The 123780-nt window shown below is 47.8% G+C and overlaps 8 protein-coding genes across 10 annotated transcripts; 3 read left to right on the forward strand and 5 right to left on the reverse strand.

Moving 5' to 3' along the window:
• Nucleotides 1-380: 380 nt before the first annotated feature.
• Nucleotides 381-6293, reverse strand: MPL (MPL proto-oncogene, thrombopoietin receptor). The gene is made up of 12 exons (XM_076338252.1): nucleotides 6041-6293; nucleotides 3771-3906; nucleotides 3245-3420; nucleotides 2756-3021; nucleotides 2523-2679; nucleotides 2227-2356; nucleotides 1727-1899; nucleotides 1481-1623; nucleotides 1167-1326; nucleotides 900-987; nucleotides 691-778; nucleotides 381-598 (listed from the first exon to the last, which is right to left on the reverse strand). Exons 1-12 carry the CDS (start codon nucleotides 6291-6293, stop codon nucleotides 404-406), a joined length of 1965 nt encoding a protein of 654 aa, XP_076194367.1. The 3' UTR covers nucleotides 381-403.
• Nucleotides 6294-7967: 1674 nt separating this feature from the next.
• On the reverse strand, nucleotides 7968-21599 carry TIE1 (tyrosine kinase with immunoglobulin like and EGF like domains 1). 2 transcript variants are annotated; one of them, XM_076340413.1, is made up of 23 exons: nucleotides 21055-21599; nucleotides 20273-20560; nucleotides 16595-16705; nucleotides 16331-16486; nucleotides 16115-16246; nucleotides 15674-15814; nucleotides 15337-15465; nucleotides 14805-14950; nucleotides 14461-14605; nucleotides 14044-14202; nucleotides 13713-13850; nucleotides 13336-13626; nucleotides 11984-12274; nucleotides 11289-11482; nucleotides 10857-11067; nucleotides 10591-10701; nucleotides 10290-10480; nucleotides 10048-10161; nucleotides 9814-9884; nucleotides 9520-9560; nucleotides 9301-9397; nucleotides 8942-9041; nucleotides 7968-8639 (listed from the first exon to the last, which is right to left on the reverse strand). In XM_076340413.1, the coding sequence occupies exons 1-23, from the start codon at nucleotides 21098-21100 to the stop codon at nucleotides 8568-8570; spliced, it is 3375 nt and encodes a 1124-aa protein (XP_076196528.1). In that variant the 5' UTR covers nucleotides 21101-21599; the 3' UTR covers nucleotides 7968-8567. The 2 variants fall into 2 exon arrangements, with proteins under 2 accessions (XP_076196528.1, XP_076196527.1); XM_076340412.1 differs by having other exon boundaries at nucleotides 11169-11482.
• Nucleotides 21600-24924: 3325 nt separating this feature from the next.
• On the forward strand, nucleotides 24925-29604 carry C5H1orf210 (chromosome 5 C1orf210 homolog). The gene is made up of 4 exons (XM_076338253.1): nucleotides 24925-25187; nucleotides 26966-27473; nucleotides 28146-28292; nucleotides 28792-29604. The coding sequence occupies exons 1-4, from the start codon at nucleotides 25101-25103 to the stop codon at nucleotides 29154-29156; spliced, it is 1107 nt and encodes a 368-aa protein (XP_076194368.1). The 5' UTR covers nucleotides 24925-25100; the 3' UTR covers nucleotides 29157-29604.
• A 2154-nt stretch (nucleotides 29605-31758) lies between these two features.
• Nucleotides 31759-39324, reverse strand: TMEM125 (transmembrane protein 125). 2 transcript variants are annotated; one of them, XM_076340415.1, is made up of 2 exons: nucleotides 39270-39324; nucleotides 31759-35367 (listed from the first exon to the last, which is right to left on the reverse strand). In XM_076340415.1, the coding sequence occupies exon 2, from the start codon at nucleotides 35053-35055 to the stop codon at nucleotides 34393-34395; it is 663 nt and encodes a 220-aa protein (XP_076196530.1). In that variant the 5' UTR covers nucleotides 35056-35367; nucleotides 39270-39324; the 3' UTR covers nucleotides 31759-34392. The 2 variants fall into 2 exon arrangements, with proteins under 2 accessions (XP_076196530.1, XP_076196529.1); XM_076340414.1 differs by lacking the exon at nucleotides 39270-39324 and adding an exon at nucleotides 35478-35611.
• A 4021-nt stretch (nucleotides 39325-43345) lies between these two features.
• CFAP57 (cilia and flagella associated protein 57) lies at nucleotides 43346-67978 on the reverse strand. Its single transcript, XM_076340419.1, has 22 exons — nucleotides 67807-67978; nucleotides 67422-67738; nucleotides 65656-65942; nucleotides 65286-65493; nucleotides 64165-64317; nucleotides 62933-63072; nucleotides 62078-62243; nucleotides 61572-61685; nucleotides 60863-61075; nucleotides 60106-60279; nucleotides 58788-58949; nucleotides 58150-58305; nucleotides 55943-56036; nucleotides 54853-55043; nucleotides 53676-53849; nucleotides 52386-52544; nucleotides 51824-51967; nucleotides 50531-50647; nucleotides 49430-49564; nucleotides 49206-49346; nucleotides 45190-45316; nucleotides 43346-44901 (listed from the first exon to the last, which is right to left on the reverse strand). Exons 1-22 carry the CDS (start codon nucleotides 67961-67963, stop codon nucleotides 44690-44692), a joined length of 3741 nt encoding a protein of 1246 aa, XP_076196534.1. The 5' UTR covers nucleotides 67964-67978; the 3' UTR covers nucleotides 43346-44689.
• A 100-nt stretch (nucleotides 67979-68078) lies between these two features.
• On the forward strand, nucleotides 68079-72731 carry EBNA1BP2 (EBNA1 binding protein 2). The gene is made up of 9 exons (XM_076340417.1): nucleotides 68079-68156; nucleotides 68284-68367; nucleotides 68648-68805; nucleotides 69419-69542; nucleotides 70861-70950; nucleotides 71193-71268; nucleotides 71527-71617; nucleotides 71925-72096; nucleotides 72450-72731. Exons 1-9 carry the CDS (start codon nucleotides 68082-68084, stop codon nucleotides 72498-72500), a joined length of 921 nt encoding a protein of 306 aa, XP_076196532.1. The 5' UTR covers nucleotides 68079-68081; the 3' UTR covers nucleotides 72501-72731.
• Nucleotides 72732-72976: 245 nt separating this feature from the next.
• Nucleotides 72977-76407, reverse strand: CFAP144 (cilia and flagella associated protein 144). Its single transcript, XM_076340418.1, has 4 exons — nucleotides 76275-76407; nucleotides 75336-75395; nucleotides 74329-74432; nucleotides 72977-73272 (listed from the first exon to the last, which is right to left on the reverse strand). The coding sequence occupies exons 1-4, from the start codon at nucleotides 76405-76407 to the stop codon at nucleotides 73207-73209; spliced, it is 363 nt and encodes a 120-aa protein (XP_076196533.1). The 3' UTR covers nucleotides 72977-73206.
• A 220-nt stretch (nucleotides 76408-76627) lies between these two features.
• Nucleotides 76628-83711, forward strand: PIF1 (PIF1 5'-to-3' DNA helicase). The gene is made up of 12 exons (XM_076338254.1): nucleotides 76628-77110; nucleotides 77185-77290; nucleotides 77365-77490; nucleotides 77587-77740; nucleotides 78300-78414; nucleotides 78488-78594; nucleotides 79010-79149; nucleotides 79821-79927; nucleotides 80729-80816; nucleotides 81435-81580; nucleotides 83136-83327; nucleotides 83655-83711. The coding sequence occupies exons 1-12, from the start codon at nucleotides 76628-76630 to the stop codon at nucleotides 83709-83711; spliced, it is 1821 nt and encodes a 606-aa protein (XP_076194369.1).
• Nucleotides 83712-123780: the final 40069 nt, after the last annotated feature.

Genomic DNA, 123780 nt, shown 5'->3' on the forward strand with positions numbered 1-123780 from the left:
CGGCCGCTCCTCCGGAGCCCCGGCCGCCGGCCGCCCCTCACCTCCGCTCTGCGGTTGAGGCCCGCGCAGCCCTGCTCCGCGGCAGCATTTAAACTCCGCGCGGCCGCTCCTCCCATTGGCCGCTTCAAACCCAACCGCCGCGCGCTGCCATGGCGACCACCGCGCGCCGCGATTGGCTGGGCCGCGCGGCGGGGCGGGGCTCTCCCCGCCGGGCGGCTGCGCGCGCCGATAGCGGGTGGGTGGTGGCGACCGGGGCGGGAGGGCGCCGCCGCTCCGCTTCCCTGCGGGCCCAGGGGGCCGGGGCCGGGGCCGGGGCCGGGGCCGGGGCGCCGCGACGCGAAGCGAAGGAGAGAGGAGGCCGGGTGGTCGCGCGTCTCGTTTATGTCGGGGCGGGGGGCGCGGCTCAGGGCGGCCCGCGCGGCTCCCAGCCGCTCATGAGCAGGTAGGACTGGTTGGCGATGTCGGTGCTGGGCAGCCGGCCGGCAGCCTGCTCCGGCGGCGGGGGCGGCGCGCCCGCCTCCCCCCGCGGGCCGGGCAGCACCTCCAGCAGGCAGGGCAGGACGGCCTCCTCCGGCGGCTGCTTGTAGAAGGCGTTGGCCTGGGGGGGGACAGAGGGGGCGCGGTGAGGGCGGCCCTTCGAGCCGCCCCCCTGGGGGCTCAGCCGCGGTGGGCTCTGGCCCGGCCCCTCACCTGGGCGTGCTTGCTGCTCTCGTGGAGGAAGCTGCCCAGTGCGCGGTGCAGGTCAGGGATGGGGGGCCAGAGCTTCTGCTTCACGTTGCTGGGTGCGGGGAAGGGGGTGTCAAAGGCAAACCTCAGTCCCGGGGTGCCCTGACGCCCCCGGGCAAGGTGCCCAGGCCTGGTGCTGGACCCACCGCACCTGCCCCAGGCACAGCCCTTACCTGTAGAGGGAGGGGAAGGTGCACCGCAGCCCCAGGAGCACTCCTGTGAAGAGCAGCGGCACCACCGTAACGCTCGGGATGATCCAGCCTGCATTGGAGGAGGAATGCTGGGACTGTAGCCCTCCCCAGACCCGCCACCACTGAGCCCTTCACAGCCCTGTCACCCTCTTCCTGGTGCTCCCCATCCCATTTCCAGCACTCTTGGTCTCCTGCCCTTGGCCGTGTGGCTCCTCTGGCTGCAGCCTCCGCTCCTGCCCTGTCCCTTACCCGCATCGGCCATGGCGTCAACCATGACAGGTTTGGACCAGGCGCTCCAGCTGCCCTGGTACCATGGGCCGCTGGGCTGGGCCCGCACCTGGGCATGGTAGCGGGCACCTGGCCGTAGGTCCAGGACTTCTTTCCTGGCTGCCCGTGGGACCTGCAGGACCTGCAAGGCAGAGCTGAGCTGGAGATGACAGCTGCTGCAGGGTGGCCGAGAGGCAGTGCTGGGGTGCGGGTCTGTCCTGCCTGACCTCACACAGGCCATGTGCTGGCAGCAGAGGTGGGCAGGGCTGCTCGGGGGAGCCCCGGCCATGCCTTACCTTCCAGTCATGGCTGTTCTCCACAGCGTAGCGGACCTGGTAGTCCAGCTGCTCCGCAAGTGCCTCCAGGGGTGGCAGCCACTGCAGGCTCAGCCGGCCCTGCGATACCGTCGCCTGCACAAGCTGCGGGGCATCTGTAAGCACTGTTGGGGATGGGGATGTGTCGCTACCATGGAACGGGACATGGGATGCTGTGTACCCCGCCAGCCAGGCAGGGGCAGGGGCCACAGTGGCACTGGGACTCACCAGCCTGGTGCAGCCAGAAGGGTTCCTTGAAGTAGCTGAGTGTGGGTGGCGCATGGGGCTGGGTGACATTCACCAGGACGGAGATGGCGCTGCCAGCCCTGGGCTGGAAGGTGCAGGTGTGGGTGCCCTGCACCCCCACGCTCGCCTCCTCGCACCGCTGCCATGCGTCTTCCCTGCGTGAGGAGGGGGAGCCAGTCAGCCCCACCGTGGTGGCCCCACTCCCTTGCTCACTGCCAGCCCTGCTCTGGGGCCACACTGTCCCCACAGCCAGCGCTGCCTCACTCCTCCTGCACTTGCCCAGGAAAGCCAGTGCTGCCCGTAGTTGGAGGGGCAGTGTGGCCAGGAGTGGTGGTGGGGAGGTGTGAGGTCGATGGTGTAGGGCAGGGCAGGGCACAGAGCCAGGCGGCACAGTGTGGGATGTGGGACACTGAGCAGAGTTGGTGGACCCTGGTATGTGCTGCCCTGCTACCTGAGCACCACATCCCCGCCATGCCCCTTACCTTGTGCCGGGCCCGCTCGGAGGTGCCCGGTAGAAGAGCTGGTGGGAGCTGCGGGGCTCTGCGGGGTCCCAGCTCCACTCGCAGCGCACGTGCTGCAGGTCAGGGGTGCTGCAGCACAGCCTGATGTCTCCTGAGTAGGCGAGAGCCAGGGCAGGGAGGTGGCTGCTTACCCCGTGCCCCCCAAAACCTGGGTGCTGCACCTCGCCTACCCTAGGACCCCCACCCTTCGCAGCTCCAGGTGTGGGTGCCTCCCCGCCATGCCAGCCAGCGCCCTGGCAGTGCAGATGACTGCTCACCGGAGGAGTGGGGTGTCTCTGCAGCCACTGCCTGTGACCAGGGCCCCCAGACGCCGTCCATGGAGGTGCCGTCGGGTTTGCTGCGCACCTGGATGTGGTACCTCACCCCTGGCTGCAGGTCCTGGAGGACTGCCCAGGTGTGGGCCTGGACCAGCCCCTGCAGGAGAGGGGCCAGGCTGGGGAGCGGCTGTGGCTCCCAAATCCCCCTGCCCAGCCCTGGCCCCTCTATGTACCTGCCCTGCTCCTGGGGAAGCTGCAGCTGCCCTGGCCATGGATGTGTGGGTGCTGCTGGCCGGCCGGATGGAGGGTTCCCCGGGGCGCTGCCCGCCGGGATCCAGTGCGGTGCTGCAGGGCGTCTCTGAGGAGCTGGCAGGGCAGCACCGCACCTCGTAGAGGAAGAAGTTCAGGTAGTCAGTGAGCGGTGGCTGCCATGACACGCAGAGCTGCCCCGCAGCCCCGGCCCAGCGGGCTGTGATGTTCACTGGGGGGGCAATGAGACCTGCGGGGAATGTGCCGGGGCATTTGCCCTCCTGTGGCAGCCCCTGTCTGGGCATGCCCTGGTCCTGCCGGGGGACACCCGGCAGTCCCCCCAGGGCTGCCTCTGTGCCCGCCATGCAGGGCGCAGGATGCTGCCAGCCCCTGTGGTGGACAGAAGGGCAGGGGACCCAGGTCTGGGGACTGTCCTGGTGTCACAGGGGTATTGCCCAGTGGGAAGGACTCACCCACCGCGTCCACGCTGAGCTCCCGCTGGTACTTGGTCTGGTTGGTGGTGGCGTCCAGGACGCGGAGGTGGAGCTGGGTGAAGAGCCTCACGTCCTGGCCGGGGAAGACGCAGACATGCCGTGTCCTGCCGGCCCCATGGCGCCACGTGGAGACCGTGCACACCATGGGTACGTCCCTGAGGAACGGAGAGCAGGGTCCTGCAGCACCCCATGCCTCCTGCCCGGGGCCAGTCTGGAGGAGAGGGGACCTGGGGCAAGGCACCGAGACCTCGGTGTCACCAGCTCCTTTCCTGTGCCCCCATCCACTGCAGGGCACCGTCCCCATGGGACTGAGGGACAGCCATGGTCCCAGCCCTGCTGCAGGGTGTGTAGTGGCTGCTCTGTAGCTCCCGTGGGCTCTCCACCATTGCTCCTTGCAGCTGGGAGCCACTGGGATGGCACGGAGAGCTGTGGTACTCTGACCCTGACCCTGCTGCTCTCTGTGCAGGCAAAGGGGAGGCTGGGCTGTGTCCCCACCACCTCCTACCTGCTGTACCAGTAGTAGAAGTAGCACGTCCTGCTTGCTGCTGCCTCCTCCTCCTCATCCCAGAAGCAGGTGAGGTCCTCGAAGGAGCGGGAGAAGCAGAGGATGTCCTCGGGCACCCCTGCCAGCAGCGCAGCGTCTGGGAGGAGCGTGGGCGTGAAGGAGCCCCTGGGCACAAACCTGCCCCCATCCCACCTGTGTCCCCATGCCCGCTGGCCGGCTCGCCTCCAAGGCTGGGCCGGGCAGGGACCTGGGGCAGCATGGGCATGGCTGTGGACATGGCTGTGGCACAGGGGAGGGACACAGCACGTATGCTGGCTGCTGGCTCACACTGGGGTCCTGGCAGGCGGCAGGGCTCCCCACCGGCCGGCCCCACCGCTCCCCCCTCCTCAGCACGTGGGGTCCTTCGGGACAAACAAACATCCCAAAATAGCCCTGCGGTTGGAGGGGAGCTCAGGGCCCAGCGATCGGGGGGAAGCACCCCTGCCCTGCTCACGCCGGAAGGCACGTGGAAGTGAGATAAGGGAGAGCAGTGCCCCGGGGAGAGGGAAAGGGCCTGGGGGCTGGCGTGGGGGCGCGCAGTCTTGAGCAGGGGGGATGCTCAAACCCTGGCTCAGGGTCTGCTTAGGGGGCTGTGAGTTTCTCTGCCCCACTCGGCATGCTGCCCTCCCTGTCATTGTGGGAATGAACTGGAGCATTAAACCCTGCAGGATCTCTGTCCCAAGCACCGGTGACTTTGCTGGCATATGGGCGCCTGTCCCCATTGTCAGGGAAAAGGGGACAGCCCCAAGATGAAGATACGTGAAGCACAGGGGTGGCCTTGCTGCCCCCAGCATTGGTCCAGCACCCCCTTCTCCCCCACCGCTTCTGCCCCGGGACCTGCCCCAGCCCTTCTCCTCCTCCTCCTCCTGGGATGTGCCCCCTTCCCCCGGGACTGCCCCCAGCTGAAGGACCCCACAACAAGCCCCCTGCCAGCAACCAGCCCTGCTCGATGTGCTGAGCACATCAGTTCTCTGCTCTGCACTCCCTGCGCTGCCAGCTGAGCCTGCCCCAGGTGAAGAATAAGGGACAGTCCCCAAATGTCCTTGCCACCCTTCCAGTATCCCTCTGCTCTCCCTGCCCCTTCCCTTGCCCTGACCCCTACCCCTGTTCCTCCTTTGCCAGCCCTATGTTGCCTTCCTTCCCAGCCCACGTCCCCTCCCCATGGACCACAGCCTCCCCCCTACCTGCTCTCCCCTTTTTGCACCCTATTGCACCCACCACGGGCCTCGTGCTGGCTCCATGACTCTCCCAGCTCCCAGCACCAGGGGATGGGGTGGCCAAGTCCCAGCAGCCCAGTGGCACGGGGACCCATGGCATCAGTGGGAGGCCACGCTGGTCCCGTGGGTTACCAGAGCATCTTCGCTGGGTGCAGGCCGTTTCCCAGGAAGAGCGGCCGCACAGCTCTGCAGCCTGCATCAGCCACACTTGGGCAGCAGCTCAGGGCACAACAATGCCACAGAGGCTGCGGGCAGAGCGAGGATGAGCCCAACCCCGTCCTTCCTCCCACTGCCCCTATGGGGGTGACTCAAAACATGCTCCCGAGCCTGCCATGGCCAGAGACCTGGGGTGGGGCTGGAGAGACGAGCAGGAGATCAACAGGATTTTGTTCAGTTAATGCTTTTTATGGTGTTATAGAAAGTGTGAAAAGCGCTAAGGAGGGGCTCAAAGAAAGCATGGACAGGCCCGAAACGGAAGAAAGCTGGGAAGCGGCTCTGCCAGGCACAGCAGGCCAGGCTGGGGCCAGCTACCAGCTGAGCCGAGGATGCTCGGTGGGGCTGTAAGATCATGGCAAGGCCGACGCGGGAGCATTGGGATTAGCACAGCAGTGCCACAGCATTACCCGCGGCGCAGAGCCGCGCTGTCAGATGTTAGCTTGAATTTTGCTGAGAACCTCGTCATTGTAACTGAGAGCTTTTGATGAGCAGGGAGCCCCTCTGCCACCTGTGCGGGGCTGGGAGCTGCATGCTGCCATCCCGAAGGGGTGCCCAGGGGCAGCCAGGTCCTGCCCGCAGAGAGCAGGGACGTCCCTTTGCTCCAGGCACCCCAGAGTGTCCCATGCGTGAGAAGGGGGCTCCATCGCCCACCTTGAACACCCCTCGCACACCGTCCTGGGATGTCCCCTCCCCAACCCTGCAGGTTCTGGCTGCTGTAGGGTGCTTGCTGCCTGTGCCTGGCATGCCAGCTCCTCTCTGGCCCATCCTTTGGGGGAGAAAATGGCCCCAAGGACCTACCTTGGGATGTCACCGGCTCAGGTGCCGACAGCGGGCTGCGGAGGCTGAGCAGGACAGCAGGGAGCAGTGAGAGCAGCCAGCCCTGGCGCAGGCGGGCTGCCATCCCGCACCCTGTGTGCCGGGGCTGCGCATGCCGTGCTCGGCCCTTCCCAGCTCCCCGGGAGCTGCTGCGGCTCCTCCAGGCGATACCTTTATCTGGAAAGTGGTGGCTGTGCAGCTCAGGAAGCCTGGCTGGAGGCTCCCCCCACCCCATCGTCGGCACTTCCCTGTGCCCGAAACCACCGTGCTGCGGCCCCTCCACTGCCAGCCGCAGTGCCAAGAGAGACTGCTCCTATCAGATAGGCGGCACGTCCTGCCCTTGTGGCTACCGGCGTGCCGGGAGGCTGGAGTAGGAAGAAAAACAACCCCTGAGAAACCAGGGAGGCCCCCACATGGGGCAAGCAGGGCAAGGCAGGCAGAGCAGGGCAGGGCAGGCTGTTGGGCGCTGCAGCCACAGGGCAGCCATGGGGCACAGGGCGGCTGCTCCAGCTCCATCCTGCCCTGCGCTGCCTGGCACCGGTGTGCACCAGGTCTGCTCTGCACGGCCCAGCGGCACCGTCCCTGTGGCACTGTCCCGGCAGCTGTGCTGGCAGGAGGGCTGCAGCCATGGGGCACATTGGCAGGGCCCGCACAGATGCTAGCGGTGCCGGTGCAGGAGCAGGGCCACCGTGGCTGGGTCCTGCAGGCATGCTCAGCCTTGTGCCAATCTACCACCGCCACTTGGCGTGGGCGGCTGGAGGGGTGTCCCACCCTGCCAGGGTGCAGCACGGTGGCACAGCCCGGGGAGCACCAGCCAGGGTGCGAGGAGCCACTCGCGCACGTGTCCCCACCACGCCAAGGGTGGGTTGGCGTCTCCTCACCCTGCAGCAGCCGGGGAGAGCACCGGGGGCGCTGAGGGGAGACGGGAACAGCCAGCACCAATTTGTCACAGTCAAATTTTGTCTGCCCCGTGATGGGGCAGAGAGGCTGCTTCCTATTGACTGTGGTTGACACCAAAGAGCACTGGAGGCCAGAATGGGAAATCAAAATTGTATTGACAGGGTTGAAACACCTTCTGGGGAAAAAAAGACTCTTGTCCAGAAGGGCAAATGCCAAACACATCTGCCTTGGGGCAGGATAACGGGCTCTGCAGGAGCAGCCCTTGCTTCCCACGGACCACAGAAGACAACTAGATGGGCAGCTGAATGGCATGCCTAGGGCTCAGCAAGGTGAAGCCAACAGAGATGAAGCTCATACGCTGTCAATATAACAAACCGCAGCAGCGCAGGACAAGGGACCACAGCCTGGGGCAGGACTTCCCGCAGGAGGGTCAGTGCAGAGCCCAGGTGAACCTCGAGGGACCGGCACACGCGAGAAATACCCCAGCAGCACGCATTTGAACAGCCTGGTCGAACCAGATGGTCCCTTTGCAAGACGCAGGAAGTTACCCTACGGCTCGGCACAGCGCCGGGCAGGCGCCGGCTGGCTGCCGTGGGAAGGGTGTGGAGCTGCACAGCCCTGCGGGGACCAGCCGGAGTGGGGCTGTCTCCACGAAGAGCGGCCGGCCGAGGGGAAGCTACAGGAACAGTTTTCAAGCACGCAAGAGGCAGCTGCGCAGAGGAAGGACATAGTCTGTTCTCCATATCCCTTGGGGACAGGACAAAGTCTTAAATTGCAGGGGGGGAGATCCCAGTTGGATACTAAAAAAACCCATCCCCACAGCATGATGAGACCTGGGTTTTGTCTGGGGGTGCTGGGGCATCCCTGGGAATCATCAGAGGACCCCAACGGGGACAGGATCCTGAGGAGTGCCCACCACGGCAGCAGACCTTCAGGACCCCACATCCTGTTCCCTGGTGCCATCAGGGGGGCAGAGTTGGGACCTCACCTCCCCTCCTCTGGATCCGGCTGCCTGTTGCACTACGTTTATTGTCCATAAGGCAGAGCTGACACCTCCGAAGGGTTACCGCAGAGCTGGAGGCTGTGCACAGACAACGCTATCCCTTGTCCCTTTGCACCCACCGGGGTGGCCCCGTCCCACGCCGGCAGCGATGCTTGCAGCCCCACTGGCAACACTTCAGGCCCAGAGCACATCGGGAGCTGCAGGGCAGGCAGCTGCTGGGTTGCTGCTTCCCCTCTCGCCCCAAAGCTTGGGCATTTTGTGTCCATGGCCACAGGCGGCAGCACCCCGGCTCCTGGGACAGCTGCTCTCCTGCCTGCTCTGCTGCAAACACCCTGCTGGCACTTGTCCTTCGGGGCCATCCCAGCGCATCCCCCAGCAGCGTGGGGCCATGTTGGTGGCTGGCGGTGTGCCAATGTGGCCAGCACACACCGGGTGGGTAGCCAGGGAGGGGACGGCACAGTCCTGCTGCAGGGAGGGTGCTCTCGGGCAGGGGCACTGGCGTTTGGCTGTTCGGCCCCGAAGGGGGACGGGCAGCCCCTCATCCCCAAAGCACTGTCCCAGCAGGCTGGGGCCAGTGTTGCCTGTCTGCGCGGTGCCTGCGCAGCCTCACGCCTCCTCAGCGGTGGCATCGATCCCCGCGTAGGTGAAGTTCTCGAACAGGGCCATGTTCACGTAGGCCTGCAGGGGAACCTCGGTCAGGAGCCGGTTGTGACAGTGTCCCCATCTACCTCCCGTCCCTGCTGGCACCCCTGTGGGCACTGTGCCCCGGGGGGAGGTGATGGGGCTCCCCACAACTGAAAAGTGATGCTGGGGTTACCCCCACGCGTGGTGGGGTCACACAGGTTCTACTGTTGGATGTCCCCCTGGAGCTCAAGGGATGCTCCGGCATTTGGAAAGCCCCGCACAGGGTGGACATCCCTCCTGCTGAGCCGGGGTGATGTGGGTACCCTGTGCCCAGCCCTGCCGCCGCCGCCACTCACCTTCCTGGCCTCCAGCATGCGGATGAGCTGCATGGAGATCTGGGCGAAGGGTGGGCGCTCGTAGGGGCGGTCACGCCAGCACTGCCTCATCAGTTCGTACCTGGGGGCAGAGATCCGGTGGCGGCTCAGCGTGCACAGGGAGAGAGGCAGCAGAAAAGCTGTTTGTGGGAGATGGGGGGAAGCAGGCGGGAAACTAAAGCCCAGGAAGGGTGTTTGGGTTGTGGGACCTCAGCTCATCCCCCAGCCACAGTGCAGAGGCAAACCAGGCAGGAGCTACCGCAATTGGTGGGAACCCCGTGGAGCAGTGGGGTCAGGGGGATGCGGGTACCGCCATCAGCTGGGGCTTTCTTCCCACTTACACCTCATCGTCGCAGTTGCGTGGCTTCTCCATGCGGTAGCCTTGGGGCAGCTTCTCATAGAGCTCAGCGCACGTCATCCCACAGTACGGTGTCCCCCCTGCAGCCAGAGACACAGAGCTGGCTGCGGTGGGGACAGTCCCTGGGTGTCTCCTCCAGAGCTGCAGGAGGACCAAACCTGCAGGGACCTGGGCGGAGGCAAGGGACAAAGAAGAGCCTTACCCAAGCTGACGATCTCCCAGAGCAGGACGCCAAATGACCACCTGAAAGGGCAGAAGCCAAGGCTGTGACGGAGCCCCTAGCCGTGCCCTGCTGATGGGCATAGGGCAAAGCCCAGGATGGAGTGGGCAGCCAGGGCTCAGGCCAAGCCAGCAGCTCCCCAGGGAGGTGCACCAGCATCACCTCCTGCCCTTGCAGCACCCAGAACAAAAGCATTGCTGCACTGACCATCCCAGGGAGGGATGGAGGCGAATGTGGCCATGCCCCAGCCCTGGTGCCCCTGTCTGCAGGACTTACACGTCGCTCTTGGTGGTGTACACGCTGTAGTTCAGGGACTCGATGGCCATCCAGCGAACCGGCAAGCGGCCCTGGGGAAACAGAGAGTGACCGTCAGCGGAGGGGGATGCCCCGCAGACAGAGGGCAGCTGTGACCCAGCCGGTCCCAGCATGGTGGGTCATTCTCGCTGACAGTGGGGATCCGGCCCACTGCATCGGTGCAGGCCCCGTGGAGATGCTTTGCTCCTGCCTCACCATCGTCTTCTTCACGTAGACCTCCTCCCCTCTGGAGAGGCCAAAGTCGGCAATCTTGGAGGCCAAGTTTTCTCCCACCAGGATATTCCTGGCTGCCAGGTCCCTGTGAATGAACTGAAAGGGGCCAGCAGTCAGCAGGAGCCACATGCTCCCTCCTGCTGGCCCCAGGGGTCTTGTGCCCTGCTCAGGAGTCCCCAGGCCCCTGGGGAAAGGATGCTCTGGGGGGCTTGCTGGGCATGTACCTGCTTCTCACTTAGGTACTGCATCCCCTTGGCCACGTCCGAAGCAAACTGGAGGAGCTGCTGGGAGGTGAGGGTGGAGGCAGTGCCGTGCTCCTTGGCAAAGGCCGGGTCCGTCTCCAGGACTCGGCTTTTGCGGAGGAAGTCGAGGAGGTTTCCGTAGGGAGCATACTCAATGGCAATATACAGGTAGCCTGGGGGGCAGGAGGAGGTTGGGCTCGTGGGGGTCTCCCTGGCAAAGAGGAATACACAGCCGGGCAGGGGCCATGGGGCTGGGGAGAGGGGAGAGGGGGATAGCCCTCACCCTTGTTCTCGCAGGCACCCAGCAAGTTGATGATGTTGGGGTGATGGCCCAGTTTGCACAGCACCTCCAGCTCCCCAGCAAAGTCCCGATGGTCGTTCTCTGAAGCAAACTCTGGAAGGAAATCAGGGATGGATGCCTCAGTCCTACAACAAGGGCCCTTCCTCTGCTCCTCCGCCGATGGCTCCTGCCCCTCCTCAGCCCTCAGCATGGCCCCAGATGCAGCCGCAACCCCCAGCCCACCCTGCCCACCTCTCCGCACCTCTCACCTTTCAGCATCTTGATGGCTGCGTTCATTTTCAGGCCGTCCTTTTTGATCATGGCCCTGATGACTTGCCCAAAGTTGCCCTCCCCGATCATGTCCTCAAACTTGATGTCTTCCCACTCCAGGATGGGGTAGCTGAGGGGCTCGGGCTGTGGCTTGGGCCGGCGTGTCAGGGTCAGGGTCCCTGAGTTGAACTGCAGGATGGTCTCTTCCCCCTGGCAGATGGGAGCGGGTGAGGTTAGAGGCACCGGGCACCCCTCTGCCCGCGCGGCAGTCCCGGCAGGGCAGGCGTCGTGGGCAAGGGCGGGCTCCGCACCCTCTCCATGTGGAAGTGAGGTCTGGCTGCGTCCGGACTGGAGGCTACGGAGCGTGACCTGGATCGGGCTGGAACGTGGGGAGCTGGGGACATGGTCCTGGAGGGGCAGGCAGCACTCACCGAGCCAGACTGGTACGTAAAGGTGCGGCGCCGGTGGAAAAAATTCTTCTTGATGAGGAAAAGCGCCAGGAGGGCAAAGAGGATGGTGAGGCAGGTGACGGACACGGAGCCGACGATGGCCAAGAGCAGCTGCTGGTCTATTCCCGCCTGCTCGGTGCTCTGGCTGCCCAGGCTGGGGGGCACGCTCAGTGCTCCTGATAAAAGGAGGGATGGAGGGTTGTGGTCCACGGCCAAGCCCTGCCCAGGCTGCATGGGTGGCCAAACACCAAGACAGCAGCCCTCTCCCGGCACTCTGGGACCCCATGAAGACACCACAGCTGCATCCCGAGCTCCCAGGGCCATGGTGGCATAGGGGTGAGGGTGTCAATGCCTGGGCCCTGCCACCGAACCCGTGAGTTTCTGGACCCTCCAACCAGCCCTGGGTCCAGCCACCAGCTCCTCCCATGCTGGCTCTGCCCTACTCCCTTAGCCCCTTGCACACCACGTCACGCTCTGGCCAAGGCAGAGCCACTCTGCAGGTGCCGTGCTGTCACAATGCCACCCCTGCCCCATCAGGACTACGAGGAGCAGGATTTCTGAAGATGCCTACAAGTGTTTTGGGTTTGGGCTGCTGCTTCAGAGCTGCGCTACCCAGATGCTGAGCCCAAGCTCCAGCAGAGCCACGAGCCTCCTGCCTGCTGGGACACCCTACTCACCATCCCCCAGGGTCTTGGCTTTCACGGGCTGGCTCCACTCCCCCGGGACGTGGGAGTTGGCCCGGACGCGAAACTGGTAGCTGGTGCTGGCGTTGAGGCCCCCGACGATCTTGGTGGTCTCAGAGCCACTGTCAGTGTCAATCCACTGGGGCTCGCTGGTGCCCCCCACCTGCTGCAGCTCCACGATGTACTTGGTGATGCCACCGTTGGGGTACTCAGGGACCTGCCAGGAGAGCCTGACGGCGGTGTCGGACACGGACTCTGCCAAGAGCAACCGCGGGGAGGAGGGTCCTGGGACAAGGAGAGGGTAGCGTCAGTCCCAGGACGGGGACCCTAGCGCTGCAGGGGCTGAGCACTGGTGTGAGGACCAGACCCCATGGATGGCAATGGCATCCAAAGCTGTGCCAGCTTTGAGGGACCGCCAGGGACCCCTGGCCCCTGCTTGGGCAGAGGCAGGAGGAGGCAGAGCTGCTCTCCAGCAGCAGGGCAGGACTGCACCCACAAACACTCCCAGCCTCAGGGACCATCAAGCTAGACATCTCTGTATTGACTAGCTCTTGGGATATTTTCCTTCTTCAACCCTCCCTCACACATGGCAGGTTTTGAGCATCTTATCATTCCCACCACCTCCTCTGAGCCTTCTCCAGCCTGCCCACATCCCTAACCCCAAATCTCCCAAATCTCAAAATCACACAAAGCTCTTAAAATTACTGAGCAGAGAAAACCTCAGATTCTTCAAGCCTGACGCCCACCAGCCCTCCCAAGGTGTACCAGCTGGCACCAAGCCTCACTGAAGGCCTCATGCACTGCTCCTCCCTTGCCTACCAGAAAGGTTGGTCAGGCTGATGCTGCACCTCCCCACGGTCTCCCACCCACATGGGGGGCTGTGTGCATGTGTGTGTGCATGTGCCCCCAGAAGGGGCTGCAAATTTCCTCAAGCCCTAGTGATCATCCAGCCAAATTACCAGGCAGCAGGATTAAAGCAAAATAATTTTTTCAGGCAAAGTATAATTATACTGAGGAACTTGTTGCTACAGGGCGTTGTAAAGGCTGCAAGTATAGACAGGTCCATCGGGGCTTGGGCAAGAGCGCAAAGGACAGATCGGTTTGTGAGCATCACTCATGATGACCTGAATGTCATATTCAGCTTAGGATGTTTCTCAGCTGCTTGGTGCTGGAGGCTGCGGGGTCTAGCCAGGAAAGGAGGACGCATTTTCCCCCAAGCAGCTGTTCATGCACTATCAGAGACAGGATACAGAAGCAGCTGGACTTGGGGATGGTCACCGTTACATTTATAACTGATTTATCATTGTAATTCTCTGTAATAATTCCCTGCGCCCTGCCAGACTCACCTTTGCTGTTGATCATGACCTTGTAGAGGTCGGAGGGGGGCCCCAGGCTGGCGCAGTGGTAGACCAGCACCTCCAGCCCGTACTCCTTGTTGAACTCCAGGTCCCTGATGCGGGCGGAGAGCACGGAGATGGACGTGATGTTTTTCTCACAGACCAGCCGCCTCGCAGAGTCGAAGAGGTGGACAATGAACCCATGTGCTGGCTCGTGGTTACTTGGCAATTTCCAGTTGACGTGAAGTGTGTTTTTCTCCTCTATGGACCAACCTTCGATCACAGGCTTGACTGTGGGCTCTGCGAAAAAAAGGCAGCAAAACCTCACGTGTAAGGTTAGGGGTAGGGTCAGTGTTAGGGTCAGGGTGAGGGAGATGGGGGCTCACCAAGGCACTCGGTCACCATGATGGCCTCGGGCCCCTTGCTGCCCTCCCCACCATCCCCCGGACGGCTCAGCTGCACCTTGACGACGTAGGCAGTCACCGGACGGAGGTTCATGAGGGTGATGTTCTCGCTGTTGTCAACTGTTGGCCAAGAGGACATGTCAAAACCATGCCCATGACCCACGCTCTGCCGCTCCACTGGTGTCCTCCCCGGCATCACTGCAGGGGTCCCATGATGGAGACCTCTGCTCACCTCAGACACCCACTGGCTGGGGCAGCCGTCCCCTCCTGCCTGGGTCCTACCTGTGTCCCCCCTCCCCTGGCAAACACGTACCCACAATGGATGACCACGCTGAGGTGTCGTCCTTGGGCTTGTAGAACAGCTTGATGGACACAATGGGTCCGTCGCCAGAGAAGCAGTCCACGGGTGACACCACGAGCTGGCGGCTCTGCTTGGCCAGCAGCCGTGGGGGGCTCAGGGGCGCTGGCGGCACTGGGGATGAAGGAGGGAATGACACTAGTGGGACCGGGAGCAACAAGGAGCAGAGTGTGGGGACATCCACCACCTCTTGGCTTCTTCCAGCTTTGTCAGGGAAGTCTTTTATCACCACCCAAACCTGTCTGCTGGCACTGCGGCACACAACGGGTTCCACACAGTCCAGCGGGGGTGGGTTTGGCATTGCCACACCATGCAGTCAGACTCCCCCAGCAGCCCCGGCTCGTCCCACTTGTGCTGCCACCCTTTCCTCACCTCGGATGTTGACCTTGACTTTCCGGCTGTCCTGGCCCCCAGTTGTGGAGACCCGGCACTCCCAGAGTCCTGTGTCTGCCTTCGTCAGGCGCTGCACCTGAAACTCGCAGGTGATCTGCCCTGGCTCGATGATAGCTTTGATGAGCTGTGGGCACACAGGGTGCCGTGAGCCCCCCGGCTCAGCCCCCCGGCTCCCCACGCCAGCCTGAAGCTGCCCAGCAAACTGGTGGGGAAACAGGTGCTTTTGGGGGAGCCAGCAATGCGGGTGGGGGCTGATGTGTGGGGACGGCAGTGGGGCAAGGGCACAGGGCGGTGGGGAGCGGGCACCAGGTAAGCAGCGGTACCTTAAGTACGGTGCCGTCAGCCTTGCGCAGCTCCACGCTGTCGCTGGCAGGCAGTGGGTTGCCGGTGGCCACGCAGCTGACGACAGGCTCCGAGCCCAGGTTGAACTCCAGCTCTGAGGCCAGTTGGATGATCTGGGGGAACCAGTCTGGCACGGGGAAATCGGCGTTAGGGCTGGCCCCGCTCCTCCATAGGTGTGAGAGAGGCTGGCACCTTTCTCCGGTCCCAGCCACAGCTGGACCCTGGTGCTGGGGGGCTGGTGCCGGGTGCTGTGGTCTAGCCCTGATCCCTACCCCACATGCCGGGCTCGGCAATGCTCTCGGCACAGCTAATCCCGGGGGGCCAGACTAGATGCTCCCCTTGCAGCGCCCTGGTTTCCATAGGGTTGGGGACTATTTCTGCAGGCAAGGGGGGCTGCTGAGCCGGCTGGCGAGACTGGTAGCCGATGGCCCCCCCAGTCACTGGTGAGGAAGGAGCTGGAGCCCACCCGAGGGTGGGGGACAGAAACCTGCTGTGGCCCCGCACCAGCCTCACCTGACTTCTCGCAGTGCTGCCCGTGCCAGCCTGCAGGGCAGATGCAGCCGCTGAAGCGGTTACAGCTGCCTCCATTTCGGCAGGCACACCCCAGGGCACAGTCAGGGCCGTAGTATCCCGGGGGACAGGCTGCAGAAAGAGGAGAACTCGCTGCTACCCCTGGCTGCGGTGTGGAGCCGGCACGGTGCAGGACCGTGGAGGCAGACACCGTGGGCAGCTGGTGCAGGCAGCAGCACTGCTCAGCCCATGCCGACTCTCATGCTGGGAGAGGTTTGCACAGGCCCCAGAGGAAGCCCAGGTTGGATGTGTGATGCGATGGATGCTGACATCCCCATACCTTGGCTGCAGCGGGAGCCGCTCCAGCCCGAGGCGCAGGAGCAGCCATAGGGGTCTGGCAGGCAGAAGCTCAGCCCCCTGCAGCCCTGGGCTCTCTGGCACGTCTCCTGGCAGTTGCGGCCAAACTGGCCTTCCCGGCAGGCTGGAAAAACAAGCGTGGTCTGCCCTCACCTGCTGTTCATCCATACACTGCTTGTACATGGCATGGCACTGGCTCAGGTGCCCTGAGCCCCATATCGCCACCCTGAGCAGGTACAGAAGCTGTGTCCTGCTGAGAAGGTGGATGGTCCAGCCCTGCTCCAGAAACAGAGGGCACCATGGATAGGGAGGCGCTGGGGATGCATGTGGCGTTTCTGGCCACGGTGCTTGGGTCTGGGGGTGCAGCAGGGCCCCCGTGCATGCCCTGGGCACAGCTCCTGCTGCCGGGCAGCCCTGCACCTACCTCTCTCGCAGCGGGTGCCCATGAACCCAGGAGGGCAGATGCATTCGCCAACGTGGTCGTGGCAGACACCGCCGTTCAGACAGTCAGGACAGTCCTTCTCACAGGATGATCCCCATTTCTTTGCAGGGCAGGCTGCAGAGAGAGCGGAGGGGGCGCAGGGTCGCACTGGGCCAGGGGGCAGGGTACGGCTGCCTGGGGAGCTGGATCCCCGCTCACCTCTCACGATCAGGCGGTAGAAGGCACTCCACAGAGGGCTGTCCCCCATGAACGTGGCGCTGTAGACCCCATTTTCACTTACGCTGACGTTGGGGAGTGTCAGGGTGACGAGGTCACCCCTCACCTCTCCTCGGTCTGTGGTCTGGTAGTAGGTGCCTGCAAGGGGGCAGAGGGTGACCCAGGGCCCCCCCGTGCCCCCGGGGCCGGCGCCAGGCACCGGCTGGGAGCATCCCCGGCCCCGTGCCTGCTCTTGGGGCCACTTGCCATTTCTTTTCCACATGACGTCTGTCTCCTTCCTCTTGAGGACCCTGGCAGAGAAGGTGGCTGGCTCGGCAATGTTCACAGACTGCGTGGCCTTCACTGGGAAAAGGTGGGCTGCAGAGGAGGAGGATGAGGAGGAGGAACAGGCTGAGCAGCGGTCACCCCCCAGGGGACTCGCACCCAAGGGCAGCGCTGGCACCCCCAGATCAGCAACCCCAAAATGCAACCCTGGTGCAGCCCAGCACCCACCACATATGCTTCTGCTGGGATGTCACAACGCGCCTCCCCGTTGCCCCATGTGGGAGCCGAGACCCCTTGAGCCTCCACAGGGAGAGGTGCTCCCTTCCTGGCCCCTCCAGCCCCCACAGGCAGACACCAAAGACTGGGATGGGGCACCCTGCCCTCTGGCCAGTCCACCAGCCCCAGCTCAGTGCAGGATGCCGGTGGCAGCAGCTGGGGGAGGTGACAACTGGGACAAATCTGCATGGTGCACCCTGCTTGCTGCCAGCCCAGGGAGGTGAGGAGCAGCTGCAGGTAGCGACAGCACAGGCAGGCGAGGACCAGTGAGGGGAAGCAGGCGTGCGGAGGGCTGCACGCCAGCCCACGGGACCAGCTGCCCTGTCATGGCTGTTTTCCTGATCTCCCAGCTGTTGGGGCGTACAGCAGCAGTGAACTCTCAGAGTATTAATGTGAGTCAGCCAGAGCCCAGCTCTGAGCACAGACAGGCTATAAATACATTAAGGCCTGGGAAACCAAGCCCTGGGCGTGCCAGGACAGACACAAAAGAGGGCACAGGCGGGTGCTGGCTCTCAGAGCCTGCCTGCATGCCAGCTTGCACACACTAAAAGCAGCCACACCGGGTCCAAGCTAAGGCACATCCAGCCCCATGTCCTGCCCCAGCGATGCTGGGGGCTGGGAGGAAGCGGCACATGCCATGGACGCCTGGGGAAGGGCACCGCAGGTCATGCGTCCCAGTAATTCCCCAGATTCACCTCCCTGCCTTCAGCAGTTTGCAGCCCAGGAGCTTCCCGAGTCAGGTATTATCCCTCTAGTTGGGATCTTTCTACCACGGACTTTGCAATCCTTTGTAAAGGGCACACAGATGTGGCCCCCGTCCTGTCTGTCTCTGTCTCACTCGCCGGAGTGAGAGCCCAACACGACCCCATGCACAGCACTTTGCATTTACCTATGCTGAATTTTATCTGCTGCTCCGCCACTGCTCAGCAGTGTCTGCAGCCCCCCGCAGAGCTCATCCCTCCCTGGGCAGCCCAGGGACAGCAGCTGGCATGGCCGCTTATTCAGTTGTTTGTAACCACAACAAGTGGCACAGGTCCCCCCAGAGACCCCGTGCCACACCGGTGGGGACTTTCCCCCGTGACAAGAACCACAAATTAACTCCGATTCTTGCTCCCTTTCTTGTAGTCAGTTATTTACTCATGCAGAGACCACCCCTGCCACCCCCTGGGTGCAGAATTGCTCCCAAAGAGCCTTTGAAATGGAATTTTCTTAATTTTCTCTGGAAACCCAAGCAGACAGCATCAGCCAAGTTGCCCACAGCATCCTCACCGCTGCCGCCCCAGAGACCTTCCCACTGCCAACTCACGCTGCCTCTTCCTCAGGTACCACATAACCACAAATTCTGCTTTTTATTATGGTTTCTACTAATTTGCCTGATTCCAATTTGGGTTTACAGGCCTGTAACTCCTAACCCAGAAAGCTTTTAGGAAAGGCTGGCATCCCACAAGCAGCCTTGCTGCCCGCCCTCCGCTCGTGCCTCATAGGCAGCAGCACAGCCCCGCTCACGGCAAGCCCGGCCTGGCAACACTGCACTGCTCAGTTCAGCTATTTATGTCCTGTCTGCTGCTATCAGCTCTGGCATTTTAGACAGATCCCCCAAGAAGTTTCCCCAGCTTCTCTATCGTGCACATGGATGCAAAAATAAAATAATTTTGTTTTTTTCTGCAATGGCCTCTCTGGGTATTCTAAAAAATAGGTTATTGCCAGGTTTAAACCCTTCTAAAATTGCTCCTCGTGACCTTTTTGGTCTGTTTTACTGTGTTTTTACAGCAAAACTTCCAAAGTTTATCATCCTTCCTGTATTCTTCTTCCTGCATGACCTTTTGGGAGATGTCAGCTTTCCTCTAGCAGCATTCCCCACCCGCTGCTTCATCACCCTGGCCTGCTTTGGTGTGCTCTTGGGCTTAACAGGAGAGATGTTACGCGCTGAGCCTCCCCAGTGGGTTCTGTACACAGCCCTTCCTCCCTCTGCAAAGATGTAATTTTTTCGGTTACGTTTTCCTTTCATCCATTTTCCTTTTTTTTTTTTTTTTTACTTCTCCTTCTCTAAACTAAACAGAGCAACAGCAGTTTGTTTGGCACTTGAAAAAAGCTACTTTCTTGGCACTTGTAACTCCTGCAGGGGCTTGGACCTGGACACCAATCAGCTCCTCCACAGCGGTATTTTGGCCTGGCTATGGCGACCCAGGAGCGGAGGGCTGGCTGGGACCCCCCCACCATGGGATGCCTCATCATCCCAACAGGACCCCAGAGCTGTGACCTCCCCTGGGACTTATATAAGGGGACACCTGGGGGTGCAGAGCCCCCTGCTGCATTCCTCAACCCTGCCGCCAGCCGTGCCCCCCATGCCATCTCCTGGTGCCTCTGCCTTCCTCCCTCGGCGCCTCTGTGCCGCTCTGCTTGCCCAGACCGGCTGGCTCTGTTTCCGATAGGACCGCTGCCATTTTTCAGTCCAGCCTCTGGCCGAGGATGCAGGCTGGTCCCTGATCCTTGGGGGATGCTTGGACCCTACCAGCAGTCTCTGTTCCCCAGCTTGGAGATACTAGAGCTGCTCAAAATGATATACTAAAGCTTTGTTTTAACACGGGCAGGGAAACTTGTATCCCTCTCGTCTCATTCTCAGCAGAATGTCAACTGTTTTAGCCAAAACTTTATAAATAAAGACTAGACAGCATCCTGAGGCAAACAGCTATCACAAAAAATTTCAGTCCTAATAGTTTTGCGAAGTCTCAAGCATGGGGGGAGTGGAGGTCGGGGGGGGGCAGTGTGGGAGAGTGCTGCCCCAGGCAGTGTCCCTGCCACCGGCCAGCCTGGGGAGGCCCTTTTGGCTTATATGGCCCAAAATGGGAGTGGAGGACAAGAGCCCAGTGCCACCCTCAGCTGCGGTGCACTCTGGCAGTGCCTCTCGTGGAGACCCCACTGCCAGAGCAGCGATGTGCTGCTGCGGCATGGTGCTCGCCAAGCGCCCAGGGAGGCTGCTGGAGACGCTCCCTGGCACTACCTCCTCCCCAGGAGCCCGTGGTGGCGGAACAAGACTGGCACAGCTCCCATGCACTGCCCCCCCCCGGTTAATGATTTCCAGACCCCACCGCCTCCTCCAAGGGCGCCTGGCTTCCTCTTGGACCTTGCCCTGCTGCCAGGCACCATTCCCAGCCCAGCCGGCTGCCCGCGCTGCCACCTGTTCCCGCACGCCTCCGTGGGGCTCGGCCTCACTCCTCCAGCTGAACATCCCTTCCCTCTCCATCCCACTGGTGCCAGCAGACCCCAAACCTAGCCTGTGGGTCACCGCTGTCCCCCTGCCATGCCCGCTGGTGCCGGCATTGTGAAGCATGTAGACCCAGCTGGCAGGCGGGGGGCTGCCCGCCGCTCCCCCCAGCTGCTCACCGTTGTGGCTGTTGTGGACGTAGACCACCTGGGCCTGCTCGGTTGGGGTGCGCCCCAGGCAGTAGAGGATCCCCACGAGGTCGGCCATGGAGAAGCCCCTGGCCTGGACATGGTTGCTGCGGTTGCGGTAGTTTTGGAAGCCTGTCTTGGGGTGCGTCATCACAATCTTGTTCTCCCGCTCGATCTGCAGGTAGCTCACGTCACGCTCTCCCATGATGCAGGAGAGGAAGAAGTCAGAGTGGGACAGGCTCTGCACGTTGGCGATCAGGGTGATGTCCAGGATGGCCCCTGGGTTGGGGGAGCACGAGGGCGCGTCATGACTGGACAAGGGCACAGCCATCTGCCTCAGGGCCAGACCCCGTCACCCAGATGTCACCCTCTTTCCAGGACATTTTTGTCACCCCCAGCCCCGGAGGCACAGCCAGGGCACAGCCAGGTCAGGTGCAAACCCATCAGGATGGCACAGTGGGCATTTCCACTCTTCTTTTGGACATCCCCATGGGCTCAGCCCCCCGCCATGAGCCAAGTGTGCAGCAGGACGGGGGTCCTGGGGCCCCTCTCCTCCCACAAGCTGCCTGTGCCTCAGCCCCGTGCTGGGGAGAGGCAGGCAGCGGAGGGCACTGCTGGCCTCTGAGGTCTCCAAATGGCCGATCACAAAGGGATGTTTCCTCCCTCCAATCCCTGCTCCGATGGCGCCACTGAGCTCCCACAGCTGCCTCGTCCCACCAAGCCTCCCTCGGGCAGGGGCTGCTCCCTGGGGCTGAGGGAAAGGGGTGATTTACCTGCCAGCCGTGGGAGGAGAAGCAGAAGATAAACCTGGAGTCCCATGTCCTTGGAGCGTGTCTTGAATCTGGCACAGGTCAGAAAATCCCCGGCATGTCCCAGCCACGGGGGTTGGAGCCAGAGGCCGCAGCTGCCTAGGGGTTCCACGTGGGCGGCAGCTCATGACCCCTGCTCCCTGCCTGCACCCCCCATCTCGCCTCTGCCCAGCTGCTCGGCGTCTGGGGGAGCTGGGACCACCTCCTCTGTCACATAGCCTGGGCACGGTGAGGAAGGTGCCCCCGTCGCCACTTGCTTGGTGGCCACCCGGCTGCTCAGGAGTGGGGCTTGGTGGCGAAGAGGCCACTGAGGTCCCCTGCCCAGTGGCAGCTTTCCCGGGGAGCAGGCGCTCACCCCTCCAGGGCTAGGGCTGTGTGCTCAGGGCTCCCCAAGCCATGCTGAGCCCCCAGCCCAGCCAGGAAGTGTCCCAACCCGCCTCCTTGCCCGCTGTGCAGAGGGTCTCATGCCCGAGCCCGCCCGGGCAGCAGCATCCCCGTCCCTTCGGCGCAGCCCCACGGCCGACGGCTGTGGGAAGGGCTCTCTGGAGCAGGGAAAGGAAAGGGGCCAAGGGGCCGTGGCTGGCGGTGGCGGCGGAGCCAAATCCTGTTTCCCATGCGGCATTTCCTGCTCTCCACCCATTGTTCGGAGACAGGCCTGACTCCAGGAGCCGGCAGGAGCTGCCCCACACAGGCTCTGCGCCGGCAAGTGGCATGCGGCGATGCTGAGGCCGTACACACCTCATGACACCTCAGCCTCCTACCACCACAAGCTGGGGTGCTATGGCATGGCCCCACCTGGGCTTCGCGTTGTGCCAGGGTCCAACTCACACCTGCAGCAGACTGTCGCGGGGCCTCTGTCCGGGTTAAAAGGGGCTGAGCAGGAGCACAGGCAGGGCGATGAAAAGCCAGCCAGCCCGCATGGGAGGATGGCCGCTGCTGGGGGAGAAAACACTCCATGTTGCAGTAAACATGTCTGGGAGGAAGCGGAAAGCAGCAGAAAGCCTGGCTTTCCCTGAGTGCTTTCCCATGCACAGCACCGGCACAGGCACCGGCATGGGCATGGCACAGCATGGCCCTGCTGCCCCTCCAGCCCCAGGGGGTCTCACACCCAGCCATCCTGCGAGGCTGCCCTGGCCTCCAGCGGGGTGCAGGCTCTTTGGCAAACGAAAGGCATTCCCCAGGAAACCACCGTAAGCTTCACCCGCCAAACCTCATGCTGCTTCACAAACCGAGCTGTTCCCACGTGAAAGCCAGGGCTGCCAGGGAGCGAGCCTCATGTTTGGTGTGTCCTGAGCCCATGCCGTATCCGGCCAAAAATCTAAAGCACACATGGAGAGGAAGGGGAAATCCATTCATCGCTTCCGACTATTTACAGCGCGCTCCGGAGCCGCGCAGTGCCCACGGCGTGCCGATGGAGGGATGGCAGCAGGCAGGGGCTCCCCCAGCGCAGCCACCCGGCCACCCTGCGACAGGAGGGATGGAGAGGTGCCAAAAAAGATGGACACCAGATGCAGCTGCCCCCATTTGCCTGGAAAACTAAGCACAGTGCTTTCCTGTGGGCTGTGCATAGGCAAGGGGCTCTGTTTTTGGGAGACCCCCGGGGCACCTGAGGCACAACCATAATGTAAATGCGGAGCACAAGGCCATCCTGCAGTGGGATGCGCAGGGGCTGGGCAGCCAAGGCTGGTCCCTTCTGCCGTCGGTGCCCTCCTGGGGAACGCCACATCCCCATTTGCCTGGCTAACCCCAAGCTCATTTGCAAGCGCATTGGGTCAAGGACTCATCCGCGCACTCAGTACAACTGCAGGAAGAGGATAGATACACGAATAGATAAATAAATGGCTTCTTCCCCTAGTTCACTGGCTGTAGAGGCCAGTCACGCTCAGAACCATAATTGCCATCATGCCACCGTGTGCTTACACGTGCTGCACCTGGGGAAGCAACTCGTTCTGTGCTACCCCGGCAGCACACAGAGCCATGAGTTACAATGCACTCTGTGAAATGTCCTCCGACACAAGGAGCCATTTGAGGACAGGATTACTTACACAGAACAAACACGCTTTATAGGAAGGCTTTGCAACCACGCGCCCTGCAGTGTGCTCCTCCAGGGAGCACAGCATGGCTCCTCTTGCTGCCTGAGGGGAACCAGGGCATTGCTTTGCTCTTTTGGGGAATGAGAGCCATTTGCGGTCAGCTTTCCACACCAGGTGATGCCCAGGAGATCTCAGGGATCCATTGAGGGATCTGACCCAACCTGATTTGTCCCCTTGCATTTTTTCTAGGAACACCTGAATAAGAGGTGTCTATCTGTGCAGATCCCTCAGGTTGGAGGTGGGGGACGAAACCTCTCTGGGAGGTTTTGTGGGGAGACCCAACCAGGACCCTACAGCTCCGGTTTAATGTTATGTATCTCCAGAGGAGGGACCAGGGAGCTGGGTGCAGCCAAGCCCAGACAAAGCAGCTTGCCACACTTGCTCTCCTGTAATATGGAAAGCTCCAGCTGCCCAACCCATAGCACACTGAAAGCACCTGAATTTCTGCTGAATTCACAGACCTCAATGTTTTTGCTGAATCACAACAGGCTAAAAAAAAAAGAGTGACAAAAATACCCCTTTTTGTTATCATTTGCACATTCTAATGCACGGCACCGCATGCCAGAAACCATAACGCACCGCTACGTTTCCTGATAGGAAACGCAAACGCCCTGCGAATCCACCGACGGGCTGGGCTGCCTCAGCAACATTTTCTAGCCTTGTCTTCTGGCTGTTTGTTTTGTTTTACATGCACGGTGGGTCCCGGGGAGGCCCTGCAAGGCTAGGTTAAGGGCTGCTGCTGCCAGGCATAAAAGCAGCCCGGGAGTGGGGTGGCCGAGCATCCCCAGTCCACCCAGTTGCATCGGCAGAGCAGCTGGGGAGCAGGCAGCTGCCTGGCTGTGTTGGCGTCTACCACATGCTTGCAGGATCAAGGATGGACTGCTGGGAAGCCCTTTCCCCACGGGAAGGGTGGGACGTGTGGCCACGGAGGATCCCCTTGGCAGCTGGGGGAAGCGGGGCCGCCCTGTCCTGGCCGCCGCCAGGGTGGAAACTGCAGAGCTGCAGCGCTCTTGTTGGCAGGCGGCTTCCTGCTGCTGAGCAGGAGCAGGGACGGGGAGCAGGGCGTGGGGAAGAGAACTCAGGGCTCCCTCCTGCTGCAGAGGCAAAGCCGGGAGTGGGCGCTGCCAGCACCTCCCCTGCCCAGGCTGTGGCTCTGCCAGCCCTTGCCTGCTCACCCGCCCCAGCACCCATGGGCATGGGAGCACGTCCCACCCAACCATGTGCCAGTAAACACCAGCAAGATGCTGCTTTGACATAATATCCCAGTTTTTCACTGACTCCACGGCAGGGCTGGCAGGGAGCACTGCCGGGCCCAGGGACCTACTTGTTTGCTGCATGTTTTAAACACCTTTCTGCCTAAATCCTAATGATACTTTCATTTTCCAGCAGGAAACTTTCCTGTTGCCTCAGCCCCACCTTCTTCAGCTGAGGCTTGCTGTGTGCCCTTGCCCTGGGGGGCTGGGCTCAGGCTGCTGTCCTCGAGCACGGCCGTATCGGGGAGGATGCCACAGAGGTGTCCCCCTCCTCCTCTGGCCCCCCAGCACCTCCCGGTGCTCCACTCCCACCGAGGTGGCCCCCACAGCACCCCATGGTCCACCAGGCAGATGCTGGCGGTCCCCCAGTCACCTGTCATGGGAGGCAGCGGGTGGGAGGTGGCGGGGCGTGGTGGTTAATGTGTAACTGGCGCCGCCACCTTTCACCCACGCACAGCCGTCAGGAGGGAGCGGGGCCACGGCGACAGCCGGGCTGGCTCCCAGGTGCTGGTGGTCTGTGGGGCCGTGCGGCCAGGGCACGGGAGCTTGGCGGGGGCCCCAGGCTGTGCGGCCGCGGCCACACCTCACGCAGCACAGCCGGCTACGCCGGCTTCCCAGCTTTCCCTGACACTTGTTTTTCTGCCTGGCAGTTTCCTGGAGCCAAATGGCTCCTGCCTGCCTGCTCGGGGTTTGCAGCCTCCTCTGCGCCTGGTCAGTGGTGACAGGACACCCCTGCAGCCTCGACCGCCAGGTAGGGGGGGCCGAGGGGGCTCTGGCGTGGGCAGCAGCCAGGGGCAGGCAGGGGCAGCCCACCCCCGGACCTGCCAGCGCAGCTGGGGTGGCAGTACCGTGTGCCTGCAGGGCGGCGGGCCCCGGCGGGCAGCTCCCACTCTGCACAGCTCGAGACATGACAAGCTGTGGGGTTTCTGACTCTGGGGGGGTCTCTTGGCTGCGGCCATAACGTGGCCGCCCATAAGGGGTGCTGCATGGCGAGCAGCAGCGAGGCACATCCCCAGGGGGCTCCCAGTCCCTCTCTTCTCCTATGCACAGTGATGCAGTGACCGAGCCAGGTCAGGCTGACCGTGGGTCAGGACCCCCAAGCACCTGGTGAGGAGCAGGAAATACAACTAACCCATCCCACCAGGACAAGTGCCACAGCCAGCAGCTCAGCTGCACTGGGCGGGAGCTGGGGGGAGGCAGGAAAAGCAGCTGTCATGGGCAGATGGCACAGCGCAGTGCTGCCCACCGAGCTCTCAGATACTCCCTCAAAACGTTTGCGCTGTTTTCCCCAGCTTCGCCGAACCGAGCCCTGTCTGAGCTTGGGACAGGACCTGTGTGGTGCCGCCGTGGCTCAGCCCCATTATAACCTAGTCCTTGGCAGCCCAGGTTTATACGGGCACAGCTGTTTCTCTAATGAGCAGGGACGGTAGGGCCTGACAGGAGATTTGGGGGAACAGGAGGACGAAAGGAGAGGTGATCATGCGAGAGGCAAAGAAACAGAAACGGCGGCTAGCTGGAAAGCAGCCAGACCTAGAAAGCCAGGACTACAGACCACAGCAAACTTCCAGCACAGCATCTCTGCCTGCGGGGCCCAAACACGGCATTGAGCAGTAGCCCGTGCCTGCCCAACCAAGCTGTTAAATTGCCAACCTGCTTTCTGGCAGCTTCAGTTTGGGCAGCTGACCCTCTCCCACATAAAGCCCAGGCAGGAGTAACACATGCTGGGGACTGCTCCCCAAAACCAGTTTGAATTTGGCCACCCTGATTTGGGGGGGGGGGAATGTCCATCCACTTGGGCTGATCAATCCATCCAGCATGCACTGCTGACTTTTTGGGACAGTGAATGTCCCTGGTCCTGTTTTATTTACTAGTATAGACAGAGCCAGCCTGCACTAAGCCGCTGCCACTCACAGTGTATCCTCAGAAACACGGGAGGGCTGGAGGTGTGGGTACAACACCCTGCACAGGCCCTGGGGAGCAGCTCTTGACACAGGTGCCTGGTGCGGGTGCCCACCGCTCTGCAGCCTAGCCAGCTGCCGCTGCCTGCCTGCCCTTGCAGTGGGCGGGGGTCTCACCCACTCCTCTGCTCCAGCTAGAAGCATGCCCTTGTGTCACGCAAGAGCTCTGTGGGGGCTGGAGGTGGGGATCTAGAGGAGGAAGAGGAAGGTGTTCTGCAAGCTGAATCCAGATGGCAACTGCCCCAGAAGAGGGGACAGGAGGGTGACACCCTGGTCCCTTTGTACCCACCCCGTCTGTCTGAGTTTCCCCCTGGCTCTCCACGCTCCTCCTTTACTTCTTCAGTCGGCTGCTCTCAGTCCTGGGCTGTCCTGGGCTGTCCTGCTCATCCTTCTCCATTTATCTTGGCCCACACCAAACTGGCAGCTCATGTGTTTTTACACCTGTTTGTGTCTTTGCTTTTTTAAACTTTGCAAGGGTAATTAGTTAAGGCATTTGAACTTCTGGGGAGTCTCGGTCTACAGATCCTCCCCAGCACAGAAAGCCCATCTCAGACAGCAGCTCTTTTCCCAGGGATGGGCTGACTGCAATGGGAAGAGCCTCCTGCACGCTCCAAGTTCCCTTCCAAGCAACATCACCAGTTTGGACCTCTCCTTCAACTCCTTGGTCATGCCTCGTCACGGGACTCTCTTGATGCATTTCCCTTCCCTGCGCTCCCTCAACCTCTCTAGCAATGCCCTGCTGGCTCTGAGCCCAGCAGTCTTCTCCAACCTCGGAGCACTGCGCCTGCTGGACCTGAGCAGCTGTAGCATCGCCTACCTCCACATGGATGCTTTCAAGGGCTTGGGAAACTTGCACACACTGCTCCTAAGAAACAACAGTCTGCAAGAGCTTGAGGTTCCTTTCTTCCTGCCGCTGAAGGCTCTTTTCCACCTGGACCTGCAGCACAACGCGCTGGTCTCGGTGGACACTTTGAGCCTGCAGCTGATGGAGGCAGTTCCGCAGGTCCAGCTGGAAGGGAACCCCTGGGTCTGCGACTGCACCGCGCGCCCTCTGCAGCAGTGGCTACAGCGCAGGCAAGGTGAGCGGATGGGGGCAGGTGGCAGGAGAGGTGTCGGGCAGGAGGAACCCTGGGTGCAGGGGTCCCACTCGATCCTTTTGCTCCAACCCCTGAGCAGGCTCTGAGATGGCTCTCCAGGGACCTTTCCCACCCTGTTGAGGGACAGTGAACCAAAAGGTGATGTGTCTGTTCCTTGCTTGCAGTTACACACGATACCAAAGCTTTCTAGGAATGACAGCAGCATAATTTAGCCACTCTTCTGGGAAAGGGGCTGCATGTACACTTCAGCCCCTAAATCCACCTATATGTATCTATGTGGAGTGACCACATTTTCAAGAGTTGCTGAGCACTCCGCAGCTCCTCCTGTGGAGCCAGATCAGGCTCCAACCCTCTGAGCTCGTCTCCCAGGCGAGAGCAGCCCTGTGACAGTGGGGTTTCTATCAGTATCCGTGAATTTGGCATTGTCCAGTTAAAAGGAGCCTACTAATCACAGTTACACACTTGCACGGTTCCTTGGTCAGGGAATTTTTTCTTTGGTTGTGCCTTACGTGCTGAGGGCTGTTGAGGCTGGAGGACAGAGCCAACCTTGCAATGTGTCCCATCAACCCAGGAGCAAGCAGGGATCGTCTTCTCTAAACTGGGGAGGGGATGGGTGAAGACCCCCAGTCCCACCTTAGCCCGTGTGTCTTGCAGCTGTGCAGGTGACCTGTGCATCACCCCCGGGGCTGCGGGGCCGGGAGGTTGCAGCTCTGGATTCCCAGGACCTGGGCTGCGGAATGAAGCAGCGGTTTCCTCGGGGGGTCAGCACAGCACAGCAGATCACAGCGACCCACAGCAACAGTAAGTTGTGCAGCTACGGGGGCGTCCGTAAGGTCTAGCACACTCCTGCCTTCCGTCACCCCAGAGGGGACTGCAGCCAGAGACCCTCTGCTCTGCCCTGCAGTCCCAGGGGCTCAGGCTGCCCGGCCACCGCTGGTGCAGTGGCTTTTTGGGGAGGGTGGCCTCCAGCAGTGGCTTGGTGGGGAGGGTGGCCACCACCTGGAGGTGTTTGTTGGCTTTGCAACAGAAAAGTGAGCAGATGCCACAGAGTCACACAGAACACTCTGTGGCACTCCACAGTGATAGGCACCAGTATCAGACAGCCGTCTAGCAGTTTTCCCCACAGTGTTCACGCACCCTTGGTAGCTAGCTCTTGGTGAAGAGCATTTATATTGCTCCTAACGAAAGCAATCCAGTGCTGACTGCACGCCACAGGCATGCACGGGGCTGGCTGCTGAGGACTGCCGGGTATGCCGCAGGCTGACCCGCCATGCCCTGACGTGCCTTTCCTGCGCCGCAGCCACCACACCACCCTCCGGGAAGGGGGGAAGGAGCTGGCCATACCTGGTGGGCTTCCTGGTGGCAGCAATCGGCATCTCCATCTTGATCGCGCTGGCTGCCAAGTGCAAGCTCTTCCACAAGAACTTTGCCAGCTACCACCACCGGCCACTGCCCGAAACCAGCTCAATCAGAGGCAGCCCCATGGAGGACAGCAGCAGCTGGGACAGGGGCTCCTTAGGCCGGGGGGCCAGCAAGAACCACCCCATGCCTGGTGCTGCCGACCTGCAAGCTGAGGATGACGATGGCTTCATCGAGGACAACTACATCCAGCCAAGCGAGCAGCTGCCGGAGGAAGAGGAGCGGGAGTTGCACCTCTCCATCTGAGCCTGCAGCCCAGCCACCACCGCTGCGGCCTCTTGCCGTCCCCCCCACCTCCATCCCCTTCCTGCCCTTTCCCACCTGCCCTCGGCTTTCGGCCCCACGTGGCTGGGGGCAGGAGGAAAGGAGCGGAGAGGAGGGGGAGAAGGGGTGAGCTGGGAATGGGGACAGAGGCTGAAGGCAGCAGGCCCCACGGTGCCCCAGCGTGACGCCAATGGGGCTGCATCGGCACGGGGATGCTGGATCCGCTGCTGCTCTCCCGGCCCTGCTCAGATGCCGAGGATGAAGGAGATGGTGCTGATCACATCTGGAAAGCCTGGTGGGGTGGAAAGAGGAGCCTGCCCTGCGGGGTCTCGGGCACCAGCCCCGCTGCCCGACAGCAGCAGACCCAGCCCTGCTCTGTCCCCCGATGTGTTGTCACTCCAGGGTGCGATTAAAGCATGATTTAACCCTGCCTCTGCCTGCAATGGTTTGTTGGGGCTCTCCCAGTGGCCGTGCTGGGAGGAGGCCCCCAGCCGGGGTGTGGCTTTTTTTGCATGCGCTTTCAAGGACCAGAAATACATTCCTCATTAACTGTGGCGGTGAGAGAAGTCTGTGGCACAACGAGTGCTCTTGTGCAAACAAATCTATTACCTGATCTGGCTCAGGCAGCCCTGGTGCATCGTCACAGGGTTTCTGTGCATGTCTCGCCAGCGTTGCTTCCCGCTGCGTCTCTTTTCTCTCTTCCATCTCCAGCAAGACCCATTAGAAAAGCACTTACCTTTCCCATGTCAGCTCTGCAGAGCTGAGCAAACCTGTTGGCAGCACCAGTTGCGGCTTCAGGCAGGCACGTGTGCTGGGGTGAGACAGCCCTGTCCCCTGGCACCCATTACAGAGTCCCGTCTGTATCTCTAACCATGAAGTTGTACAAACATTATAATTTTTGCATTCGTGTCATCTTTGTGGTACGATAAACAGCACATGAGACATAGGTCACCGCAAGTTGTTTCTGCTGTAGCCGGTCGTGCCTGCGTGGGTCATGCTGGAGTTAAAAACAGGGAGCAGCAGTGGCATTCACCCTTAGTAAGTGATTTGCAAGGCTGGTACCATCTGGCTGGGAAGATTTCCCGGGGCACAGCCCAGTTGTTACCGTCCCTGATAGCCTGGGAATCCCTCCGTCGTGCTCCGGACCATGAAGTATCATCACAGGGATGGCATTTCTTGTAGCCCTGCCACACGGCTAATTCCCCCATCTCCTTCAAACCTCCATTTCACTGTAAACTGCCTTTCTATTTCTCTACTCATTAAGATATTTATAGAGCACAGTGTATACAAAAGTAAATAATACACATGAGAGAATGTAGACCAAAGGGCATGACTGACTCAGGCATTGGATGGGCAATACAGGCCAGTGACTTAAAGCACCTTCCAGAGAGGGAACGTGCTGTTTGAAGCCATGAGGAGGAGGAGGAAAACCTGCTGGCTTGTTTCAGTGGTCAGTCAGTTTTCTCTCTTAAATGCGGTATTTCTAAACTGAGCTTGTCCTGGCTTTAGTTTTGCAGTCACTGCCTCTTGTTTTGCCTTCTGGGCTCACCTTAACAGCCCTTTACTACCTGTGAAAATACAATATATCCTGTAATTTTTGGAAATTTCTAATGACTTTCAGGTAAGATAGGAGACTTAAATCTGGGGGCTGGGAAAATACATTTCAGTTATCTGTTGGAGGGTATTTGTCGAAAAGCTTTTTATCACATGAACTCATGCTAGATGCAGTATTTTACTTTTGGTCTCAGCGATGTCTTAAAAAATTGCTTCCCAGGCTTATTTATCCAGGGTCTCGCTCAGTCTCATCCCTCAGTACCTAGTGGTGGGTTGCTTGTTACTTTGACCCTGCTGAGAGGCCCACCCATTTATTCTTTAATGGAGCAGACGTGGCTGTTTTTCGGGTGTGCAGGGGGCCCCGGTGCCATGGCAGCCCCTCTGCCCCCATGCCAGGCAGCTCTAGCGCAAGCAGGCAGGACCCTGGCAGCTCGCGTCAGGGAGAGCTGGGAATACAAGGGGGTCAGAGCAGAAAAGGAGGAGCCTTCTCAAGGGGGGTCCCCGCAGGAAGCTGCGGAAGGACCATGGTTGAGGCTGGCGGACGAGAGCAGTAGCAGGTATGCAGGCAGACTGGTTCCAGGCTCGCTGCAGGCAGCAGCTGCCGCCGCGAGGCTTGAGGCTTGACCCTACTGCAGGGCGAAACAGCTTCTCTGTAAACAAACCAGCTAGCACCGACATATTCAGGAGGCTTTGCGTGTGTCCCGTGAGCTCCTTTCAGGGGCACGGCAAGATCTTAGGTTCACAGAGCAGTGGTAAGGGGGACCGGCCATGTCTAGGTCCTTAAGCAGAGGGAGATGCACGTGCATCTGGAGGTGGGAGTCGTGTATCAGGAAATAAGTACATGCATTTGGGGGGCTGTGGTGGTGTTGGCACACTAGCTGATGAGCCGAAACCACAGCCGCAGGAGGGACCCTGGGCTGTCATGGTTTCTGCCCTGGGCTCAGCCTGAGCAGAGGCCAGCTCTGCACAGCCCTGCTACCTCCCGCTCTGCAGAGAGGCTGTCACTCAAGCATCAGCCTTCAACACAGTCGACTTCTGCAACACTTTTATTATGTATTTCCACGCACAACACAGGAACTGAGAAAGCAACAAACCAGCACTGCTGCTGTAGGAGGTGAGTCAGTGACAGGGGCGGCACAGGCTGTCCAGCCGGGCAGCCAGACACCCAAACCGCCATCCTCAGAGACAGCCTGTTCTCAGCCGTTATTTCCTCAGGTTGCTGACGTGGCCCACGAGCATCCTTTTGTGGCACAATTCATGGGCACTTGGGGCACATTTTGCAGGGGCTATGGAGGGGAGGATTCACATTGATATACAGGCAGTGTGGAGTTCCGAGTTGGGCACAGTCACGCATCTTCACAGAAATGCCCAGATGTGCAAAACAGCTGCAGCCTGTCCACACCTGCAGGTTGGGGGAGCTGGGAGTAACCGCTAAAGCACTGATGCAGGCAGAGACGGTGCAGCTTGGCAAAACTGCACATGCACCGACACAGACATGCAGAGCAGCAGCAACGGTGATGGTGCAAAACTGTCCAGCTTTGGCCTGTCCCTCCCTGTGTATGCACAGGGGTCCCTGCTGGACCTGAGGTCAAACAGCCCGGAGGGGAAGGACAGGTCTTTGCGTTGCAGAGGATTTAGCACAGAAGGACCTGAGCTTAGTAACACCCTCTGAACTCTTAGGCAGATTAAGAGAAGTGATGCAGAGAGAGGAGGAAACAGCAGTTTAATAAAATCTATAGATGATGTGAAAGTGGCAGAGGAAAATGTAGAAATAACAGAGATCCAGAAAAGAAAAGCCAAAACGATGTTCCTGTACTTTCGATGTACTTTGGGGAAAATAATCCAAGGCTTCGGGGGGGAGGAAAGCCCGCAGGAGCAGGGCAGGAACAGATGAATACAAAAGTGCCCTCATGCGATCTGAGTGCACTGGGGATGGTGTGGTCTGGAGCTGCGAAGGGATGAAGTCCTCATTGTCCAGTGTATACCTGGTGGGGTTCACTGATGCTGAACTCTGACACTGCCTCCAGGTGTAACATGGACAGTGATTCATGCTGTTACTGAGGGAATGAGCTATAGTCCTCTTCCAAATAAATTTGTTACCAGATGCCAAAAAAGAATAGCTCAGTTCTTCTTCCATTACAGAGGGAAATTAGCAAATAATGAGCAAAAATAATGGCTGGGGCAGAGCAGCTCAGGTGAGGGGGAGACGGGAGCAGACAGGAAGATGAAGAGGAAGAGAAGGTTGCGCAGGAGCAGCTTTGCTAGGAGGTTAGGATCTGCGTCTATGGAAAGGGCAGGGAAATGGTTTGTGGGTCTATGGAGGAAATGAGAACTTTGACAGGTAAATTAGCCTCAAGTCACAGGAAAAGCTCCCAGGGATGAGTTGTTAGTCTGCCTCTGGGAAAGGCACCTCAGTGATAGACACCTCGTAGAGATAAAACACCAAAAAAGCTCCAGGTAAGGCCCAAGCAGTAGCAGAAGAACTTTTCTGCCCCGCAGCAGCTGCAGCACTTGGGAGACAGAAACAGCGTGGGAACACGCAGGGACTGGGATGAGCTGCAGCGCTCCAGCGGCAGCAGAGGTGCCTCTGCTTGGGAAACTCCTGTCGGAGGGCAACAGAGCTCCCCCCTCGCACCGCCCTTGCAGGGCAGCAGCCCCAGCCCCGGGATTCGGGCATCCCATCACCATCCCCCAGTGACTGCACCTTGCTGTTTGTGGCTCGCATGGCTGGAGCACACTGGAATGATAACAGAGCCCCAACACACAGTCCAGCACTGATAACCCGTCAGGGCCCTGACACCAACACCCTTTGATCACCCCTTTGATAAACCACCAAAGATGGTGGGCTGCAAAAAGGTAATATTGGAACAGATCCTGGCATTGCAAATACAAACAGCATTTCATATGAGGTCCAGCCATGCCAGGGCTTTGGTACACAGAATCCCATGCAAATCCCACGCTCACTCTCACAGACACACAGGTGCTTTCTCGGGAGCAGCCCCTGCAGCCGTACCTCTCACCGAGCTCCCTTCACTTGCGCTGCACGCCTGCTGACACACAGAATATTTCCTGCCATTCGTCAGCTGCTAGAGGCTCTACTTTGCTCAGGGGTCCTGCAGCCTGGGAGGGAGGGGACGCACGACACAGGGCATCACAGCATGCTCAGCGTGTGCCCACCTTCACGGGCTCAGAGGCATGAAGCGCTGGTGCCAGCTGAGACAGGGGTCCGAGCTGGCAGCTCTGCACGGAGCACAGGGTGGTTTTGTACCATCCGCAGTCGCAGCCTCTCCTGCCAGGAGAGCGCGTGACACAGCCCTGGGAACTGCAGGAACCAAGCAAGTACTGGGGTCCCCAGGGCTACAGGACAGGCTCACCTTAACTCTGTGACAGGGGTCACAGCCAGGCAGGCAGCAGCTGTCACAGGAGGCTTTGCGGAGATAAAACGCCAACCAGGCCGGTGCTGCACTCCTAACGCACCGGGTCACAGAGCCCATCCAGGCACCCCAAGTCCCTGCTGTGCCGTCAGCCTGGGGCAAAGCAAGTGCCACTCATCTCCGAAAGTAGTGCAAGGCACACCGCAACGCTCACCTTTCCTTGGCAAAAGGCCGGCACAAGCCCTGCTGACGGGTCGTATCCAGTGAGGCTTATGCAGGGGTGTCCTGGGTCAGATCAGGTTGGCCATGCTGGAGGTGGGAGGAAGCCGCCTGTTTGCAGCCAGGCGGCCGGAGATGGTGAAGACACGGATCTCGCCGGTCTCCAGGCTCCGAGGAGCAGCCTGGCGGCAGGAGGTGCAGAGCAGGTAGAGCAGCAGGCAGAGGAGGATGGCACTACCAGCAGTCAGGAGGACAACCCCGCTGGTGAACATGCTGGCCAGCGGCCGTGCAGGGCTGAGCTGCATGGTTGTGGTGGAGAGGATGGTGAGCACGACCCCGCAGACCACCAGCACCAGGGCGCTCAGCAGCAGCACCAGGCAGTCCGAGAAGCCCCCACTCTTCAGGAGCTCGATCTGATCCCGGCTGCGGATGCAGTTCATGTCCTGGATTGCAGAGCTCAGCAGCTGCTTCAGCAGCACGAGCAGGGCCAGGAGGCAGAGCGTGGTGCCCACGGCCAGCCGCCACTCCCCAGACCGGCTGCTAGTGCTATACAGCAGGATGATGCCCCCAATCCCGCAGGCCAGGATCAGCACCACAGCCATCCCGTAGCAGAGGATGGACTTCTTGGGGTCCTGGAACCACCAGAGCTCCACATGCTCCTCCAAGATGTTCCTCTGGATGTGGTCTGCGTCCGCAGGAGTGCGGGGGCTGCTCAGCTCTGCCAGCTCTGGCATGGTGGGTGGCTGGGTGGGGAGGGCACGGTGTGGTGGTTGCACAGATGAATCTACACCCTTACAGCGAAGTGGAGGATCAAGGCAGCAGCAGTTGCGAAGGCAGCTGCATTTCTCAAGAGGGGATGCCTCTGTCTCATTCTTTGGAGCCTGGTGGAGCTCCCTTCTGCAGCAGTGCCACCTGGAGAGCTATGGTCCATGCACTGGGGCTGAGCCCACCCCCCAGGCAGGGCTGCAGGACATGGTGGAGCATCCCCAGAGCAGCACCATAAGGGAACAACCAGGGCTGTGTCCTTCCTTTCCTGTGTCTTTCATCTGAAAGAGTCAAGAAGAGAAGATAACATTAAACAGAGACTCTGCTCCCCTTTACCAAACAATCCCCTGCCAAACCCTGGGCCTTGGTTGCTCCAGGCCGGCCTGCAGACCTTCCCCTGCCTCCCTCACAGAAGCGCCGTGGGTTAGAGCACAGATCAGCCACACACGTCTTCCCGGGAGACCTCCACACACTGCGGGGGGACTTCAGCCTGCCCCAAGGGCGAGTCTCCTGCCTCCCCAGCCCCGTGTGCCTGCTCAGAGGCTACTGGCACATCACTGCCAGCAGGACTCTGCCTGCAGCTGGTGCTGGCAGCAGGGCAGGGACGGAGCAGAGGCAGGTCCCTCCTGGGATAAAGCCCCATTCACAGCTCTGGCTTCACATGCTCCCTCATCAGCATCAGCCTCTTGTCACCAACTGGCTCTGCTGCCCAGAATGACAGCGAGAGGTGGGGGTCAGGACAGGGGCTTAACCCTTCCAGTCCAGTCACTGGAAGAGCGAGAGCTGCCCTTGCTGCATGTCCTCAGCCCTGTCCCTACCCCTGCACCACCAGCAGCCCCCTCTCCCAAGTCCCCTACAGAAACGTGATGGTTACATCTCTGGTGGTCTCAGCACTTCCCTGGAAAGAGTCCCCAAACAGCTGGGACCTGGCATCTTGCAATTTTGCCCTCCTCTCTGCTCCTCCCGGTCCCTGAAGCACTTCTTCACCATTGGAGGGGAGCAGGGGAAGGGCAGTGGTGGCTGCAGGGTGGAGGCAGGCTCCGTGGTGCTGTGCTTAGCTGGGCTCCCCTTGGCACAGCACCTTGTCTCAACCTGCAGCCTGGCTTCCTGGGCTCATCACCTCCCCAGCGTCCTGGCTCCCTCAATGCTTCTCTGGGTACAGTTTTACACCAAGAGTGGAAACCACTTGCATTTCTCTCACATAACCTCCCGTCCTGGCATGTGAGTGCTCCAGCTGGTCCCACAGCACCAGAGGGACCTTCCAGCACAGCTGGTACCCAAAGCAAGAAGAGGCACTGGAGAGGATGGCGTGGGAGCATCTCAGGTACGGCTGAGCCCTTGAGACATGGGGCAGACCCTGCAGACCCCCAAAATGCCTCCCCGGTCACCTCCCAGTCAGGACGATGCACCCTGGGCCATCATGGGCAGGAGCCCGTGGCAGGGACAGGAACTGATGCAGATCCCCTGTGTCAGAGCTGTGTCACTTCTCCCAGGCGGGAGGACAGCCACGCAGCACCCTGCCTGCTAGAAATGGCTCTCCAGGAGCCCATCAGCCCATGCCAAACACACTTGGCTTGTCTCTGTGCCCTGCTCCGCACGGCGCTGGGACTCTGGGCTCATTATGGATGGGTGGGGATGATTTGTGACCTCCACGCACGGCAGCTCTGCACATATCAGGGATCTTTCCTTCCACAGCTCTCCCTGTCCTCAGACAGTCTCCACAGACCACATCCCCTTATGGCAATGCCTTTGCTACCAGCAAATGCCTCAAAATCCCCCTCCATCGGGGACAAGCCAACGTGGGGTGGGGGGAGTGGGAGGACAATAGTGTGGGGGTGCCCGAACCAGACACCGCCTGACAGTGTCAGGCCAAGCTCCTCCTGAGTCACTCCCCGGCTGTGATGGAGCATGAAGTCACTTTGGACGTAGCTCAGGGCATGCTGCCAGCTGGCAGCACGTGTCCAGGAAGTCTCTAACCACCACGGGTTTGCAGGCCCAGGACCCATCGCACCGTGTGAGCTGTGCACTGTGCTATTCCCCTGCACGGCTGCTGGTGCTTGAATTGCCTGGGCAGGGCGTGGGCTGGGACACAGAAACCCAGGCTACAGAGGGTACACTTGCCTGGAGGCCCGTGGGAGATCTGCAGCTCCTGGCTAGAGCCAGAACAATCAGAAAGCATCAATTAGAGAGAAAAAGAAGCTGTAGTTGAGCATACCGATTTGTGCCTGCTGGGACCCACTTCGATTTTGCATGAGACAGCAGATACCTTGCGCTGTCCGCATGTGCCCAGGACACAGGTCCCCGAGAAGGTCAGGATGTCGTGGGGCACTTTCAAAGTGGAGGAGTAAGAAGATGTTGAGCCTGGAGGCACATCCCCAGCCTATGCAAACCAGCTTGGTGCTAAGCACTACTTCATCCTGCCTTTCCTTCTCCAAGCACAGATGTGCTTATCTCCTCCTTACCAGCGAAGGGGTGAGTCTAGTAGGTAGCAGGTTTGTAGATTAGATTGAGATTTTGGACTAAGAAAACATAAACTTGAAGAAGTGCAAAGTCTGCGGCCTTCTGCTGCTTGACCGAAGTTGCGCACACAGGTTGTGAGTCAAACAGTAAGCAAAAAAACCACAACAGCACAAACCACAATAAGGAAAAACACGACCAAAAATCAAGCTACAGCACTGCACTCTCATGTTACTTTTTAACATTTAACCATTTTAATTTTTATTTGCTCAGAAGAAGGTCAGGGAGCAAGATAAAACATCTGGCTGCAGAACAAAATAAGGTATGACCTCTACAGGCATGTATTTCCTAGTGTTATATTAACCTCTATTAAACAAATTATTTGGAGAGGCAAAGACTTCCACCGAAGTGTGCCTCCGTGGTTTCTTGTGTCAGTTTGAAAATGTTCCAGGAATATAATCTTTTGCTCTATAAGCATCCACACTTGCTTGGGCTTCTCTAGACTGTGAGGGTTTGTGTTGCTAGTGACAGTATTTTTATTCTTAGCATCACAGAATAATTCAGGTGGGGTGGGACCTTGTGAAGTCACGTAGTCCAACCACCTGCTTAAAGCATAGTTAACCTCAAAGTCAGACTGAATAGCTCAGGGCCTCATCCACTCGGGTGCTGGATACTGCCAAGAATGGAGGATCCACAGCCCCTCTGGGATCATTCCAGTGTTTAACCATCCTCACCATGAATAAATTTTTCCTTAAATCTAACTACAGTTTCCGATTCCTCAGCATGGGTGCATTGCCTCCCATCCTTCCCTTGTGTACCTCTTAAGAAAAATCTGTCTGCCTGTCTTTATATTTTAAACCAGAGCAAGCCCTATCCTGCGCCGTCACCCACCACTCCTTGGAGAAGGGATGAAACAAGACCTCACAGCAGCTTTTCTGACCTGGTTTCTTGGCATTATGCAGCACATCAGTTTGCCTAGATCAGACTGAGAGAAAGGAAGGGATGTGGATCCCTGCTCTGCCATGAGGGAGAAGGACAGCCTTTCCACAGCAGTTGCTCCTTCTGGAGCTCTTCTTCAGGCTACCTGGTCTCACTGGTCTGAGATAGACCATAACACAGACCCTTTGGGAGCTTAAGCCAGTTAGCCCATCAGATTAGCCAGTTTGATAACATGTATCACAGGTCATTAATCTCTACCATTTACTTTATACTGAACCCAGTACCTTCAGCGCTCCCCTCTTTGTGTGTAAGAAAAAAAATGGAGGAGAGGACCAGCCCAGTCACACAATGCTTTCTGACTGAAGGCCACATCTCAGGAAAAAATTGACAGGCTGTCCTTCCCCACTGCTGGCTGGCAGCTGGGGAGGAAGAACAGGAAAGCACGGGGAAAGCAGGAAAACAAAAATGTTAATGTCTTCCCTTTTTTTTTTTTTTTTTTTTTCTATTCTGACAACATTTAACTGGGAATTGAGGGTCATCATCAACTAGTTTCTGGCCACTCCTGGCTGCAGGTGTGAGATGCATGCTGGCTGACCGCCTGGGAATGGTATATGCATTCATTTATTTATTATAAACTTTTTATGTCTGACTGTCTGATATCTGGCAGACGGGCCATGGACTGTATGTTAACACTTTCATTTCAGAGCCACATACAACTCAGCTCTTGACATATTCCCCACTTGCCTCCTCTCTCCAAACCCAGGGTACACCATGAGACCTCACTTACCCACAGCATTCAGGAGGGGAAGCCTGGGGGTGGGACAGGCTCCTGCAGCGCTTTCAGCCTTCAGAAGGGTTTTATGCAGCTACGTGGGCTACGTGAGCATCATGGAGACCAGGGGAGTCTGGCAACGTTTGCTGTAAAATAAACAATAATACATAAAATGGTTTGCACGAGCAATCTAGATGAGAGCCAAGAGAGCCTCACAATCTCAAACAGATACAAGCCATCTCCTTCCCCTGCTTCTCCAGTCCATCACAGCTTACTCGCTTATTGGCCAGGTCTGGCCACAGCCTGTTTGGGATGGACTTACCACCACTCTGTGCCTCGCATTACCCCTTACCTGCCCCATAGAAACCTCTAGCCCAGAATAGGTATAAATATTTTACCATCCTTTCATGCAGTATTTCCAACTCCCTAGTAGGCGCAAAGAGAATGAAGGTCATATATCTTGTTTTATGCCTGAATTACTGCCAATACACAGAGCAGAAGCTCTGAATGTCGTAGTGCTCAAGGCCCATCTGTGCCCCTGGGTGCAGGGACGCTGTTGCCCTGGGACGTGTGGGAAGATCCCCTCTCTTCTCCTGAGAACTCAGGAGTGGGGATAGAGGCACCCACGAGGAATGGGAGTAACAGGGCTTTTATGTGGCATCTGTCTGTCTCACCCAAAACCCCGGCAACGGGTCCACACTCCTTTGCCTGCTACATCAACCAATTCCCAGAGCTCCTCCTTTCTGGGGCTGTTCAAAATCCAGGCAAACCTATGCTGTCTAATCTGTATCTGGGGAGAGCCCACCATCTCTACCCTGCCAGAGGGATAACGCTTTCCCAGAAGCGAGCATCCCTCCCACCAGCGCTCCTGACATCATTCAGGAAGCCTCAGGGAAGCCCTGCGTGATGGTAGACCGTCCCTTCCTTTCACCAAGCCTATGGACTCTGGAAATAAGGCTGGTGGAGGGCTTGTTGTAACAGGGTCAGTGTGCAGCTGCTTTTTACAGAAATCTAGATAGCTTTGGCATGCTCCATTATAAAGTTTTGTATTCTCTTTCCTCTCTGTATGTGTAACAGCAATCCAGCACCCTGACCCCACAGAGCCTGTCCTGATGCACCTCTGCCGAGGGAGGCCTGGGAGTCCCGAAGGAACTAGAAAATCCTGAGCCTTATGTGCCGAGAGGAAACACAATGGCGCAAGGAAGGAATGATGTAGAGGCAAGAGGCAAGATCTCTGAACAAGTATGTCTGAAGCAGCCCCCAAACCTGCCAGCAGCTACTGATGAAGTACAGCCCTTCCAGCACGCTCACGGGTCCCGGGGAGGAGGGCTCACTCACCTCCAGCAGATGCTGCCCACACGGGACAGACCAGCACCGTTCCCTGCTCCTGGCTGGCAGCAATGCTTTTTCTGGACTTTCCTTCCACTGGATCAAGCTATCGAGGGAGCTCATGGGGAAAAATCTCTTCCTTTCCTCCGGCAACCACCTGCCAAGAAACAGGTGCTCCTGCCGGCTCCCCTTCCTGGTGAGGCGCAGGCAGCACTGACGATAGGCTGCAAGCCCTCACCTCTCGCCCGGGCAGGTGCATTCCCCAGCAGGGTGGCGTCTCAGCAAACCTGCTGCTGGCCTTGGAGAGGCTCCAGAGCCGCGCCGGTGTGCAGGCGCTACCCCTCCCTCCCTGGGCAGGATCTGGCTGCGCACCCATCCTGGAGGGTGGCTCATTTCCTCCCAGCTGGAGGTGAAGGGGTGCCAGAGCCAGGGAGCAGCTCCCAGGCAGCAGGTGAGAGGAAGCCTGCAGCCAGGTTGGCAGTGCTAGGGAAGATTTGACACATTCAGCAAGTATTTGGTATTATGTGCTATTAAATAGAATAGCTCCTGCACTACTGTTTAGGCTAGGGCTATCTGGTCGCATCAGGACTGGATCTTTGGTTGGATTTCTATCATTCTGTGATTCTATGATTTGTATGGTATTAGTCCAGGCAGGCACTTAAGTCAGGAAAGATGCCATTGTGCTTTTTCAAACTGCAGTGCCATCTCCACATCACCGGGCAGCCACAGTACCCCCCGCCGCGGGAGACAGCGGCATCAGCAGAGCCCACCATGCTGCAGAAGAGCTGACTTCCTGGTAATCTAGCGGAAAGAAAAGGGTGACCATTTTGAGAGGAATTAGGGAAACAGAAAAGGACTCATTGGAGAGAGGAAGAGAAAAAAAGGGAGTAGCGGGAACGTTGAAGCCAGCAGGGGAATGGGACTCCCAGATGAGTGCATGTCCCCTGCTTTGTGGCTGTGATTAATGACAGCAGAAGGCTGCAGAGGGATCACTACTATGAGTCTGAGCAGATGGAAAATCTCCTGGGAGACGTAGGAAGAAGAGAACGGGGCTGAACAGCTCTTGCCTGACTAATGGAAAGGGAGGCTCAGTTATTAAGTTGCATGATAGTTTTTTAGCAGGCTATGAGAAGGGAAGCTTAGGATATGCTAATACAATAGACACCAATTAGTGTGAGAGCTTCAGGAATTTGTCTGAGTAAAATCTGACAGATCTTTTGAAACTTGTGAAATATCATCTGTCCAGTGGTTGTTGTCCTAAACCTAAAACCTAAAATGGGATGTGGTGGATTTCCCTATACAAACACCCGTGAACAATGAGCTTGTCCCTACCCAGAAAAACCTGCCTTTCAGTCGGGCCAGTTAACAAACACGTCATCCAAGAGGAAACCTTACTCAGCTTTAAAGATAGCCATACATTCACTTTAAAAAGTGGGCTGTAACTTTATAAGAGCATAAGATGCTTACCAGCTCCTTTAGAGAGGTACCAAGAGGAGAAACAGACAATGCAAACCAAGAGAGGATGAAAGCGGAAAGTGTCTGCACCCTGAGAGAATTCAGAAGACCATTGGCATACAAAACCGTAATCCAGTTACAACTTAATTCTGAAAACATTTCTACAGCATATGCATGTGAGACTGACCTTGGTCTAGTTTTCCCAGTATAGAAGGGGCTTGTACATCTATTTTGCTTCCAGCAGGTATCTGATAAACCTCAGTCGTAACACTCTGCTGTGCCTGACTTTTAATGTTCTCCCTTACAAACAATGTTTTAGCTGCCTCTTAGCCACCAAGATCAAGTTCAAAATCCTCTTGAACCTAGTTGGCCAGCTGTCTACCTAGGCTTCATCTGACAGGCCTAGGATTGCCTTTAAAATCTTTCTAATGAGGGTGACACACGGGCATACTTTTAAGCGTATTAATCACCACTTAGAAATCATTCTTCACCTGCATATGCTTCTTCCTCTTCTTAGGACAAGGTTCTTCTTTTTCAGAAAGATTGGTTCCATTTCTCTAAACCACATCTATTAAAGCAGTGGCTTCTACCACTCAATTTATTCTGACAGAGTGAGGGGAAAATTATACCACATGGGAGTCTAGCAAATTAAAATGGGTGTGTTCTGAAAATTTAAGAGGGAACTAGTTTCTAAAATATTTTCTAATTACATTAATTACATCCTCTTTCTGTACAGGAAGTATCAAGATGATTATATGGGGGGGGGGGGGGAGGAAGAAAGGGTGTTAAGCTAGCACATTAACAGACCAATTCCATCGTAACTTCTTCCTTTTGTTCCTGTGAAACCTATGCTTCATACAGGTTAAAGCTGCAAAACGAAAAAAGGACTAAAGAAACTTAATTCCACGTTCATGGACAAAGCACTCAACTGAAGTATCCCAGGTCATAGGAGCTCGTGGAACCATCTGTTTTGCCGTGGTGTTAGCCTGGAAATGAGTCTAGTATCCCTAATGGTAATATAGCTTACACGTTATCCAGCCTTGGCACCACCATCTTCTGTATAATATTATTGTTAGTATGTAGAAAGCACTATTCAGGATAGGAAATGGAAACAGTAACATACTGGCTGTTAAAATACCATATAGTTCCATGCTCAATCAGTAGCTTAAACTTCTGACGTGTGTGTGTCGAGGTTTAACCCCAGCCAGCAACTAAAGCACCATGCAGCCGCTCGCTCACTCCCTGCCCCTGGTGGGATGGGGAGAGAATCAGAAGAGTAAAAGTGAGAAAACTCGCGGGTTGAGATAAGAACAGTTTAATAAGTAAAGCAAAAGCCGCACAGCCAAGCAAAGCAAAACAAGGAATTCATTCACTCCTTCCCACGGGCAGGCAGGTGTTCAGCCATCTCCAGGAAAGCAGGGCTCCATCACGCCTAACAGTTACTTGGGAAGACAAACGCCATCACTCCGAACGTCCCCCCTCTTCCTTCTTCTTCCCCCAGCTTTCTATGCTGAGCATGACGTCATATGGTGTGGAATATCCCTTTGGTCATTGGGGTCAGCTGTCCCGGCTGTGTCCCCTCCCACCTTCTTGTGCACCCCCAGCCTCCTCGCTGGTGGGGTGGGGAGAGAGGCAGAAAAGGCCTTGACTCTGTGTCAGCACTGCTCAGCAGTAATGAAAACATCCCTGTGTTATCAACCCTGTTTCTAGCACAGATCCAAAACACAGCCCCATACCAGCTACTATGAAGAAAATTAACTCTACCCCAGCCAAAATCAGCACATTCCTCAGTGAGACAGTGTGTCATGCATTGACAACAAAGGATGAAAAATTTACTTTTTTCCCCCTCATTATTAAAGAAATTACTCCCTGCCTTTTCCATACATGAGTACTTTGCAGAGTGACTTTTTAGGAGAATTTCACCAAAAAACTGAACTAAAGGGATTGCAGATGTTGGAAAAAAGACAAGCAAAGATTAATTTATCAAAGTTATAGGAGAGTTATGACATAAGGTTTGGACAGATTTCGGAGTCTGAAACTGGGCTGCCTTTTTGTCCTGCTGAAATGATTGTAACAGATGAGACAACACATCTCTAGACAGGAGGCAGAGGCTTGAGCAAGGGCTCTAGCTGAGGTGTGCTTGACCACTAGTCAAAGGTTGCCCTCAAAAGGTAATTGATTTTTAGTCCTGCTTGGAATAACACTGACATCTGTCTTAAGTGTGGGCAGTCCTTTGTATGGACATAGGCAATTCAATACTGGAAAATAAAAGGCTGATGTTGATTTTTGTAGCACAATGACACCAAATTAGAATTCTAGTAGAAAAGGCTTACAGAGTTTGACCAGCTTTTCTGAGCTTGGACACATTATTTTTCAAGAGAAAGGTGCATACCTGCCCTAGCATGAAGGTACAAAGATCAGTCTTGCACTAACACAAATTTATTTTTTTTCTCTTGGCTCCTAGGCTTCATGGAAAGGGCAGATTCCAAGAAAGTAGAAGGGAGTGAAGGTTGCTGCCTTGTGTTCAGAGCAGTGAGTGCTGCACAAATGCTTCTAGTGGAAGAGTATAGGATCATGGAAGTCTAATCTATGCTGTTGCATTTCTGATCTTGCCAGGAGAATATAATAATGTAAGGCATCCTTGAACCAGGTCACTGTTGCTGTGTCTTGTGGCTTCTTTCCAGATTCAGCTTAGGAAGATTTCCGCCTGAGAAAGGCTGAACTGCAAGGACTTGCCCCTTCTCCTGGATTTGATCTCGCAGATATTGAATTTCTAGCTGCTGCATTTCTATGATTTTCTCACTTTCCTTCTCTGCATTCAACCTCAGGACAGCTGGGCTGGACAGCAGTTCACTGGAGGGAGCTAGAAGGTAAAATCAGGGAGGATAGAGCAGAGTAACAAAGGTCCAGCTCGCAGAGTTCTTTGGCATGAACAAGGAAAGGCATCTTTCAGGGCTGAAGGAGTAGAGCTAAATAGTAAGATTCTGCAGTATTTAGCAGCTTCTACAACTAACATTACAATATAACAGGTACCACCAGGCAGACAAGCTGGAATGATATGGAGACAGTAACAGAATTGTTCACCAAGGACAAAAAGGGCTTCTGGAATGAGTGCTGACAATAAGGAAAACGTACAAGAAGCACTATTCACCTGTGTCTTGAATTGCTTGCTTTTTCTTGGTTAATCTTAGTGTTGACCGGAGGTCATGTACCTGGGTGTGGGCCACCTTCAGTTCTTGCCGCAAGTCATTAATTTCCTTAATCAGACTCACATTTTCCTGCAAAAACAATATGCCCTATGAGGAAAAGCACAGGTACTATCTGGCTCAGCAATAGGTATCTTCATATCCTTGGGAAGGACACTGGACAGTACAGAATCAGTATCACAAGCAGAAGATACAGGGTAATCAGTACAGTACACAACATTTCAGATAAGGCCATAGTAGATTTGACACAAAACATGACAGTATTCAAACCACGTTAGCTCAGTAAGCTAATATTTGTTTTGCTTTTCTGACTGCAGCTGCACTCCGAGGTATCATCTTCCTTGCCAATTCCACAGGGAAGCTCAGGTCCCTTCCTGCATTGATCCAATTAATTCAGAATTAACGTGAAGAATTCCCATTTCTCCCTCCAGTGTGTATTATTTTGCTTTTCATTTGCCACTATGTGTCTGTTCAATTAAATTATCTGTATCTCCTTGCAGTTCTTCAAAGCCCTTTTCATTAGTTCTGACAGACATCACTTTCCAACACCCCTTCCAAATTATTAAGAAATATATAAAGCATACAGAGACTTGAGATACCTACTGCTAACATGCTGTTATGTGGAAAAGTTGGCTATGTATTCATCTTTTGTTCTTGTTTTAGTCAGTTTTCAACTCATAAAAGTTCAATCTTCTAATTTTTTTAATAGCCTACCACAAAGCATCTTGCTGAAGGAGTTGTGAAAGTACAAGTGAATGTACTTTACCCATTGTTGCGACGGATTCAAAGACTTCAGCAAAACCAGTATGGGCTAATACTAGTGAAGGATGACAAAACTGTTGCTCATGATTCAGAAACAGGAGCACCATTAACTAAATATTTCTTTTCTGAATTCAAGAGAAGTGGAATTGTGTATTTGCCTCTTACAAAGACAGTGAAGTACTTTATTGCATCAACAGCTAGTGCAAATGTTAAACAGCTGCCATCATACTTGAACCAAGAATAGCAATGATTTCAGCTACCTGTGGTGGTTTTTTAGAAGTTTTGGAACACAGCACCGTTCCAACCCCTGGAACTTCATCATAAATGGCAATATTTTAAAAAGAAAAATGGCCAAAAGGCATGCTTTGGGTACCTCACATAACACCAGTCTCAAGCAACAGGGAACCACTAAAACAACAGGAGGTAAGAACAAGGATTAATGACATTTTCCTATGAAAAAGGTGTCTTCAAATCTTGATTTTTTTTTTAATGATAATTTTGGTTGATAGAGATAATTATGTTGCCATGAGAGACTTATGTAAGGCATATGATTTGGTTCCTTACAATATACTTACAAAGTATTGGCATCACAACTGAAACCTGATTAGTAACAAAGTACAATGCTTTACCGCAATTATCTGTATATAGACGCACTCAAGGAGTTCAAGTTGGCAGCAATAACTCAAGGTGCACGTACGCAGCAAGATTCTCAATACTTCACACTAAGACAAGTACATCAACTGTGCTTTAGTTTCCCCTCAGCCGAAAGTCACTGACTGGAGGAAGATTGTGGGATGTGTTAAGGTCTGAACTTGTTGGGCAAGAACAGTTGTTCTTGCAGTGGTTGTGTTGGATTCTAAATGCAGCATGAGTTGGTGAGCTTAGGCAGCCTGCTCTGAAACCATAATATTTTGTTGACTCCGACTTGTTTAATTCAAGTCTTTAAACACAGATGAAATTTGATGCTATGCATTTATCCCAGAGCTTGATCCTGAAAGGAACACATGAAGAGGATAACTTCCAAGAATCAGTCAAGGAAATTTTCTTTTGACCAGCTTTCAGGGTTAGGTCACACCATTTCTGTTAGGTGTACTTTAGTCATGAACATCTTCACAAGTTCTCTCCAAGTGGTCGAATGCTGCTATCAAATGAAGATCTTGCTTTTGGTCTATTAGACGGTATAATACATAGTATCTTGTGTGAGGCAATCTGGGCTATGTAGAAATGTCGTTTGGTTTGCTGGGTGCTAAAAGGCTGCTGGTTGACGCTGATAATGTTTTTCTGAAGGGGCATGCTATCCAGAGAGATTAGCCTTTAATTCAATCTTTGCATTCTGACAGAAAGCTTGCACTGCAATGCAATGATCATGCAATGGATTAAAATAAATGTTCATGGTAAAACTCATTGTCACAGGATGTTGTGGCAAAGTACCAATTGTTTCAGAAAAGGGATTGATCAAATGCATGGAGGATGAGGCCATCAGGTACAACTGCATGTGATGTCTGGATGCAATCTACAGCCTAGGAAGTCCCTACAGTGCTGACTGTCAGAGACAGGTAGGACATATTATAAAAATTATCATCCTATACATGCTTCAGTTCAAGCAGCGTTACTTCAAGATTATTCCATGTGTCTGTTCTTATGTATCCAAGTGACCAAAGAAGCCGTTACAAATACAGAAGGCTGGAGGGAAAACTAATAGTCTAACAACAAGCAACTTGCCAACTGGTAAGAAAATTAAAATTATCTTGACAGTTCTAATCATCTGTTGCAGCAGTCACTAGTGGAATGTACCTATGAATAGACACTCAAAGAGGAATGCACAACTCTGAAAAAGTAAGTACAACTGAGGAATAATAGAAATACAGAGCTGGAAGGCCGCCAAGACGTCATTTACTCTTTCAAAGCAAGCCCTGCCAGAAGTTTGTCTAAACTAGTCTTAAAAGCCCCCTGTGAAGGACTGGAAGACCACGATAATTCCTCCTGGCTGTAAGTCTCATTAATCTACTAGGCTTCAGAGAACTGCTTTTTCTTTGAAGAAACCAGGCTGGTTAGAACCTTTGATATCTTAATCTTCCAGATGTTTCATTAATTCGGTTTTAATCATCATTTCGTGTTAGGCTTACTGATCCAAGACATCAAGTATTATCATTATGAGCACCATCTGTCACCCCATTCCAGCAAGGAAATTCTTCAGGTTATTTTCTGAAGCCATCTCCTTTTGTGCCAAAAGGAAACATCTAACACACAGAAGGAGTAAAAAAATTAAAACAGGGCCAGGGAAGAAGATCGCTGCTGCCTGGGCCTGAAGAAGCACTATAAATAAATAGCAAAGAACAGATGACTTAGGAGGGGACTGAGGTCTAATGGTCCTGAGAAAGCATAATAAAGTAACAATGAAGAAAAGGCTAGTGAAGGGAAAAGGAAATGCTGACTGAGCAGAAGGAGATCATGGTAAGAAGAGACTGTAAAAGACCTGTCCTCCCAGGATGTTTGGTGTGGGACTTTAGATCCTCTCACTCCAGATGAAAACAAATTGGATCTTTGGCCCCAGCAGTCACAAGTTTACCTTGCCTTGTAAGGAACAAGGATTCTGAGCAAGAGATCTTGGTACAAATAAGCATATTCATAATGTGTTTCTGAACTTCCTTGAAAAACCTGGATGTGAAAAGCAGAAAGTTCTTCTGAATTCAGACCAGTAGGCATGGGACTATGTAGCCAAAGAAAGTAATTTTTTTTTCTTTTTCTTTTCTTCCTCCAAAATTACTTCTTAAACACCACCACACAGCAAGTACAGCCTGGCACTCAGACAGGTGCAAATTGACTATGACGGCAATTATAAATACTGTTTGAAATAAAAAATAAGTACATTAATTGCTTAAAAAATACCCAGGCAGCAGAGATTCCCTATCTCCTTTTACATTAGGGAGTGGGACATAAACGAAAGTATCCACAAAACATCAGGAATTTCTGACTTCAGAGATCTTGTACTTTTTGTCCAGAAAATTATAGAACTTCAGTAGCTCAATGAATACTATCCTTGAATGGAAGCACGTGAAAAACTCAGGAATTTCTGGCAAGGAAGCAAACAAAAACTGTTTCAAAGTCCTAAGAAACCATAGTGGTAAGGCTACTAAAGTCTTTTCTGTGCAGCTGCCTCCTTTTTCCCTCTCCATACCACAAGGAAAAGGCTTATTACCTGCACGATGCGCATGTAAGCAGCTTGGTGGACTTCCTGATCCTTCACCTTCTTTTTTAAAGCTGCCAAGTTCCTCTCAAGATACTCTCGCTGTCTCATGTACTCCTGCTGCAGATCTGTGTCTAATGCTTCAGTCTCCACCTGAGGGGGCACAGCATGTTGCCTCAGTAATTACACTACCAGAGAAATTCATCTGCAAGGAGAAGGTAAAGGCCCTGACTCACCGTGTCTGATTGCTGCACATACTTGGTGTAGAGCTCACGGATCCTATCCTTCATTTTTTTTGAATCCTGAATGAAGCCCACGCAATTATGAAGATCTGTTTTAAATCGTTTGATGAGAGCTTCCATATTTTGCTTCTGCAAGAATGATGTAGGTGCATTCTTATTTGGCTCATCAGAGCACTCTATCATGTGCAATTTTCTAGAAAGTCTAGTAGAACTGGTGAAAGCTCTCATACACTTTACTTCCACTTAATTTTTTAAAAATATGTCACTAAAAAAACTGCTGGGGATGTGAGCACTGCATGTCGAATAGCAGTGATAAGCCTTAGCAGTCGTATTAATCCAAGATACTTGCACTAGGTAATGTAAGTGCCAGCATCCAGAGGTCTCATCTGAAAACCGGTGGCCTATTATCATGAATGCCATCCCCCACTGTCCTTTCCCAAACAACCTACATTCTTATTTAGAAACAACACGCAAACAGTTAATGTGAGAAGGCAAGGGACAAAACATATATCAGACACATACACAACTTGATGTTTTCACATCAAGATTGCCTCTCATTCTCACTTGGTTTCTATCAGGCCCCTCCACCTGCTTCCTCAGTCCTGCACTGCCTGCTAAGCTTCTTCACCTTCACTTGCAGTCCCTTTTCCTCCCTCATGTCTGACGTGCTTGTTGTCAAACACAAGGGGTCCTTGTCTCCTCCATTAATAAGCCCAACCTTCATTTCATTCTACTAATGCCTACATATAGGTGGTAGCCTACATGCTGCTCCTGTTTAGGCCAAGTGTCCCCAGATTTCAAGCTTGGGCAGGAAAGGTTAGTCAGTTAAGCATTTGCCTCACTGCTCTGTTAAACCTGGGAGAATGTGTTGATTGAACAAACCGACACATAAATAACTGGATTTTTTTAGTATCAACTCTCTAACCTGCTTGCAGGCTTGGAAGTTTTTGGCCTTGGTCCCCACTGACCAGAGACTCCCCTGGTCCTTGGACACAGTATCCCTGAAGTTCCTGTTTGCTCAGATTAATGCTTCTGCAGTGTTCTGTCCCCACAAACTCCATTATGTAGGACCTGCACAGTGGTTGTACCCCATACCTTCTGCCTCTCTCTGTGCATCTCGCGATCAGTTGCCTTTAGCTTCTGTTGCAGTTGTGTGATGTTCAGCTTCAACTGTGTGCTTTCCTTGTGGAATCGTTCCAGCTCCCCCTCCATCTGAAAGGAAGCAGGAGGAGGAAATCAGGACTAAAAGGAGACATGAAAAAACAACACATAACAGGAAAACCAGAGACTGGAAATACAGACTTGAGGGAGTAGATCCCCCTTCAGGTTGAATTACAACACGAAAAAAGCCAATTGTGGAACAACACTGCCCTCTGTCAGAATATACAGAAAACACAAAAATGGCTATTCAACTCCCTTTTGAGCTACAGGTATTTAAGTGATGTGATGCCCCTTCATTTCCTTGAGCTGAACTGGAGCTTTACTGTTCCGTCTGAATGAAAATGGGTGAGATGGAACTTAACAATCAATACTGGAAAGAGTAAGTGCAACAATAAGAAGAACCTAATACTGAAAAGAAACTAATGCATTGAAAAGCTGTGGCTACATATGTAGAACACAAGGAAAAAAAGCAATAAGGGTACTAGAGCATTTACTGGCATGAGATGGTGACCAGAAGAGAGAACAGAGCTTTCATAATGCTAGTCTGACATACTTACAAATTGTTCATTAGTCTGCATTTTATTTAAAAGGCTTTTGTTCTAAATAAAGAGATTTATGAAAACTAATAGGTCACTGATTAGCTATGTCACCGTAGTCCTAATTTGGCTGAGCTAAAGGTACATCTATGGAGAGTTCACAGTAAGTTTCATCATAAATAAGTTGCCTCAGTGAATTTGCTGCAAGCTAAGTATGAATACATGGAAATTTTCCATGGACCAACTGATGAACAGTAATTTGTCCACGTACCTAACCCCTAAATGGAGTTATGTTTGCATAAATCTGTAACTTTTCTGAGAGAAGTTCACTCTCTCGTCCTCCAGATCCATAAAGGCAGTATCTTGCAAACTCTATATGGTCTGTGGAGGACAAACGCATAAGGACAGGATGTATGTTTAAGCAAAACTGGTATTACTCAGAGTCTAGAATTAAATACTGAAACAGGAGCTTAAATAACTATGTCGATCGCTGACAGCATGTGATAGAAAATTAAACAGCAGCTATTGTGCGTAAGTATTTTTATTAGCTGTAAAGATATTGAATCAGTGCTGTGCAACCTTGAAAAAGTCAAGGAACAAACAGGGTGGAGTCTTCCATGGGACTTGCCGGGTCATCTTTGTATTCAGACAAAGGGCTTAGTAGCAGAGGCCAAATGACAGTGTTACTCACCTCATGGATCTGCTCCTTCATTGTTTTGATATCATTTTCCCGTGATTCTATTTGCTTCTTAAATTCCTCTACTCTGTAATCCAGTACAAACTTGAACTTTTCCAGTTCCTGATTTTTCTTTTTTAGGTCATATATATGCTTCTCCTGGGAGAAATAGGTAGAGAGATCTGAATCAGACACAGCACACTCAAACAGATCCCTAGGACAAGGCACAAATACAGTAGAGGCAAAACCAGCAGTCACAGATCTAGTGGAAGACTGGACTTCAGTCACACATCTAACACAGATGGGGTGGGAAGGGAGGGGGCAAATAATGCAGAGAGCCATCTACAGATCCCAGAACAGGGGACAAGAAACTCAACATCCTGAACTTGAGCTCCCCAAGAAAAGTTTAGAACGCCAGGAAAAAACTAAAATCTTAAACTGAAGATCGCAAATTCTTTAAGTTAAAACTGAGTTTCCAGTCATGTGATATTATCACAACATGACACTATTAAAATAAAAATCTGTATTGAATTAAGGGAGGGTGACTTTGATCTCAGCCAGTTGTCCAGTTTCTCACCTTGTCTTGGATAGTGTCGGCTCTCTCTTGAATCTCTGTCTTCAGTGCCAACATGTCCTTCTCCAGTGACTTAATGATGCCTTGCAGCTTTTGCTGTTCCAGTCTCATTTCCTCAATGTCCCTGTTTCGCTCCTTGAGCTCTTTCTGTAGGCTGTTCAACTAGAGAGGCAAACAAGTAAGAACAGTCTCCAAAAGCCATGCACAATGTAGCCATCCTACTCTGTAAGACACCTTGTAGACAGTGGGGGATAAAGGATATCAAATTAAGATATGATGAAGGAGCATCACATCACTTAAATACCTGTAACTCAAAAGGGGGATGAACATCCATTTTAGCGTTTTCTGTATATTCTGACAGAATACTCACTGTACTACAAGGAATCGAGGAATTTGCATCCAGAAGCAAGAAAGGTATGGATATTATACCCAAGCATTAGCTTCAAATAACACTCAAGCCATGGAAAATTATTTTAAGGTGATCACTTGTCATACATCTCTAAAGATGTCAAAAGTAGACTGGAAAGGTGCCTAGTTCATAGCTCTTGGGTACCCTCAAAATCCCCGCCTCAGTACTAAGATCTGTGAAGCCAAGAAGGTTGGAATCAAGGAATGGTGCTGGTCAAACTGTGAGGACCCATGAAGAAATTTGTGGTGTCTAAAAGGCAACGGAACTGAAGACAGTACCATGATAATAGAGGGTATGAAGGAAGAGAACCTCCCTGTCTCCAGATAGATACTGAAGAACCTGAAAAGAAAAAATATCCCTCTAACCTCCTTAGGCAAATGTAATACCCAGCCACTAAAAGAGCTAAAAGGTTTTATGCCTCCTTAAAAATCCCTGGAGTAAAACCAATAAAAAAATGATGATGCATACAAAACACAAAGTGTTTATTGCATCGAATGAAGCAGTAGAAGTATTTTTCTAACAAAGCAATGCATTAGATCTTGGAAAAATGAAAAGGTTAATTTCTTTCCCATCATAGGATGAACAATATTATTATTTATAGTTTAAAACTATGTAAGATAAAAGAAAGTGTACCAATAAAAACACACCTCCTCTATCATCTCTCTCTAATCATATTAGCAATATAATCAGCACACAGCTTCTTCTTCTGCCCAAATATTCTAAAACTTTCAAACTGATATAAGAAGGGGCTACTGTTCTCATATGAAATGCCACATATTTACAGACTAAATTAACAGACTAAACTGACAAGCCATTAACCACATTCAGTCCTCGGCTATAGGTCTCCACATGCAAGTCTGATCCTATCACAGAATAAGAGATACCCTTTTATTCATGACTCCTGTTTCTCCTTTCAGTTGCAGGTTTGATTCCTTTTCTTCCAAGAGCTGTCTCTCATACTTGATTTTGATTTCCAGGATTTCTTGGTCTTCATCTTCTTCAATTTGTTTCTTAATTTCTTCATGTGCTTGAAGCTGCTGCCTCATATCCTCCTTTGCCTGCAGTTAAGGAAAGCAAACATTAGAGAGGACAACAGGAAGACACCAATAAAGAAGAGGAGAATTCTTTATTTGTAAGTGTGTTTCTCCTGGGAGGATCTATATTTAGTGGACTCTTCAACTGCAGCAATATAATTTCAGATAACTTCTTAGGGGATTAAAGTAACTTTAAAAACTGTTAAGACAAACATAAAAAATTCTTCTTAAAAAAATTCTTCTTAAGGCTTGGATGCTTCAGGTTAGGAACCTGGCCCAAATACTAACATCAGCAAACTTTTTCTGACAGCAGAAAATGCAAACACGAGTAACACTTGAGAAGATCTTTTAAAATTGCTGTTTCTGATGCATTAGGACCAATAACCACTCAGGTTTGCATCGGTCTCTGTATGCCTCTCTTCTCACATTCATTCCTCACATTCTTTCCAAATTGGTATTGCAACATACAGCTGCAAACAGTAATGTTGATAGAATGTATTGACTTTAGATATATTAGCATCAGTTATCTGGCTGCCCTTTGTCAAGCCAAGTCTTTGACCTCAATGTGCAGGAGTTTTTGAAGTACTCAGGGTATTTCTCTTTGTTCCCCAAAATTATGCAGGCAGGAACCTCAGGGATTCAGGAATGGAATCCACCATTTTAGAAATGTTATGTCTTCAGTAGAACAAGATGATTGACTCTTTCTTTCTTCAATTACAGTAAATGTATCATCTAACCCACATTAATAAACAGGAATTCTTGGATCTAGGAGAAGGAGAGGTGAAGCTGAGAATGCCCAAGGATATTAATCTTAGCGGGTTACTTACTCAAGGTATGAAGCCCAGAAAAGTTGGTAACTCAGCTGGGTTTTCCTCATTACTATTCTACCTGTCAACATATTTCCCCAGCGCTACAGGCAGATTAGGATTTGCATGGAGGGAGCCAACCTTTCCTCTCCTAGGGAACATTTTATCACAGTTGGAGAAAAACTTAGTCAATAATTCAAACTGCAAATCAAGTCTCCTACCTCTTCCAGCAGAACAGATTTCTCATTAAGTTTTTCCTCATAATATTCTGTTAGCTCCTTCACAGCCCTGCTTTTGCTTTCCTCCAAATTGTGCAATTGTTTCTCATATTCCTCCTGCATCCTCTGGGATTTCACTTGCAGCTCCTGGTATTTCTCATTTTCCATTAAGAGTTTCTGATTACTGTCAGATTCTGGTAACAGGAAACATATGGAATGGATAAAACTAATAGAAAAGAGAGGTGTATCCTATCCTTCTACAGTCATCAATGTCTTATTCTCTACTGTCTTTTTGGCAGCTGGTTGCAGTAAGTTACACCAGAACCACTTCATCGCTTTCTTCATCAGGGGTTTTAGACTCTGTGGCCATACAAAATTTTACATCAGAAAACCATCTCTTGAGTTTCCCACTCTTCCTTTTACTTACCACTTCACTAATAATGCCTGTTCCAAAGCTGTCATTCACCTTTCTCAGTTGTGTCTCTGAATATTCTGCTGTATCCCTGCTTGCTGCATCAGGACAGAATGTTGTTCTGTTCCAGCTTGAACAAGTCTAAAACCTACACCAAAAATCTCCTACTCTGCCATTACAACAAATTAGTAACAGCTAATTTAGGCATTCCCCTGAGATGACAAGCATGACAGAGCTGTATAAGTACAACTGTTACAGAGTATGAGTTGGCAATGGACTCATTTATGGGTGGACTTGCTTTTTGGTACTAATTTACAGTATTTCTGCTTTATCTTGATTACAAATCTGGGGTCCAGGTATTTCCATGTTGTGTGCATTGTACATTAGCCTCCTTGCTGAACTGTATGACTTCACTATTCTTGCACAGTGAGCTATAAAATAAATGAAGAAATTACTAATCTCAAAAACCAAACATCTAAGATACAGTGCCCATGTGCATGTTCTCATCATGGTCATGTGTGTGGTGCAGTTTAGACAAATGTTTGATCTGCAATACATATATGACATACATGCATTTTTCCTTGTACTTGTACTCTAGTAATCCCTCCCTGTCACATTACTTGCTATGAATCTAATGCACTTCCTCCAGATTGTAGTTACAAACACTTGTTATAGTCTAACCTAGCTGTTGCACCTCCCTGGCCTGTTTATTCATCAGCTCAGACAGTTGAAACTGGTGTTGTAGCTCCTGTTTTTCTTTCTCTGCCTGTAAAATCTGGGGAAAAAAATAAGAAAAATACATTTTAATTTGAAACTAGGCAAAGCAGTGTCCAAATTGTTTGTGCTCTTGCCCATGTTGGGGAACACATACACAACAGAATTTATGTTTGAAGTCTCTCACCAAAATTCAGATGCCATGTGTCACTAAGCCCAGTTTTCCCAGAGATTAGTTTGTTATGACAAGTTACAAAACTATGGAAAGCTAAGGGAAAGTAGCAAATGGAGTTCATATAATACAGGGTACTGTATAATCCTAATCTAACAAGAAAAGTTTGTGAGGTACAAAAGCCTCCACTTCTTTGTGTGTGCCTGCTTGAGGAGAATTTGCAGTTCCACAAATTGTTGTCCAGATATTAAGATTCAAGCTGCTTCCTGTCTCACTTGAAGCAACCATGAGGTCCTAAAACACTGACATTTGCATAGAATGATATAAACCTAAGCAAAAGTGAGTTTTGAATGCCATTTGCTTGGAATGTCTGACTACCACTACAAATGACTTAATCTTCCAAAAAAGCACAAAGAACTGGAACAAGAAAATGGATGAGAAATTTCTCAGAAAAGTTGGGAATTGTACCATAGGTACAATTTTTTACTTTCTTCTCATAACAACTGTATAGGTCTTGCATAAGCAGAAATACTCCATTTGCCTGCCAGACACAACAACTAGAAAGGTCAGCCCCAAGCTTGTCCAAATGTGTCGTTCACTTTAATCTTAACACGTACTGATACTCAGACAGGACGTACAACCTGCCTGCCTAGAAAACTTTTATTCACCTTCAAGGGATTTCCTTGCAAGCTTATAATCAACAAGCCTAAAGAAGTTTCATCATAGCTGAGATTTTTATAACTCTATAGCCAAGCGCTAGCCATGAAAAGACCTGAAGAACTGCAGAAGAAAACCAGCACAGGTAAAACACAGGTCTATAAGAAGTGAAATGGCTTTCTTGTAAAAGGTCAAGCTGTATGAAGATGAGGAAAAATAGAAAGGTTAAAACTCAGGTTACTTAAATGCAAAAACCACAATGAGAAAAGCCAAAGAGCCTGAGGAACTACTTGAAGAAAACATTAAAATGAATAATTAAACTTCCTCAAAAAAATCAAAATCAGAAACCTGCCAGAACATTTGTTGGGCCAAAAGACAAGAAAGGTATAAAAGGAGCACTTGAAAATGACAAGAACATAACATAATAAAACTAGTAAGTAACTTGGCAAGCTTTCATACTGGAATCCTTCTTTATGCGGAGTCAAACTGAAACACTGCTTGAAGAGACCGAGTACAACTCAACAAAATAAGCAGTAACAAATCACCAGGACAGGATAATATTAATCCAAAAGCTCGAAAAGAACATGAGGTTGACAGAATTGAATCATGTGATATGTAATCTCTCACTTCAAGCCATCTCACTGCCAGAGTAATTGCTATTGGATCACTTGCCTTCTAACTCTAAAAAGGGTCCAGAAATATAGCAAATTACAGGTCAGAAAGCTGGTGTGTGCACCAGACAGATGGACAGAATAGAATTAACAGACACAGAGAAATAAGACACTGGGAAGAACTATTGTGGCTTTTGCCTTTCAGGGAAGTCCTGCTTCATGACCACAGAGAAATCAATAAACACATGAACAGAAGAAATCCAGGGAATATATTTTACTTCTATTTTCAAAAAGCATACAAGACACCCCAGCAGATGTTCTTACAAAAGCTAAGCGGCCAGGGCATAAAGAAGGCGGCAATAAAAAGAATAATTGTTGGATCTTGCAGCAGCTGCAACCGTATACGTGACGGAGCTTTTAAGGCGTGGTCCCATTTCTACTCAAGGGTGATACAGCTTACTGATCCTTGGTCTCAGGCAGCTTTTATCGCTGGAACTGTTTTTATGTGAAGATACTTATAGGCTACCTAGGAGAACTCTTGCATCCCCTTGTACTTACAAGAGACTTGACTCAAAGGTAGCTTCATGCTTTACAAATATCAAGAACATCTTTATTAGAAAGGAATGCTTCATTTTTTAGATGCTTCATGGCATTCATACATATATAATGCAAGCTTGAATTCAACTCTTCAGTGAAAGATTTCTTGGTATTTGGTTCTGCAATATGAATCATACCTGGTGTTTGGTTTTAAGGGAGCCTATTTCCTGAGTGAAATTCTCTTCTAATTCCTTTATTTTTTCATCACAGTACATGTCCTTGAGACGTAGCTGGTAATCATTTTCTGTCTGTAGCTCTTTCACACGGATCTGCAGGTCTAGCATTGCCTGACTCTGTTAGGACATGGGTGAGAAGACAGTTTTAACAGAGAGATTATTTGCCATTAGCAACAGCTTGTTAAGGATGTTTTATTTACATGCACATATTTATGAAAGACAGCCTTTGAAGAGAATTTTCAGACAGACAGACCAAGAAGAAGTTCCAGAAGTAAGGTTCCTTTGTCATCTTACAAGATGGTTTATAGAAATGCAGCTTCTGACTTCTCTAATCCATTAAAACTGCTTTCAGGAGATTGGGGAAAGTATTAGAGAAAAGTCTAAACTTTTCTCCACACTCACTGTTCATACAATGCAGTTTGCATATTAACAAGCAGCTGCAGCTACTTGCTGTAACCTCTTTTTATGATGAAAGCCATGCAAGCCCTCTTAAAGAGAAGGCCATATAGGAACAGCTAGTCACAAACATCATGCAAATGTAATTCATAAGCTGTGCACTAGGAATCCTATGGTTCATGTTCACAAGTTTCTCCTCCTACCTTCTCTTCTATATCTGATCTCATGATCAGTACTTCCTCAGCATACTCAACTTCCTTTTCCCATTTCAGTATCCCGCCTCCTTTATCATACACTTTCCAGATAAATATAGAGCCATCCTCTGAGGCAGTCAGCAGAAATAGGTCATCGTTTGTTACGGACATCTTAAAAGGAAGAGACAACAAAATAATAGTAGAGACAAGGATGAATGGAGACACAGTTTTATTTTATACCGAATTTTTCTCCCCACCCACATACTCCCTGTCATTTCTACAACAGAAAGTCAACAGTGGAAATATTAACATAGTCCCACTACCAACAGTTTGATTATGTCCTCTACTCCTGCTCCACCCTGGTCCAGACAACAGGAGAAGGGAAAGAAAAGAAGAACACGTGAAGACATTGGATCTGCTTCTGCTCTCAAAGCTGTAGGAAGATTTTTAAAAACATGGAACAGAAAAGACCTTCTAGACAGTTATAGCACAGACAGGCAATTTATATGACAATTCCAAAGGTCTCCAGCTTTTTTCTTTGAGAAGTCGTTTGAGCAACAGATGGCTAAACGTTTTCTTTTGAATCTGCAAATAAGCCCACCAAGAACTATCTAGTAATAACTGCTGTCACCTCCTCCAGATCCCCTGTGACTGCGTGGCCTGGCATAGCTTACCTGGAAGCTGACACAGCTTACGAGTGAGGTGAAAGTAGAGTTCCAATAACTGAAGTTCATAGCCTAATGTTGGACTGTGCAGCTCTAAGTCAAGGTGCTGTATTTGACAGTGATACTTAAAATGCCAAAATTACAAACAGTTTTAACAAGACAGAACATGTGGCTTTGTGGAGAAAGTGCGCTGAAATGTTCCATGGTTGCAGGCTCTACTCATCATATCCCCACCTTTCAGATGCTGTTCATTAGCCCTTTAGAAATACACTCTGGTTAGCAGTCCAGCACTGCAATCTCTTCTGCTCTTTACCCTGGCATCAAGTTGCTTAATACATTTATCTCATTCCTCCTTCCATTCTCACAAGAGGTTTTCAAGCCAACTTTATCTTCCTCTTTCCAGAAAGAGCTATATCAAAGTTCTCCACCAGGGATATGCCATGTTACATATCCTGGTGCAAGCCACTTTTTAGCCAACAACAGCTTATCCAGTGACATCTACTTCTAGAGACAGGACTTCTATGAATGCTGTAATATTCATTCTCCACGTGCAGGCTCAACCTTAGTTTTAACATATCATGCTATGAAATGGGAAGGAGAATCAGCACTAAAGGAGACGTGTGCAGCTGGTTTCACAGGGAAAAGAAAGTACTCTATGTTACCTTTGTAACAGCACCTGCATGGGCCTGATACTCATTGAAATCCTTCATCAAAGGTAATGGGTATTTCATAGCTCGAATTGTCCCCAGAGATGTACCAACAAATACCATGTGCCCAGAATGAGAAACAGTTACTGCAGTATAAACAACACCGAAAGCAGGCACTTCATGCTGGATCTAAAAAAAAAACAACCAAAAAAACCACAAAAAAGCCTCATATTACATTAAGTTTCCCAATACTATTTGATTACTTACTGCATGAGAAGTTGTCATACCTCTGCCTGCAGCAAATAATGCAGTTAAAAGAATCTACATGCCTATAGGAGTAAAGCCATGAACAATAATTAGTATTAAGCTTTATAAATATGCCCTTTTAAAATTTCAAGGCAAGTTCCACAAGTTGATCACTTCTGAAAGATGTAATGGTTATCACGTACAATTTACTACTTTTCTGGACAAAAAAAAAAAAAAGCACGTAGTGGTAGATGCAATACACTTGTATTTCAGCAAAACAGTTGATACAATATTGCCAAGTTAGTTTGTTAGCTGGATTAGAAGATTTCTAGGTAAATCCAAGTAAAGTTCAACAAAATCGTGGGTTTCATGGTAAAGGACATAAGAACACAAGAAAAGTGTCAGTAAATATCGCAGCTATCAAAACCAGACTGACTCCTACTTTCCAAATGGATGACAAGGAAACCAAAGCACTAGTACCCTCCCCAGAGAACTTAGCAAAATCCCAGAGTGCTTGTTAGCTCACCAAAGACTCTGAAATTTCTTTGAGAGTTTGGTCAGATCCAACAGCAAAGATGATTTTGGCATCAGAAGACAGGGCAATGCTGCTGTAGATGCAGGACTTGAGCACACACTCTGACTCCCTTTTACCTGTCAACAAGTTCCACTCATACACAGCACCATGTGTGTCACAGGAGACAAATTTAGTGTCATCTGCGCTCCATTTAACTGCATGTATCTGGCAAAAGCAAAACACACCAAGGAGCCCGATGTGTAAGTTATAGACATACAACGTGGAGTCATTTTACTGGTAAATCCATGACAACTTTGGAATCATACTTCTAAGCCTTATTTAAAAACCCCTAGATGTTTCTCAACTAATTCCATTTTAGCATTAAAAAGAGAAAAATCAGTAAGAACTACTTTATGAACACACTGTCAGGAAAAAGCTGATTTCAATAATGAGTAGTATATTTTATTTTTATAATTTATTACTGGGATATTTTTCCTGGTTCAGCTACCTGCCAATCATTCGCCTTCAATTTAAGGACAGACTCTTTAGATTTATCTAGTGCATGCATACATGGACTTGTGACCAAAGACTGACTTTTGTATTTCTATTTTTAATTTTTGGGCCCATTTGTGATCCAAAACTGTACTTTACCTTTTCAAAATGCATCTTACCAACTATTCATACTTTAATGAGTTGTATCGTATAGGATTTGTTTACTAACCTTCCCACTATGTCCTTTCAGATTATTAATATTCTCAAAGGTGATGCTGGAATAAATTTGAATCACATTTCCATTAACTGCAGCAAAAAGATGGCCTCCGTTACTGAATGAGCACTAGAAAAACAACATAACCACCCCTTATTGTAGATGCAGTGGATAAAAAAATTCATGCATTGAATTCCAATGACATCATCTATTATCAGAATGTTACACAAAAAGAAAACTCCATGACATAGGTAGCCTCTTACTGCTTTCTTAATCGGTGCTTTCCCCTGTAAAATTCAGTCTTTGAGTATTTCTGAGCAAACTACCCCTTCTGCTGCTTCCCAGGTCCACAGTTATGCATCAGCCTCCAGGCTTATTTTCCAATAGTCGGAATCCTTTTCTCTATGCTTCGATATCCTAAATCCTACTAGGATCTATTGGAGAGGTTTCTATCCTCTGTCATGTTCTTCACCACTCTGCTCCCTATAACTCCCCAATTTCATTTTTGCACCACTCCTTACCTCTCTACACTTTCTTACAGCAAACTCCTTGAAAACATGCATGTCCTCATACAGTAGACTTATAAATCGTAGTTTGTCAGAAAACCCAACCAAACAGAAAAGGCCAGTGGGATGAAGTGATACTGTGTATGCTTCCTCCCGAAATTCCTTACACAGCTCCAAAGTGCTGAAAGAGAAAACCATTGTGCAGTATGGAACAGAACAAACTCCCTATGCACGTCTGACAGGACAATATCTGGCCAGGCAGGGACACCTGCAGCTACAATCCAACTCTGCCTTGTCCTTGAGGAAATGTGGTGTCATTCAGTTAAGTAATGATCACTCGATGTTACAGGAAACACATGCAAATCTGAACTTTCTGGTTCACAGAGAAGGTGTGGAAGGTGCAAGAGCAAATCCTTGTTTACTGTAATATAATGAAGAAGGTAAATGAACCGCTGATTGCAAACCTTCATCTCTTCTGAGATTTGTTCTCCTCCCCCTCTCCTTCCATAGAACCTTAAAAGCTGGAGTAATTTTGCTTAAGAACTGTGGCTACAAAGCAGGAGATGGGACAGCAGTATCTTAAGACAAAGCTGAATGAAACATTCCTGAAGATTTTTTTTTTCCAAAACACATGAGAAGTATGACATAAAAATGGCTTAATAAGAAAAAGCTTTGGATTCTTTTGGCACTGGTTTTAAAGGCACTGCATATTCACACTCCCCAAATCATGTCAGTAAGACCATTTACATCCACACCACACAAGACTTTTATCAGAACACCACTCTCATTCATATGAGATTGCTGCTGTTGCCTGCTAAATACAATATACAAAAAAGCAAGAGGTAATAACAAACACAAACAACTCTTTACTTCGTCTTGTAATTCCAGATGCGGACAGATCTATCCAGGGAACAAGTAGCAAGAATGGGTTTCCAAATACAGATGTCCAGACCAGTGATCGAAGCAGAATGCAATGGAAAATTCAGATACGCAAAATAAGCTGCCTTCTCCTGAGAAGCAATGAGAGCATAAAAAAAATCACAGATATTTCACTGCAGGCAGTAAGTCAGGTAAGAAATCTATCATAGCTCTTTGCATACAGTAATCAAATAGATTTGAGGAAACCACTTAATCCTTTCACTGCACCAGTCTGAAGATAATAATGTTAAAAACATAACAATGTTAGAATCAGTTTTAACTTTATAATTAATAATCAAGAAAAGTGATGCAGGGAAGATGTAGACTCCATAGTCCTCATACACTAGTGAGAGCGGAACATAATCGTAGGTGTCCAAAGAAATGCAAATTAGATAAATAAATAAAACTGGACCCGCAAGAATTCAGTTAAGACCTTCTGGTCAGACAGATATTTAAAAATAATCAAGTGCTGAGTGATAAGCAACTTAACCAGGATGTTTAGCTATTACATGCTGGAAGTGAAGCACCAATAAAATTTTAGGCTGCATGCAGAAAAAGGACCCATAACTACAAACCCCCTTCCTGTAAAGATCTTTCTGTACGTCTGTACGCAGGTTAGGTATTTAACTCCATGCAAGTCTATTTCATGATAATAAATTTATCTCTTGTCTTTGCATTATTTAATTCCTTCAGAGCAGGGAATGTTTTTCATTATGTTTGTCCTTCACAAAGAGGTTTCACTTCCAACTAGGACTTCAACAACTATTATTTTAGAGTAACATGAGATTCCCATGGCTGTTTCAGCTTTATCGCTGCGTTAAAGTTTCCACATACTACAGTGGAGCATAAACTACTACAGTTACGTTAAAAATCTCTGTGTTAAAGCCTTACTTAAGTGGTTCAACAGTGACACGGACCCTTAAATAGTCTTAACAGTGTCCTCTATCATTCTGCTGAATAACATCAGGTATTCATATGGAGGGATGCTTGAGCAAGGGGCTACTGAAATACAGCTCTCAGAGAAGCATGCAGAGCACTTCCTATCACGAGCTTTCAGGGTTCAGACGCTATCTGATGAATTTTATGAGAATGCATCATAGAAAGCGACACTGAATAGCCTGTGCCATTACAATACACCCCTTACTGGACATGATGGCTGTGGAACGTGCTAAAATTGCACTCACCTTCATAAGATCGGTGGAGAGCATAGTAAATATGTAAAGCTGATTTTTATTTGTATTAACGACCATCGTTTCCTCAGAGGGGCTGAAGCATATGCATATTATGTCCTGTCTGCCTGACTGTTTTGGCTCACTGCTGAACAGGTCCCAAGGAAGCTGCACAAGAAATGCATCCCATGGGGTATTCCAGGTCTCCATGTTTTAGTAGTAGGCGTGCACACACACACAAACTTTTGCTGTAATGCTACTCTAATAAGCACATACATAATATCAGTAAGACAACTTGGATATTTAATACTACATAACTACTGCAAGGCAGGCAATAGGGGACAAGATAATCTAACTGTATCTACAGCATTACAGCTGAAAAAAGCATCAGAGGACATTTCAGCAGTAATCTTAAGTACCGCATTAAACAAAAATGAAAATGGTAGCAGAAAAACATGGAGAAAAAAACCTAGCAAGTGTAAGAATGAAAACTGCCTGAAAATTGTGATCTCAGAATAACAGTTCTTTGCAGTGTATCATTCAGGTTGATAACAATCTTATTACAGGGTCTTGTGCATAGGGAAGATCTGACCTTTTAGGCCCAGAGTATGAAGGCTTGACCAGGTCATCAGAGTTAAATGTTCTTATCCAGAGACTGCAGTAAGTCAATGCATACAGCTCACTATGGAACAGTTAGAAATCTCACCAGATTACTTAAGAGTAAGAGTGCACAAGGCTCATGACAGCTGTAATAAATATCTAAGGGGAGAAAAGCTTTGCCTTGGAAAAAAACAAGCAGCCTAGTTCTTCAAAACTGATGTAGACTACTTCTTAGCTCCAGAAGTCTCCATAAATACAAGTTTCTTAAAGGTTTCCTGAAGTTTAGCAGCCTCAAAGCACATTTTACATGTGGGAACATGCAGAGCTACCTTGCAAAAGGACATCTGTCACTGACTTTCAGTGTGACCTCTGGCAACTCCCTTCCTTTCGACATCACCAGGACAGTTAGCTAATGCTTACAATGTAATTTAGAGATGTGCTAAAAATTATTATTAATAACTGAATTGGAAGCACACACCCACACCCCAAACAGGCCTCTGCTGCATAGTTGCTTGGAAAGGCTTTTTTCTCCCTACCCAGATTTGTTGACTCTCCTTGTAGACTTCCTTTCCCTTGGTCTTCTCAAACAGAAGAACAACTCCTGGGCTAGATGAACATGCAAAGCCTCTGGAATAAGCTGCAACTGCAGATATTTGAGGCAAAGAATCCTGTTGTGAACCATTATCTTCAGAGGCCAGTCCACAAGAGACATCAGAAGAACTGCAAGCAGGAAATGCATAAAGACTGAAGAATAAAGAAGGACAAAACAAAAAATGTTTATCAGCAGCGATCAAAATATTATAACCCATTCATAAACTGGACAAGAAGGAAATAAGTGAATGGCCTGCAACTAATCTGCATGCACAAGCTTGAAACTATTATTAATAGTATTTAACAAAGATTTACCTCTCATATTCTTCTGTTGTTGCATCTTCTTCTAGTTCCCTGGGTATTTTTTTGTACTCTACACTTGTTTCCCAGTGCAGCTCTCCAGTTTCAAACAAGATAAGTTTGCCTGTGTCAGTGCCACATATTACTTCCTCCTCGGACAGCCAGGCGTGGCACAAGTAGTTTTGCGGCTCTCCCTTTTGTAAATTCATCTGCTTCAAAGTTCCTTCGCTGTACTTAAAAAGTTTAAAAAAGCCATTTCCAGTGATACAAACCTGTGCATTGTCTTGAGGACTAAAGCTCACCTATGGAACAAAAGAGAGAGAAATTATTTTATACAACTATGTTCACAAATATGCAAATATTATACCTGTTCTGAAGACTTTCAATACCAGATAGAGGAAAACAAACAAGGGAAGAAGGTTCATAGAAACATACAGGAATAGAGAAGAGACTAAGAAATAACCATAACTACATATTGCAGTTTTCCTCCTTTCAAAACTGTGTATATCAATTTTACACGATGCTACAAATACATTAACTCTATTAAGCTAAGACACTATCTGAATCACAATGCAATACCGAAGAGAAAGTTGTCTCTGCCCTTCAGGATTAAATGCCAACAGTAAGGCCAAAATACATCTTTATTGCTGATTAGCAAGTTTTTCAGGTAGCAAGCTTCCTGAAAAGTGGGACCATTCATTCTTAAAGGCCAGGAATAAATTCTGTATTTCTGTATTTCAGGCAAACCTTGCCCATTATGCATATTAATTCACATAATTGGGTGTTTATAGGTGAAAACAGTGGAATAGCCATCTCAATAACCAACATGAAGGATAGCAGGGGTACTTAGACGTCATTTTTCATGCTTAATGGGACTTTAGACAGCAGTTGCCTTCACAGTCATTCTCCTCTCTTTAGGAATTGAGCTCATGAAGTCAGTAGTTCACCCAACCTCTGCTTGTAGCTGTACCTCAGGAAAAATGGCAGCTAGGGTCCAACCAACCCATGTACTGAAAGCCTCTTACCTCCCTGCAAGAAAGATACTAAATAAGGGCACCCAAAGCAGGATGCAGGAGTGCCATCAGCCTGCTCCTAGCCACTCTTCCCGGGCTACTCCTCTGATCCGCACATAGAACAGACTGCAGGAAGGAAAAGGTGCATGAGCATGCCGAGAGCTTCCAAGATGTGTGCTACACCTACTGAGCACAGCCAATATATTTAATGAGTGTTTCTGCAGGGACACAGGGGACACATTGCACATGCACTGGCCAACTGAATTAGCCACATACCGTAGATCTCATATGATGTAAGAGAATCTCATGTCATACGGACATGAGAATGTCCATAATGGGTCAGAACAAAAATTCATTCAGCCCAGTGTCCTATTGCAGCTGACGCCAAGACAGGCCACAGAAACTGTATATAATCTACAGTGTGGAGCCCTCTACTCCCTCTCTTGCCCTGGATAGAAGCCACGTGGCCACAGGAAAACGTACCTGTCCACATATCCTGCAGATTGAACTTACGTGCTACCTGGCACCCAGTACTTGTTGAACTATGTTTGATCCTTTTATCTGTCTTTTTGAAATAGTGCAATAGGCTCCCAAAGATCCAGTCATTTGTGAATCAAAATGTTAAAAATGAGCCACAGAGACGCTGGCCCAGCTCAGTTTTGGAGGCAGGTGTGTGCACCCCCATACCCTTGCAAGGTCGGGGTGGGAGCTGAATGGGCCTGGGGCTGACACGGCGGACGTGGAGCCCGTGAGGGCTGTGGCCGTTACCTGGCAGATGCCGCTGCCCAGGGCCTCGATGCGGACCGCCGCCATCAGCCGCTGCTTCTCCCAGAGCCAGTAGGTGAGGTGCCCCTCGGGGGGGGCCGTGGCGGCCGCCAGGTACCGGCAGTCGGGGGAGAAGGCCAGGGACACGGCCTCCCGGGCCGGCAGCTCGGCGGAGGCCAGCGTCCTCCGCCGCCGCGCCGGCACCGACGACAGCTCGTGGACCGTCAGGGACGGCTGCTCCGCCACGGTCTCCGAGACGGCCAGGTACCGCCGGTTGGGGCTGACGGCCAGCGCCTGCACGCCCCGGCTCTTCTCGGTGCCTGCAGGGAGGAGAGGGGTCAGGGCGGGTCGGGGCCGGGGCCGGGGTCGGGGTCGGGGTCGGGGCCACCTGGGATGAACTTGTGCCATTTCTGCTCGAGGTGGAGCCGGAGGCAGCCCGTCCCCGCCGCGTGCAGCACGACCTGGTCCTCCAAGAAGCAGACACCGCCGGCGACCCGCGGCCGGCAGCCGAAGACGGCCACGGGCTCCGCCACCACCGCCGACATGCTACTGCTGCTGCTGCCGCCGCCGCCGTCGCCGTGGCAACGGCGGCCCCGGCACCCCCGGAAGCGGCGGCGGGGGCGCGCGCACGCGGCCGGAAGCGGCGGCGGCGGCGGCGGCAGCATGGCGCGTCGCGGGTCCCTCTCCGACTCCGACTCCGACTCCGACTCGGAGGACTCCTCTCTCTCGGACTCGGAGGTGAGCCCGTGGCCGCGGTGGCGGGGCCGGGGCGCGGGCCCGGCGGTGAGGCCTCCACCGGCAGCCGCGGGGCAGGGCCGCACGGTGCCCTCGCCGGCGGCGCGGCCTGACCGTGCCCTCTCCACAGCTCCAGGAGGCCTTCTCGAGGGGCGCGCTGAAGCCGGGGCTCAACGTGGTGCTGGAGGAGCGGCCGAAGCGGCGCAACGACGCGGTGAGCGGGGCCTTCCCGGGGCGGGGCGGAAACCCCGGGCCGGGGCCCGCGTCCCCCGGCGCCGGGTGCGGGGCAGAGGAGCCCCCGCTGGGGCTGGGGCTGGGGCCGTGGTGTCGGGGCAGGGCAGGTCTCCGGCGTTCCCTCACTGCGGTGTTGATTTGGGGTATCACCCAGTGGCCTTGGAGGAGCAGCCCACGGTGTGACCTGGGTGTTCGGCCGGGCCGGCCTCGGGGGGTGGTGGTTCTGTGCGGTGGTGTGCAGAGCTGTGGTTCTTTCACAGGACGGCCTGAAGCAGTGCCTGTCAGAATTCAAGCAGCAGCTGGCTTGGGTGGAAAGGCTGGATGTGACTTCGGGCCAGGTCGTGGACCCCGTCTCGCAGAGTGCTTCTGACAAAGATGCTGTTGACCCTGAGAATGATTTCCAGAGAGAGATGAGCTTGTAAGTGTCAAAAAGGGAGATTTCTTGTAGGCTCTTGGCATACTGCTGCGTGCTTGGAGTTGTGTTTTGCCCTGTGCTGCAGACTGCCACGCTGGCTGTCGCTGTGGCACTCTTGGGCCATGTATTTTACATTTGATGGCTCTGAGTGTTTTCCAGAATAACTACAAATTAATGCTAGTATACTTAACTTGTCTTGTGACTGGAAATAATTTCCGTCCTCGCAGCAGACTTCCATCCTTTGCTGAAAGTTTATTTAAAGAGTTCCTTGGTTGCAGCACTATGTCTTTAACATAGGATATGGATTTTTCTTTGTGGATTTGTTTTGGTGTTATTACAGTTCTCTTGTTTTGCCTTGCCTTTTATAATCCAACACGTAAAACTGTAACTGGGAACTAGGTAAATGTAGATGCGCAAGATATAAGCATTAATATTGTACTGGCACCTAAATTGCTTTTGGTAGCACTGAATGCTGTAGGGCACAGCATGTTGGTATCATTCTAGATCAATGCTTGTTAGATCCCAGTATCAGCTAGCTTATGTGAGCAGAGTTTCTGTCAGCGCTGTGAGATGCCCGATACCCAGTGACGGAGCTGGTGCTGTGCTGTCTCCCTAGTTACCGTCAGGCTCAGGCAGCGGTCCTGGAAGCACTACCTAGGTTGCGTAAGCTCCAAGTTCCTACTAGAAGGCCAGATGATTACTTTGCAGAGATGGCCAAATCAGACCAACAGATGCAGAAGGTATGTGCGGTGAATAATGGCTTTCTTTCCTGTGTTATGTGTTGGTTTTAGCCTGTGTTTTAGGGATTAACTTTGAGGTGTGATTTGTGAATACTTCCCTTCATCTCTTTGTCAAATGCCTGTGACAATGTTAGTGTTTGAAATTTTGTTTGTGGCAGGAAATTTCTTCCTCTTTAGGTATTTCAGTGCAATGTGGGGATTTCCATAACAGTTGCAATGCAAAGTAGAAAAGCACGACTTATATTCTGTCCTCAATGTATTTAATATTAAAAATGGAGACTTTTTCTCCATATGCGTGACAGTGGTTATAAAGTTGGCTGTGTTTATGCTCTTTGGCGTAAGACTTGCAGTCAACTGTGGCATTAACGTGATCCTTTTTCCCTATTTAAGTATCACCCTTTGTTTATACTTGGTGTGTTTTGGTTCTCTGTGATTTTAAACTGTGTGTTATTGAATTAATCTATCATGGGTAGTAGGTCAGATTTGTGTAGGAAATAAGAATGTCATGAACTTGCTTCTTGAGCGTGGTCTTTGTTCAAAACGGAACCCTAATTTTTGTTTTTGTTTTGGAAAAAAGACTACATTGTATAAGTTAAACAAACATCATCTGGAGTCTAATTTGAGGTTCATGTATGATGTGGTCACTGTTTTGATGGCTGATAGAATCTTCCTAGAGATGATGAAGATTAATAATTAGCTTGTGCTGAGGTTTAAGTCAATTCTGCACATTACTGTTACCTTCTTTTGCTGGCTTCTGTTTGAAGAACGGAGTTTTTTATTTCCTCGTGGAGTCACAGACTGAATCCAGAAGATCTGTGTCGAAATCTTTGTAATCCCTTGTAATGTGGCATCCTTATAGAAATGTTTGTGAACAAGGAGGGAACAAAAAAGATGTTTTCTATGGTATGGAAGGGTTGTTGACTCTTCTTCAGTGCTTTACTTTTAATAATGACAAGAAAGAAACTATCAAGTCTTCTACATACACCTGAGTAGACTGACAAGATGTGACAAGATACTCTTGTTTAGCGGTTTTGTTACAGCCATTCCATAAGGCTTTGTCCTGTCTCTGTGTGAGTTTTGTCTTTTTAACCAGATTTTGGCTACAGATCAGTTCAGGAGTTTCTGTAATAACTCTTCCAGCCTTGAGTTGAAAGAACGTTATGCTTTATAAAGCATTAACTGATTGAGAGACGTTTCCTTTTTTACACTCATTGATAGTTCATATAATTATTGATTTCAGGACTGCACAGCAATCATAAAATTCTCATATTTTCTTTTGCATTACTGATAAATTTTGTTTTTTCTATCCCCTAATAAGATTCGACAGAAGCTTAAGAGTAAACAGGAAGCAATGGAGAGGTCTGAGAAAGCGAAACAGCTCCGTGCAATGAGAAAATATGGCAAGAAGGTGAGGAGGAGCTACAAAAGGGACCTACCTATGACAAGAATCTAGAGCCTGAGTGAGGAGCTTAGAAAGTGAGACCACAGGAGGCTGGCTAAAACATATGGAATCTGTCTAGTCTTCTGTCTAGCTGCTTTGAAGGAAGACAGAGCAAAAGATGGGATACCTTAAAAAAAAGAAAAGGAAAAAAAAAAAGAAAAAAGTATGGGACACAAGGAACAACACTAACATTCTGCTTCTAATCTCAGGTGCAAACTGAGATTCTGCAGAGAAGACAAAAGGAGAAAAAAAATATGTTGAATGCAGTCAAGAAATACCAGAAAGGTAAAGTTAACTTGCCTAAGAGAGCAGATGTGTAATGGGAATAGTGATGTGTAAGCAATGTAAGGTAGTGTGATGTGTGGTGCTGGGCAGTGAGCTTGAGAGGCTGCTGCTGTGCAGAATCATTGGCCAGTGGCAGTGAAAATCCTCCCAAGTAGCTGCTCTTCAGTGAGGGTGACTTGTTACTATTACTTGCTTAGACTGAAAATTCATATTTTCTGTGGTGGTAGCTGAGCAATTGTTACATCTCTGCTCTTGCAGGTCTCTCTGACAAGCTGGATTTTCTAGATGAAGAGCAGACGTCGTCTCAGGGGAACAAAAAAGGCAGTGCAAATCAACGGATAAAGAAGGGGTGAGACCAGAAAAGAAAGATAAATGCAGAATGTCTGATTTTTTCAGTCTTTTAGGGGATCATTTTGTGGAACAAGCAAGCTGTTCTGGTTAATGTTTGTTAAAATAAGTCTGAGGTGGCTTTCTGTCCCTAGAGAGGAGGAAAACTGTGGCCAGAATGGAACGGAGACTGAAATGTGCTAATTTCTGCCTCTTCAATAAGAGGGGAAAGGTTTACTATGGCTGATAGGAGTCCATCAGCAGATACACGTGCCTTCTCGAGAGCTTCTTGAGGAAAGGAATATAGGCGATATTCGGTTGTTTTTCAGACCAAATGCCAAAAGACGATACAAGAATCAGAAATTTGGTTTTGGTGGGAAGAAGAAGGGCTCAAAGTGGAACACAAAGGAGAGTTTTAATGATGTATCCAGCTTCCGGTCAAAAGTGGCTCACAACAAAGGCCCAGGAAAAGCAGGAAAAGGAGGAAAAAAAGCCCTCAATGTAAGTAAAATGTTGCATGCAAATGATCCTGGTTGGCTAGGAAGCCAGCCGTAGTCTGGGAGGGAGAGCCGAGTACATGATGGGTCCCTCCAGTATCTGGAAGTGAAAATGTCTGTCTTTGGGAGCTGAGCATAATTCAGCTGCAGACAGAGTTGAGGATGGTGGTTTGGTGTCTGAGCAGGGAAATGAGTGGGGGAGTTAGCAAGTACTGTTTGTTGCTACCTGTGTCCCAAAACCTCCTTCTCCAGAGGTACTGACAGATATCCTCTCCTTGGTATTTTCCCCAAGCTATAGAGCTAGAACAAAGATTGAGGACGTGAAAATAAAGATCTGAATCTGTCCTTTTTTTGCAGAAGAGACCTGGAAAGAAAGCAAGGCAGAAAATGAAGAGCCGAGCACGCTAAGAGGACTGTGCTTCCCAGTGGGGTTCCTATGTTTCTGTGTGTTGCAAGATATGTTTCTGCTGTCATCAAGCAGCTAACCGTGGAGCAAGCTGGATGCTTCCAAGTGGCAAGAAAAGAAGTCAGTGGAAACTAGTGCCTTATCACTAATTTCTTCTTATTGTCTGTTTTGTTGAAGGATTGTTTTCTACTTAAACTTTTGGTGTGTGAACACATTAAATAGTTTGCACAGAACTGTATCTAACTCACGTTTAATTGTGTTACGAATGGTGGCTGAAGCCTGCCCTTTGTTGCCTTCATTCTCACAGCTTTTTCCACAGCTACTGTTGACATGTACTTGGTAAACTTGAGTTCTGGGTCATGTTGTCGATGTCAGAATAAGAAGTCTGAAGCCTGTCAAGATGTTAAAGTGTTCTTTAGACTATTCATGTAGACGGGTGGTTTGGAAACAGGAGAGGGACAAATGCAGCAATCTTATAAATAGGTTTATTTCTGTAACTATTGTCAAGCTGCAAATCTGGACAGACTGAGGGTCTCTCTTCCCTTTTCTCACTATCTTCTCTTGCCAGAAATCTACCAGACTCGCCTAATAACAAGCAGAGCCTAACATACTAGATGTCATTAACTGCTTCTATCTAAGTTGTGTGGCTTTACCACTCTACTACTGTAGGTTCTCAGACTGCTCCTCCCTGTGCCCCATGGCAGCCATTTATTTAGTGATCTCAGTTCTCCGGCGTGGGAAGTAGAGTCTGCAATCAGTACGGTCCACGTGAACCTGGGAAAGAAAAATGATTAATAGTCATGTGCTTTTACTAGAATTAGTAGTCGTCCCCCCCGAGAAGAGTGATGCACAGTGTTCTTGCTGCTGAGAAATGTCCAAGTGACAAACGAGTAGGGTACCACTTATTTGAGAATATACTGTTCACCATTTCATTATGGTAGAACCTGGTGAAAAAAGAAAACTTAATGTATGAAACAGCATCATGAGTCCTGACTCTATAAATTTAACTCACTTCCCTGCATGCAAATTTAGTCGCCTCTTTCCTGCCACCTAATCCTACCACCAGTATCTAACAGCGTAAAGCCCTGCTGGGATGTCTGTTGCTAGCCTTGTTATGAGTAACTAGATCACCTGAAGTGTAATATGAAAAGTTGCAGAAGACTATCTTATTTTCTTATTTATCTTAGTTTTCTTTGTAACACGTCAAAATTAGTTAGGCCCTCATTTGCCTTTCTCGAAACACTAATCTACAAAGTCAGTCATCGTCACAGCTATTTGTTTGTCAGATATGATTGATGTCTCAGCTTGTTAATAAGATTTCTTTTCCTCCTGTTTATTCACACTTCCCCATATGAATCCTCACTGATGTATTCTGCCTCGGGTATACTTAGCTGATTATTAGTTTTATGCTTCTGCTTGCAATTTGTTTGAAAGATACTATACAGCAGCACATTTCACAGTACTTATGTATGTCACTTCACATTGCTCACTATGCTATTTCTCATGGCTGAATGCTTTAATAAACAGCCGTGACTACATATGTGGCATTTGGCAATATGCTTGGGGTCGACTGTCATTGTAGATATTTTGCATGCAAGTTTCTCAGGGGAAGTCTACTGTTTCTGTGTTCATAAGCCTATGCCAGCGTGAAGAGTCCTCTTAGGTGTAAATTTTAAAAACTTGTTCTCCATGAACAGCTCTGCTCATTCCTAGTCATTCCTGTTTTCCATGTTTGTCACAAACTATTTTCTTGCATGAATATCTTTAAGTGTGATGGGCTGAACCTCTCTGAATCCTGCAAAGAGCTGAGTCCTTAAGCACCCTACTCACCAAAGGTGTTGTGTTCCAGCCAATTTCCTGGCTTTCAGTTTGTGGTTCTGAATATTTCTTTGTTGGCTCCAGTGCTGCATGGTGAATAAGATTCAGAAACTTGGCTGTTGGTTTAAGAGACACAAATACAAATGAAAGAAAGTATGTTTAAGAACCAGTCATCCGTGGATGTGTGCTAGAATGGGACATCCTAATGCTGTCCAAGCAATAGCAAGAAAGCAAAGGTTGGAGGCAACCTCTGTGCTTCTGTGAATGATCTTGCAAGAGAAGGCAGGGTGACATTTCTACTCAAACTTACCCCGATGAGGTTTCAAGATTTGCCTGCCTATACTGTTCTGTTAATTCTGTCATCCCTGTCTGCTGTATTGCAGCATCTTACTTTTCTTGTATCGCATCTAGTATCAACCAGCGCTCCACGTTAGCTGTCGTCTTTCTCAGTTGCCTGAGACCTGCTGCCTTTCCCTGTCCTGGTTTTCTTTCCCCCCGCTAATCCTTGACTAGAGCAGGCCAACTTTAAGTGAACATTAAGGTTTTTAGACAAAATTGGCATGTTTGAAATAAGGGAGCAGTTGCTATAAGGGTTCATGTTATTAGTGCTCTAAAGCAAGACTCAGCAGCCATTTCAGCAGTTTACCATATGCGGTGGTTAGGTAGAATCTGCAACAGCGGGCAACATGTATATATAAAACGTATTTCTAGATTTTTTTTTTTTGTTTTCCCCTGAAAGAGGTTTAGATTCTTAAGCAGAATTTTATAGTAGGATAACTAAAAACATAATTTTGCATGAATGCAAGTTTGTATTGATAATGAAAAGTAACGGGAACGGGCCTTAAAGTGGAAAAAAACCTGCCTTACATTTAACAAAAATCATGAATGAGTTTAACTTTCTTCTATTGTCACAGGGGTGTTTCTGCGTATGTCATCTTTTAGACTAATTGGAATTTAAAAATCTTATTTATTAGTCATTTTCTTATGTAATTATCACAAGCTGTTCAGAGATTTCTTACCATCTGCCGGCTCTTCTATATTATCATGCCAAGACATAGGCTTCTTGGTGATCGTGTGAACTGGAAAGAAATGATGCAGTTGAATTACTTTAATGTGAATTTAGCATCGCAGCCAGGTATAGGATATCTGTCATTGCAAATGTTCTTTTTGATTATTCCCCAGTCTGGGTCCAGCTACTTCACTGAAGCTGTAAAGGAAGAACAGCATGTGAACAGAACAAAATGAGTTCTAATAGCAACTTTCTAGAAAGGGAAGGGGGTTAAGCATGCTAAAGGCCCTTTACTGGATGCTGCCTGCATTCACCACAGCAAAGTTCCACCCCACCCAAGTGGTGGCCTGCAGAGTGCCAAATTTCAGGAAATTATTTTCCTTTGGTTTGGTTTTTTTTTAATTGTAAAAGCTAGACCTGAGTGAATCTGTTCACATCACCCGTCTGTGCCAGCAGAAATTACGATATTCTATGACTGTGAATTGGCAGGTAGAAATCAATGCAGAGGCTGAAGAAACATGGTGCAGTGTTGAGACTCTCTACGCCATCTTGGCTCTGTGTTGTTCGCTCAGGATCTGTGGGTTCCAGATCCTAACTAGTTGCCTCACTTCTACATGTTTATACTAAGGCACCGTCTAATCTGGGCAAATTGGTCATGTCTCCATTCTGCCTTTTGAGTGTGCAGATTGGTTCCTTAGGCAGAAGAAGAGCCCATCAGTTGTTCCCCCCAGAACTACCCCTCTCACTGGCCACTGTTGGCAGTCTTGGGTGCAGCTGCTTGTCTCCGACATGCAGCTGAGCGCTCCGGGGCCTGCTCCTGCCCCTGCCTCTACGCAGGCAGGCCCCACCAGCCTTCCCTCCGCCCTCCGGCTCGGTGCAACGCTTGTCTTGCCCTCGGGGGTTCACGCCAGTTCTCTGTGACCGTGGGGCCGCCCGCGCGCCGCCTCACCGCGGTGGAGCGGGTTCAGGCCGTACTGCGTGTGCAGCCTCTGGCACTGCAGCTCCTTCCGCACCCGCTCGCACAGGAGCTGGTTCTGCCGCACCGGGTCCGGCGGCTCCTTCTCCCCGCTGCGGGCGGCCATGGCCCCGCCGGGCTACGCGGCGTCCCGTCGCCTGGCAGCGGCTCACGTGGTCCCCCATGAGGCTGCTGATTGGCCCGGTTGGCGCTCCGTCCCGCCCCCCTTCGGAGCCGTTCCCTTCCCGCCTCCTATTGGCCGCCAAGTTAAAGCCCCTGGCGCTGATTGGCGGCGGCTGCACGCGGCGGGTTTGAACGGCCGGTGTGGTGGCGGCGGCAGGAGCAGGATGGAGGACGCGGAGCTGCGCTGCACGGTGGCCGTGGAGCAGCCGCTGCCGGGGGGACAGGCTCCGCGGCGCCGCGTGATGCGGGGCGCGCTGGTGCTGCTGGGCCGCAACGAGCTGCGGCAGCCGGTGCTGCGGGTGGTCGGCGGCAGCGGGGGGACGGCGGCGGTGCTGAGCTTCGCGCTGGCCGGTGACGCCGTGCGGCTCTTCACGCGGTTCGCGGGCGATGGGCGGGCGGCGGTGCGGGTGGGGCCGGGCGGCGCCCAGGTCCTGCTCTCCGACTGCCCCCCGGACGCGCTGCGCCGCTTCCTCCGCCTCCTGCGGCTCAAGGTCGCCGCCGGGCCGCGGGGCGCGCCGCGCGCCCCCCGCCTGCTGGACCGGCCGCCGCCGGCCTTCGCCGTCATCAGCCCGCTGCAGGAGCGAGACCTGCTGCGCGCCCCCGGCCGCCCCCGCGGCGGCGAGGCGCAGGGGGAGCGCCCGGCGGAGGTGGGTCCTGGGGCGAGGGGGGCGGCCCCGGTTACCGACCCCGCTCTCACAGCGCGCCGCCGTCCGTCCCGCAGGTGCCCCGCGCGGAGAGGCGGCTCCCGGCGAGGCTCTCGGCGGAGCAGGAGGCGGTGCTGGGCGCCGTGCGGAGCGGGAAGAGCATCTTCTTCACCGGCTGTGCGGGTGAGGGGGCCGGGCGGCTGCCACCGGGTAAAGTCCTCGGGCCTCGCCGCTGACCTGCTTCTCCCCCCTCCAAGGGACCGGGAAGTCGTTCCTGCTGAAGAAGATCGTGGGCTCCCTCCCTCCAAAGAGCACCTATGCTACAGCCAGCACGGGAGTGGCGGCTTGCCACGTCGGTGGCACCACTCTCCACGCCTTCGCAGGTAACGGTCTGCCTGACAGCGAGGGGCTGGGAGGTCTCGCTCCCTTCCCAAAAAGTCAGGAGCTTCCCAAAGCTTTGCTTTCTTCTCCCCTGCCAGGGATCGGCTCTGGGAGGGCACCACTGGAACAGTGTATTCAGCTGGCGGAGAGGCCTGGGGTGCGCCAGCACTGGCTGGCCTGTCAGCACTTAATTATCGATGAGATCTCGATGGTGGATGGCAAGTTCTTTGACAGGCTGGAGGCAGTGGCGAGGTGAGCGATTGCCAGGTTAAACAACTAACAGAAATGAGTTTCCCTAAATTTCCAGGCTGCTTCCTTCCTCTGGTTATGTGAATGGATACAAGGCAACCGGTGGCATAGGACTGGAAGGAAGCATGAAATCACAGCCAGCATCTGGGCAGGCCTTTATCTTGAGATAAGTTTTGATCATGTGCCGTTCCCCAGCTGTGGCTGTTCTGGTTGCTGTTTCCATCTCCGGAGGCAAGTGTTATCTGTAGAGCTGAGTCCAGAATACAGCTGTTTATGCTGTGCCCAGCAGCTCTCTCTTGCAGAGAGAAGCAGTTGTAGTATAGCAGCTACCAAAGAACCAAGACTGGTAATGACATCTGGGGTGGGTAAGCAAAGCAAACTTAATGTCACGTAATAGCATTGCTTAATTATTTGAGCTCTTCTGACAAGGCTGAGGATAATCTTTTACTGCAGGTGGTGTATATTTGAATGTACTGACAGACTAAGAAGTAACTTCTGAGACCTGACTATGTCCAGGTCCTGGAGGGCATTCAAAGCTTCTTCTCTCTTCCCTCCCTTTCAGGGCAGTCAGAAAACGGGATGAGCCTTTTGGAGGAATTCAGCTAATCATCTGTGGGGACTTCTTGCAGCTACCCCCAGTCTGCAAGGCTAATGAAGAAACCAAGTTCTGCTTCCAGGTAAAAAACTGTCCCTAAACTCATTCTCATACTTCAAGTCTGCCTCTTTCTTAACAAGAAAATGATTTGCCAGGCAAAAAGCTGGAGGAAATGCATCCACATAAACATGGAGCTGACTGAAGTGCGGAGACAGACCGACAAGACCTTTGTCTCACTCCTGAGTGCAGTCCGTTTAGGCAGGTGAGGAGAAACTCTGCTGTCTTCGTAATCTCTGCTCCCTACTGATGGAGCAGAGGAAAGAGCGGTTTGTCACTGCGCATTCTATCAGGAATGCGTGGCTGGGGGCAATAGCTATAAATGCTTTAGTTAACGTACGCAGGTTTTATATATGCTGCTCTGGTAAGGAAGGACCCTTTCTAGGGTCCCTCTTTGCAATTTCTGCTAAGGAATTTGATGGATCCCAAGCTGGCAGTGGCCAGGGCAGGGCTGGGGTACACACTTGCACTGCTCTCCAACTTTGTGTAGTTATATTTCCCTGTCCTTCTCTCTGGAGGCCTGGGGCTTGCACAGCCTGATCCAGCTGCATGGAGGTTACTGCTGCTCAAGACCTATACCTGATCACTTTAAGTAATAATCCCCTTTTCCTGGTTACCAGGTGCACAGAGGAAGTTACCAGACTGCTGACACAGACTGCTGCTAACAGGTCTGAGCGTAATGGGATCCTGGCTACGCGGCTCTGCACCCATAAAGATGATGTAGAAATAACCAATGAGAGACGCTTACAACAGCTATCAGGTGAATGCCTTGGAGGAAGCTGCTGGCTTTGGGGCTGAGCTCTGAGTGGATGCAATGGGGACACTGTGTTGTCAGGAGGAACTGATGTTCTGTCATGCACAGCAGCACCAGTCCAAGTTGTGTGTGTTGGGAGTTGAGCCACCTGGGGAAAAACTTCACAGCTTTTTGCTTAAAAATCCAGTTACTTCTTGGTGTGTAATAGACAGCGAGCTCATTGCTTGCTGTGAGGTAGCGGTCATTATTGCCTCCATATCCCTGCTTTTTCTTTCTGTAGCATCTCAGAAAGGCTGTGCTCTATCCAGCCATGACTTGATTTAAGGGCTATTTCATTTCTGCCTCCCTGTCTGGCGCTAGGATTCTTTCTTAGTCCTCTTTGGAGATCTGGTGTTGGCAGCAAGTGAAACTGGTCATATGCTCAAAATGGTGACTGCTCAGTTCTTATTTACTGCTGGCCTTTGATTCCTGAGCCTTCTCATGCTCTGGGAGTTATGTTGGGAAGAGAGGCTTTCTGCTGTTAGATGTGACAAGGTTTGTGTGAAGACGTCCTATCAGCAGAGCAGAATGGATATTAAAAGAGGAATTGCTGTTAGAAATAAATGTTGAGCCTCCTGCAGTGCTGTGTGGAATATGTTCAATGGTTGCAATTTGTCACATCTTTCTTTCCTTAACAGGAGAAGTGCACGCTTTTGAGGCTTTGGACAGTGACCCAATGCTAGTGAAGTTAATTGATGCTCAGTGTCCTGTGGGTGGTAGAGTTGAGCTAAAGCTTGGAGCTCAGGTGAGTGTGTGTACATACGTTTGTGAAAGACCAGCAGATCAAATGGCATAAGAAAAATAAAGGAATTGCAGATAAATGTATACAGCAGATTAACGTATAGAATGCAGATTCTGTATAGAACGTCTATGCCAGGCCAACAGAAGACTCTGTCCCAATCTTTATATCTTTTCTGCTTGGAATCTTATCCAGACAGAGAATTAGTCTGATTTGAGTGCAGGTCCATGTCTCGCAGACAGTGGTGACTGCTATGACTTTGACATGCATTTCCAATCAGGTTTAGAAGCTTCCAGGTGGCAGAGAGCACAGGCAGTCCTTGCCTGTGGTCTCAGCTCCAGGTACAGTAGCCCTCCTGACCTGTAAGGGTATGGCACAGCTTGCCAAACTTGCAGGACTGGGCACCTTGCTGTGAGCTAGGGCTGTCAGAGTGGAAAGGATGCAGGATTGTGCTTAGCAGCAGCACTGTTTGCCTTGGGAAATTGTTCCTTAGGTGTTCCCAGAATCTATGTATGTCTAGGCTTGCTGGTGTTTGGGGAAGGGGGATCTGAGCTCACAGCTGTGGACCGAAGCAGCTCAAGTGAAGTGTTCAGTGCTGCAGAATGATGTAGTTGGGAATCCTAGGAAGGAAAGGCTGTGAAATAATTTCAATCAAATTGGAGACGGTGCTCTATCCTGCAATAGGATGATGTGGCTGTGGCCTTATCAGCCTGCTGTGCTTATGCTCCCTGGCTAGAAGCTTAGCTGCAGGGTGGCTGAAGAGGTTGTAAAGCCAGTGCACTAAGGGATTTTTCTTCTTCTCTGTAGGTGATGCTAACTAAGAATCTGGATGTGTCTCAAGGGCTGGTGAATGGGGCGCGAGGAGTTGTTGTAGGATTTGAAAGTGAACAGAAGGGTAAGTAAGATTTTTGATCTTTTGTTGAAGGAAGAGGAAAAATCCAAAACAATTTATCATTGATGGCTGATGACTTGTTAATTGTTTACTGCTTTGTAAGAATAATTTGAGGGAAAGCAGGGAGGAAGTCCTCTCTGCAGTGAGAGGCTTGGGGCTCTCATAAGCTGTGATGTCATGTGCTGCATCGGCTGTAGCTATCTTGAGGGCCTCTTGTGTTTGCTTTTCTTTATTCTCTAAATGTGTATGCTCGTTTGCATTTCTTGTCTGTTCTGTTGAAGCACTTCTTGGTGGTTTTCTGTTTGTTTTTCTCAGAGAATAATGTTTTGCCACCTGCAATGTGTATTTTTCCCTGCATCTCAACTGATAAATTACCTGATTTTAATTCTCCTGCTTAAGTAGGTCCCAAATATCATTTCAGGACACCCTATTTACTGTGTGTGGGTTTAGGTTTTTTTTTTTTGGTGTGGGATTTTCTTTTTTTTAATGCAGCCCTAAAATTCATGGAAGACTGACATGGGGAAGGAGGAAAAAAATAAAAAGTGTTCTTAGGCTGCTGGCTTCCTGGCTGTTGAGCATTAGGAATATATCCCTGTTTCTCACCTGCTCCCATTCCTACAGGGCTGCCTAAGGTGAGGTTTCTCTGCGGGGTCACACAGGTCATCAAAATGGAGAAATGGGTCTTCAAAGGGCCATCGGGAGTTCATCTGAGTCGTCAACAGCTGCCTTTAAAATTGGCATGGGCCATTTCCATTCACAAGAGTCAGGTGGGTGTTCTTATACAGCTGTCTCTAGACTTTTATGCCATCAAAAGCCTTATTTCCTGGGTGAGCTTGCATTGCTGGTAAAACAAGAGGCAAAACTGAAAGGCCCTTGTTGTGGGGGACCTCTAGAATATGTGTGTCTAGCTGCAGAGAAGGCAGCACCTTTTCTGCTTGTGATGCTTGTCTATGGGGTGAAGGATGGGCTAGCAATACAGCTAGAGTTTCCATAACGGTGCTGCCATCTGCATAGTTGGTGTTAGACTATGAAGCAGCATTATTTACTGCTGTGGACTGATCAGGGGAGTGTTTCCCTGATAATCATCAGCATTAGCGATGCTGAGGTTTGCAGTGTACCTGAGGAAGCTGCAGGAGTCACAGCTGTGCTCTTTGGGCTGGACTCCTCCTTTGGTGGTGTGTGTTGGGTCTTTTCAATGTAACTAATACAGTTCCTACCTTTCCAGAAGACTTCATACGCTTTGATAAATACTTGTCTTGATATTAGACCTGTGAGTTTGTTCCCATGCCACTGCTTAAACCAGGCCATGTTGTAAGTTCTGCTGCCTCCTGGGATGTCTCTTGGTGCAGACAGGGCTGGCCAGGCCTAACCCAAACTCTGTCTCAGATGGTCTGCCTTGAGGACTGTTTGAGACTGGCAGCTGCTCCAGTTAATTACGAGGAGTGAAAACAGCAGGATTTCTTTCCCTGCTGTGTTGATTATATAGGATTTGTGGTGTTTCACACAATAAGAGGCTCACTGGAATTAGTTAGTGGACCCTACTGTCTGCTAGCAATTTCCTGAGAGTGGAAAACTGTCCTCTTCTTTCTACTGATTCCCATCTTTTAATCAGTTACATAGTCAAACAAGAGACTTCCTTTTTTTATCAAGCCATACACCAAGGATGGTACCTTTGACAGACTCACGGGACAGGTGTTGTGGTTTAAACTCAGCTGGCAACTGAGCACCACACAGCTGCTCGCTCACTCTCCCCCCCTGCCCTGGTGGGATGGGGGAGAGAATCGGAAGAGCAAAAGTGAGAAAACTTGTGGGTTGAGGTAAGAACAGTTTAATAATTGAAATAAAATAGTAATAACAACAACAATAATAAAAGAATATACAAAGCAAGTGATGCACAATACAGTTGCTCACCATCCACCAACCGATGCCCAGCCAGTCCCCGAGCAGCGGCCCCCCCGGCCAGCTTTCCCCCAATTTCTGTACTGAGCATGACGTCACACGGTATGGAATGTCCCTTTGGCCAGTTGGGGTCAGCTGTCCCGGCTGTGCCCCCTCCCAGCTTCTTGTGCACCTCCAGCCTTCTCAGTTGGTAGAGCATGGGAAGCTGAAAAGTCCTTGACTAGTGTAAGCATTACCTAGCCACAACTGAAACATCGGTGTGTTATCAACATTATTCTCATCCTAAATCCAAAACACAGCACTGTACCAGCTACTAGGAAGGAAATTAACTCTATCCCAGCCGAAACTGGGACAACAGGTTAGTGTTGATACAGCACAGTTTTTTTGTTTGTTCTGTAACAAACTTCTCTGTGTCTTTGATAGGGCATGTCTTTAGATTGTGTGGAAATCTCCCTGTCTCGTGTCTTTGAAAGTGGGCAGGCTTATGTAGCCCTCTCCCGAGCCCGTAGCCTTGCAGGTCTCCGTGTTCTGGATTTTGATCCGAAAGTAGTGAGAGCTGATCCTTCTGTGTTGCAGTTCTATAGACAGCTGAGATATCATCAACTTCTAACCCAGGTAAAGAAAAATCCTGTGCTAGCAAAGCCTGCCTTGTGCAACCAGGATGAGATGTTTGCGCTGAGATGCTACTTTTTCTTCCTAAGCAAGATCATTCAAATTTAAAACTTGTAGTGGCAGGAGAGATGAAATTGCAGAGAGGGAAAGTTGTGGGGCAGCTCTCGGTGGCAAAATATCTACTGTAGTGTTGGGATTGTATAATGTTACCTGGCCCTGTGGGTGAAAGGATGGGTTGGGATTCTTTGATCCTCCTCTTGCAGTAAGGACTGAAGGGGAAGTGGGCACACAAGAAATCTCTTCTATTTTTCTTTCTCCCCACCCCCCCAGGATTCACTACACACCCATTCAGGTGCTGATGAGAAGGAGAACTGGAAATGCAGCTGAGAATGCTCTTCTGGCCTCTGTGAGACATCAGCACAGACTGCTGAGTTGCAGCGATCTTGCTATTGAGTATATTTAACATGGATAAAGTCAAAGGCATTTTTTTAGATGTTTGCTTTGTTCAGCTGACTCTGAATGTGTAGAAGTATCCCCGTCTCATGCCTCAGGAATTTGGAAGGCTTCTGTAGCCCCTTTCTGGGCCCACAGCCTTGAGTACTTCTGCGTCACAGAAGCAACTGTAGCAAACAAAATGACTGAACAAGGACATGCCTGAGGGACCTTCCTATGGTTCTGTTCTGTCTGCGTGGTTGCATTTTATTCTCTACATAGGTAGACTGAAACTTATGCGCCTTTCTTCAAGTATACCACGGTTGAGAGATGGAAGGTGTGTGTCTTCTTTGCCTGGATGGATTGGACCTGTTCACAAGAGCTGCTGACACAAGGGAAAGCAGTGCTAAGTATCTGGAATACATGCTTGATTCTCCTGCAAGCGAGGAGCTGCCAGGAGCTGGGCTATCACTTCATAGCATCCTGGGGTGTTCTTGCCTTCCAGATGCTTAACACTAGGAGGCTTTGCATAACTTCCTCCACAAGCAGAACTGTAAGAGTTATACATTGCCTGTTATGTTGATACATAGCCTTTTTATTAGTCTGTTGCATACAATAAGATGTGATTTTTAGTTTTTTTTAACCTTCTGAGATGAGCTGGCACTGTTTTAAAAATAGGAGGAAGTCCTACATCTCATACCCATAATTATGGAACTACAAGAATCGTGAAGATCCATTACCCCATTAGCAAGAAGGGAGTGAGAGGAGATGGGTGCTGGTGGGAGCCCCTCTTGTTTAAACATATAAGGCTCGCTCAAATGGGAGGGAGTTTCTGCTGGAAACAACGTGTCTGACTAATAAGGTGGAAGTTGAATGTGCAATGGGGAATAATGGGCAAGGACACATGAAGTGAGCTGTAACTTTGTTTCAGCAAAAGCAGAGATGAGCAGAACTAATAAACTGTCTTTTTGAAGTCTTTTTCTCCTTCATAAAGGAGAAGCCTTGGTCTTTGTATTTTAGCACATTGCTTAAAGCTTTAACTTGTATATTTTTAAATGTTTAACATGCGGGAATAATGTGAAATATCAACATCCAGCTGGAACTCGCCTTTTGCAGGGGAGTGTCTCTGCAACAAAGCCTCTGCAGTTTGAGCGAGTTGAAGGCCACTTCTTGGCAGCTGCTCTCCTTAAAGCCAGGGAAGGGTGGTGACTAGCCAGTGGTTAACATAACAGAAACCAGATTTTGGTAGGATTTCAAAATGTGTTTTTTAAGTGGGGTTTGTTTTTTTCTGGGCTTGTGGGGTAGAGTTTTGGAGGAAGCAATAGTAGAAGGCAGAAGTGTGAGAATTATTCAGAGGTGTTCAATCTAATGAAGGGGTTCTTAATATATCGGCACATTGTTTCTTCAAAGAAGTCTGGTGGGGGGGTAGGTGGAAGTACCTGAAGCTGGGGCTGGAGTCTGTGGAAGGTGAGACCCTTCCCCTCATGCTGCAAGCTGTTCCTGGCACTACCTCTGGTCTTTCAGACTCTGTGTGTGAAACTTGTTTGGTGGTGGTTTTTTGTTTTGTTTTGTTTTTTTAAACAACACCTTTCAATTCTTTGAGCTGGACTTAAGCTCTTTGTCCACCTTGGGGAGGAAATGAAAAATAACCTTCCCATGCCCACACCCCTGGGAAGGAGGGTGCTGGCATGCTAAAGCATCGCTGCTGGGGCAGATGAGCACTGAGGTGTGATTCCTTGGCCTGCAGCTCCCAGAGCCCCCACCAGACCTGGGTGAGGGCCTGACTCCATTGCAGCCCTGCACTCGCAGGGGAGCTGCTGCAGCTGTCCCCATCCAGCCTGCAGGCTATGTCCCCCAGCTGACAGGGTGGCAGTACCCAGTTGGGGTTACCTGAGCATGGGGGTGCTCAGGTTCAGCCCTTTCCTCCTGTGGCAGCACACATGGAGTGCAGGTGTGGCAGGCTGGCCCCAGCCTTTCCTTGGACACCTCTTGTTCCCTTGGCTGCACATCAGTCCTACCCCGCAGCACTCTTTCCTCATGCCGCCATTCTGCAGTGGGTGTCCTGGATGAGCCTCTGTGCTGTGCCTATATCGTTCCAGCTGGGCCTCAACATGCATCTTCCACCTTTGTTGTCCATTGAGTTTTTGCTTTTGTTCACCTTGTTCTACAGACCATCATGTCCATCTTCCCCTCATGCCCCTTGTGCAGGTGGTCAGAGTCTGTGGGTGCCCTAACTGTCAGGGACAAGGCTGTCTGTGCAGGCAGGGAAGACTGATGGGTAACCTAAAAGCCTGTATGCTTGGCCAGTGGGCTGGGCTGGGGCCAGTTTGCGCTCTTGTGGGTTTTTAGAGGTAGGACACCGCAGTATGAGGGCTTTGTGTTGCATCGGAGGTTGAGGTGTGGGGTCTGAAATGCTCAGGGATGTTAAAGTCAGTTTTACTGTTGGGGTAGACAGTTAGGAAGAATATGCCAGGCACTTCCAGTCATACAAAATACATTGATTTATTGACAGATTGCATAAGAGTAATGAGATAATGCAGGTTCAAATCTTTTAACATCTCTTTAAAAGTTCCTGTACCACTGTCATGGCAAGATAATTTAGAGTGTAAGAGGGTTGATTATGTACAATGCAAATAAACTTTTAATTGTAATCTTGTGAAGCAACTCACTTAACTGCAGCTTTCATGGGTTTAGGGACTGAAATCTTTCCAGTTGTATGGGGTTTTTTTGGTGCCAATTTGAGGTTTGAGATAAAATGCTAAACAGAACTTAAAGCTGGAAAGGGTAATAAATATTTCATGTTAATATTAAATGTACATGAAATATTGTGGTTGCCTTCTCAGAGGTGGAGCAGTGGGAGCAGAATAGCAGTGGATTTTGAAGGGTTGGCAGCTGTCCTGAGGCCAAAAGGGGTCTGTCCGTGTAAATTTTGGATGTTCTCGCTCACTTCCAGCTAAAACAGATGTAGGGATGGGGGCTGAGGCTGAAGACTGCTATTTAAATCCTAAAAGAAGCAGTCAGGACAAATCTGAGCTGTTAGGCTCTGTCATGGCTCCCCTGCAGTCAAGATTGTGATGAGGCCTTTTTTTAACAGAATAATGCTTCCATATAGATGAGGTAAAAATTTTGTAATACAATAAAAATCCCTTCTTCCAAATACTCCTTAATATGTTAATTTTCTTGCAGAGGGATATTAACTAGTCTGTAGCTAGAACCCAGTACACCAAAATAGAATTTTTTTTTTAAACTTTTTTTATTGCAGTGACTGTACTGGAAGAACAGAGCTGCTCATCCTCTCTTCATTAGTAGGTAAACTGAAGAAGAATCTGAAGAGCAAGCAACTTTTTACATGAGGCCACCACAAGCCATCTTCAAAATGTCCGGTGATGCTGTTGCTTTCACCTGCTGAGGCAAGGGGGTCTTAGCAGGTTGGATTTTTTCAGGGACAATTCACAGGTCTTCTGACAGAGCAAGTACACGTGCTATTCTCAGCTTACACAACCTAGAGCTCACGCTTTTCCCCTGCCCCAGCGTGGATCTTCTCCACAGGCTTCAGTCCTTCAGGAAAAAAATCTGCTCCACCGTGGTCTCTCCAGGGGCACCCGGAGCTGCTCCTCCTTCTCTGACCTGGGTGCTTGTAGGGCTCATTTCTCACAGTTTTTTCCTCACTCCTCACAGCCATGCAGTTTTCCCCTTCTTAAATCTTGGTACCACAGAGGTTCCACTAGTGTTGGTGATGGGCTCAGCTGTGCCCTGCGGTGGGGCTGCTGTGGAACTGTCTGGAAGTGTTTGGAACCAGCCATGTCAGGCATGGGGCAGCCCTGACCTCTCCTCACAAGAGATTCCCGCCAACACCTGGGCATGGGCACCTGATACACCAAGTATCAAGTGTGTTTAGTTTCCTTCAAAATTGCCTCTCTTCCCTCTCCTGTAGATGCTCGTAACATACGCATTGTTGGATATCCTGGGATACAGAGGTAAGACTAGAGGTGCTGTGGTAGGTAAAAAGGGAAATGGCCAGTGACGGAGGAACCGCCATTTTCATGTGGCAGATGGCAGGAGGCAGAGGTAGGAGATGGCCTGCAGTACGGCTGGAGTCTAGCTAAAACGAAGGGCACGCCAAGAGGGTGCGTGGCAGTGCAGCGAATGGCTGGGGTTTCATTACTGTACTCCAATAAATATGAGGAAATGAATATTGTCTCTCCACTTTCACAAACTGAAGAAAAAGTATTTAAACATGGCTTTTGCCTTAACTTAACCGCAGCTATAATTAAGTGAATTAAACTACAAGTTTGATTCATAATTGGTATTTCTGTTACCACAAAGTATAGCCATTCTCTTTTCAAATACCTTAAGCCATAAGAAACTACTTTATGCCAGCTAAAGCTTCATAATGCATTTATGTGTTATTGGAAGCATAATTCACACACAGAATGTTATTAAAACCTTACCAGCTTCTGGTTTAAATCTTTGTACAGTGATTTAACTCCTTCTCATTCTTTATGTGACATTTTCATAATAATTAAACATGAATGTGTCCTTACAGTCTGTACCCAGAAGTCCTGTGTGCACAGGAAAGGCAGCAATACTCCTGTTGGTCTCAGATGCTGTAATAAGATTGTGTCCATGAATTAGATCTTCCTATCCAGAATTGCTCTGAATAGATCAAACAAATGCTACTCTTAACTAATGGAAATACAGTCCATTATAGTCTATGCTATGAATGCTAATAATGTCATTTTTCTTACAGATATTTTTCTCATTTTGTATTATGCCAATCCGTGATGTGCAATTGTCGTCTTCTGCTAAATCTAAGCAGTTCTATTATTAGTATGAGAAAAGACCTGAATTACTAGAGATTGCATTTAGATGTGTAAAATCTCTATCTCACTATTTCCTGTATGATTATTTTATGCTTGTTTCTATTACAGATTATAAGGTGGTTGGATGGAATTTTTTAGCTAAGCTACTGACTAGTATATAACTTATGAAATTTGGTTATACAAGTAAAATAAGTTGATAAGTCTAACAGTAAACTTCTTCACTTATAATTATTGAATACTGCACCATCTGAAGTTTTTTAAAATTTGTTATGCTGTTGATACAAGGGGCTGTCAGATGTGACACAAAACCTATGTGGGGCCTTCTGGGATGGCAGCTGGCGGCTAGGTAGGCACCAAGAGCATCTTAAGTGGTACCATGTGCCTATGTGCGGGCAACTGAATTAAGCCTGTAATGTTCCAAATGTAACCATAACACGTTTTTACTAAATTGTTTATTACCGCCTTTTTGCAAGAAGGTAGAGCTGTGATAAAGATGCCTCTGACAGAAATTTGATTAAGATTTTATTACTTTTTTATCATATGAAGTTTGACATTTTAGGTGTTTTTCTCTTACTTCTTAAAATACATAGTTTTTATCAACAGGTAGGTGAATATGTATATGAATCACACCTTCCATCTGCTCTTCCCAAGTCACTAGGCTGTATCAGTTTTCTGTAGGTACATAACATTCTTTTTTTTTTTTTTTTTTTCAAATTATTATTAAGACCCTGAGAATTATAGGGGGATTTGCCCAGACTTTCTGTTGGGGGTTGGGAGTTAGTCCAGGTCTTCAAAGATTCTGGATCCTGCTTTACTTATTGAAAGATCTGTGATTCCCTATCATCAAATATCAGCTTAGAGAGGATATAATGTATTTTGCAGATGATGCTAGACATTAAAGTAAAAACATAAGTAAAGCTTCTTAAGACTATTCCAGTAGTTAATAATTCACAAAAGCAAGGCAACACATATCTTTTAATATCTCCAGCTGAAGCCTGGACAGACTTACTGAATAAAATAAATCAAATATGAAAAACACTTATGTGGATTAATATAAGAATAACTTGGTTTAAAAAATAGCTTTTAAAATTTGTAATTTATTTTGGAAGTCATACATAGTGATCATCTTGGTCTTTAAGTTGTTCTGTGAAAACATTCCAGGTAAGCTACCTTCATGTTTGTGTTGGATTAGTGGGACACATTGTAATAAAATATTTTACCATAATAACACAAGGTACTTTCAACTGACACTTTGCAATACAAAGTAAATTTTTAAAATAGGTCTTGAATCTTGAGCAATGAGCTAGTATTTAATTGCCAGAATTTCAATGCATAATGCATTAGGCAGAGGGATGTTACCGGAATGAATTTAATAATAAAGAAGGAAGTTTTAAAATAGTTTGTTTTTTACATGTCTTCTCTCCAGATGAAAGAGACCTTACAATAACCTTAACCATTTTACTTGTGATAGTAGCAAGCTATGGCTATTTTAACATAAAATCCACACTGCAAATAGAACACATCAGATGATTCAGTCAGGTCAAAATTACAAACCTTCATAAAATGTTGTCCCTTTGTCTTCATTAGCCATAATTATTGCTGTCAGCTAAACTTTTGGACCAATATTATACATCTTCCTTTTTTTTTAAAATAAAGGATAAAAATTAGTTAGCGTACAAACAATTACAAGTTTGTGTTAGAGAGAGAATATTACTTTTGACAGATTGCTGTGTCGTCTTGTGCACTTCCAGATCTCAAAAAAATTACAAAGTAAAAAATATTGTTTCTGATGACCTACCTATTTTAATAGAAATATTGTCAAAAGAAATGATAATCAGATTTTGACACTTGTCCTGGGAGTGTCATCAAGGGCTTCCATAAAATATAACACATCAGAAACATCAGGCAAAAAGTCATACATATAATGCTCATTCAGTATTTCTGTAAGGTATAGATCATCTTACAGTGATAAGTTTTGGGATCAGGACACTAATATGAAAAAGAAGCATCAGCCCCTTGACAACCTTTGCTATGGGTTTCAGGAGGTGTTCTTTAAAAAAAAAAAAAAGGTGAAAAAAAAAAAAAACCAAACCAACCAAACAAAAACAAACAACACAAACAAACAAAAACTAGGGAAGTGATTGTGCCCCTCTACTTGGCACTGGTGAGGCCGCACCTCGAATACTGTGTTCAGTTTTGGGCCCCTCACTACAAGAAGGATGTCGAGGTGCTGGAGCGTGTCCAGAGAAGGGCAATGAAGCTGGAGAACAAGTCTTCTGAGGAGCGGCTGAGGGAACTGGGACTGTTTAGCCTGGAGAAAAGGAGGCTGAGGGGAGACCTCATCGCTCTCTACAACTACCTGAAAGGAGGTTGTAGCGAGGTGGGTGTCGGTCTCTTCTCCCAAGTAACTAGCAATAGGATGAGAGGAAATGGCCTCAAGTTGCACCAGGGGAGGTTTAGATTGGATATTAGGAAAAAATTCTTTACTGAAAGAGTGGTTAAACATTGGAACAGGCTGCCCAGGGAAGTGGTTGAGTCCCCATCCCTGGAGGTATTTAAAAGACGTGTAGATGAGGCGCTTAGGGACATGGTTTAGTGGGCATGGTGGTGGTGGGTTGACGGTTGGACTCGATCTTAGAGGTCTTTTCCAACCTTAATGATTCTATGATTCTATGATTTCAGGCCATCAGTGTGACTCAAGAGGCATTTCACTGTCAACAGAAACTAGGGCTAGAGGGAACCTGAAGCACAAAGACTGCATTTGATATTGCTTTTTCTGCAGCAGAAGGAGGCCTCAATGAAGAAAGAATTCAGTACTCTACCAAGTTGTAACAACTCCAAATAGGATGCTGGGAGCAGGGCATCAAGCTAAGGTGAAAGCTATGTCAAAAACTGAAGGTGAAGAGAGCATGTGACATCTGAAGGACTATGTCTAGAACCAGAGAAACTGAATCATTAGGAATACGTCCAGCTCAAGGCATGTAGGTGAAGTAGATAGCAAGTATGTTTCCAGATTAAATACACCTATGGGCCTTTGTGATAATTAAGAGATCTAGTGTGGTCAAAAAGTACCTGAAAGAGCAGGGGAAGTCACAAGACCAGTACCATCCTTTAGCACCTTCAGTTTTACTGTGGAATGGCTAGAAGTATAACAATAGAAGTTATAGGAAGGAGGGCTAGGAGTAGCACCGAGGCAAAGCCAGTTCAGTAGAGCTTGCTGTGCTTTGATGGGCACAGAAGGGAGATAAGCTCAAATTAAAAAAGGAGCTGCTGGCCGTGTTCTCTGCCATAGAATGAGTTTGTCAGTTCATCTTGAGGCACCAGATGGACATGAAGTCTCTTCAGAAGCCGTTAGGAAGCATTATGGTGAAGCTAGTACTGAAGGCAGCCAAATGACTCTAACCCTTGTTAGATGCATACCAGTCCAATGAGGTGATAATAAGGTACTCCCCAAAAAAGTCATGGCTAGGGATGGATACCTTGCACATGCTGTCCAGACTACAGCGTAGACAACTTTTTGGAACAGAAGAAAACCTACCGAACATGTTTCGGTATATCTTTTTTGGCACTCACGTAGTATGTTTTGCTACGGTGGACTTTTTGAGGTGGGGGGAAGAAAAAGGTGTTTCCAGGACACTTAAGAGGTGACAAAAGATAGATGCTACATGTAGGTATATAGAATACATGATAAGATGATGATATGTCCACAGGCTGGTTATGTATTGATAGATTTCAGCCCAAACAAATGGAAAAAGATGCAGAAAACTTGATAAAACTTACCAAAAGGGAAGAGGTAACAATTAGTATGGAGCTTAAATAGAGGAGAGGATATTGCAAAGGAAATGAATTTAGATTCTGCAATGCTCCCTTTTCTTCAAAAGGATCTAGTTTACTTTTACAAGAATGGAGTCCTTTCATTTTATTTCCAGAGCACAGTCGATGGAGCGTATTTCATCTTTACCTCTCAGTTCATAAAGACCTCATCTTGCTCTCGCTGAAATGTTTGCTGGAAATCAAGGGTGAATTCTTTGCTTAGCATGCTGACAGGGGAGATAACTGCTTTATATCTCCTTTTTTTTTTTTTTTTCTGTGGGGTTTGGCTGGGGGTTCCTTGTTTATTTTGGAGTTCCAATCAGAGACATCTCCATATTTCAAAGATAATTTAGTTGTGCTAAAACCCCAAATCAGTATGCTCTCTATAGCAAAAAGAAAGCTACTTTTTTTTTTTCAATTTTTTTTTTGTATATTTTCCAACAACTGGGGAAAAAATGCTACCTAACAAGTATTTTGATAGAAAATGCTTCTCGGGGAATAGACTTTAAAACCCAGCTCTTCTTTTGGAGGGAAGAGAAGTTGATCTGATATTATTGAACACTCCAAGGTAAACAGCTGCTGTTCTGTTCACTTTTTTAAAAGCGTGGGATTGTTTTCTGTCTCTAAAACATGCAGTTTCATTAAAGAGAAGATAATTGATGATAAAAGCAGGGGGAGAGTGCACTTTTTGATCTTAAATGCTATGTAAGTGACGTACTGTCAGAAGAAAACTGCATTGCCTACTTTAGCTGCATAAACTTTGATAGCAGGCTGGAAGCTGCTGTTATTTTCTATCAAATAAGATTTTCAAAAATCAGTTCTACAGCTTATAAGCAGTATGGAGGCTTAATTGTTTCCTTATGCTCCATTCTACAAATACGCTAAACATTAACTGTCAATTAGCTACCAGTGTGCCAGACTGTTCCTTAATATGAAATGTCTGCTGTGTCTTAATTTTTGCCTTGAACAGGTATTTTTACAGAGCTAACTCATAATATCTTACAGTCTCAGTGCAATCCTAACTAAACATTTTGATACTTAGTCCCTTGACTGCCTCTTGGAGCTCCTTTGCCAAGGGGTTCCTTCATAACCTCTCAGGGAATGTGACATGCACCTAGACCTGTAGAGATGCCAGTGTGAGACAAGTCACGTGGAATGCCTGAAGGATGTAATAAATATTTCATGCTATGCAAATTCTGTTGACAGAAATATCTGAGGGAGAGTAAAATTCTTATCTAGCTATTTGAAGGACTTTGTATGGAAATGAACTACTAGTAATGCTGTAGGAATTGCCATATTGCATCAGACCATCAAGTTTGATTTCTTGCTCTTAGCAATGCCTACTGTTTTATAATCTGATTATTCAGAGAATGAAGGACTGCCCTTCTATGAATATGCCTATCTAAGTCACCCAAAGAGAAGGGATACTTGTTCAGGGAAGAGGGGTAGATTCCTTGTTGATTTTTTTGCAAGCTGGAACCTCCTTCCCTGAAAGATGAGATTACAGTATCCTTGAAACACACACAACACAGCTACAACAGATCTAATTACCGCACTTTTTTTTAAAAGCTCTGCAAATATTTTGTGTCCAGTTTCTTTGACTACAGTCAGAAGAACTTTTTACCTGATCTATCTTAAATTTGCTCATCTTTAGTTTATCAGATATTTTCCCTGCACACCAGCTGAAGAGGAGCATAATTGTCTTATCACATTTCATTTTCAAATGCATCACTTAAACCCCTTTCTTTAAGTTGTTTAATGTGACTAGTGCTTAGAAAGAGACATACGTTCTCTTGGGTTTGGCTGGCCTTCTCTTTGAGTTGCAGTTGGGGCCCTTGCTACTCGGCAAGGTGGATGAGACTTGTATGGACTGCAACTGGGAGCCTGGATGCACAGAGTAAGCTGTGCTATCTTCAGTCTGGTCAGACATAACCAGTGTTAAGACATTTACTTCTTATATTTTAAGATAAGCAAGTGTAGTCTCAATGTAGTTTATCAATTTACTAATTAGCTCCTCTGCAAAGTGTGAATGTTATGACTAAATGACATGTAAACATCCCTTGTAGGTATCAATGGGAGTTTTGCACAAGTGTTTACGTGCAGTTTTATGATCCACGGTAAATATTAATCACATGCAAACTTTAATGGCACCACTATTAATTCTCTTTTATACTAGAGAAAGCTGTTCATGCTTGCCACCTGGACACTCACAAGTCTATGGGGCCAGATGGGATCCACCCGAGAGTGCTGAGGGAGCTGGCGGAGGTGCTCGCCAAGCCGCTCTCCATCATTTATCAGCAGTCCTGGTTAACGGGGGAGGTCCCGGATGACTGGAGGCTTGCCAATGTGACACCCATCTACAAGAAGGGCCGGAAGGAGGATCCGGGGAACTACAGGCCTGTCAGCCTGACCTCGGTGCCAGGGAAGATTATGGAGCGGTTCATCTTGAGGGCGCTCACAAGGCATGAGCGGGACAACCAGGGGATCCGGCCTAGCCAGCACGGATTCATGAAAGGCAGGTCCTGCCTGACCAACCTGATCTCCTTCTATGACCAGGTGACCCGCCTAGTGGATGAGGGAAAGGCTGTGGATGTGGTCTACCTGGACTTCAGTAAGGCCTTTGACACCATCTCCCACAGCATTCTCCTAGAGAAGCTGGCGGCTCACGGCTTAGACAGGTGGACTCTGCGCTGGGTCAAAAACTGGCTGGACAGCCGGGCCCAGAGAGTTGTGGTGAATGGAGTTACATCCAGTTGGCGGCCGGTCACGAGCGGTGTTCCCCAGGGCTCAGTACTGGGGCCGGTCTTGTTTAATATCTTTATTGATGATCTGGATGAGGGGATCGAGTGCACCCTCAGTAGTTTGCAGACGACACCAAGCTGGGCGGGAATGTTGATCTGCTCGAGGGTAGGAAGGCTCTGCAGAGGGACCTGGACAGGCTGGATCGATGGGCCCAGGCCAATTGTATGAGGTTCAACAAGGCCAAGTGCCGGGTCCTGCACTTCGGCCACAACAACCCCATGCAGCGCTACAGGCTTGGGGAAGAGTGGCTGGAAAGCTGCCCAGCAGAGAAGGACCTGGGCGTGCTGGTCGACAGCCGGCTGAACATGAGCCGGCAGTGTGCCCAGGTGGCCAAGAAGGCCAATGGCATCCTGGCCTGTATCAGAAATAGTGTGGCCAGCAGGAGTAGGGAAGTGATCGTGCCCCTGTACTCGGCCCTGGTGAGGCCGCACCTCGAATACTGTGTTCAGTTTTGGGCCCCTCACTACAAGAAGGACGTTGAGGTGCTGGAGCGTGTCCAGAGAAGGGCAACGAGGCTGGTGAGGGGTCTGGAGAACAAGTCTTATGAGGAGCGGCTGAGGGAACTGGGACTGTTTAGCCTGGAGAAAAGGAGGCTGAGGGGAGACCTCATCGCTCTCTACAACTACCTGAAAGGAGGTTGTAGCGAGGTGGGTGTCGGTCTCTTCTCCCAAGTAACTAGCAATAGGATGAGAGGAAATGGCCTCAAGTTGCACCAGGGGAGGTTTAGATTGGATATTAGGAAAAAATTCTTTACTGAAAGAGTGGTTAAACATTGGAACAGGCTGCCCAGGGAAGTGGTTGAGTCCCCATCCCTGGAGGTATTTAAAAGACGTGTAGATGAGGCGCTTAGGGACATGGTTTAGTGGGCATGGTGGTGTTGGGTTGACGGTTGGACTCGATGATCCTAGAGGTCTTTTCCAACCTCAATGATTCTATGATTCTATGATTCATTCTAAGAATCTTATGTTTATTTTCTAATTATTCCTTTTCCTTCAATTTCTTACAAGACGCATTTATGTCAAAGCATCCAAATTTATGTCAAAGCATGTGAGAAGCTATATAGGAAAGAATTAGATTATCAGAATATATTTTTTTCTTGCAGTTTTCACTAACAGCTGTTTGAAAACAGTAATAGCCAGTGAAAATACAGGAAGATGTGTGGGCCCACTAAATACAACATTGATTAAATTCATAACAAGATCACTTCCTGTTCAGGAAAGCTTGCTCAGCCAGCTGCAGAAAAGAGGAGAAGACATAGATATCCCCCCTGGCTTTATTTTCAGTACTCAAATCTTGTGCATTTCATCCTCAAGGTTCAGCAGTGTGTTTACACTAAAGCTTTACCGGGATCTGTATTATTGAAAGCCTGTCCTGGAGAGAAGCTCACAACACATTACTGCAGAAATCACCCCTGGCAGTGGAAACTTAAATGCAGCTTAATTGCATAAATACAGGCAAAACTCAAGGCATCTACATGCTGCGGCAGGGGTAGCTTAAAATAACATATTCACAAACTGCTCAGTTCTGGTAACAACTGATAACCAGCATTAATGCATAACACAGCAAAGCAATTATATACATTTATATCTATCCCCTCTCTACAAGGAACCAAAAATGTTGTTCTTTCAAAATGTTCTACTGCAGTGTATGAGACTTGACTAGACATGGGCATGATGAGATAAACTATTTAATTGGGGCTTTAGCACACTAGCAACTTACTTATCACAATATTTGGGATTTGGTGACTAGGGAACCATTAAAGATTATCTTTCCTGAAGAACTTGAAAATGGCATGTCCTTTCTACTTGCTTTCCTCTAAGCCTTTTCTTCTGAATATCCTATTTACCTTTTGGAATATCCTTGTTTTTCCTCTGTGTCCAGTCTCCAAGGGGAAGCTTATCTTGGAGTTGTTCTCCCAGGTTAAATACATTGCCTCCATCTATTTCTCTAGCCAGATGAAAGCCTCTACTTATCTAAAGGGGTTTGAGGCTGTATTAACTTGTGCTTTTTCTCCCTCTACAATACACTGCCTGCGTTCAGAAGGCAGCTACAATCAGGAAGATGCTGGGAGCTTACTGCTTGAAAGACTTACAGTGTGGGTCATGCTGCAAAAAAAAAAAAAAAAAAAAGTTTTGTGTGGATGTCCAGTGATTCTCACAGGTTCTGGGAGCATCCCACTTTCCAAATGTGTACGTTCCAGCGTTTCTTATTAAGTGATAGGAGAAGTGGAGACGCTTATCTTGAGAAAAAAAAAAAAAAAAAAATCAGAAGAGCTACAAACTAGTTGCCTCTCCCAATTTTATGTTCTGCATCCGATAGAATGGAGCACTTTGTTACTGCTGCATACTGGTTATGGTCTAGTTCACTCAGACTATCTCTGCATTTCCAGAAGCAAAAAAAAATGAACATGATAGAGGAACAGCAGCAGGATACAGCTGAGGGCAATGCCTGCTGTTATATGGTCTTGAGGATGAGGAAGGGTAAAGGAAAAGTTAAAAAAGAGGCTAAGCATTGAATCTCTCCAGTCTGACAAAATAGTCTGAAATACACTGCTTCATTGTCATGTTTGTGGAGATTGTTGATCCAGTCCTGAGCCTGCAGTTTGACACAACTGGGAATGTGCTAATTTACAAACTGAAAGCGCTTGTAACTTTTTGCTGGTGTTTAATATACATGTATTCGATTCCTCCTTTGTGGTTACTAAAAATACCAAGTTTTATTCACACTTCCTTTTTGTTTGGTAAGGGGAAAAAGTAGAGGGTTACATGTTTTTAGTATTTAGTAAGCATTTAGTATTTTAACACTGTATACGCTGCATAATGAATATCACTAGGATTGTCTTGATAGAGCTGTAGCTGTCAGTGGGTGAGGCAATTACTAAGTGAGGGCATAGAAATACTCTTGAATCAAGACTGCAATAAGCTGTCATATTTATAGGTACTAGAGAGGATATATTTCACAGTAAAATATAATGTATTATATTTATGCAGATTTGGAAATTGCTGAACAGCTGGGCAGTCAAGTTACAGGGCTGGGTATGTGGGTATCTGCTTGTGCTTTATCTTCTGCAGGAGTAGAAGGATTCCTACACCATCCGTTTGCAGAGATGGGTTCTACCAGTCGGAAAACATAATAAATAGCCTTCCCTTAGGTACTCCCATCAAGCATCTGTTCAGCAGTCACCCTAAAAACCCAGCTCTGAAATGCTACTGCACCACTTATAACTTTTTTCCTCTCCACAAATATTTCTCACCCCTGGATTCTTAGAGTGCTGAGTTTTATGCCTTTCTGAGGAGTGGGACACGGAGGAGATGATTATTTTGTTGGCTTCAGCTTGTTTTCCCAGAATGCTTGACTCTTACTGACAGTCATTGTCTTCTGTTCTTTCATCCCACTGGTAGGCTTTCTGTGCCTCAGGATAGTCTTTAAATCAAAGAGCCTGATCTTCTGTTGTGCTGATCTCCTACCATTCCGCTTGGCTTCAGTTGGCATTGTGAGTGCTCAGCACTACTGAAAATTAGCCTCCGAGCGTGTAACTGGTACCATGTGTTCTTTGTTAGCACTGGCTCTGGCTCACTTGTGCTGATTTGCTGCTTTAGTAGCTTTGAACTTTCTTAGGTCACTGAATCACAATTCATTTCCTATAGGAGTTTATGATTGTATGGGAGAAGCTTTGTCTTGTGAGAGACAAAGGGAAAGAATATACTGGGTTTGAGTTCCTATTTGTTTTACCCTTCCCTTCCTGTTACCCTCTAAGTTAGTGACCTGAAGGGTAAAGGTAAGCTGTTATACAGAAGCAGCAAAATATTTTGTTTTAAACTTTGTTTCCATGATGCCATGAGTTTCTCACCACTAGTATTGAATTTGAATTCAGAGAACTAACTGGGGTTGAATTTTTCGTCCTGTGTTTTCCTAACATAATTTTCCTTACATGTGTCCAGTTAGCCAGATCACCACCACATATGACCTGTAACCTAAGGCTGACCAGGACACTTTCTAAATCACATTGACTTAAAAGGCTGCCCAGGGAAGTGGTTGAGTCACCATCCCTGGAGGTATTTAAAAGAGGTGTAGATGTGGTGCTTAGGGACATGATTTAGTGGTGGACTTGGCAGTGCTAGGTTAATGGTTGGACTTGATGATCTTAAAGCGCTTTTCCAACCTAAGCAATTCTATGATTCTATGAAATGTGTAACTGCTTATATGAACAAAGATCAATGACATTCTGCAGTGGACAGGCCTAATATGTCAAGACCATCTCTGCAGTTCTGTGGTCACATAGTGAGGTTAAATAAGCTGAAAACTATCTCTAGGTCTAAGCTTCCTGAGCCAGATATGCAAGAGTCACAGGAAAGCTACCAGCTTGCTTTGAGAAATCTCTTCTTTGCCATTTAAGACACTGAACTTCTGCCTCTAATCAGGCTGGTAACTGGAGGTAGCCAAGGGTGCTGGCTGCAGCTATCTGTGCTTGTTCCTAGAGGCCAGCATACCTCAGAAAGCTGGAAATTCAATGCAGTAACAAGTGCTAAGGGATAAAATGGGATCCTACCAAATGTCCAAAGATGATGCTGATAAGAGCAGAAGGGCACTCAGGCATTATCATTTTACATGGATTTTTAGAACACTGTGAATTCATCATGAGGAAGAATATTAATGGGTACAGCTTACCACAACATCCTTCTGGGACACGCGAGAGATGCCCCTGAAATTGACCCAGGATAGAGCAATTTGCTGGTCTCCAAATAGATGTTTTTAATACAGTACCAAACCAGTTGTCCAGCAGATTATTTCCTTTGGAGCAATCTGTACACCCAATTGTAGAATTGGCATGGCAACAATTCTCCTTCATCTGTGCTTTCAAGTAAGTTGACAATTAAGAACACAAAAGGCAAGTATATAGCAGTGCATTACTAGCCTTCCTAAGGTTCTTGTGAACAAAGGCTGCTCATGAGGTACGCCAGCTAAGCATGTTTATCTGCCTGTCTCAGCTATATTCCCTTGTAATCCAGCACCATTGTTTCTGCAGGAGTTAGTTGTTTTGGCATGCTACGTAACTGCAGTATTTCAATCACATAGCATAGAGGATGTAAACTAATGCGATTTTACATTCTTTCAATAAGGTGTTACTGAAACTGGAAGACCACAGCGAAATGGCAGTGGGGCAACTATCTGTAGCTATATAAAAGAGATGGTGGGATGCACAATATCTGTAATGATTGCCTACTTAGCATATACTAACATAATTCATCCTCACAACTTTGTCCTATGATGAAGGCAGGTTATATGATGTTGCAAACATTGCTTAGAGAGAGAGATGGCACTGTAGTCCTCTAGCTGCGAGCGTCAGTAAGGACAAACTGTGTGTGTAGAAGCTGGGAAAAAGGCAACCTTTAATTGCTTTCTTATCCTTTGTATTTATTTATTTCAGCTGAGAGCAGTGCTTTCTAACTGAACCAAGATAATTCCTGAATGGAATAAAACCAGCACGTACTCAAGTGAATACATAAAAGGTGAGTTGAGGTTCCTACACCATAGAAACATATTAGGAAAAAAAAAGCTCCATTTCTGCCTCCTCTTAATCCCCCAAAACATCCTTTATTTGCACTAGAAGAGCTTTCTATTGTAGTATCATGTGGTCTGTGATTATCTATTGAAAGAAAAAGCTACAGAACACTCAAGTCACAATCTAAAATCAATGTATCAAGTACAGTGGTCAGACTATTTCTTGTCTTCCATGACTGTGGTGGTAATGATAAAAAAAACCTTGGGACTTCCAAAGCAATTAATGTCATTAATGTGCTATAAAAACAATTAATTAGGCTTCCCCAGGAAAAACATCTCTGTGTCTTTTGCCTCCCACATCTTTCCCTTTTGCAGTCAAATTTTCAGCCCTGCAGATCTGGGAGACAGTTTGTATGAAAGAATTTGGGAGAGATTCTCTTATGCAGCAGGTACAACTGGCAGGGAGGGCAAAAAAAATCTTTATGTTAATGTTTCCACTTACATTTTGGCTATTGAATGGACCAAAATAAGGTAAGTTAGGGGCTAGTTTAGTGTATGGCTGACTCCACAGTGATTTTCTGTGAGTGGCTTTGTGGTTAAGAGCAGCATTCAGCACTTCAAATGCAGCTCCAGATGTGCCAGCCCTGACTAGTACCTGACCCTTCCTCTCTGTGGCAGGAACTGGGTAGGCTTATTTAATCTGTCCTAAATGACTCATTTGTAGAGGACATTTTCCTCCTATGTGGTTGAAGCTCCTCTAACATCCTGTTATATTTCCAGAGCGGCATGTGAGGGAGTGAGGTGGCCTTGCTACGTACAGCAAAGTTGTCTTTGTTAAACTTGGGCAGTTTCTGAACTTGAATTTGAAATAAGAGTTTCTGATGGTATCTATAGGAAAGTGGTCAGCTGATGGCATCGTCAGCATAGTTTCATTACCTAAATTAGATTCCAGTTGTCCACCTTGGTTTTCTAGCATCTACTTTAAAAGTAAATTAAAGGTGAAATGAGATACCGAATGGAGTCCCAGCAGTAAGCAATAAATGGGGATAGATTTGAACTATGTAAATCTATCATGATGGAAAGAAGAAGCCAATACATACAGAGAGCACCAGGGAAGGAAAAGAGATCCTGATCTGAGGAAGTGACACAAATGAGCTGTTTGTGCCAAATCCTCAGATTAACTCTGACTGGAATTGGGCAATGACAGATTGCACAGAATTAAGGCCTAGAGCCACAGAGACAGTTAGATGTCTGACTCTGGTTGTAGTAAATGAGTTATATGCCTAAATACCTTTGAAAACCTGGTCCTTAAAATGCTTAAGTACAACTGTTGTAGAATTTGTAAACCTCCCATAGTTACTAAAGAAGTAAACAGGTAGGACATGACAATACATTGGCTTTGGCAAAATAGCTGCCGAATAGAAGCTCTGGCCCAGCTAGGCACAGCTGCCTTCTGATTACCCAGGAAAGGGTGGTGTGGTTCCTTTACTACTAAATGCTTAACAAGCAGGTTGACCTCCATGGCCGATATAGCTTTAACCCAGGTGAGAGTGCTGTTTTCTAAATGGACAGCTTTTCACACAGGGTTTGCACAAAGGAGAGCAAGTTGAGAGTTTGTCTGATGTTGGGGAAGCGTGGAAGGATTTGGATGTGCTCATGAAGGTTGGTTCACAAATGAAGCTGTATTGATGAGGTGTTATAAGTAGTGTTTCCATTCTCAAAACATTGTGTGTGCAGTGCTGGCTATCTAATACTAACACATTTCAGAATATCTTCACTTGTGTGGGCTTTGCTGTCTTTAAAGCAGGCCTAGTGCTTCATGATATCTGCGTATTCAGGACAGCAAATGCATGCTGTATTTGTTTCCTCTTTTGGAATGATTTTTTCTTCATACTCAGTAGAAATACTTTCTCTTTGTTTTAAATTATTGAACTAATGTGGACCTTGAAGTGTTATGAGGATTAGTTTAAATATTTGTACAGTGCTTGCTTTGAAGATGTAGAATACCATTTAAGTGTTAAGATTTAAATATGACCTGTGAAGAAAGTGCTGCTGATTGACTTTTCAGAGGCAACATGTTAGATAACACTGATTTTGTTATTTAAAGGTAAAATGAAAGCCATGGAAAACTATTCCAAAGTATGAACAGTAGAGAAAACTTTTTTAATGATTTTGTAGAAAATAATGTGCCTCTGTTTGTTTTATGGATACTTAAAAACATTTAGGGCTCGATATGGATTAGTAGGGATTAGTAGATTATACAGAATATTTAAGGGATTGTGATGGGAATGGCAGTCAAAGCCCGCCACTGGCCCGGGACTATCTCTTGTGTCACTACTGATGCCACAAATAATTGATGCTTCATAGTTTTTTGTTGTTTTTAATTTTGATACACGTATGCAAAACAAACAGAATAAACAAACAAAACCTTTACTATGTGCGCTACAGCCCAGAGAAAAAGGAAATACAAATGGGCAGACCTTCGATGGAAAGGTTATAATTTTTCCTCTGAATGAAATACTGTTCTGTAGAACTCTATAGCACAGATATGAATAGGTTAAGGCATTCTGCTAAATATATTGTCAAGACTCCAGAAAAACATAACAATTTAATTCAAACTTTCTTTGGGAGGATGCAAGTATATAGATTTTGGTATTGTATTCTATGCAGCAGGCATAAAAAGCATCCTGCAAATTTCCTTTCATTAATAAATAATTATAATGGAAACTTAATAGTACATGTGCATGAGGATTGATGTGTTTCTAGCTTTTCCGCTTTAAACAGTGACCATTTCAAAGTCTGCCTGAAAAATGGCATTGATGACTCTTTTACAGAATGTGCAATAAACATTTAAAATGTTTCCTCCGTTAGCTTCTTATGCAGATACATTTCAGAAGGTTAAAAACTTTAAGCATGAAATGCCTTCTTTTGACTTGAGTGGAGTTTGTTTGTTTGTTTTCTCTCCCAAGAACTGAGAATATTTCAGACTAATCTGAAATGAGTTTTTGTGTTCCCCGAGGAAACTGCAAAATCAATTATTTGCATAGCCCTGGTCTTAATGTGTATCATCTGCTATTGTGTATTGTCAGGAAGACAGTACTCCTCTGCTGTGCTGGCACGTTTTCAAGCAACCTAAGTGATAGCTTATATCAGTTTGATTCTGCGATTTACTATTTCAGCGTAAAGATGGAAGCATATCTATTTTCTATTTGTTTCAGCAAGAAGCTTTGTTTCACATAACAGTATTTTACTACATTTCATCTGACACAGAATAATCCTTGTAACACATTCTGAGTAGGATGCTGTAAGGGTGTTTTAAAAGAAAGGGAAAAATATGTTCTCAAAGGGACCAGCACTTCTAAAGAGAATGAAAGGCCAATGAATAGTTGGTTAGGATTTCTGTCTCCTTTTCTTTTACCTTTCCCAAGAGATTTTACAAACATATTTTGATAGAATAAATAGTTATCAGCACTATGAATCACAGAATGCCTGTACCTTGCCAAAAATGTGATGTCATAGTGCAGAAGCTGTCAATAACAAGATGTATTTTCTATTCTGGAGGACTCCTTAAATCATGAAATGGAGTGAAAATTTAAATTTTTTATTCAATGCAGGCCTAGGCATAATTTAAGAACTATTTTTGCTGATTAGCTGGAGAAACAGATGCATCGTGAGAGTGTGCTGGATTTGAAGAACTTGTAACTGAGATAAGAGTGTCGCTTCATGAAAACATCTAGGGATGGCTAGCACTGGCTAGAAAGCATTATACTGGCTAGCAAAGCCAGGTACCAAAATAAGGAGAATTATATACAGCATGTATATATTTTATACTTGGTAAGCTAATCTCTGATCTTTATGATACGATGGATATTTTTTCTACAAATTGGGAGTTCAGACTCCCCCCTTGGTTTCACTGAAAGGTTTCAGTTTGAAGTTATGAGTCAACATAGATGATCTAACTTGCTGTGCTCTGCATCTGGTAGGTAGGTACACCTTTATGAGGCTTTGGCAAGGGGTATCTGGAAAAGGTGGTCAGCATTAGAAGTCCATTTTATGTACTGCCAAGAAACTTATCCAGAAACTGGTTGAAACAGGCTGCTCCATGGCCTGGAGCAATGACAGGAGAGTACCATTGTGGTAGATGGGCAACAGTGCAATTGTTTTTTTTTCCCAGGGTCTTGCCTGGCGTTGATTACCTTAGTATTTGAATGCTTCCCAAACATTAAGTGGCTTGTATGCAACATGCATTGCTTTGCCAGCTGGAGCCAACAATAAAAACTCCTGTTGGAAGCACTTGGAGGAGGAGGAGAACACCACTGTCCAAGCTCCACTGATGCCTGTGGGTGACTTATGGACATCCTAATTTAGCTTTGAAAGTAAAGCAGGTAAGCTTCAAACTTACTTAATAATTCAAAAAAGTCTGCAGAAACACCTAACTACCTTAATGTGGTACAAAGAAGCACAGTAGATATGAAGAGGGTGTGAATTTTGATTTCTTCTGTTCATTTGCTTATTCCGATGTGAGCCATTGTTATTTACTTTCCAGCACCGTGTTGCATGATGACCAGTAGACAACATTGTGCCATTAAATTGCTGCACATGAATTTTAACCATCTGTATTCACATTAATATGTTTAGGTAATGACTTAGCCCTGTATGCACCCACATGACAGTTTGTAGACTTACTTGCAGAAATATTTATGTTCTGGTACCTGTCAAAAAAATAATGCATTGAGATTGGTATGGTGAAGACGTTTGAGAGTTAAATGCATATAACAGAAGAGATGTTATTTAATGGCAAGACTGAGATAAGACGATTTATTGTGAAATCCTATCTCCTAGGCTGTACAGGAAAAGGGAACTGATGAACAGTGACAACCAGGAGCCAGCCTTGGTTTGATTTGAAACTGAGACACTTTAGTATAAAGGCGAATGTTACAAGTGTAACATGTACCCATATGGCATGCAATGCAATTGTTTGTAATCCTGGGTATGAAGTACTCTATAAATTGCTTTAGCGATGGATGGCCGTAAGTTAAAAAGAAGGTATTAAGGCAAAAGTCAAATCAAGTTGGCAATAACTTGATTAGACTGCAGAGACGATCAGCCCTCAACTCCAGAGTTTTAGCTGAAAGTGCTGGTACAGAGCCATGGGGAGCTTGAGGGTACGCTGAGTGGCTGGCAGTCTGTGCAGCCAGACCTGATCAGGCTGTACACTAGGCAGTTCATGTAACTGACAACAATGTAGCTGTAGTAGTGAAAACTAGCTACCTTTGGTATTCTGGTGGCTAGTGTAGAACTAGGCCAGAGTGCTTTTTTGACCTGTACTGTTCTTGAGACACATGAAAATTATTTTGCATTTGTATTCCTCTGTTGCCTGTAGCCAACATGAGCAGGGACTCCTCACCAACAGACGGCTACCTTCGTTGGTGTCCACTGACTTCCTTGCCACACAGTGGCCAAGTTCAGCATGTGAGATGGAGGATGTCCCCACTGAAGAATACCTTAAAGCAAGGGTTGCTTGTATGTCCTCTTTGAAGGTTTGGATAACCTCTGGCTGAGGAGGAAATTGAACAAAGGTCTCCTATTCCCTAGCAGATGTTCTGTAGCTGGCTACGCTGTAGGAAGCAGGCAGCAATACCCCTCCTTCCCATGTTTTTAATGAAACAGATTTTTATACGAAAAGCTGTAAGTATCTACTATTGGCAGAGGGATGCTGGATTTGGAGTGGTGGAGAGGTGTTCTGTGAATACAGAAAGTTCTTGTATGAGATCTTCAAAGACATGGCTTATGAAGTTTTGTAGCAAGCTAAAGGCATTCTTTTAGGTAGGAGGAGAGGACTCATTTAGGAAGTACAACAAAAGCACATCGATTCCTGCCCCCTTCCGCCTTCATTCTGGAGACTAACATCAGTCAATTCAAGGCTGTTCGTCCTCTCAAAATAGCAGGAAAACATGTAACTGATATAAAATATTACTATGAAATTCAGTGGTAGGAGAAGAGAAAGCGCTAGGATTCAGTCTGAGGCTTTGCTTTCAGGCAAGGGTCACTTGATTACTGAGGAGCATAAGAGCTATAATAGGTGAAGGCAGTCATCTTTCCAAAGAAAAAAATTCTGTCAAACACTTCCCTATGAGTTTGAGTGTTAAGCTGGGGAAAAGGAATAATGGAAGTAATTCAATTAGTTATATAAGGACACGTGACTATTTATCCTTTTCCTACAGGGAGTATGCTGTAAATGGCATCCATCCAGCATGGCTCAAAGGCTGGTTTGTTTGTTTGGTTTGCTTTCATCAGCTTGTGAGGGTCACTTGTGCTGGATGGGAACTCATAGCTTCAGAGAGCAATCACATAGAGGGTCTCTGGCAAGCAATGGGAAGACACAGATCACAAATCCAAAAATGCTCATCAATGACAATCTATTTCTGATCTGTTTCTTAAGAGGACAGGAATCTTCAACTGATTTCAAGTTTCACTCACCAGGGTGTGTGAGGCACAGCAATGGGGGAAACAAAGAGACAGTATTCTTCTCAAAAAGCCTTCCCAGGGAAGATGACAAAAAGATAATTACTTCCAAAGAACAACAATTCCAGTGAAGTAATTAACTCTTCTCCAAGGGATTACCTATATGTACTTTATGACCTGCTGCCACACCAGGACTGTGGGTGATGGTAGGTATAAAATCCAAATGACACAATAGATCAACTTAAGGGAATTTTGAAAAATGAAATGGAAAACATATGGAGACAATATGAATGTTCCCTTAGTGTGAGGAGCCAGACTAGAGCATTACAAAGGGGTGGTACCTCCTTCCTGTTCATCTTGCATCATGCTTGGCTAGTTGCAGGCAATAGTATTGCCATGTTTTGTATGCCCCCCAGTTCTGCAGAAAAGGCAGTCATCCTTCAGAAACTGAAGGATCCAATTTGAAGCATGACTCTGACCATTGAAGGCTTATTTATTTATTTTAAGCACATCCATTTTTCTGTGGTTTATCTCCTAATAACTCTGAATACTCTAGTAGATAACATCAGCTGTTTCCAACTGTCAGAACAGAAGTGGGAAATTCAGATAGACAAGCCCATTGTGTTATTTCATTCCAACAAGAAATAGTTAATAACATGGACTGGCTCTTGGTCCATGTTCAACGTGCTACTGGTATTTGCTCTGGGATGCCTGATATCTATTTTTCCTTTATTCCTTCTCTTGAGACTGATTTCAAAGTAGGACAAGACAGGCCTAGGTGATCCTGCTCACCTTAGTGTGTCCCAGACAGTTTTTGCTTTATGGTCTTCTCGCTGTATAACATAATCTGGTCCGTACCATTAATTGCCTATAATCCTTTTAGTTTTGAAATACAAATAAATTGGTTGGGCCACAGGTAATATAGGAATACAAATGTGATATCTGCTTTAATTATTATCATTATCTAGATTTTTGGAACTATTTGAAAATACAAAAATACATAATGTTTGGATAAATCAGGCTGAGTTCACATCTTCTGTGCTATCAGAATGCTGCACTTGAGACTAGTAGAAAGGAAAGGAGAGCAGCAAGGTTACAAAGGGCAAGTTAGAAAGCTCTGACTCAGAAAAGTAATTCAATCTTCTCACCCGGAGCGTCTCTGTTAAGTACAAGCTATGAATTGCACTGTTGTAGTTCTGAATGGTATTTAAGAACTGCAGTGAGCTGTTGTACCCAACCAAATACCATGAAGGGGAAGGGAGGTCAGTGTATGTGCTTGGGTGCCTCTTGAACTTGTCACTTTAAAAGCGTACATTCTCTGAATACTGCCGCATGCATGCTCCTAAGCAAAAGTCTTCAGTGGGAATTGGAAGGCATGATGCTAACAAGTTTATTCTCCAATGTTATTTTATATTTCATTGCCCTTTGCTGAAATCTTGACCAAAATGTACTACTTTTTTTCTGTGGCAGTGGTTTGCCTTTGAACACACAAGAGGAAGGCCGTGGCTGTAGGAATTTGGGTTAGAGCACTCTGTCTAAAAGCACAGCATAACCCCATCGCAAACAATCTGCCTTGGAAGTCATTAATGCCAGACTCTAGTATTGTTCTTGTGCTCTGTTATTGCTAGAGTGCTGGTTGACTACAAATTCTGTTTATTATACTTTCAGGAAGGTTTCTTCTCTCATACTTCCCAACACAAACAAATCTAAGCGTTCACTATTTAAGTTCTTACTTCATTGGATAACTAGGCCATTAAAGTCTGTGAGACAAATACTGTAAAATAATTTTGAAGGCTAAAGTGAGGAAATTGAAACATGTTCACAGCCACAGAAAAGAAGCTAAAAATACGAGGATTTTATATACACACACCCACAGATGCACGTGTGCACATGCACAGGCACGTATATATGTACCCACACTGGTGGCTAACTTTGTTGTAGATCATTTAATAAGCTCAACTTTTTTGGATCCTGGTCTACTTCTGGGTTGCAATGTCCGTATAGGAATATCTGATGTGAAATTTGCCAACCCAAGGTGAGAAAAAAACCCTTCTAGCCTGTCATGACATGTACCTAGTAATATTTCTGTTATGTGATTGTTTCATCTGTATTTCAAATTTCAAGATATTTTTCATTTAAAAAAATAAAAGGTTTCTAGCATCTTTTCTCCCATAGTTCTCTTACTGTTTGCAGAACAACACTGGTTGCAGTGTTGTGTAAATGCAGATGTCAAGCTTTCAGGGCTTTGTTTAGTGTATCTGCCACGTACTGTGTTGCACCACATAGCCATAGGAGCCTGTTCAGCCTCCGGTCAGGAGTCCCCGCATTGTGCTCCAAGTATTTCATAGCAGATAAAAAACCTATTATAATGCCACTTCATTTTTATTTTACAATTATTTTCCTGGCTCTTTCCAGATGACAGATGGGATTTTAACTGTGATTGTGTTACGATTTCTTTCTTGTTCTCTTAAACCCATACACCAAAATTTTATTTTGTGATGCTGAGTCTTGTGAGGCCGATCACCATCTTGGTCATGTTGCTGTGATCCCACTATAAGCTTAATAGTAAAATGTGTTCTGCTTATTTTTGAAAGTGAACAAGGAGACACCAACGTTATCCAGCAGTGTTGGCTGATAACAGTCTACTAGAACTGAGAATAATGGACGTTTAGGCCATATAATTTTTTTTTGTCACTTACATTGTTCCAGTGGTTTAACAATCGTGCCAGCGTTTATCTTGGTTGGATGACTTTGCTTTCTTCTCTTGCATGATGCTGGGAAAGTCTCTGTAGTTATTATATTACATTCCCTGATGCCTTCATGTCTATTTTACATCCAATTTTCTATCTGCTAAGGTCATGACTTGGTCCTAATCGGAGCATTAACTATATTTTGCTGGCTTGCGCTGTGTGCTCTTCTCTTACATTCAGAATGTCATCTACTGAATTATTGTGCTATTCCTTTATATGATGCTCTTGCTCCCCTTATCGCCTGTAGCTCAGATGACCCTTTACTCAGAACGCTTTCCATTATCACAGTTCTCTCCATAATTCCCACAAGTGCTATCCTGCATTTATGTTTCCCTCCTATTCTACATTGTATTTGCTATCCATTTTTTTTTCCTCTTCATTTTTGTTCTTTCTATGGTTTATTGTATTTGGTAAATTAATTCTCTGCTCTATTTATGTTCTTCACTTGGGACGTGAGCTTTGAGCTTTGCTTATTTCTTGATTAAAAACTTTTATGGTCATTCTAAGGATTCATGGCATCTTAAGCAAATCTAAACAGTCACTCTCTTGTCCCTGCAGCCTTTATTCTATGTTTCTGCCTTCCCCTTACACGTGCATGCACGTGCACACACACAAACACACTTTTTCCTTCACGAGCAGTAGCACTCATGCAACTAGGTGCCAGCTCCTGGAGCTGTTCTTGCTGAAAATTAATCCCAAAGAGGAAGGAGTTTAGATTAATTCAGGCTGTAACAGAGCCACAGTTTGATTGTCCCTGTGTAAACCTGTAATGAAGTTGGTTCATCTTGTATGTATGGGAAAACAGTTTCATGCAGTTTGCCAGTCTACTGTCTCTGTGACTGAAGAGAGCTATTTACAGTAAATACAACTTTTAGCTAGAAAATTGATTTTCTTTTTTAAATTTTTTTTTTTTACATAGATCTTCCTGCTCTCCTGTTCTAATGTGCCAAACTTGGTACATGGTGCAGCAGCTCTTTCTTGTATCTTTCCTTTCTGCATTTCTGTGTTCTTTACATTAACCTCCAAGGCCTTTCCAGCACCTCTTTTCTGTCCACAGGCCTGGAACAGACTCTAATCCATACCTGTTGTTCTCAATTAAAAAACAAATTCTCAGTTTCCGATTTTGCATGCATGCAGGAACAGTTCCCTTCTGACACTTTTTGAAAACAGAGGAGAGATTGCACCTTCACTGCTTACCCTGCACCGTTGTTCTCCCCCAAGCACTGTCCGGCAGCAGAGCTCCGTGTTTCACCGCTGGGGTTACCAAAAAGCACGGTACAGCATGAATACCACCCAAACAGCTGAGCAGACAGCAGGTGTTGCTGCTCTTATTGATGGCACTATCTGAGTTCAGGAGTCCTCCCTGTCCTAGAAGTGTATTGAGATGTCTCCCATTGCGAAGGTGTCTGCCACAAGAGAGGGGACAGTTCTACTGCTGTCTGGGAGCGCTGGCAGCTATGCATAGGTCATCCCAGCCCAGGGCATGCCTAGATCCCAGAGCAGGCTACAACCAGCTTGATGTTGTAGAGGAAGAGGATGAGCGGTGCGGTTCTTTCCTTTCACTGTTCGTCTTTGCAGTTCTTGGTATAATGACAAGTAGGGATGGCTTGGATCAGCAGCATGTTTTCCCAGGTGGTTTTTGTTTTTAAAAATACCCCTATCTTTCTTTAAAAAATAATATTTCTATTTATGACTAATTATTGGTAGTAGTATGTGCAAGAAACAGGAAACAAGGATCCTGTTACATCTGAGTATCAAGGATATTCCCAAAGAACATTGCATGGAAGCTAGAGTACACTGAGGCTAAAGCACAGTAATCTCTTAATGGGGGTATTTGCTGCTGAAGACAAGTGGCTTTCCTGGTGATAATATAATTAAGAGCTTTTTGTAGTAACCAAACCTGCCAACTATATACTTAGTAAAACTACTGGCCCTTACAGAAAGTATGCTCTGGTGTCGTTGAAAGTAGTCACCACCATTGTTTGAATTGCTTCATGGTGCTGTGCAGGTAGTTTGCACCCCAATCAGTACTGCTTTTCAGCCATGTCTTGAATAGTCAGTCACAAGTAACAGGCAACAGCGCAGGTTTGCCATAGAAGACGGTTAAATAACTTTTTCTTACGAGAGAATTCTGTTCTAGCAGTGCTAACATACATTTGTCATTTACCTCACTAAAGATGCACGTACTTACTGTGAAAGGGGTGGGTGACATGACCACCTGGTGGGGCTTATTTTTTTCCACTGTGTAGATAATTTGTCTGTGCTTTTGGAATCAAATGTTCCAATACTAACACTGCAGCCTGAAACAAGAACTGAAAGAGCCAATATAAACCTGAGCTCTAAAAGATCTTTTTTGTGATTTCATCACCTGCAGTATAATCAGCCACTAAATTTAGTGTCCTGTGTTCCTAAACTGTTTGAGAGCAGATCCTGACTTCTCTGAGTAGTCACATCACTTTATAGCATGTTTAGCAACTTCCTGAGCAATTCTCGGTGTTTTCTTTCTTGGTGGAATTAATCATGATAATGTTTACTTGCATTTCAGCCACAACTAGGAAACTTTCTGATCAATCTTGGAATATATGAATTTAGACTGTTCCTGTAAATAGATTCATGTTTTGTTTGAGAATATTTTTCCAGTGGTTCTCTCACATTATTAAAAATTCTTGCGTGGTTTTAGGAGCAAACTGCAAGCATGTGCACTAAACACTTGAGCAAATGCCTCCTGGAAATAGGAAATAAATGAATATAGAAAAGACGTAAAGCTTTAAATTTCCATCTGTGTCATGGTGAGATTTGCGTGTTAACAACCTTGTCTCTCGGTCGTCTCTCTCTCAGGTTCTTCCTCTCAGACTTGCAGAGTCCTGATCTAGTTTTGTTTTGCCTCTTGAAAGTTTCTTCACTATTTTTGTGAACCGTAGCATGCAAACAGTAAAGCAGAAATATTGGCTTTTGGAGATTGTTGCTTGCTTTCCAGCTGAAATAATTTCCTCTGACAAGGCATCTCCCCTTGCAGTATCAAAATCACTATTTTCCAGCACTTATTTACCTGAGTACATTAATATGATACTACATGGGCAATCTCCAATGCTATTCTAGCTTGGCTGTGGTCAGTCATCCTTGCTACTGCTTTGAGCTGGTTTGGAGAGAGGGAAGTGTGGACGAAGAAGAGCATGAGTGGGGGGAAGAATCCCACATCTCTCTCTGCAGCTATTCTCAAGGAGAGACAGAATAGCATGACAAAACTCCAAAAGCTTTGTTCAAAGCCAAGCAGAGCTACTGTCTGAAATGTATACAAAGCTAAATTCTCATGCCCCTCCAGTGAACTTACTTTGTGTAACTGTTTGTTTTGACTGTGCATAAGAAAAGCTTCAAGCAATGCAAATAATGCCTAGGGCTTATGTTTGGGAGTTCTCTTCCTTTTTAGAAAAACAGTTTCCATTTCTGTTTGTGAAAACAGAATTAAACACAAATTTGTCAGCTCTTCACCCAGCCCTGATGCCAGTCTATTTAACTATGCCAGTCAGTGGCCTCGTGCCTTTACCTTTCTAATACAGAGCTGCTGTCCCCTTGGAGGGATTGCTGATGCTTCGCTTTGTGGGATTTAAAAATAGTAACCAGGGGAAGGAAGGAAGGAAATGCTCTCAAAGTTGCAATAGGGGTAATTTCCTGTCTAACCCCCATTTTCCTGTTCCCCCCCCCCCCATTAACCCAAGACCTTTTAGTCCTGACTGAAACCTTGTTAATGTTACAGCACTTAGACTATAGCAACAACAGCAACTACGTGGTTCACAGAAGGGAAGTGTGACTGCAAAGCCTGATGTCCTCCTTGATTTTTCCAAAAGGGGAACTCTTTACTGGTTGCTATTATATTAGACTAAGATTTTTACAGGACCACAGCAATGTGCAGTTCTCCTTATTCTTATCAGGAGAAGGTAGATAAATGTTAGCTTGCAGAGCAAATTGTCTGAGAATACAAAGGATATGGCAGAGCTATGACTTAAAAAGCTGTCCTTCCTGGCACTTCTGAACCAGTTGCCTCTCAGTTGTTCATGACCTCACCTAACAGTCAGGTTTATATCTTCCTTCTAAGGAAACCTCTCTAAGGATTGTGATTTATACCAAGAAGGACATAAATATGGTCCTGGGCAAAGTCCAGTGGATCTGGCCATTTCTCCTGTGGCACCTACTTCTGGAATGATACTTCATTCATTAAGGGAATTAAAGGATAGGATTAGTCCAATATAATTAAATCTCCCCCTATCCCCAATTCCAGAATTATGCATCTCTACTTTAGGAGCCTTTAACTGCAAAATATAACTTTATTTCAGATGAATAAAATGGAGGAACTCTGTGTTTGCAGATAGGTGATGCATTTAGTCTCACATTAAAAAAACCCTAGGTTATCCAAGTACTCTGACACTTTCTGGTGTGAGCAGCCATCCTGCTTGCATGTGGACTCCAGAATTTAAATTGAACCAGTCCTTAAAATCCTTAATTTACCTTGTCCTGATAACTCCTTGCTTCCATGACTGCTATACAAAATGTCTAAATGGGCATAAAGTCAATCTTAGCTCCTAGTATATATATTTTTTCAGTCAATGAAATCTGGTGCTGCAGTTTCTCCAAACGCTGTTGTAAATTTTATTAAAATGGAAAGCCAGACATAGGAAGTTTATCTCCAACTACAAAGCATTTTCTTTATCATGTACTGCAGAGTTTTAAAGAGACAACTGAGCTATGGGAAGCCTTCTGTCACATCTTGATAAGGAAAATCCTAGAAGGCTTTGAAAATAATAAAAATGTTATAAAACTGTATTATGGTGTGCATGATAAATCACAGGCTGTTTTTAACTTTGATACTTTCTAGTGGATTAACAGAAATACTGTAATTTATTGAGATTAACACTAATTCTAGTAATAAATCTCTGGGGAAAAATGAAATGAGGAGCGTTACCTACCTGAGGATGATTAAAATTATTTTCTTTCCAAAATGTTTTTTATTTAAAATATGTCTCTTTATACTTAGTTTATTCCCTCCTTGGTGTTCACATACATCATTACTTGCACTTTTGTTGCAAGAGAATCAGGGTGCTATGTGATTTGCAAACACTAATGGCTACACTATCAATAATAAGAACAGACATAGAAAAATTATATGCTGATAATCATCCTGAAAATATAGGGGCAGGACAGCTTTTTACTTGTCTTGCATGTTAATATTAAAAATCTGCATTACGAACACATTTCACTTAGATGTTCTCCAATGGTTTTGGCTCCAAGTTCTGATTCCTTTGCTACTGGGACGTAGTCTGGGACTATAGAGCAATATTAATAAATATGTACTGAAACCACTGAGAATATTTTTGCAGAGGTCTTTAAGTTGTAGTGAGGGAGGAATGATAGTTATGAAGGTTTGTAAATGATTGTGTGATTGAAGACATGGTAGATTTCTCCTGGAGATATACAACTTACTTCCAGTGAAAACTTTGCAAATTGAATTATCTTTGCAAAACCTGGTATTTTACATGAAAGGCCACTGAGTCAATAAAGTCCCTCGCTGGCTTAGAGTGATGTATGGCAGGATTAAATTGCTCAAAAAATTGGCTTTTTAAAAATAGTTACACCACCAAATCTTTGTGTTTTACCACTATAATGGATGTATGCATCTTCCACTTTCAGTCTGGCGCAACTGTTAACAGAGGACTTAATGCTTTTAACTCTAAAATGACTTTTAACAAAACATCAGGATCACCAGAAGTCATAATTCATCAAAATTAACAAACACACCACTTTTCTGATTGTCCAGGGACCATTGTATGGACTTTGTTTGGGTCATTACATGGACTTACTCTGAGACTTCTTGTTTCTTAAGTTATTGGGACTCTTAAAATAATGTGGGGTGGTTTTGTTTTTTTTCTTCTCCAAGTTAGCATAACAATGACATACATTCTTTCCGTAGCTTCTAATTGAGAAAGAATACATTAGTAGCGATGACTTAAGTTGTATCCTATTTAATGGCAGAGTTGGTAGATTCAGCAGTCAGTATTAACTAGATTGGGGTTTGTCACAGGACAGGATCTTGCCTTTCTTTGCTGCTGCCATATATCAGGGAAAGGTTGTGTCTTGTACTCTAGCTCTAGAAGTGACTGCTTTTGTGTGAGTTGTTGGTTTCTGAGGAGTGGTGTCTTGGATGGTCCTGGAAATTAGAAAACTTTACTGACAATTCCTCTGAGTGCCACTGTAACGGCAGGAGATGGAATCTGTGCCTCTGATTTCCGGGATACTAAAATAAAAATACTATTGAACAACAAACCTAGGCATTCAAAAGTTCAAAATTCCAAGCCGATTACCTCTGCAGTCCTAATTTGGTCAAATTATCTCCTAAGCATTATGCATAGTTTTAACTAACGTGATCAATAACATGTTTTTTGGTCTAATGCTCCTGACTTGTATTAAGTGCACAGGTTGGCCAGATGCAGGTGGAGAGCAGCTATTTAATATTCTGCTTGCTCCTCCTTGCCCAAGTGTGGCCCTGTGCCACATGTTACTTCATGACAGTGAAAGCATTTCCTGAAGACAGGATGCCTAATTTCCTAATGGACACTCTTATGCCACTCTTATTCACTGTAATGTGACATATCCACATTAAGAATTATTACTGTTTTATAGGAAAGAAAGTGAGTCACAGAAAAAATAGTGTCCATTTACGCTGCTGGCCAATATAGGGTGCCTAAGATTTCTTTTTTTCAGAGTACTTAACATTATGTATCAATTAATATGCTCAAAATATAACTCCTATTACCTTCAATTGCAGCTGCAAGTACCCAGTGCATCAGTGAATAAGCCCTTATGGTTTCAAATTGGGAGCCCAGAAAATGAGGGAAAATAATACCAGTGCCTAGCTATTAATTCAGAGAGCATTGCAGAGGATTTTTGTTAGAGACAAGTTCAGAATCCACCTCTTCACAGCTGCTTTCAGTGATTTAAATAATCAGACTACTACTGCAGTTTTTCCTTAAAACCATTTCTCATTCACTATATAATTTTTAATTTTTTCCAGTAAGTGAAGCAGTGATCCTGCAGGAAACAGCATATTCATGTAATGCTGATTCACTCTCATCTTTTGCAAGTTCCATCTTTTGAACTAGAAAAGGGAGGAAAAATGAAGAAAAAAAAAAAAAAACAAACAAACCCCAAAAAACCCCAAACAAAACCCCCAGAACTTCCTTTGGGGAAAGAATTGTGTGATTGTATCATTTAAAAATTCTGAGATCTGTATACCCAGGCTGAATTCTTGTATTTCTTTATTCTTGTGTTCAATTCTACAACTTTAATTGCATGTTTTCAATAATATAATTTGTGTGTAATTCAATTTTTGTGTTTGGAACCCTAAACCTTGAAAGTCAGGGTTGCCAATTTTTCCAACAAAGGCAGTATCCAAAAGCTTTGTAAGTCATTAAGCACCTTAAATTCCCTTATAATTGCATCTTTTTATCTTCTAGTTCAGTGTTACGCAGCAGTGTAGAAAACTGTCAGAGGCAAGCTTGTTGTCAAGTTACAAGTTATAAACTTGTAACATTGTCTCTGTTAATTAAAAGCATTGTATGGAATATATTTTGTTAAAAGTCTGGTATGATAGCCATCGGATGTTTTGGAAGATATAAAGCCCTTTTTCTTCAGAAGATATATGTTTATAGTTTGAGATGGACTCTTCAAAGTACAGTGAAGTTTTGCTACTGGCAATTTTCATGGGTGAAAGTAGCTTTAATAACAAGGTAGATATTGTCTTCTCTTTAGATCCAGTGGAGCAATGTCTGTTGATGTTAGGACAGAGCATGATGGCTGGCTAGCGTCTCTAAAGGCTTCAAGAAGAGTCTGGATTTAATAGGGGCATAGGGTATCAGTTTATTTGGATTCAGAGGAGGAAAGATCATGACTCAAGATCTGTAAGCAGCTTTTACTGTTTCTGTTTCTCAAGCTGTGGCTAGGTAAGACTTTAAATATGCCAAGGAGGGAATTTCATTGAGAGAATTTTAATGGGAGGAGTAGAGTTGGATTTCAGTATGATAGTTTCATAACTCAGGAATCGAGTGCAGAATGAGGTTTAAAAACAGGAATATGTGGGTTCTAGTGCCTTTCTGACTGTTTCTGTAAATCTCTCCATATGATACCTCTGCTAACAAGAAAATGTTGCTTAGTCTTCTGGTATATAAATCATATTTTTTGCTGCTTGTCTAAACATTTGAGCCGTAACTGAATAAAATATATCCAAGGCAGAAAACATCTGTGAAACACTTTTTCGTTCGTAAAATTACTGTCATCATGTTACAGATCCATTTATAGCATGCTAAAATATTGCTAATTCATAATGCTTATTGAAACAAGACAAGTTACACTTGGTGCTAGTTTATATCCTGTGCATGCTGCTAGCTTTGGTAGAGCTGGTGCAGGTGATAAATTGTTGCAGAAATGGACCCATTTGTGATTACATTTGTCTGTTTTTCTGTTGAAAGCCTGTAACTACAAAGAACTCTAAAACCTGAGACTGAGATTAGAAAAAATCCTTTGACTGCTTTTGTCTTGCTGTTGTGCTGGTTTTAATTAGGAATAGAAAGTTCTGGACCATAGGCCAAATCTGCCTTCAGGATCTTATTTTTCCGGACCCCAGCCATGTGCAGCCTCTGTCCTGAACTCTATCCTGGCTGTCATGCTGCTCCCTCTGTCTCTTAAGAAGATGTGGGGCAGAGAATCTGTTGTCCCTGGTGGTATGGCATGTCCCTGGTGGCATGGCACGTTCCTCTGGCATTCTATTCGTGGCAGAGCCTGTTGAGCAGTGGCTGCAGCTGTCCCCAGTCAGAGCCCTGTTGCTGCCAGCCAGAGCAGGGGAAGACCTCTAAGAACCCTCAGAGGATGCTGACAGTGATGGGGTCTACACAGTGCCTAAAACGATAATGTATGAGATGCTGGGTAGGCAAGGTGAGTGCCAGGGGCTGTCTTTCCCCTATTTCCCTATTTACCAGCCTGTGAAGCAGAGATGGGTTCCTGTTCTTCACAACCTCCCCCCCTCCCTGGCAAAAATAGGATTCTCAAGTTCCCATCTTGTTCCCAGAATAGAGATGGATTGATTTATTTACTTATGTTCCCTGGAGGACAATTCTTCATTCAAAACCAAGGTAGGGCTTTGGGACTCAGAGTTTTGTGATGGTATGATGCGTATCAGGATGTTGTTGAGCAAGGTGGCTCAGATCTGACAGTGCTGGGGCTGAGCCTCTCTAGATATGTTACATGAGAGTGGTCACCCCCCCCCCCCCAGAACAAAATTAATTCACTCCTGCATTAAACAAATCTATCTTTACTGCTGTGCTTTTAAGGTTTTCCTTTCAAGTGCAAAGAAACATTAGATAAAGCATCAGGACGGGATAGGGACAGGTTTTTTTGGATAGGGAAAGGCAGTTTGGATAATAACAGAGCTTAGCCCAGCAGCTGACTGGATCTTCGGAGGAAGCACGGCGGGGGACAGTATCTGCTTCTGCAGTTCAGAAGGTATTCTCCTAAGTTGAAATGCTGGATTTAAATTTTCTGTTCCAATTTAGGGCCTTAAATACTGTGATTGAAGTTGTCACTGGCTCCTTTTATGTGAACAGATGTATTCTCCAAGATAAAACCTTGTTAGAGGGCAAATTGACATGGACGTATCTAAGTGTGAAATAACGTTAATGTTTTTGTGACATTAGAATTACATGTTATAAAAATAGAGGGAGTGTAAGGCATTGATAATAGGAGCAAAGAATGTAAAAAGTTAATAGTGGAAAAACCAAATATGTCCTTGGCTGAAGAACTTGCAAGAAATGCCTATCAACCAACCATATTCTCTAGTCAGCAACATTACCTTTAAATGACAGTGCATTTTCAAACACATCATTTAGCTTTTGAATGCCCTTTAGAATATTATTGGTGGGTTTTCTGCTCCTGGAGACTGCAGTAAGTTATACGTTTGTTTATCTTATTATTTTTATACAGGCAAAACAGCTGGTGGCATAAGTGGACACAGCTCTCTTCAGAGTTGCTTAGTCTGTTTTAGTTAGAGGAAAGCTGCCTGGGAAGATGGACAGTGTTCTTCTCTGAGCATGGTTTTTTTGCTGCATTTTAAATTCCATTTAAATCCCACGTGTTCTGTTAAAACAAATTTACAAATAAGATATGACATACGCTTTTTCATTAATACAAAATAAAACAATCTGTAGTTCAGTGTAAAATTATTACTGTTTAATAAGCAACTTCGAAAGCAGAAGCCTGAAGTTCTCAGATGCATTTGGATTGAAAATAAAATGGCAACATTCTGAAGAGATTACTGATTTGTAGGGTTTGCTTTGTTCTGCTTCCAGGAACTTCTACACACCTTTGCGTTTTAATCTCTGGATATTCATGCATTTAAAAATATTGTGGGTTTTGTATTTTCTTTTAAATAGTAAATATTTATTGACAACATTGTGTGCTTTGTATAAAAGCCATATACTACAGATCTAGGATAGACTATATCCTTTATATCCTATAGATATAAAATAGCGTAGCGTTTACCTTATTCAAAGATTTGTCTCGTGTTAGAGAATAAAGGGAAAATTTTTTTACTAAAACTGTTAAGTCTGGCCAACACTTGATTTTTTTTTTTAATTGATTTTTTTTTTTTTAAATGTTTAGTTGAAAGAAAGTTGGGAGGCATGGATTTGAGTGTGCTTGTATGTGTGTATTAGAAAGGGGCTGAGGGGGAGGGGAACTCAAGAACATGCAAGGTCTGAAAGTGCTGTGTGGCTATACTAAATTGTTACCATGACACTGAATAATAGCGAGGTGATGAGCTGAATTTCTAACAGCATTAATGGTGCTGAGCAATCCTTGTCTCCTGCCATTAAACACGCAGAAGTATTCCACAACTAACCACCCCCTCTTTTTTTTTTAAATGCAGCATGGCTGTCCTGCAGCTGAGTAAGGTACAGATGAATTGTGCTGAGAAGGAAGCTGGCTAGGGCAATATATACTTCCTATTGGGCTCTTTCACTAATGTGTATATGGCATGCATGTTTTAAGCTTTCATGGATTTTAAGGATTTTCTGAAAAGTAAAGGTAGAATTCAGGCTGTATCATGCCCCACGTGTTCTCTTCAGCTTCTGGACTGCAGACAGTGTAGCAGGAGTTCACCTCTGAAATGAAGCACACTAGCTTGATTTAGCCTTTTTTCTTACCTGAAAAGTCAGGCTTATGAAAAGGTTTAAATTAAAATTATATGTAACATTTGGATAACCTGATGAGATTTCCTGTTCAAATCATAGCCTGCTGTCTTTCTATCATCTCATCTTCTACCTCTGTCATGCCATTGGGCTGCTGAGTAGCTTGCCTCTAATGGTGAGTTACATGCGGTAAGGAAAAATTGATAGAGAAGGTTGGGAAGATGAGTTGTCTGGATAACAGTGGAGCAGATCTGTTACTCCACCACTGACTCAGGTTGCACCTGAAGGGTGAGAAATGCCATCCTGTGTCATCCCTGCCTGATAAAACTTTGTAGTGGCAGCAAGTGTAAAAATAGTTTCTTCCTTTTTGGCACATTTTCACCAGATGAGTCAGTGTATGATTTCAACAGTTAGTGAGAAGATGATAGTTTTCAGACTTTTTCTAAGCAGGCACTTTTAAAATACAGAGTATGGGACTAACAATGTTTAAGTCTGTTACCTCTTTGTAGGGTTTTGGCTTTGAAGTTCTTATCATAGGTGAAAGTACAGCTTCATCAGCTACATGATGTCCATTCACTTAACAAACCAATTGAGCAATATTCATGGCACGGCCTAGCCCAGCATAACTAGCCATATTGGCAGTACAGAGAAACTCTTACTTGAATGCTGATATTATGTAGCTGTTGATATTATGTAGCTGTATTAATCTTTGCAAATTAAGGTTTAATCAGCCTTCTCCACAAAGGATTGATTTATTGTGACAGAATTAGTTTTTGAGACCTAGAATTGAAAAGGGTTGCTGCCCAAATAACCATATTTTTCCCCAAGGTTGCATCTCCATAGGAATGTATTGGCAGGGTTTGAACTAGATGGCAAATACGCAAGATCTTTGTCCTCGCAACTAAAGTAGTGACTTTGTGTGGCCTGTCACAATGATTCAGACTTGAAAGGCAGTTTCATATTGCCTTTGACATCCCTACCAGGCAACAACAACTGTGTTCATTTTGGACAGAAAGTTGCAGGTGTGACTGAAATTTGAGTGAGCCATGTTTGACCTAAAGCTGATTTCAAGAGCATTTTAAGTTCAAGTAAAACACTTCATGAGGCTCATGGAAAAGATGTGCTTGCAATGTTTGTTTGCTTTTATCATTTGGTGGATGCATTTCTTCATGTAGTTTCTGTGAGGTGAAATTAGCTCAGCCTAAGACTGGGCTTTCTGCTGCTGTTTACGGTTATCTCGGCTAGAGTCACACCTTCGGTTCTTGTCCCCGGGAGCAAACAAAGTGGAATCTCATATCCCTCCTTAAAGAAAAGTGCGTATTTGTCTGAAAGGCATGGGTTTAGCTTTTCTCTCTAAATTAAGTTCTGGAAGAAAAAATACAAGCTTCGCGTGTATTTGCAAAGAACAAACACAGAGTTTCACATGGCTCGCTCACAAGCACCAGCAGGGCATTGTCTAGAACAACAGCTGCTGCTGCTGCAGGGGTCCCTGTTGGCGGGGAGTGGCCAACAGGAGCTGTGGGACCCTCTGCACACTGTGAGCAACTCATGGGCACTTAGAGCACTTTTAGTATTCTAGAAAATATATTTGACTGTATTTCACTAAACTGAGAAGATTTAGAGGGGCTGTAGCTGCCTGTCGGGCAATCTAAGAAATTACTTTTGTTATGCCCTTAAAAAGGTGTCATATAAGCATTCCAGCAGGCTGGTGAATATGAGGTGGTTGGGTTGTTGTGAGTCACGGAGGGAGGGAGGGAAGGATGGCTGTTGCTGGAGTGAAGTAATGTTGAAGTGTCTTTAAGATAAATGTGCATTTACGAAAAGTCTAAAAGTTAAAGGTCACCATATTTTGTCTGATACGGTGTTTAGAATCAAAGCATGTCAGAGAAATGCTTAAAACAAGACACCTACCCACATCTCTGCCTTTCCTTAAGCAATATCATTCACTGGAAATCCCTCTATGCTTTGGACGTATTGAAATGGTTGACCTTTTCAGGACAGTTTCTCTCCAAGTCTCGTTCCTTTTGTTCTTTACAGAGTTGGTAAGGCGGTGGGTGGGAAGGGGATGGAATATTTTCCGTTTGTCTCAGATGGAAACTTTTCCAATGCCCACCACACAGATGGAAGGAATAGTTTCAGTCCCAGAAAAACTAGATGCTTGACTGCTGGAGAGAAAAATAGGCAATTACTTTTTTAATCAGAAAAAAAAAATCTATAATTTGTGTATCTTATTCATTAAAAAACAGGGCTTTGTTACAGAACTCCTTATGAATAACTAGTCCTTAGAGAGGCATAAACTGTAATCCAGAATGATGTAACACTGATTGGTGGTAGCTTCTGATAAAAAAAAGACCATAGGTCCCTCCCTCACAAGCTTCTTCCACTGATGCGTTGTTTCCTTATGTTAAGACAACTCATAGTTAGAGACTTCAATAAGTTTTTTTTCATTAGTCTCCCCAGCAACACTACAATTTTCAGCTCAAGAGCTTTGGCTTGTGGCTGTAGTTGAGCAAAGAGCTAGATTTCCAGTGGTGAGAGGTGCTGAGGAGTTTGCAGGACCTGTGTAAAACTACAGTGCTCTGGAGGGGTGGTGCAAAGGCCAAACACAAATTCGCATCTTCTTTGGAAGTGCACAGGAAGG

This window comes from Aptenodytes patagonicus, chromosome 5, assembly GCF_965638725.1.
Source record: "Aptenodytes patagonicus chromosome 5, bAptPat1.pri.cur, whole genome shotgun sequence".
NCBI classification, from domain to species: domain Eukaryota; kingdom Metazoa; phylum Chordata; class Aves; order Sphenisciformes; family Spheniscidae; genus Aptenodytes; species Aptenodytes patagonicus.

Bases quoted from the DNA above. Each gene is read 5' to 3' on its own strand.
- MPL (XM_076338252.1), bottom strand. From the start codon at position 6,293: ATGGGGTGGGGGGAGCCTCCAGCCAGGCTTCCTGAGCTGCACAGCCAC. The intron at 3,022-3,244 runs GTGAGTCCTTCC...CATTCCCCGCAG, and splicing joins GCTCAGCGTGGACGCGGTGG to GTCTCATTGCCCCCCCAGTG. The intron at 1,900-2,226 runs GTAAGGGGCATG...CTCCTCACGCAG, and splicing joins CCGAGCGGGCCCGGCACAAG to GGAAGACGCATGGCAGCGGT.
- TIE1 (XM_076340412.1), bottom strand. From the start codon at position 21,100: ATGGGACTCCAGGTTTATCTTCTGCTTCTCCTCCCACGGCTGGCAG. The intron at 15,815-16,114 runs GTAGGTGCAGGG...TTGTTTTTCCAG, and splicing joins GGGCACCCGCTGCGAGAGAG to CCTGCCGGGAAGGCCAGTTT. The intron at 10,702-10,856 runs GTGAGAGGTGCG...ATTTCCTTCCAG, and splicing joins AGCCATCAAGATGCTGAAAG to AGTTTGCTTCAGAGAACGAC.
- C5H1orf210 (XM_076338253.1), top strand. From the start codon at position 25,101: ATGGCTCCTGCCTGCCTGCTCGGGGTTTGCAGCCTCCTCTGCGCCTGG. The intron at 27,474-28,145 runs GTGAGCGGATGG...TGTGTCTTGCAG, and splicing joins GTGGCTACAGCGCAGGCAAG to CTGTGCAGGTGACCTGTGCA. The intron at 28,293-28,791 runs GTAAGTTGTGCA...CCTGCGCCGCAG, and splicing joins CACAGCGACCCACAGCAACA to CCACCACACCACCCTCCGGG.
- TMEM125 (XM_076340415.1), bottom strand. From the start codon at position 35,055: ATGCCAGAGCTGGCAGAGCTGAGCAGCCCCCGCACTCCTGCGGACGCA.
- CFAP57 (XM_076340419.1), bottom strand. From the start codon at position 67,963: ATGTCGGCGGTGGTGGCGGAGCCCGTGGCCGTCTTCGGCTGCCGGCCG. The intron at 67,739-67,806 runs GTGGCCCCGACC...TCCTCCCTGCAG, and splicing joins ATGGCACAAGTTCATCCCAG to GCACCGAGAAGAGCCGGGGC. The intron at 65,943-67,421 runs GTAACGGCCACA...TTTGTTCCATAG, and splicing joins TGGGCAGCGGCATCTGCCAG to GTGAGCTTTAGTCCTCAAGA.
- EBNA1BP2 (XM_076340417.1), top strand. From the start codon at position 68,082: ATGGCGCGTCGCGGGTCCCTCTCCGACTCCGACTCCGACTCCGACTCG. The intron at 68,157-68,283 runs GTGAGCCCGTGG...CCCTCTCCACAG, and splicing joins CCTCTCTCTCGGACTCGGAG to CTCCAGGAGGCCTTCTCGAG. The intron at 71,618-71,924 runs GTGAGACCAGAA...GTTGTTTTTCAG, and splicing joins AATCAACGGATAAAGAAGGG to ACCAAATGCCAAAAGACGAT.
- CFAP144 (XM_076340418.1), bottom strand. From the start codon at position 76,407: ATGGCCGCCCGCAGCGGGGAGAAGGAGCCGCCGGACCCGGTGCGGCAG. The intron at 75,396-76,274 runs GTGAGGCGGCGC...ATTTCTTTCCAG, and splicing joins CCTGAACCCGCTCCACCGCG to TTCACACGATCACCAAGAAG. The intron at 73,273-74,328 runs GTGAGTAGGGTG...TTTCTTTCCCAG, and splicing joins GCTGGAACACAACACCTTTG to GTTCACGTGGACCGTACTGA.
- PIF1 (XM_076338254.1), top strand. From the start codon at position 76,628: ATGGAGGACGCGGAGCTGCGCTGCACGGTGGCCGTGGAGCAGCCGCTG. The intron at 77,291-77,364 runs GTGAGGGGGCCG...CCCCCCTCCAAG, and splicing joins CTTCTTCACCGGCTGTGCGG to GGACCGGGAAGTCGTTCCTG. The intron at 80,817-81,434 runs GTAAGTAAGATT...CCATTCCTACAG, and splicing joins ATTTGAAAGTGAACAGAAGG to GGCTGCCTAAGGTGAGGTTT.